Below are 138,364 nucleotides of genomic sequence, written 5' to 3'. Positions count from 1 at the left end.
CCCAATCTCCTAGCTGTGAGGTCTGCGCGCTAACCACTAGACCGCCGTGCAGCCCCCCCCCAAGTTATTTATTCTAAATGACACCACAAACGGATATCTATAAGCATGTCAAATGACTGAAGTTTGTTAAATGGATTTGGACAGCAGTAATACAAATGTTCACAGTCCAGATTAACTCCTGCTGTGTGGAGTAAAAAAAAAAAAAAAAAAAGAAAGAAATGAATGGCAGTTTATGATCAGCCGGATGTGTGTGGAGTGTGAGTCTTTTAATCTGTGACTATTATCCAACGCTGTGTTGCCTCAGACACATTTACCAAAAAGGCGATTAACTCTGTACTTTCTGATAATGAAAAAGGCGCTGACTGGTCTGTTTGCACAAATCACAGCCCCGCCGCTGATTATAAAAGGATTTTTAGCACACGCACGTTGGGTCACACACGATTATCACCGCTTTCAACACGCTTGCTATTATATATATTTTTTTTATCCATTGGTTCGTATTTTTTGATGGTGTCAACTTCATCATATTTGTGCACAATGTTTGACGTGCACGTGCTTGCACAGCATCCCAGTCAATAAAGACAGCCCACCCGCTATGCTCACTGAAGGTTTGTGCGTCAGACGTACCCCGGTCACCTTGTACTTACGCTTATTAGGCATCAAGGCTCGGTTTGTATAGACCGGCCTTGTCAAGCAAGCACACGTCTGAGTGGGCTGTGATCACTGTGGCAGCTGACTCAAGCATCCTTGGCTGCCCTTTGGGTCATACAGTGACATCGGAGTGCAAAGGTCATTTTAAAATACAGTGCTAATTTATTAGACCACCATCTAATGTAAGCTTTAGGGCAGGGGTCTCAAACACGCAGCCCGCGGGCCAAATGTGGCCCGCAGGACACTAGTTTGAGGCCCCCGCCTTGATATGAAAGTTTAATGTTAGTGCGGCCTGCGCAAGTTTGATATGGATGCTGTATGGTATCATGTACCCAGAAAAAAATATTACGTTTGATTAATGTTCGTGTTAAAAGTTAAATAACTGTTAATAGTTATCCTCCTTATCCGTGTGGAAGTGGTAAGTTTTTGGCTATTTAAGTTTAAAGGAAATAACTTGAAGGCTACCGCTTAGATCGCTAGCTCTCTAGTTTGCGAGTTAGCATGTGTCTCAAGACCCTGCAGTTGTGCAATATGTTGTAAATAAAAAGAGTATAAATGTGACTATAGTCATGTTTTGTCATGTCTACAGGGCTCTAATAATGCTTTGTTCATTTTAATCTGAAAAAAAATTATTTGTCTACCCACCAACTATATGTGGTTTCTTAAGTTTTTATTATTTGCCGTTTTAATATTATTATTATATTTATTTATTTATTACTGATTGATTTTCTTTATTCTTGATTTGTTTATTTATTTTTCATCTTATTTTATGTAGAAAAATAAAAAGTAAGATATTTGAGAACAGTGGAATGTTTTATCAGAGCTTTTCTTGTAGAAAATTGGAACCAAAGCAAAGTTTTTAAATTTTTTTTGTTTTTAATAAATGCGTTTTTTTTTGTTTTTTTTTAAACCTGATGCGGCCCAGTCTCACCCAGACCCTAGCTCCAGTGGCCCCCAGGTAAATTGAGTTTGAGACCCCTGCTTTAGGGTCATACCATTTTTTTTAATTGAAGGTATTTCTTAACTACCAAAAAACAGCCACAAGGTGGCAGAAGTGCATTTTATAAGAACTCGGCCTGCATCTTTCCATTCTGCAACAAACAGGAAGTGAAAAGGCATGTCGCCATGTTGTGCGATGGAGGTTATGCATCGTAGGGAAAAATTTGCACACACACAGTTTTGTTGAAAATGTGAACAAGCAGTTCCTGGTGTTTTATTTGTTAAAAATATGTGTGGTTTATGTTGTGGTGTCATTGTTAGCCATTTGCTTGAAATGTATCTTTGCACAAAAAGCCTCCTGTGATATTTTGCAGAAACTTCTACTGCTGATTACGAACAAACAGAAAAAGGTAGAAACTTTTTTTTCGGATTAAAAAGATGAGAGTCTAATCTTCAAAATCATCAAAAATGGCTGGTATTGAATGAGTTATTGATCTTGTCAATTACTGTAAAAGTGCTGAGATGATTGACTTGTTATATAATAATAATAATCAACATTGAAATTGAAATAAAATTTTTTTGGGTGGGATATAAACATGGCTATGTAGAAAACTAGCAACTTTCGTTACCAGCTCTGAATAAATGTTTTCTTTCTTATTGTAGTTCTTAATAACTCCTGGTTTATTTGTCAATGGACCCTGCATTCCGCCCAACGACAGCTGCGATAGGCTCCAGCATACCTGAGACCCTCGCAAGGATTTATTTGATTACTTATATTATTACTTTAATTATATTGATTAAATATGGGGCTGCACGGCAGCGCAAGCCTCACAGCTCGGAGACCCGAGTTCAATTCCACCCTCGGCCATCTCTGTGGATTTGCTTGTTTTCTCCGGGTACTCCGGTTTTTCCTCCCATATTCCAAAAACATGCTAGGTTAATTGGCAACTCCAAATTGTCCAAAGGTATGAATGTGAGTGTGAATGGTTGTTTTTCTATATGTGCCCTGTGATTGTCTCTCGCCCGAAGACAGCTGGGATAGGCTCCAACACCCCAGCGACCCTCGTGAGGATAAGCGGTAGAAAATGAATGAATAATTAAATGTGTTGTATCCTTTATGCTATGATATGTAATATAGAACTTTTTAGGTAAATTTGCACAAAGTATTGGTATTGGTTTTGGTATTGGTATTGCCAATATCAGCCTAAATTCTACTCTGTATCGGATGAGAAACAAAATCAGTGGTATCACACATCACTATATTATATGTAATATATACTTTTCTAGCGAGGGTAAATTCCACAATTAGAGCTGTATATATACAGTATTTCATGTCAATATACTGTACCACTTGAGGTTGAGGTGAAGCCTATGCCAGCTGAAAACACTGGACTGGTCACCTGAGTGTCCATTTTACACAACATGCATATTTTTGGACTGCGGGAGGAGTAAACCTATGTAAGCACATAGGGGGGGTCGCTACTATGAGAACAAGAATGAAGCAAGAATGAAGCAAGAATCAGTTTCAGTATAAAACAGCACTTTTGTGTTTAGTCACGGTTTGGCTTGCATAGCTCATTTGTAAATCAACAGAAAACTTCATAATAAAGTCATTGCTGTCATAAGAAAAATAGAAATATACCTTTTATTTGAGAGAGCGAAGCCCCTGTCTATTCGTTGTGCGCCTCTCTAATCCCGCATGTGGGAGATTGGGTCATCCAGCGAGGCATCAGTGGACAGCTGCTCTCTGAGAGAATAGGAGAATAACACTGACAGAAACAAGCAGCAAGCAACACATTGACCATGCCCCTGCTGGCAACCAATCACACGCAGCTCACATTTGGCACCGTGCATTGATCAAACCACTGTTGTGGTGCGAGTGCGTGCAAGACAGCACACTTTAAAAAAGCCAAGCCGGAAGAGCTTTTATGATATGTGATAAGTCATAAGTGAAATATAGTTAGTGAGCTTGATTGGAATGTAGGCTAAAGAACGCATTCATGTACGTTCTGGAGAAGTTTTGTTTGCAGCGAGTGGCTGTCACATGGTGTTTTTTTTAATGTTTCAAATAATTACACATAATAGCTCGTGGTAGATTTAGGAAGTAAACAGCTCTGAAAACATAACGCTGGCTGGTGAATGAACCCTCTTGTAAAAATGTCAGATTTATGCGCGGAACTGAATGTTGACTAACGGGCATCCTGAGGCCACTAAGGCGTAGCGGTTAGATACGCTGTTGATTCCAACTATTAGAGCGGATGAAGTCGTCTATGCCGTGTGTTGCATTGCATTTCACGTTTAAGGCTTCAAACAATCAAGTCGGAAAGATGACAAGATACTGTAATGCAGGGGTCTCAAACTCAATTTACCTGGGGGCCACTGGAGCTAGGTTCTGGGCGAGACTGGGCCACATCAGGTTTTCCAAAAAAAACAAAAACAAAAAACAAAAATTTATTAAAAACAGAAAAATGAATAAACTTTGGTTTGGTTTCGATTTTCTACAAGAAAAGCTCTGATAAAACATTACACTGTTCTCAAATATCTTACTTTTTATTTTTCTACACAAAATAAGATGAAAAATAAATCAAGAATAAAGAAAATCAATCAATCAATCAGTAATAAAAAAATAAATATAATAACAATAAAACGGCATCTAATAAAACTTAAGAAACCACATATAGTTGGTGGGTAGACAAATTATTTTTTTCAGATTAAAATTAACAAAGCATTATTAGAGCCCTGTAGACATGACAAAACACGACTATAGTCACATTTCTACTCTTTTTATTTACAACATATTGCGCAACTGCAGGGTCTTGAGACACATGCTAACTCGCAAACTAGAGAGCTAGCGACCTAAACGGTAGCCTTCAAGTTATTTCCTTTAAACTTAAATAGCCAAAAATGTACCACTTCCACACGGATAGGGAGGATAACTATTAACAGTTATTTAACCTTTAACATGAACATTAATCAAACGTAATAATTTTTTCTGGGTACATGATACCATACAGCATCCATATCAAACTTGCGCGGGCCGCACTAACATTAAACTTTCATATCAAGGCGGGGGCCTCAAACTAGTGTCCGGGCCGCGTGTTTGAGACCCTTGCTGTAATGTAATGTAATGTACTGTGGAAAAAAACACAAAAACGACAACTATGCGTTATGCTTTGAAAATAGCCGGGAGGAATCTTTGGAGAGAAGGCGGGGTCTCCTCCGTATCAGACTTGTTCACATGCTCATTCTGGTGGAAGAAGAATCCTGAGAAAAGGACTCAGATGAAAGCACACGCCCATGCTAATGCGTCACGTCACGCACAGCTGAGCAGCAGCACCTTTTGGCCTAAATGTCTCTCTTATTAACAGCGGACATTGTACCCACTTTGTGTGTGTGTGTTGGAATAGGAATAGGGAACGTTTTTGATCATAATAATGACAACTTTTCTTGACGGAGATAAGCATTCCTGTCCATGAGGTCATGTTGTGTGACATGCGAATCAATGGTGCGATAATGGATTATAGCAGCTCAGAATCAACCACCAGACGCTGCAATTTGCTCGGTCCATAGTTGTAAACAACCAGTGGAATACTAAGAGAAGGTCTTCCCTCGCTACATCACAGTTTACATTCATTCTATCACAATCTTTATGTGAAACATGAACACGTACTAGTTCATATCAGCTAGCTAACAACAGACGTCCCGGCTGCATGGTGGACGAGTGGTTAGCACGCAGGCCTCACACCTAGAGACCCGAGTTTGATTCCACCATCGGCCATCTCTGTGTGGAGTTTGCATGTTCTCCCGTGCATGCGTGGGTTTTCTCCGGGTACTCCGGTTTCCTCCCACATTCCAAAAACATGCTAGGTTAATTCCTACTCCAAATTGTCCATAGGTATGAATGTGAGTGTGAATGGTTGTTTGTCTATATGTGTCCTGTGATTGGCTGGCCAACAGTCCAGGGTGTACCCCGCTTCTCTCGCCCGAAGACAGCTGGGATAGGCTCCAGCACCCCCGCGACCATTGTGAGGAAAAAGCGGTAGAAAATGAATGAATGAATGAATGAATATACCGTAGCATATTTAAGCAAATTTGAATCATGTCAGAGCTGCACGGCGGTCGAGTTAGCGTGGAATTTGCATGTTCTCCCCGTGCATGCGTGGGTTTTTAATTATTTTTACCCCATTGTAATCATTTTTTATTATTTTTATTTTTTTTTATTATTATTTTTTTATTATTTTATTTATTTGTACCCCGCCTCTCGCCCGAAGACAGCTGGGATAGGCTCCAGCACCCTCGTGAGGATAAGCGGTCGAGAATTAATGAAAGCCCTCACTAGAAAACTAAAAAAGGCCAACATTGTTCCATATACATATATTAACCAATCTACAGTGATATTATTATTAGAAGCTAACATGAAAAACTATTTTTATCTAGCGGACGAACAGGATGTGTCGCTAACCCCCCTTTTAGCGTCATTCACAGGCGAAAAAGTGTATCCCGGGCTCTTCATTTCAAGACTCAACAAGGTCAGTGTTTTTTATTGGAGCTAACGTCCTGTGCTGGAAGACACAGCCATCCCAATGAGAGCAGACATCGTAAGTGCCGTAGCTGTATCTATGCTCTTATTGTTGACGGCGGTAGCATAAGCTCCTGGACTAAATCGATACCCCTAGGAAAGTCGTTCTGTTAATGTTATACATCAACTTGTTTTCTCATGTTTAATGCACAGAAAAGGGAAAGAAATATTATATTAAAGTATTGATCTTTCACATAAGGATTGTGAATGATGGGCAAAATTCCAAAAAAAAGTGCAGTTCCCCTTTAAGGTATTATTATTAGTAGTAGTAGTAGTATTATATAACAGGCACAATAATGAATAACCCACAACAAGCTAAAACTCAACTCTGAAGTTTTATTTACATCTTAAATAGCTTTATATTGGGTAATATGTACGGAAAGGTGACTTTATTGATATTATTTCATGTCTAAAGGGCTCTAACAATAATGGCTGTTTAGTATTATCATTTGTGTGCGTGTACATTTTTGCCACCAAGATGTCAGGAGGGTGGAGAATGTGACGATGGCATGTTGTAATTGTTACAAATGTAGTTGGTTATATTCAGGTCATTACAGTAGTATTTAGAGTACACAGTACTTACAGCAGACTGCCGAAACGTGGATGGAGTCAGGTTCCCCCGGCTGGAGAAGGTCTGCATCTGTGTAGTATGGCTGAAATGGCATGTCATGTTCATGTTAGCAGACATGAATAAATGCATTTCAATAAATAAATAAAATAATAAATGCATTTATTGTGCATTTCAACAGGAAGTCGTTCACTCAGAGCCGCTACACTTTATGCTTGACTGAAGCACTTTTGATGATTTAATCAAGGCATTCATTCATTCATTCATTCATTCATTTTCTACCGCTTTTTCCTCACGAGGGTCGCAGGTGCTGGAGCCTACCCCAGCTGTCTTGGGGCGAGCCAATCACAGGGCACATATAGACAAACAACCATTCACACTCACATTCATACCTATGGACAATTTGGAGTCGCCAATTAACCTAGCATGTTTTTGGAATGTGGGAGGAAACCGGAGTACCCGGAGAAAACCCACGCATGCACGGGGAGAACATGCAAACTCCACACAGAGATGCCCGAGGGTGGAATTGAACCCTGGTCTCCTAGCTGTGAGGTCTGCGCGCTAACCGCTAGACCGCTGATGAATTAATTCATTCATTTTCTACCGCTTATCCTCAAAAGGGTGGCGGGGGTGCTGGAGCCTATCCCAGCTGTCTTCGGGCGAGAGGCGGGGTACACCCTGGACTGGTGGCCAGCCAATCACAGGGCACATATAGACAAACAACCATTCACACTCACATTCATACCTATGGACAATTTGGAGTGGCCAATTAACGTAGCATGTTTTTGGACTGTGGGAGGAAACCGGAGTACCCGGAGAAAACCCACACATGCACGGGGAGAACATGCAAACTCCACACAGAGTGTGGAATTGAACCCTGGTCTCCTTGCTGTGAGGTCTGCACGCTAACCACTCATCCGACGTGCAGCCCTTAATCAAGGCAGTAAAGGAATTATATGAAGGAATATAAATTTCACACAAATTCACCATTTAAATGTTGATAGGCAATCATCGATTAAGATCATTTCCGAGAATACCGATCCATAGTTCCAAGAAGAAGACCCAATATATGCAGTGATAAAGAAAACGAGATAGGAGTAAGCCTTTTCCACACACATCAGTACACATGCACACACGCATGATTTTAAAACCAGTGACTAAAATCAATAGCATACAAACAGAGTATGAGTCGCTTTCCTTGCCTTGACGGTGATGTGTATTTCCTGGCTGGGGTTCAGTTGCATCCTGGCTCAAGCGACACAGCCGTGATGACCAGCTGATCCAGTGGGAATGGATGGGATGATCATGTGTACACAACACATAGCTTTATGAGCTTTATGAGCCTCAAGCGCCTTTAAAAAAAAACACTTATATCAGGCTAAAAGCACCAGAAAAACAGACAGAATGAAGAAATCCCAGGATGCAGGCCATACAGCTGTGGTCTCATCACTAACATGGATTTCATATTTGTTTGGGGCTTTTAATGACTTATTTCAACCACAGAATAAGATAACATAAAAAAAAACTTTGTTAATACTTGGGTTGTTTATATTGTCTATTTTTTTATATTGTGTATTTTTGTACTGCTTAACTGATTCTGTGCAATGCAAATTTCCCCACTGAGGGACGAATAAAGGCATACGTATCTTATCTAATATCTTATCAAATATTGAATGCCAATTTTGATGAGTCCACAATCATCATCTGAAATGCAATTTAAATAATATTACATTAGAATGAACAGTGTGTCATGTTTATATGCATTCTCCCTCCCTGAATCTGTGGAGATAATTAAACTCTCGATGGTGAGACCATTTCAACTTGGACTGTTTACCGGTCAGAAATACAAACGTATCCCACATAGAGCAGGAACAGAGAAGCTTGTCATTCTGCATCATCACCAACTTTAACACAGACTGTGAGGCGATGATGTAACCAGTAGGCGCAGGATGACGCCAACTGAGCAGAGATGGCTTCCAGTTATCAGACAGGATTGCCAAGCGATAGAAGTTTGCTTCCTTTGCCCGAAGCCAGCACATGACACTGCGCTCCACCGTCCAATTACTGTCAACGTAGTCTATTCCCTGCTCAGGGGTGTAAACAAAAACAAATGTGTCCATATAGGAGTGAATTTGTCTTGAGTTTAAGCAGCACAGTTAGTGACCGGCGTGTCAGTCAATACGAGTATCCATCATGAATGAATGTTTACTGAACCATTCTGTTGTCTACTTGGACTGCGACAAGACAAAAGTAGCTCAACCAACCCAGGCTTTGTGCTCAAGATCATTCATTTTCTACCGCTTATCCTCATGAGGGTCGCGGGGGTGCTGGAGCCTATCCCAGCTGTCCTCGGGCGAGAGGCGGGGTACACCCTGGACTGGTGGCCAGCCAATCACAGGGCACATATAGACAAACAACCATTCACACTCACATTCATACCTATGGACAATTTGGAGTCGCCAATTAACCTAGCATGTTTTTGGAATGTGGGAGGAAACCGAAGTACCCGGAGAAAACCCACGCATGCACAGGGAGAACATGCAAACTCCACACAGAGATGGCCGAGGGTGGAATTGAACCCTGGTCTCCTAGCTGTGAGGTCTGCAACAGCAGCCACTCACTCACCTGATACCTGCCTAGGTCCACCTAGCATTTCTTCATTCATTTTCTACCGCTTATCCTCACAAGGGTAGCGGGGGTGCTGGAGCCTATCCCAGCTGTCTTTGGATGAGAGGCGGGGTACACCCTGGACTGGTCGTAGGCCAATCACAGCCCCCATGCAGCTCCTATATGATTTCATATTACATTAATTCATTCATTTTCTACTGCTCTTCCTCACAAGGGTCGCAGGGGTGCTGGAGCCTATCCCAGCTGTCTTCGGGGCAACTGGGAGGTGGGGTACACCCTGGACTGGTGGCCAGCCAATCACAGGGCACATATAGACAAACAACCATTCACACTCACATTCATACCTATGGACAATTTGGAGTGGCCAATTAACCTAGCATGTTTTTGGAATGTGGGAGGAAACCGGAGTACCCGGAGAAAACCAAGGCATGCACAGGGAGAACATGCAAACTCCACACAAAGATGGAATTGAACTCGGGTCTCCTAGCTCTGAGGCCTGCGTGCTAACCAGCCGTGCTCAAGAACCTAAACTCCCCAAAGTAACAGTACTGCAACAAGTCCGGTTCTCGGCTTTGTTCTCAGTCTACGTTCCCATAATGGGGGCGTTTGATGTCAAATTATTCCACTTCCACTTTCAAACATGTAGCCATCCAGACTGGTGTAATTCACAAATAAATCATAATCAATTATTACAGAGCGTTAAGAGGAGTTCCAAAAAGATTAGGACTTCTAACAGCAACTGAAAGAATAATGTTCAGCATGCCGTGTGTTATTTGAGTACTCACGCAAGGACTACTGTGAGATTTACATCGACTAACATTGGCCTAAATGTGAGTATTTCATATTGGATTTTATTCCTGGTGCTCCTGTTAGCATTGTAGCATATTCCCTCGGTTGAAAGTCTGACAGTAGAGTACTCGGTTATATTGAAACTAAGCCTTCAGCAAGTGTAGGCCAACGTTTAGGCCACCACTAACTTGGTTGTTTACATTGTAATGTATACAAAGAGCAAATTGTCCAACAGATGACATATATATAGATATCATGTGATGATGTGTTTTCACGATACAATATGTGTCAGAGGGAAAAATAGAGCATCGCTCTCCGGGAAGGACGAAAAGTTTCCTCTTGCTTCCAGCAAACTTTTATTTATAACGTGGAACCAAAACAGAGCACTTGAGCACAAACACATTAGCCCTTCTCACTTCCGTCTTCCTTACCTCACCCCCCCTCCACGTGCCCAAAGGCCACATACAGTGCAATGCCTGTAACGTTAGGAATTAATTACAACTAATTCAAGTATTTTCATGTCAAATTACTTTATGTTTGAAGTCTCCGATTACTGTATTTTTTAGGTAGAAAAGGTAGAATTAGGTAGAAAAAAACGTACATAAGTCGCACTGGCGTATAAGTCGCATTTTTTGCAGGTAATTTATTTTACAAACTACTTGACCAAAACAGACATTACGTCCTCTTGGAAGGTAACTTAAAAATAAAAGAATAGAAAATAGAGATATGCCAACACAATGGTTATTCAGCTAGATGAAAAATAAACATGAACAGAAAAGGTGTCAGAACAGAAAGCTTTTTCCATTTATAAGTCGCTCTGGAGTATAAGTGGCAGGAACAGCCAACCTATGAAAAAAAGTGTGATTTATAGTCCCGGAAAATACGGAATTTTAATACTCAGTCGTAACAAGCATTGCCTGATTTTGACTTTCGTCTGGTAAATTTACGACTTTATTCTAGAAATCTGCTTGTTTTCCCCTATTACCGTATTTTCTGGACTATAAGTCGCTCAAGGCCAAAAATGCATAATTAGGTAGAAAAAAAAACATACTTAAGTCGCACTGGAGTAGAAGTTGCATTTTTTGCGGGTAATTTATTTTACAAACTACTTGACCAAAACAGACATTACGTCCTCTTGGAAGGTAAGTTCTTTCTTTCTTTCTTTTCTTAATTTATTTCAGACATGCATGCTATGTTACATTACTCTCTCTCACATATTCTAAAAATAAGTTCTAAAAATAAAAGAATAGAGAATCAAGATATACTAACACAATGGTTATTCAGCTACACGAAAAATAAACATGAACAGAAAAGGTGTCAGAACATTTATAAGTCGCTCTGGAGTATAAGTGGCAGGAACAGCCAACCTATGAAAAAAAGTGCGACTTACAGTCCGGAAAATACGGAATTTTAATACTTAGCCGTAACAAGCATTGCCCGATTTTGACTTTCTTCCGGTAAATTTACGACTTTATCTTTGAAATCTGCTTGTTTTTTTCCCCTAATGCGCCCCCAGTATTCGTCATAATGAACAAAGAAAGAATCCATTAATTTTTTTTGGGAGAAAAATAGGGCACTGCACGATGTTTTTCACCTTAGCTGCTTTGACAGAGTGCTGTGTCCTACTTAGGAACATTATAATTGCCGGTACCTACTGTACGGTTTTCACTTCCTGAGCAACAAACACAACTAAGTCTCTTTGCAGGATTACACAAAAGACTTCCCCGCAGACTTGTAGAGTCATTTTCCCCAGAAATATTTCGGTACTTTGAAGAAGTCTGAGTTCTTTGAGTTCACCTGGTGTTATGTTAGGAGCTTTTCTAAATACACCGGCGTGCCACCGTGCAAAAGAGGATGCAGAAGAAGAATGTTAAAAGCCGGAGCGCCTGCAGGGTGGTGCAATAAGACACAGCAGCCATGTAATCGCTTGCTGCCTCAAACAACAAATGGATAATTATGATCGGGAAAGACTGACTGTGACGTTCATGCATTCTTTGGAAGCATCTCGCTGCTTCCCTTCTGTGATGCATTTGTTCTACATCCTCTTCCTGTTTCTCACCAAAGGCGGTATTGTTTGCTTTGTGCTGAAAGGAGCCCATAAACTCGCCTGCACTCCACATCTGTCCTCCACTGTCAGTAACACAAGACTGCTATTATTATTATGATTATTATGACCTTCATCGTCCACCAGAGGGCGACATAATCCATTCCATTTTAAGTAAGAGTGGCAAACAGTTGATTTTTCAAGTGAAAAAATACTTTTCGGGCGGCACGGCGGGCTAGTGGTTAGCGCGCAGACCTCACAGCTAGGAGACCAGGGTTCAATTCCACCCTCGGCCATCTCTGTGTGGAGTGTGCATGTTCTCCCCGTGCATGCGTGGGTTTTCTCCGGGTACTCCGGTTTCCTCCCACATTCCAAAAACATGCTAGGTTAATTGGCCACTCCAAATTGTCCATAGGTATGAATGTGAGTGTGAATGGTTGTTTGTCTATATGTGCCCTGTGATTGGCTGGCGACCAGTCCAGGGTGTACCCCGCCTCTCGCCCGAAGACAGCTGGGATAGGCTCCAGCACCCCCCGCGACCCTCGTGAGGAAAAGCGGTAGAAAATGAATGAATGAATGAAAAATACTTTCTTTAACAATACTTAGTCTTCCTTAACTTATTCATTACAGCATGTGGATAAAATGTAACTTAGTATAGCAAATATGGCCAAAACTTCCATATAACACTATTAAATTCTTAAATTCCAGGTATCATGGGGGGGAAAAAAAAAAATCTCAGCATGTTGAGCCTGCAGTGCCACTGTATAAGAGCTTTATCGCCCTCTAGTGGGTCATAACGCGCATCACTCTTTGCTGACAGACATTATCTCTGAGTGGGAAGAGTAGTAGTAGGTGGTCTTCGCCGGGCCTCTCTGGTTGTAAATAGTGTTCAGACACGTGTGTGACCACTCGGCTGTCTGTGACCCTTCACCCCTGAAAGCTTTACTTTACCACCTGCGGGTGGGCTGTTCTCCATCTCCAAGCACCTCCGAGTCTCCAACCGTTCACCGTACAATACACGTGTTTGTGCGTTCCCCTGTAGCAAAACAGCTGCATTGCATGCAAGATAGCTGGCGTAGAGGCTTCGGTTCAAGTTACTGTTTATGTCCTCAACTGTTTGTTTACTTTCCCCCCGCCAAGAAAAAAAAAGCCAGTTCCAGTTTGTTCTCAGTCTGTGCATGATAATTGTTCTACGTCTTGTGCTCTATATCTGGTGATGAGGTTCTAGTTTGTACTCTTTGATCCGCTTTAATCCCACCGTGTCCCATTATGGCCGTAGTGCAAGTGAGGGATTATGGTTACGTCTTTGGAACTAGGACTCCCTACTAGATTCAGCTCTTGCTTATTTTGGGCTTAAGCACATCTGGGGTGTGTTAGGATTTCAGCCAGGTCTTCTGCCGGTATTGTGTCACACACACACACACACACACACACACACACACACTGCTGGCCTTTTTTTTCTCAGTTTGACTGGCATTGTGCAAAACACAACAAAAGTTGTCATAAAGGCTATGAGATGTCTGAATAAGACAGATGGATGTGAGTGTGCAGTTCAAAAAACACGGTCCAGGTGCGTCTTTTCAAAGTTGATCGAGTGCGCGTCTGTCTACGGCGTCGTTTGTTCCTCCTACACGGCCACTTCACAACTCCCGAGCGATGATCCTGCAGCCAAGCAATGATATCCGCAGCCTTTGATCAGCCCCGTTCGCTCAATTTAGTTCGAAAAAGATACACAAGGAACAATAAGCCCCAAAACGTGGCTCCCGCTCCCGACGCCTGGCCTCCCTGCTCTAGTCCTCCATTGTGTGTAACCGCAACCCAGGACAATGGAGCAACAGGCGGACTGGGTGGAGGCTCACCACAAGCCCGGTAACATGAGGCCACACCAAAGGCCAGGTGAGTGAAAGCCTTCTGTCCCTGGTGGAACATGTTTCACGGTCCAGCCGCGTCTGCCAGCTTTTTTGTAGTCGCTCGTCGTCGGTGTCATCTCTGGCCTCCCCCTGCGGCCATAACGAATAACTGAAGAGGGAGGGGGGGTTGGCTTTGTCACATAGAGGGCCGATCCCGTTTCACTTTTGACACCTCTTTGTTGTACACTTGCAGCAGGTACAAAGATTCTTCTGTTGCATGATGAAATGTGTTGGAAATACAATCCAACGCTTTGCCCTCTGAACCCCCTTTATTTGTCCCCCTGGTACTTTTTTTTAAAAAAATGCATGATTGTGTTTAATGATTGACATGTGCTTGATGATCATCAAAGATTTTGAGGTTCACCATTGATGAGTGAGCGTAAATAACCCAATAGAAGTACATGAAGTACTGGATGAAAATGTTGCAATATCAGTACATAGCCTGAAGAAGGTTAGCTAAAAGCCCAGCAAAACAAATTTTAGGAATACAAAGGAGACTATTTAAACCACAAGCACTTAAATGACCAAATGTTGAAGCCAGGATATTTCATTTTTAGCTCAAAAAAATCCAAAGACTACGACAAACTTGACCTAGCTTGAAACGGTTAGCCACGCGGTGCACGTATTGCTAATTCACTGGAGAAGAAGCCAAAACAGTGCAAACATGGCACTACCAAGCAAAGATTACCAATCTCGTCAAATACTGGAGTTACTGAGTATCAACAAAAGCGTTCAGTAAACACAAGCACAAGCCATGGTCGACATTCATAACTTAAATTCATTCATGCTAGAGCCTATCCCAGCTGGGGTACACCCTGGACTGGTGGCCAGCCAATCACAGGACACAATCACAGGACACATATAGACAAACAACCATTCACACTCACATTCATACCATACAATTTGGAGTCGCTAATTAACCTAGCATGTTTTTAGAATGTGGGAGGAAACCGGAGTACCCGGAGAAAACCTACGCATGCACGGGGAGAACATGCAAACTCCACACAGAGATGGCCGAGGGTGGAATTGAACTCCGGTCTCCTAGCTGTGAGGCCTGCGCGCTAACAACTCATCTGCCGTGCCACCCATAAAGTTAAATTCTTTCATAAAATTATATTAATTTATTCCCAACAGTCTATAATTATCTTCAATACATAGTGTGTGTCCAATCAGATTTCATTTTCTATGTGTTGCCATGTGAATCTAATCTGCCTCGGGCCTTCAGAATCAGCTAGCCCACAGTGATGTCAGCATTTTCCCATCCTCTGATTGGTTGACTTCAATGTTTCGCCTAAAGATACAAATACAAGCTAGCGCTGGTGCCGGTTGTTGGCAACCTGAACTTGAACGCATCTTGCCCGTCACCAGTGGCTCACAAAGACAGCCGTGGCGTCTTTAGCAGAGAACAGGTCTCTAAATTGGAGCGGGAGAAGGGGCGTTCAAGCTTTCAAATATGTTTTTAACAACATTTTCTAGACAGGCCTTTCCTCTTAAGGAGATACGCCCGGAGCGGTTCAACATCTGACACCCGAACCTTGACCCCCAACCCCAGCGTATGTATCCAGATCAGGTGGACTCCAAACAACTGTTCTCCTCCTCATGACACTATTTGCTCCATGTCAGACCTACTTCCAGGGCTGAACGCCTTAGCGATTAGCAAACAAACATCATAATCACGATAACAGACACCATTATCCCAACACCCATCTGTGCTTTTTATCAGCTACAGATCGCACGCCCACAATTAACTTCATATTTTTGTTGACCACGAAACAACCAAGGTTGTACTATCAAATCGGTTCCCATCTGATACTATAACACCACAAGTGGTTAAATCCAAAGGACCCACTTATACAACCAGTAGCGAGCACTAATTTCTTTCACCTTGGAAGTGAGAGTTTCCCATGACCTCCTATCCTGAGCCAACTGATTAGATTATTGTGGCATTAAGTCCAATTGTCTGGCACTAAGCTCCGCTCTGTTCTGTTGTTCTTAAGTCGCTCCTTATGAGCTATTCATAAAGCAAAGTTCAAGGTTGCCTTTTCATGAAGAGAAAGCCCGAGCACTCTTTTGCTTTCAAGGGAGAGAAAACAATGCAAAGTGTTGATAGACTGCACTCGCAGAAGACCAAACCATTCCTCTCCTTGAAGAACAGGATTTAGTGGCTACAATCTGCACAATCGGACAGTACATTAGGAGAAAACATGGGCTGATCCAATAATGCTAGACTTGTTGGAGACTCTACCAAAGACATTTACAAAGTCTTTTACGTGTGGCGTAGGTTAAGCGTACTCTGTTTAATGTCATGTTCTCTGATTGGTTTATCATTGCCGTAGTATGTAGTGTACATATATTTCATAAGGTTCTCTGATTGGTTTATCATTGCCATAGTATGTAGTGTACATATATTTCACAAGGTTCTCTGATTGGTTTATCATTGCCATAGTATGTAGTGTACATATATTTCACAAGGTTCTCTGATTGGTTTATCATTGTCATAGCATGTAGTGTACATATATTTCATAAGGTTATCTAATTGGTTTATCATTGCCATAGTATGTAGTGTACATATATTTCATAAGGTTCTCTGATTGGTACATATATTTCATAAGGTTCTCTGATTGGTTTATCATTGCCTGCGTATGTAGTATACATATATTTCACAAGGTTCTCTGATTGGTTTATCATTGCCATAGTATGTAGTGTACATATATTTCATAAGGTTCTCTGATTGGTTTATCATTGTCATAGCATGTAGTGTACATATATTTCATAAGGTTATCTAATTGGTTTATCATTGCCAGCGTATGTAGTGTACATATATTTCATAAGGTTCTCTAATTGGTTTATCATTGCCATAGCATGTAGTGTACATATATTTCATAAGGTTCTCTGATTGGTACATATATTTCATAAGGTTCTCTGATTGGTTTATCATTGCCTGCGTATGTAGTATACATATATTTCATAAGGTTCTCTGATTGGTTTATGGTCAATATTTTATTTTTTTCTAATTTTAGAACTCAGTACGCACATAAGGTGCACCAAATTATAAAGTGCTTCGTCAATTTTCGAGAAAATTGAAGGTTTTTAAGTGCGCCTTAAAGTGTGGCAAATACGCTACAAGCTCCACAACAATCAGGAAGTGAAAATGCATCTCGCCATTTAGCACATAGGGGGTTACGGATTGAAGGGAATTTGTAATGCGTGCGCAAACGTGTGCACACACAAAGTTCAGTGGTAAATGTGAAAACTGTAAATAGTTCATGATGATATATTTGAAATAAAAACATTATTTCCATGTAAAACAACCATTTTTTGTGTTGTTTATGTTCTGGCATTGTTGTTTAGACAGTTTGGCGAAATATACCAAATTTGTGTCAAAATGAAAGCAATGCTTAGTTGATGTCTTTTTGTTGAGATGTGATATTTTGGCGCAGACCTCACAGCAAGGAGACCAGGGTTCGATTCCACCCTCGGCCATCTCTGTGTGGAATTTGCATGTTCTCCCCGTGCATGCGTGGGTTTTCTCCGGGTACTCCGGTTTCCTCCCACATTCCAAAAACATGCTAGGTTAATTGGCCACTCCAAATTGTCCATAGGTATGAATGTGAGTGTGAATGGTTGTTTGTCTATATTTGCCCTGTGATTGGCTGGTGACCAGTCCAGGGTGTACCCCGCCTCTCCCCCAAAGACAGCTGGGATAGGCTCCAGCACCCCCGCGACCCTCGTGAGGAAAAAGCGGTAGAAAATGAATGAATGTAAGTCCCGGTGTTGGTAGCAAGTTTCAAACTGTTGCCAACTAACCAAATCAAACATATTGCTAAAAACACGAGTGTGTACGCACTGATGTGTCCCAAAAAAAAAAGACACCCCAAATTTGTCCAAGTGTCACAGTTTGCGTAATCTCGCAAACAAATGGCGTCAGATACATGACCTCATCAGTGTAGCTACCAGGGAAATGCCAATTGAAGAGTGAGGTGTGAAGGTATCAATAGATCCTTCCGAGAACAAGCTCCAAGGTGACTGCGTGACGTGATTTAGTGAGAAGTGACTATGCGGTCATGCTGCTCTGATCAGCCGAGAGCGACGTGATATCCGCTTGGTATTACTGACGGTGCAGTGCATGAAGACTGTCGCTGTGCAGCCGTGTCCGCATATAGTCTTTCTCACAGGACGGTGGGCATGAGGTGCCAATGCATATGCGTGCATTTTTAAATGCAGGAACGCATGTTGTTTAGTCACATGTTATCGGATTGCACGGCTCACCATAAAAAGGAAAAAAATTGCAGATTTTTTTCAAAAACCAACAGGCATGCTTCAGGCTCTTGTGTGTTTCAACACATACCAGGCTGGATTAGAAGTGGGAACCGGAGCCGACTCTCGCTGGTGTCACTCCCAAAGACATCCTCCACTCTTCCTTGGCCAGTCCCACTGACCTCGTTACTTTTGGGGGAAGAGAAGAATTATGAAACCAAATATGAAACCACCAATTGATTGATTGAACATGATTTGTAATTAAACCTTCAAGCTAGCACGTAATCGTTGCTCTGTATTAAATGTAAACAAAAGAATGATAGACGCAGTAGGCTTCCGCCATCCGCTAGCACTGCTGGGAGAATTCCCGAACTTGTCCAGAACGCAAAAACCACCACTGCTAGAGGTTATAATCAAAGTTGAAATGTGTAAGATGAGACGCTGGTGTGTATAAAACAAGCGGACATGCTAACTTCACTTAGCCAGCGCTGTTTGTTTAGTAACGCGGTAGGAGGAGGCAGCGGCGGCCACTCTTTGAACGTTAAAAACCGTAAAGCCGGCATTAAGGCTGACACGATGCCACCTCCAGGGGGGTGGTGGTGGTGGGGGAGTTGGGTTTGGTATCCTGCATGTCTGTCGCTCCGATGACAGCTGGGGAAGGTTAAAGGTCAAAGTCATGCCAGGTAGATGTAAAGCAATATAAAATGTAATATATATTTTACTATAGTTTTTTTTTTTTTTTTACAACTTTACTGGATAAAACTATCAACTTCAGATCCAACCATGGATATTTTGTTGTTTCTGTAGTTTTCTTAATTGAAAAAAACAGTAAATATAAACAATTTTGCAAAATAATGGTAATAATAATGACTTCTTTGTTAATTGTTAACACTAATTTTCCAAGCCGTTATGATTGACAAAGGCCCAAATTCACGTAAAAAGATCTTGACTTGGTAGTCGTGGGAGAGAGATTAGTGGTAGTGACAGTCACTAGTAGGGTGATAATTCACCCTTGACCAACACAGAGTTCTTCACACGCCCTGCAGCAATGGCCAAAGGCCTGCAGGAAGTCATCCACATGTCTAAAAATGGATAATAATGCTACAAATGACTCTCATCTAAAATGAACTACATAAATTCCGGGTGGCTCAAAAGCTTCAACAGGCTTCTAGATCCTCCCCTTTTAGTATAGATGTGTGTGTGTGTGTGTGAGAGAGATTTAACCTTACTTCCTCTTGGCTATTTTTAACCGTGTCATAGTCCTGCCTGCACTGTGATAGTACCAAGTGATCTCATTTACACACACACACACACACACACACACACACATGTGCAAGTGTGTATTTTTGCATCTGAGAAGCAGTGACTGAAAGGTTTGCGCAATGAGCGAAACAGATGGAAGAGTGGCGCCGACCCGAGTGCCACAATGGCTCGGGCATCTGGCTGAGGGCCATCTCCTAATTGTGACATGTCCTAATAATGGATCAGCTGACTGCTTCAACTACCTGATCTGTGTGTGTGTGTGTGTTTGATTATACAACACACACACACACGCACACTTGCTAAACACAACTTAATACGGCGATGGAGCTTCAGTGCTGGAGATGCAAAGAAAGGGAGGATTATTAAAGGAATATTTTTTTAAAAAACAAAATCAGTTTTAGACAGACATAGAACTCATAATACAACTAATAATCCATATTAATGATGATGGTACTGGATTCAATTCTCAAATAACAGTAATAATAACATTATAACAATACTCCGGTTTCCTCCCACATTCCAAAAACATGCTAGGTTAATTTGAGACTCCAAATTGTCCATAGGTATGAATGTGAGTGTGAATGGTTGTTTGTCTATATGTGCCCTGTGATTGGCTGGCCACCAGTCCAGAGTGTACCCTGCCTCTCGCCCGAAGACAGCTGGGATAGGCTCCAGCATACCTGAGACCCTAGCAAGGATTTATTTGATTACTTATATTATTATTTTAATTATATTGATTAAACATGGGGCTGCACGGCAGCGCAAGCCTCACAGCTCGGAGACCCGAGTTCAATTCCACCCTCGGCCATCTCTGTGTGGATTTGCTTGTTTTCTCCGGGTAATCCGGTTTTTCCTCCCACATTCCAAAAACATGCTAGGTTAATTGGTGACTCCAAATTGTCCATAGATATGAATGTGAGTGTGAATGGTTGTTTGTCTATATGTGCCCTGTGATTGGCTGGCCACCAGTCCAGGGTTTACCCCGCCTCTCGCCCGAAAACAGCTGGGATAGGCTCCAGCGACCCTCGTGAGGAAAAGCGGTAGAAAATGAATGAATGAATATATTGTGATTTTATTCTATATTGTTGTGTGTAGTGTATTTTTCTTCTTCTAAAAAAGGCAACATCTTATTTGTCTTTTTCTTTTCTTATTTTATAATTTCATTTGCAGTTACTGTGCATTATAACCAAATTCTCAAACGTTATGTTGTACGGGCAAGTGACGGGTGTGTGCCGCACAGCACGTGAAGCAGCTATTAGTCATGTTTCTGGACCCCAAAACACTCTTTATTAGTGAGCCTTTTTATCTGCATGAGACATCAGAATGTCATCAAGGGGACTTCTTGATGACTCGGCTCTAGAGGAACAATGTAGCATCTGTGTGAGCGTCCAAGTAGCCAAAAACGGTAACATAAAAACATAATCAATGGGGCTTGTATGAAATGGTTAGTCGTGCACAGACAGTAAGTGTTCCACTGTGCTTTAAAGAAGCCATGCATGTAAATAAACAACTAATATAAGTCTTCTACAGCCCCTAAATCACAGCGACTAAGCTCACTTAGATGGTCTGCCGTATACCGGAGCCGTATCTCACACATGCGTCCGTGTGGACAGCTTAAGTACGTCAAAGAATTTTCATATCAATTACACATTAAGCGGCAACGAGAAGCTGCCGTGCGTCCTTTTTGGAGGCCAACGTGTGGCCTTAAAGCAAAAGAGGCAGAACAATTAGCAAGAAAGCAGAGCTAAAACGAGGCCTGTAGGCAAACCACATGTACACAATACACAGAAAATGGGTGCTGTCATGCACTTCAATGCGGCCATGTGAGGACTTGACAGCCAGGAATTCTTACAATGAGGACTTGGCTCAGCACCCTGTAGACCTTTAAAAAGGGGGCATGGCACAACCAGATACTCTTCTATGGAAGGAAAAAAACGTGTATTGACAGGTATATCCATCCCGAGAGCAAACAAGTCGGAACTTTTTTTGGCAGGTTGTGGATTTTGGGTGTTGGCATTGAAATGTAACGAAAGGTGGAACACTTCCTGGAAAACCGCTCTCCCAAAGGAACACACATGATTTGTGGGATTATATTGTGTGTGTGTCCCCGGTAACCAGTGGTTACTTTGCAAAAAGGGCAGTGCCCCATCCGTCATAATGCATATTTAATACAAATAATTTCAAAAAAACTTATCCTCACGAGGGTCGCGGGGTTACTGAAGCCTATCCCAGCTGTCTTTGGGCGAGAGGCGAGGGACACCCTAGACTGGTGGCCAGCCAATCACAGGGCACATCTAGACAAACAACCATTCACACTCACATTCATACCTATGGACAATTTGGAGTCGCCAATTAACCTAGCATGTTTTTGGAATGTGGGAGGAAACCGGAGTACCCGGAGAAAACCCACACATGCACATGGAGAACATGCAAACTCCACACAGAGAGGGACGAGGGTGGAATCGAACTTGGGTCTCCTAGCTGTGTGGCCTGCGTGCTAACCACTCGGTCACTGTGCAGACATGGCCAGGAAAAAGGTGTTACTATGTGGGGCGGCTGGTTCAAGTGTATTTTTTTTAATCATATAAAAGGCAATAAATGCTGTTTACACGACAGTTTTGAACTAATTGCCACTTGTTTGGAGCCTGACAAAGTCAAAGCCTCTGACAATGACAAACACCAAAAATGTCCATAATAGAACCTTAGCGTCCGATCTTTAATCAGCATTTGTATTAAGAAGTGACCAGTCCAGTAACACTCCACATCACAGCTTCATTGCCATGGTTGAAGCTAACAAGCTAAATGGTCAACGAGAGTTGTAGTTGCTAACCGAGTCGACTCTCGGGGAAACAGCCCCTGGTGAGAACTGCACGTCATGTACAAATAGCTATAAAAGAATCAGTCAAGATGGTGACGCCTAACCCAGGCTTGAGGCTACACTTAGTACATCCATGGAGTGGAATTACTTACATTACTTATGTTATTTACAAACCAGCCAATAATATTCAAATCATAACAAGCAGTTTCCTTACAAAACAACATTGCCAACTAGTGGCCTGGCATGCATGATACACAACCGGATGTGTAATAAATATTATTTTGAGTATTTTGGCAAACCTTGGTTTTCCAAATTTTAGTATGCAACAAAAACTTGCCTCTAAATTTTGCCTTTGTTCTCACATACTGTCCGGGTTATCGTACAACACTTGTGTCAAATTCAGGCCTTGGGGCCAAAATAACAACTAAGACAATTATGACGGTCAAAAGTGATCATTTTAACTACAGCAATGCATGATGGGAAATGAGTAAGCTGCCCATTTTGTAGCTGCAAACTCTTCCGGTTTACACATCTCACCGATTGTGATGTTTTTGATATTGATACTGAAAGAATGACAAATATCAACAATCATTTTAAAACAAATTTTTAAATTTTCAAACTAACAACTAGCCCAAAACAGCCATAGTTGTACATCCATATAAATACAAGCGGAGTTTGCTGTCATTGCGTGTTTTGTCCCAACCTGAAAATGCAACCACAGGGCTCCATTATATTGGTATGTTCCAAACCCGGCACTGTGCATGTGGGTAACCAATATAAAAGGTGTGTACAATAGTTACTCATCCAGTCATCGGTGCTCATGAGACAATTTGACAAAATCTGACCATACTATTTTTTTTTAAAACCTGGATTATTGGTGCATGTCCTGTTGTGTTGGCAACTTCCAATGAGCATCTTTATGTGCACTGGCTCTTCACCACTTATGTTGCTTAAAAGGTTTTTAATACATAATATTTAGTAAATACCATAAATATAAATGGGAACCTAACACCATGCATCCAGAAGATTCCAGTCATGCCCACATTCCACATACTGAAATATATAATATCATATAATAATACTAAAAACTATAAACAGGGTGTCTCCTGGTGTTTTTGGAGCGCCAGGCATCCACACAAGCATGGCTGCTCTTACTCACGGTTTGTTCCCGCAGGACTCATAAAAGAGGGGGCGGACACCAAGCGATCCAAACGTCAGCGCGCACAGGACTATAAATCTCTCCAAAGTGCCAGCGGAGCGCGGCTCGGCGCTGCTCCACCATGAGGACGACAGGCGTGGGAAGAAGCACTTAAGAGCTGGACGACATGGAGCTCTATCGTCCAATTTGGTTGCGTTTTTGGTGTGAGCTTGGAACGTGGATGTAACGGCGAGTTTGGACGTCGCGGAAGGGTGGAAACTAACACTTTGTGCGTGTTTTCTACTCCGTGTCTTCACGAGTGCACCCCGGGAGGCGCAGCGGGGTCCAAAGTGCGCACACTTTTGGTGATCCGGATCCGATCCGGACCTGTGTGCTGTCTGCTGTTTCTTTTTGGATTGCAACTATTCGGGACAATACATGCGTTTGGATTGTAACAGCGGCGACCTGCAGGTCTGCATGGGCCATATTTAAGGTGAGGAGAACCACGCATGTTTAAACCCACTCTTTATTTATCGCACGTCATTAGACGAGTCACGTCAGCTTCGCTCGTGGCCATCTGGTGCTGTCATGCCTTGTATTTTTATCAAATATCACCTGATATCACAACAACACGACAATATTGCCCAGTAAGCCTCATATGTGAGATTAGAGCAGAATGGCGTGCGTAATGTAAAGAAAATGTACTTTTACGCACGCTTTTACGCACCATAGCACCGCTCCGAAATGACTTGCATGCTTCATTTTACGTTGTGGTCGAGTCTTTAACTCAAGTGTTGTCCACAATCCCCACACAGCTCATAGGAACTGAGTCTAAGATGAAGTTATGGGATGTTGCGGCCATGTGTTTGTTGCTCCTGAGCTCTGTCGCTACACGGCCTCTCTACCACCAAAGCACCCCGCCACTGCCAGCCAAGAGGACCTTCCACTCCCCCCACAGCTACACTGACCCTGCTGCACCCAACCCTGCGGAGGACAAAGAGGAGAAGTTGTTGTTGTTGAGGCAACACCACAAGGAGCACAGCCTGCAGGAAGTCTCCATGGAGGATCAATGTAAGGTTTGAACCCGCATCTTTACCTGCACCGCTCTACGGAACACACTTATGTTAAGTTATGCTATTGCAGGTTACACCAAGACTACACGTACTGATACATTTTGGTGAGGATCTGAATAAAGGTGCAGGAATTTATAAAATACGTGGATATTACGGCAACTTCAGAATGCATGCGGAAGAGTCCGATTCTAATTCTCATAGCAGGAAAGAGAATAGACAAAAGAGACACACAAACAAAAATCGTCATCTTATATTTAAGTAAATGGACCAGGAAGTAGCGTCAATTAAACACTCTCTCAATTAACGGCCGGGTCTAGTATACAAAGCAAACATTAGCAAAATTTAGCACTGGGTTAAAAACATTGGCATTAACAGCTGTGGCTGTAGGCAACCTCCTGTTGTAGTTTTTTTTATTAACACCACAAGATGGCAGTAGCAGCATTAGAAGCATTATGAGTGGACAGCTTGCTGCTGTGTTGTGCTATGTACTTGATAGTAAATGAACATGTTGTCAAACACTTTTCCACTTTCTCATGCACACCAAATCATTCATTCATTCATTTTCTACCGCTTTTCCTCACGAGGGTCGCGGGTCCACAATTTGGAGTCGCCAATTAACCTAGCATGTTTTTGGAATGTGGGAGGAAACCGGAGTACCCGGAGAAAACCCATGCATGCAAACTCCACACAGAGATGCCCAAGTAGAGAATCGAACCCAGGTCATCCTTTGGTTTTGTATTATCATTCATTCATTCATTTTCTACTGCTTATCCTCACAAAGGTCTCAGGGGGTACTGGAGCCTATCCCAGCTGTCTTTGGGCGAGAGGCGGGGTACACCATGGACTGGTGGCCAGCCAATCACAGGACACATATAGACAAACAACCATTCACACTCACATTCATACCTATGGACAATTTGGAGTCGCCAATTAAGCTAGCATGTTTTTGGAATGTGGGAGGAAAAACCGGAGTACCCGGAGAAAACCCACACATGCACGGGGAGAACATGCAAACTCCACACAGAGATGGCCGAGGGTGGAATTGAACCCTGGTCTCCAAGCTGTGAGGCCTGCGCGCTAACCACTCGTCCGCCGTGCCGCCCTCACACCAAATCATTATTAAATTATTATGAAACAATTGATCTGTTCTAAACAAGTTTTCCTATTTGGGAAGTAACACTCTTTCCAATTTGTGCAAGCCTTAAATAAATAAATTCAGTTGCCGCATTACCTCTTGCACCCCTCTAGTTGTGCGTGTTTTTTGTGTTAGCGGAACTACATTAATACTCGGATATTTGGTGCACACGTTAAAAAGTGTTCACTTAAATAGTTTTTGCTTTCCATTGTCGGTTGCACTGGTTGGCTGTCTCATGTTTGATTATTAGTACGCAGGATTTTGTGTTTTTGTTAGAAATGTATAGACTGACGCATATCCTGATGACAAATTAAGGCAATTGCAGGAAGTGTTGCGCCGAGTCTGCCATTGACTCCAGTAAACAGCATGTGCAGGTTGCCCGTTGCCAATTCATTCATAAGTCCGACGTTGCTCATCCATCTAAGGAAAAAGCAAGTGGAAAGGATAGTAAAGCATTACAGGGAGATTCCAATTGGTGATTCATGGCTGCAGCCTGCTCGTTGTTACATCACACTCCACTGAACCAAACCGTGATGCCAAACATACTCACCTCTCTTCCGCTGTTTATATTACTGTCTCTTGCCTGCCGCCAACACCACCCCGCATAAGCCCGTGACCTTTTTACCCATGCTCGCCAGAAGTCGAGATATGCCGCTGGAAACAGAGCGGAAAGTTTGACGCTTTTTGTATATGTTGGTTTTAACAGCCACGGTGGGAAGGGGATTTATTGTGTTTGGAGGAGAGTGACACCGCATCCTCTTCACCCAGGAGGACAGTGAACGAGATACAACTAGAATAGAACACTTGGATTTAACCTACCGTTAGCATGACATCATCCAAGATAGTTACATGCACTTTGCATGTAAAGACAAACAAAATGTCATTTGTCAGGGATGCATTTGCCTGGACATAAAAAGCTACACAAAAACATATGTATGCAATGTTGATACATTGGGAACGGGAAATTGAGCTCGATTCAACATAAATCACACCTTATGGGGATGAAAAGCATGCTATTCATAAAAGGGATTCACAAAATTCACACAAACATGCCATTTGATTTATAAAAATTAAAAAAACAAGTGATAAACTGCACCACAGATATAAATATACACTTCTTCCTCACACCCCCTGACCCCAAGTGAGTCTTGTGAGTGAGCCTTACTTACCATTGTACGGTCACGTTTTCTATCAGGAAAGCCCTGCATGAAGAATGACGGAAAAACACAATGAGGGTAACAATAATAATAATGATAAAAAGAATACAAAACAGTATTTCTGTAAAATGTTACCACATGGCCGTGGACATGTGTGCTGGTGTGTAAAAAAAAATATCTATTCGCAATCTCATTCATTCATTCATTTTCTACCGCTTTTCCTCACGAGGGTCGTGGGGGGTGCTGGAGCCTATCCCAGCTGTCTTCGGGCGAGAGGCGGGGTACACCCTGGACTGGTCGCCAGCCAATCACAGGGCACATATAGACAAACAACCATTCACACTCACATTCATACCTATGGACAATTTGGAGTCGCCAATTAACCTAGCATGTTTTTTGGAATGTGGGACGAAACCGGAATCTATTTGCAATCTCAAATCTCAAAAATTATTATTTTTTTTTTTTAGCAGAATGGTGTAGTCATGCTTCCTAAATTATATAATGTTTTCAACTGAAAATTGAGGGGAAACTTTTTTGCTGAAAACCATTGGGAAGCAAGTCTTTGTGATGAAAAGAGGCTTAGTGTGTTTGCTAACGGTGATGTTATCTTTGTGTTGGTGAAGATTGGCCAATTTGCATGCACATCACCAGCACTGCAACCAAACTGAGACACATTCCTTAGATACGTCATATTCTAATCATCTTTAAAGACGGTTGACAGAATCATACCAACGGCAAAATCAAGCATAATAAAAATGCGATAAAATTAAAAACACACAATAAATATCAGCATCAGTTCACTTGCATAATGTAAAATAACTCAGCCAGTTTTTTATTGCCACTTGATTACCTCACCTTAAACGGCGTTTGTCCAATCGGCTGTGTGCGGTGCCGGAACTGATCACAGGTAATAAGAGTCAGGTGACGCCTTCAAACCACACCGCCGGCTGCCAGACATCACACCAACGCTTGGCGACATCCGAGGCAGACAGACAGAGCAGGAATGTAATTGTAGATGCCCTAATTGTTTCATTTTACAACGTCTACCAAAGATGATTGCTCCCAGAGAACATGAGGCTTGCAAAGACTTTGGAGCTGCTCCCTGTCAGCAGGATGTGCAGATCATCTTCTCCCATCTAAATAATTCACAGAAACCATCACAGCACAAAGTAGTACATAGGAAGCAAGGTAGGAGGGATGGGTTGGTATGACAGAAGGGATGGAAAAAAGTTAGTGTGGGTAGCATCGAAGGAAGTAAAGTAGGGTGGAAAGGGTGTCACAAGATCGGGTCTATGAGATGAAACAAGATTATTTGAACAAATATATGACAATACGTCGCAATGTACTCGTACTACAACGTTTTACCTTGCATTGTTCCTCACGATGCTACACTCCTTCTGCACTCTGTGTATATGCTAGCGGCCCCGCCTCCACCCGCTATATGACAGACAAGGTGCTGAAATCAATGCAGAGTGAAATCTCTTTCTGCCTGTTTGGAAGCAAGGGACAAGGAAAACAGATATGCAAACAAATGGTAATATATTGTGGCCGGAAAATTTAATTAATTTGATTAATTGATTAATGAATCATTCCAGTCCTAGTGCACTTTTTATGGACATAATGGAATGAATCCATGAAACAGCCAAAACTTTTTCCTGCTCTATGGCCGTCATTACATTTTTCCTCCTTCCCAACACTAGTACTATTTTTGGGGTGGCATCCCAAAATAAACAAAGAAAACCCAAGACAATGAATGAGCTGAAGTCTTGTTCAATATTCTGAGGTCTTGCAAGTTTTGGAGAGGGTATGCATTCTGACCATTTGAGGTTTAAGTGTGTTTTCTTTGATCTCTGAATATTGCAGCTTTCAATATAAGTACAGGTGATAAAGTTGACTTTGGTTTCTCCCAGATGACACAACCGGTCCCGATTCCGAGCACCTTGATGATGTCATGGACTTCATCGAGGCCACCATCGGCAGACTTCGGAGATCATCAGAGTCATCACGGGGCCAAAGGGAGCAGCGGCAGAGGGGAGCAGCAAACACGAGAGGTAGAGGACACGGGGGCGAAAGAAGACGAGGTCGGAGTCGAGGAGGCGGCAAAGGAGGGCGTGGCGATCGAGGCAGGGGGAGGACATCAAGTCAGAGCCGAGGCTGCTTGCTGAAAGAGGTCCACCTCAATGTGACGGACTTGGGTCTGGGCTACCAGACCAAAGAGGAGCTCATCTTCCGCTACTGCAGCGGGCCGTGTGCGGAGGCCGAGACCAACTACGATAAGATCCTCAACAACCTGAGCCACAGCAGGAAGCTGGACAAGGACACGCCCTCTCGCACGTGCTGTCGGCCAATCGCTTTTGACGACGACTTGTCCTTCTTGGATGACAATGTTGTGTACCACACGCTGAAGAAACACTCCGCTAAGAAGTGTGGCTGTGTTTGACAGGACGGACCATTTTTGGATTGAAAGCAGAGCCAATCCCGGCTAACTTTGGTGGACTACGCGCTGGATTGGTCAGCAGGGAGAAAGCCAACAACAAAATACCGTTACATTTCCTGCCTTTTCTGAAAAACTACACAAACCCACGACTAAAATTGTTTCTTGTGGAAAAAAACTCCAGGAATATGACTTTTTTTTTTTTCTTTCTTTCTTTGGTTCCTCCCGAGCCACACCAGGATTCAGCAAAGACTTTTTGGCATCTATAAATGTATAAATACAAAAATATATAAATCCCTAACTATATAGCAACGCTTGTGTGTAAGAGGTATATTTATTAAGATTAACTTATTCTTATTTATTTCATTTACGACACAAGTTGTTGTTTTTATTTATTGAAAAGCTCAGTTTGTCCTGGATGCCAAAGCCAAAAAACACACATGTCCTAAAAGTGACCCCGTGTAAAAAAAACAAAAAAAAAAAAAAAAGACTCGGGACCAAAAATAGCGGTCTCGTTGCCTGATTTTTTTATGTCATGTGACCAGGAGGAAACATCTGGGACTCTATCAACTGGTTGCATGTTTACAAGGAGGTGTAAAAAAAAAAAAAAAAAAAACAGCACAGGGTCCTCCTGCCAATCAGCTACCCGAAACCTTCTTGTCCCGGGAGGCTTTTCAAGCTTCTGTCCCGCCTCCGGCCGACAGATCTTACTCTCTGAAAGAGGATTGGAAAGCGATCCCCCCCCTTCAACACGAGTCTTAAGCAAACAACCCCGCTGGCGAAAGACAGTTTAGGGAGACTTTGGCTACTGTAGCGGCTGTCATTGTACCAGTGATGTTCCAACAAAAGCAAAAACGTTTAAGAAGGGGGACGTACAACTTTAAACACGCAATAACTTGTTCAAGAACGAGACATCATAGATAAAAAAAAGGTCTTGACGTTACCACGGATTAGGGACCAAGGTATCTGTGCCCACCCGGCAACAAGCAAGGCAGCTTTACAGCGTCTAATCTCACCCCCCCCCTTCCCCTCCCCGACACATACATGTAAATCCACGGCATAGACATGAATTTAGGCCAAACTACAGCATAACTCATCAATTGGATCATCTTCCCCTTACAAATACTGATTGGTCCATAAGTTTCTTTTTTCCGAGATGACACCTCTGGAGATGAACCAGAAGGATCCCCGTTTCTTTAGACAGAACCAGTGTTTCTCAGTCTTCTAGTGCAGGGTTTCCCAAATGAGAAAATGTGTTCTTGATCATTGGGGAAACCCAGTTGGAGTTAAATACACAAAGCAGCAAAGAAAAAACCTCATATGAAACATTTGTCAGTGTTTGTAATACACTGTACTACACAGTGTTTGTAATACAGTCACTTGCTCGTTTTCTTGGCATCTATGTGGGCAAAAAAAAAAAAAAAAAAGAACCTGTCATTGTTGTTTTGTGTTCCACAACCAAAGCTATGGGCAAACTTTATTTTTGTACAATATTCATGTTTTTTTTATTATAAAACTTTTTACAGAATTAAAACTTGTTTCTATGAAATGTGTAGCGTCTGCTTCAGCCCTGGATTGTGACACATGGTGCTCATTTGCTTTCGTGGGATGTTTACATGAACTAAATGTATAAAATTGAGGATGAACGTTGGGATAGTTAAAGAAGGGGGCGGCCCTTTCCAGCGCTGCATTCCTGAACGCCAGCCCGGGATCGTACAGTAAACAAAAACGCGGTGGCTGTGAAGTGAGTCAAGACTGTTTCCATCGAGTAAAAACAATGACGGACATGTTACGCTTAATACGTTCATACACAGTGAATGTACAGTGTCTCACAAGAGTCCCCAACATTTCAGCAAGAATTTTTATTCCAGTACATCTAATATTACAGTAATCCAACTTGAAAGTACTTTAGAATAGTCAGTGTACAGCAGTATTGATTTAGTATCCACTGAAAATGACTCGTGGTTAGCGCGCAGACCTCACAGCTAAGAGACCAGGGTTCAATTCCACCCTCGGCCATCTCTGTGTGGAGTTTGCATGTTCTCCCCGTGCATGCGTGGCTTTTCTCCGGGTACTCCGGTTTCCTCCCACATTCCAAAAACATGCTAGGTTAATTGGCGACTCCAAATTGTCCATAGGTATGAATGTGAGTGTGAATGGTTGTTTGTCTATATGTGCCCTGTGATTGGCTGGCGAACAGTCCAGGGTGTACCCCGCCTCTCGCCCGAAGACAGCTGGGATAGGCTCCAGCAACCCTCGTGAGGAAAAGCGGTAAAAAATGAATGAATGAATTCATAGGGGGCGGCACGGCGTTCTAGCGGTTAGCACCAGACCTCACAGCTAGGAGACCAGGGTTCAATTCCTCAATACTATTATTGTCTGGTGAGTAGCTAAACAGACAATATGGTCTGGGGCTGCATGAGTGCTTCCGGCCCTGGGGAGCTGTGGTTCAATGAGGCGGAACAATGAATTCCAACGTGCACAACGACATCTCTGGACCGTAAGGCAGTTAACCAACAAAGGGCCTCGCTGAGGAAGCAGGAGGTGACAGAGTGGCCAAGTGCATCTCCTCCACACCTGAACCCACACCCAACATCCACCAGCTCCACCAGTGGTGCCATCATCATTATCATCATCATGGAGGACTGGAAGAGGATTCCAGTAAAGTGTGCGCAGCTCTGGTGTATTCTGTGCCCAAGAGGATTAAGGGCAGTGGTGCTCACATGTTCGCTCACTTGTATTGCAGCTATTTTGTTGACTCATTTTCAGTGGATAGTAAATTTATACTGACTACTCCTAAAGTATATACAAGTTTCATTTCTGTAGTACCGTCACTTGAAAATATACAAGTGGAACTTATATTATATGTGTATCTTTACATAAGGGTGTGAGACTTGGTGCTTTCAAGCCCAACTGGGAAAAGCATTAAGGTCGTCTTCCATATTTGTCCCACCATGTCCGTCTCCTAGTCACACAAAAGACATTCTGTCTGAATTTTATATTAACTGGATGACATTCTTGGATGACACTCTCACCACTTCTACCCGATGTGAGTCACCCAGTGTGAGACCATATCTAGAGTGTGTGTGTGTGTGTTGTGTTGTCATTTCTAGGTCTATTTTTGAAAACGGGGCTTTAGCGAGTATGCTTTCCAGGAAGATACTTTGCATTATGTACGGCAACTCAAATATTTATTGACACTGCGCATGGTCAGTTAGGGAACTCCCAGACTTACTCACTTGAACGGTACTTGACATTTCCACACTATGCGCAACTATATTGTGGAAAAGAGCATTTTAATAGCGCTGGAAAAAAATGAGCTTGTAAATGATTTACTAGGACTGGATGTGCCTTGCCTTGCTCAAGTATGCTTTGCTTTAAACGGTAAATCTAACTTACTATGTCTGACTAATCAGCATTAATGAATTTAAAATATGTGTTGTGCAGGAAATAAAATGACGTTTCTACCATATAATGTACGAGGAATCAAACCAGTGACTGTACAACTGCTAAACCGAAATAAATCTGCATGTGAATCATGATTGAGAGGACAAAAAGTGAATTTGGTCTTAGGAACATAAAGCTGAAAGATATTATACTTACACTACACATAAAAAGACTAAGTACACTCTAAAAAGATACGAGCAGTGACACCCAGGCCCTTGTAGTCAATAATGGAGCCAGACAGTACCTCTGATCTGGCCTTGACCGGGTGTCCGATAAGCAGCCTCCCGCCTGCTCCGAGGCTAAATGAATGTTCCAGAAAGCGCTTCAGATCTTACGCTTTTTCCACTCTGGTTCCTTTTCAGCCTCCTCATCCTCGTCGGAATCCTCTGCAAATATAGGATCGGGTTGGGTCCTGCGGGATGACGCAATGACAAGTCAGCATATAAAGTGATCAATAAAATGAAGAAGGAAAAACAGTCAATGATATGGCAGGACAAGTCAATGGAATTAATCGTGGAATTGTTGCTTATTGTATTCTTTTTGTATTTTTAGGGTAAAAATCAACAAGCATATTTTTTTCCAAAATTTGTATTTGATACAAAGAACATCCTTTTAATATTTTTTAATTAAGAATATGTACCACAATGTATTCCAATGGACATCCTCCATTCTTGTTAAATAATCAAAGCAAATCCAGGTGATGAACTCCGCTGGTCTTTTTACTAACATCACCTGCTCTGGAGTGTAAACATGCGGACGTGCGACCTCGCAGCTTTGCTCCACGCCAGCATGGCAGCCTGTATGTGATAGCCATCTAAAGCTGTCCATTACCACTCGCTCTGCTCTTTGAATAAGGACCTGTAAACTAGTGTGCCTCTTTAAACATTTACACGTAATACAGGTGCTTGAAGGAAACCTGACGCTCGGCACGGTCGGAGCGCTCATCTTTCGCCGAGGCAGGAAAAGGATTTTCTTACTTCTTGTAAGCCGGAGCCACCCAGTAAGGGTTCTCCGAAGCCTCCTTGGCGTGACGAAGGATGGCCTCTCGTGCATTGCTGTCGTCTGTTTTGTCCAAAGCGATGTTCTTCACGATGAAGGAGGACAACGTGCCACCGTGGGCCGCCACTCTGCCGCCTCGACCTGTCAGGAGCACACAGTTAATGAACAATAATGGAATGAGCTGAGGAAGGAACCTACAGTAACATTTTGGTTTGTGACTAGAATAGGACACCTGTGTGGCAAGATTACAGAATGCCTGTGCAAAAGAGGGGCTGCACAGTGGACGAGTGGTTAGCACGCAGGCCTCATAGCTAGGAGACCCAAGTTCAATTCCACCCTCGGCCATCTCTGTGTGGAGTTTGCATGTTCTCCCTGGAGTGCATGTGTGGGTTTTCTCCGGTTTCCTCCCACATTCCAAAAACATGCTAGGTTAATTAGTGACTCCAAATTGTCCATAGGTATGAATGTGAGTGTGAATGGTTGTTTGTCTATATGTGCCCTGTGATTGGCTGGCGACAAGTCCAGTGTATACCCCGCCTCACACCCGAAGACAGCTGGGATAGGCTCCAGCACCCCCTTGAGAGGATTGGTTGGAGGTTGGTTGAGCTACTTTGTCTTGTCGCAGAATGATTCAGAAAACATTCCTTCACGATGGATACTTGTATCTTGTATCTAAGTATCTTGTATCTATGTATACTTGTGTCACTCACTGTGCTGCTTAAACTCAAGACAAATTCACAAATTCACACACATTCATAGACTACGTTGACATTAATTGGACGGTGGAGAGCAGTGTCATGTGCTGGCTTCGGAACTGATTATGGGATGCACTCAATTGTAATCTGATGCATGTTCAAATGAAATAAAACCATTACCATTATTATTACCAAAGAGGCTTTTGAAAACTGGCTGACAATGATAATAAATGTAACCAATGAACCTATTTGGAACCCAATCAGCGATGAGAAAAAAAAACACTAAAGCACCAATCAGATCGTCGTATTTGTAATATGCACCCTGATGTTGAGCAGTCACATTTCCTCCCACACAGAAGACAACTGTGTTCCTGTGTTTCCTGTCTAACCATAATATGTTTCCTTAATGCAACCTATCGAGATTGTTGACAATTCTGCTTGTCTCTCAGACAAACAATATTTTGCAAAACCTTTGCCATAGTAACAACTTTTGACACATTTGGATGCCATGTGTTTGTCTGACTCCTTCAAATATGTATTCCTAACACTGTGGAAACATCAGACAGTTTGAGGAATTGTGTGAAAAAAACTAAATACTGCAGTGATGAGCCAGCTGGAATGCCACAAAGCCAGGGGGGAAAAAAAGTGGCCTTGGCACTATAGCTTGTTGGATAGCTGCAACACACATGCACAAGCTGCAAGCAGGGCTGCTGCAGCGTCCACTGTAACATCTGCACAAAACAAAAAAACCCAAAAAGTTTGCGTGGTCACCTGGGCCGGACACAGGTGGCTCGGGTTTGTGGGACTTCTTGGGGTCCAGGCGGTCCTTCTCCAGCTGCTTGCGTGTGCTTCTCTGTCGGGCCTCTCTGAACATGGGCAAGGCGTGAGCTTGGAGGAAGAAGGGAAAATGAGCATCATTAACATACTTTAGTTTAAGTGCAACGTCACAGCTTCTTTAATGGCAAAAATAAAAGTAAATATAAATAAAGTAAAACACTTCAGTTACAGACTCTCCTGTGTGTGCTCATATGTTGACATACTATGGGTCATAATGGTTCCGGAAGGCTCAAATTCGGAATTTGGCCAATATTTGTATAAATATCACCATAGTTCAACTCCTGAGAGATATCAGAGTACCTCACTAGACCTCAGTTCAACTAGCTTCAAGACAAACTACACCCCTTTTTTGTGACTTTTTCATCAAACAAATTGCATTAATAGGAATATATACCTGAGGACATATCTACTAACTAGCCGTTTTATTCAATTTTAAACTATTTTACTGTCATAACTGATGTGATAACTAAGAATGGGTGTGTATTAGGCCTTCATTTTTTATTAGTTATGAGTGTTTTATAGGCTGTTCACCCCATACCCTCACTCCACTCCCACAAAATCTCCATCCAAAGAAATTTAAATAAAAGTCTGTCCACATTAAAACACATTCACTGGCGATCATGCACTTTTTGGCCAATCAGAAGCCGCCTCCGTTCATCACTAAAGTGATGTATTACACAATGATGTATGTCTATCTGATGTCATCGTTAAAATGAGCATTCACTTGCACAAAGCTCAGGAAAAAAACATTTTTATCGCTCATGAATGTTATAAGGTGCATATACATCTACCACTTAACAAAATTAGACAAGTCAATATCTTCATGTTCAGAACTTAATATTGAAGTTACGCTACAAATTCCAATTAGTCTCAATATGTTTGAGTTTTGAGGGTGCACTGTTCATAAAGCCTTGTTTAGATTCTTAGTGAACACTATCACAATAAAAGCCCCCCCGCACTCAACACCATAAGAGTGCATGAGTAAATGTGAATGAGCTGTGTGTGTGTGTGTGTGTGAGTGTGTGCCTTCTTATCCTGAGGGGCTCCAAAGAGACACTTTAGCCACGGCTTAGATGAAGTGATTTTCCATGGGGTGGAGCAACTATCGCTCTTAATTCCTCTCCACGCCACATTAAGCAAAAAGGTTACTCTTAACAGATTCCCTCGCTTCTTACTCAATTGGCCCTCTAATTTTCCAGCAGCGGCGTGGGAGCATCAAGTGCGTCACTCGCAGGGTCACACCTCGGCGGCGTGGAGATGAGATCGCATGATCGCAAACAAAAGAGATAATTCTGTCTACGTGTAACGCTGCTTTATGTGTCTGCCCACTGTTACGGTTGCTTGGTGTCGTTTTGCGGCGATTGGGAGGGGGTGGGGGGCATCGTGATGGGTGTCTGTGATCACGCCAGAGACAGACGCCTCTCCTGCCTTCAATGGCGTGACACGGTGCAGGAACACGTGTTGGTGGCGTGGAAGACATACTCATCCACGACTCATCGCAGCCCATCAGCTAATGGAGGGCCGTGGACGCCGCGTGGTCCACCCCCCCCTTCCACATCACACCCAGTGGCGAGAAGAGCAGCTCTCAGCAGGTTCAGTCCTTTAAGGTCAACTGCTAGAGGTCGACACTATAATTCACAAGCCACATTGATACGGCATGGGTGGAGGAAGAGATATGGAAATACTTACGTGTAATGACATACTCCTGGGTCAGGGCCTCTGCGTGCTTCTGTTTTCGCTGGCTTTTCACGACACACAGCTTAGCCCCCCTGGATGGAGGACAGTTGGTTACATGTCAGCGTCATCAGCATCAGTGGACGCCGTGAGGACAACAGCAACAATTGAATAAACAAATCCTACCTGTGGCTTTTGATTGGATCGTAGTAGACTTTGGCAAGCCCGTTTCCAGTTCCCACCATGATCTGGTTCAGCTTCGGATGCCACAAGCAGCGCACCACACTCTGCCGTGGAAGCACACACATAATATAATAAGCAGTAGAATAGGATGCGATGTGTGAATAGGACGTAGGTCATATAGTGAAGATGAGCTTCACAGTGCTGCTCTACTTGACTATATTTGGATGTTGGGATGAGGGACTGTGTGTGACAGATGGCCCAGTACCAATAGGCAAATATGACCACATTTATCCAGAGGTGTGTGTGCGTGTATGCGTTTGTGAGGAAGAACTGCAGACTACATGCACAGAAGCTGCACAAATAGTAACTGTGCAATACACCAACATAGCCAAAACATTATGACTACACCATCAAGGGTCAGCTTTTCCAATTCTCCATTCACCCCAATAACATGTGATGACCTAATGACATTGGAGGTATGCAGATTTTTTTTCCAAACACTACAACAGTGTGGGGGGTGGGTTGGGGTCTAGGACAGTAGTAGAATGTAGGATGGGGGCTGGGTGGCGCAACCACTGGGACGTCCAGATTCGGTGAGGGTGAAAAGCTGCTTAACGTCCAGCTGTTGAGCTTCCCACCAGGACATCAGAGCAAGGAGCCTCAATCTCACACGCACACTCATTCATTCATTCACTCATAAATAAAAAAATCTCATTAAATATAAATCAATGAAATGGTTATCTACATGTATGCATCCTCAGTAGCACTCAACAAATGATACACTTGAATAGAGAGAACAGCTCCTTGCACGTGCCTGCAATTTGTCAGAAAGGGTAAACTCACACCACGCTGCATGGATTTGAGCTCTGCCCCCTCCCGCTTTATCATACAACACTGTATTACGGTAGCTATCCTGACTTTGTGCAGACGGGTCTATTTATGTCTATTACGAAAGGTGGCAGTTATTAACTGTAGGACATTTCTATTTTGAGCAGAACTGTAGATGGAACTTGTATTATTGCAAGTATTTACATTTATTTCTATGACTCAAGGTGGCAGTTATCTTCAATAACTGGCAAGAGGAACAAGTGCTTTTATTATATGACGTGCCAAAATTGAGCAAATTGACTGCCGACTGTTACTATGAGGGCGGCACGGCTGTCGAGTGGTTAGCGCACAGACCTCACAGCTCGGAGGACCAGGGTTTGATTCCACCCTCGGCCATCTCTGCGTGGAGTGTGCATGTCCGGGTACTCCGTTTTCCTCCCACATTCCAAAAAACATGCTAGGTTAATTGGCGACTCCAAATTGTCCATAGGTATGAATGTGAGTGTGAATGGTTGTTTGTCTATATGCGCCCTGTGATTGGCTGGTGACCAGTCCAGGGCTGGGATAGGCTCCAGCACCCCTGCAACCCTCGTGAGGAAAAAGCGGTAGAAAATGAATGAATGAATGTTACTATGAGCATTATTATTGTTTCTGTTTTTATTATTGTTTCTGTTTATTTCTATTACACAGTGTTGCCATAAATCATACAACACTGTGCTGTACGGCTTGGTACAGTTTTAATTGCTGTATTAAAAAGGCAGCTTTTTTTAAGTCGACATCATAAGTTTAGCACTGTGTGATTGACAGTGTCCAATAAAATCCTGGTGTAGCTTAACAGTCCACACGGAATGAGTCACAACAACGGAACAAGCCTACACAAAAGCCCACAAAAGGAGTCCAATTCAGTGAGACCCGCAACAGCAGAACCCCCATCCAAGAACAGCTCAGCCAGTCCAACCGCAGAAGAGGGGTTCAGATATTATGACCATTGTGTTTATATCGACGGGGCTCCCGTGTTCATGCTTCAAAAATGAAATGGGAAGTGTTAATCGGCCCCATTCCTCTATAGTAACCTTGCTGTCCCATCGCATTAACATACCAATGGAATTAACAAATAACATCTATTTTCCCGCTGGGGGCAAATGCTACCCTTATTCTGCTGGATATGAAAATATTACGCTGCGCTAAAGGGACAAGAAGGCCACAGCTGTGTTTCTTGTTTAGTGGCTGCTGAGTGGACCCAAATGTGCTTCTGACAGTAAAAGTTACACAAGCCAACACTCGGCGGCTCTAGGGAAACGTCTGTGTCTCTTACAGCAACGAAATCAGCATGGGCTGGACTTCCTGTCATGTAGGTAGAAAGTACATGAATGAAATTACAAGGCAGAATTCCCAAATGAATTTCATCACAGCATATCATGTCAGCCTCCAATTACGATGCTGATATGGCCCTAGTATGGCCCCAATTTGCCTGATCAGTTCTTGAAAAGTGCTTTTAGGAAGCCCTACAGGGAACACACAGTTTGTATGTGTCTGTAGCTTTAATGCTAATGAGATGTTTGTCCATGCTCGTCTTAGAGATTGTGTGGTTCTGGTGAATTTGATACACTTTTTACATATACAGATTATTAAAAGAACCCTTATATTATAGTGTATAATTGAATTGAAAAATTATATATATTATATATAATTGCTGTATATAACTGTAATTATAGTAGTCTAATTTACTGGTCAAAATGGAATTTAGACAGTTTAAAAGTGCTTTTAGGAAGCCCTACTGGGAACACGCAGTTTGTATGTGTCTGTAGCTTTAATGCTAATGACATGCTCGTCTTAGAGATTGTGTGGTTCTGGTGAATTTGGAACACTTTTTACATATACAGTAATTCCTCGTGTACCGTATTGCCATTAATTGGTTTCAGTGCATTTCTGTGAAGTAGGCTTCCTTATTTATAAATGGAATATTGTCAGTTATAGTATAGGAAACCAACCTGTTTACAACCTTCTAAATATGGTTTAGAGACCTCTACACACAAACAAACACCCCTATAGTCAACTTCATCCTTTACTATACTTAATTTAGGCAAAGAAATACTGCAAAAAAACTATAATACAGTGAAGCCAATAAATTTGTACTGTGAAATGGCATAATGATGTACACATACATCAACATAACATTAAGGATTGGAACGCGAGGACACAAACGCGACACTAGCAGAGATATTGTATGCATGCTAACGTGCTAACATGACTGTCACATTCACTGAAAAAAAACTACATCAAACTTACAGCTCTCACGTCTTTAGCTGACGGATAGTTGGATGAGACTCCCCGGGATTTATTTTAATGTGTGTAGTAAAGTACGAATCGTTGTTGGAGTTTGAATTTGGACTTGAGAAATGGTGCCCCGCTATAAAGAAAGATTAATAAAAATATTTTCTAACACACAATAGCTTTGTGGGGATGCTTGTCTCTGAGCAGTCACACAATGAATGAATAATAGCTTTCATTTCTGGTATGGAGGGACAAAAGGCAGACTTTCATATCAAAGGAATCGTTTTTTTTGGAGACGCACAACACAAGAAGCAGCCAAGCGGGAACATAAAATTGGTGTTCTTCCTAAAGTGTGGGCCATGCCAACTTTTACTGCTTTGCCTCAGGCTGTGATACAGGCTGGCGGGTGAACAGCACTGAGTTTCAGCTCTGTAATAACAAGTCGAAAAGTTGAAGTTATAATATGAGGAAAAAGATGTCTCTGACTGTTTACATTTGTGTGGAAATGTTGACTTTCAAATTGTTAAAGTCACAACTCTATTGGTACAATATCACATCTTTTTCTCATCAGCGTGGTCGTAACACTCCCCTGTAGGTTCTTCCCTCTTCTGTTAAGACAATCTCAATGTGAGGGTCTGATGCATGCATCAACGCGGCCTTCAAAAAAAAAATCCCCCATCCTAAAGAGTGCCGCAGGATGGAGAGCTGATGTTACAAGTGATTGGTGGCTCTTCCTTTCACTTCCTCGCTTGCCTGGACTGCAGTGCACTTAAATTCTCAGGCCTTAGGAAATTCTGATGTCTTATGTAAACATAGTAAATAGTGCATTCATCAGGTTCAGTGAGTGCACACCCGCTGCAAAAAAGAACGCACAATGGGGCAGAGGTGGTAGCAGTATTTGGCCAGTTCCGTGAGTTTGAAGAAAAGGGCCCAACGTTAACACAAATGTGAATAGAAAGTGTGCAGGTCCAAAATAATAAAGTTGACATGCCAAAAAGTAAAGCAAAATATAAATGCACTTAAGTGAGATTACAGTAATGGATCTGTCTTATAAACAGTATGCTACACGGGTTCTAATGTACACAAATTAGCTGGTCCTCCGTACCAGTGCCTGCGGGCTTATGAGACTAGGATCTGCTACATTTTTGTTGCAGTACCAAGATCTAACAGGTTCTTTTGTGCTAAGGAAGCAGTGCCGACGTTTCAAACAATGGCAGACAAGGTGGCCAAATGAAGACGACCATCTCTTACAAATGTTCTCTCAGCATGATGCATTGCAGTTCAACACGACCGCAAACCACAACCTAAGACTTTACAATAAGACACAAAAAATTGCAGACGTTAACGAGGAACGAACATGCCCAAAATTACACTAGGTGTTTTTCAAATTTCAAGTAAGTCGAACTTATGAAGTCAAATTTGAGGTTTAAATGGGACTTTTCTTAATGCTTTTTCCACTTTTCTCTAACATTGTTAGAATGTTGCATTATCGTGTTAATGAGGTTTGCGCATTTGGATGGATCTGAGCGCTCGGTTTCAGAGTGTTTTATCCAACATGGGCGTGCCCGGGTGCAAACTGTATAAACTGAGGGGTGTAATAAATTAAAACAGCTGGAATAGGTGCAGATTCTGAAAGATCTCTGAAGCTTTCTGTGTGGGTTATCATGTGTAGGAGTCCATGACTCTATAGGAGTCCATGACTCAATAAAATCTAATTATTTTTTGTCAACAAAATAATAGCACAGGCAACGGAGTAAGGATACACCATTTGACAAAAATTCAGGAATACAAGTGTTAGCTTATACAAGCAAACAAAAAACACTATTTATGTAGAGTTTTTCAAGATACTCAAAGACGCTGAATCATGTAACTTGGGGTTTGTTTTTACGCCAGGGGTCTCAAACACACTGCCCCGTGGGCCAAATGTGGCCCGCAGGACACTAGTTTGAGGCCCCCGCCTTGATATGAAAGTTTAATGTTAGTGCAGCCCGCGCAAGTTTGATATGGATGCTGTATGGTATCATGTACCCAGAAAAAATTATTACGTTTGATTAATGTTCATGTTAAAGGTTAAGTAACTTAATAGTTATCCTCCCTATCCGTGTGGAAGTGGTAAGTTTTTGGCTATTTAAGTTTACAGGAAATAACTTGAAGGCTACCGTTTAGGTCGCTAGCTCTCTAGTTTGCGAGTTAGCATGTGTCTCAAGACCCTGCAGTTGCGCAATATGTTGTAAATAAGAGTAGAAATGTGACTATAGTCGTGTTTTGTCATGTCTACAGGGCTCTAATAATGCTTTGTTAATTTTAATCTGAAAAAAATAATTTGTCTACCCACCAACTATATGTGGTTTCTTAAGTTTTTATTATTTGCAGTTTTATTATTATATTTATTTATGTATTACTGATTGATTGATTTTCTTTATTCTTGATTTGTTTATTTATTTTTCATCTTATTTTGTGTAGAAAAATAAAAAGTAAGATATTTGAGAACAGTGGAATGTTTTATCAGAGCTTTTATTGTAGAAAATTGGAACCAAAGCAAAGTTTTTTTAATTTTTTTGTTTTTAATAAATGCGTTTTTTTGTTTTTTTTGGGGAAAACCTGATGCGGCCCAGCCTCACCCAGACCCTAGCTCCAGTGGCCCCCCAAGTAAATTGAGTTTGAGACCCCTGGTTTACGCAGTCCCAATTCAACACCGCCACCTGCCACCTTTGACTGATCTTTAGGATTAAACTTTGATTCTCAATGATGTCTCATCAACTTGTATACATAATCCAGTCATCCAAAGCCGAGCGAGGTGAAATTCGGTTCACTGGCAGTTTAAAAATAATGCACAAAACGGGTCAAGTGAATCCTCTCAAATGTTGCCAGTGTTTTATCTTGTGCTCCCTTGTCCGGCCAGTTTGCTTATGACTTAGTGCTCTGTTAGATGTTTTGACTGCAGTTACTAGCTTTGACTGACCACAAAAGGAGGAGTGGTATGTTATTGACAGCAACACCTCTGCAAGCTCATGTGAGTGGAACATGCTGATGATGTCCTCGCGTAATTTAATTTTAACATTAAAAAAACCAAAACTCAGCCATGTAAAAAGTGCCAAAACTATGGTCTTGCCAAAGCTTTGTGGGAAGGATTTGCGTCAGGAAAGATGATCAGATTACTCGACATTCTCCAAGTTTGACAAACTTTTGAAAAACTTTCCCTTCGCCTGCTCGTGCCTGCATGTATAAATACCACAAGATGAAATGTTCATTTAGTGCGATAAATCATGAGACAAGCTTACATGTGCTTTCTGAAAGAGCTGTGTAGAATCACAATGACATTTCTGATGATTTAATACAAGTTTATAAAAACCTAACATGTCAAATAAGCAATGTAGCAAGCATCATCGCGACAGCGGATTCCTGCATAACCTTGATGCAGCACTTGTGTCCCCGGATAATCGCAGGTTGTCAGTCAAAAAAAGTATTATTTCTCTAAAAATGGCAGTTTTCATCTCATCCACCCCAAGTAGTTGAAGTAGTTAAGCATGAAATATACCATAATAATAAAGTAAACAGCCCTGCATACATCCATCCATCTTAGATGCCGCTTATCCTCATTAGGGTCACAGGCGGGGTACACCCTGGATTGGTCGCCAGCCAATCACAGGGCACATATAGACAAACAACCATTCACACTCACATTCATACCTATGGACAACAATCTATGGAATGTGGGAGGAAACCCACACACGCACGCGTGAGAGAACATGCAAACTCCACACAGAGATGCCCGCGCGGGGATTTGAACCCATTTCTTCCCCATCTCACGATTGTGTGACCCGCATGCTAATCATTTGGCAACCGTGCGGCCATCCTGCATACATGTACAATGTAACTTGCAGAGAGTTGAACACATGGTAACATATGATGTACAACAGGAAAGCAGACCTGGCTTGGAGCCACGCCTTCTCTGACAGCTAGCCTATACGACCCAGTGGAGCCACTTATCTCCACGGGCTGCTTAGTGGGAGGCGGCACCATAGCGGGTGGAAGTACAGTCGTCGTTGTAGACTGTGACTTGGATTCCATCCGTTCTGTTGATCATTATTAATTATACACAAGCGGTGAGTGCCTTTACATTTAATAATTTCATTTCATTAGTTTTTATTTAGGGATATAAAACTGGAATTGTGCTTCTATACATTTAGCTTGTTCGCTTCCTTCATGGCGAGTGAACGATGGCGATTGAAGAGCGACAGAGAGGGTGCTGAAGCTGAATTTAAGCTCATAATTGCAGTAGTCACTTTTATTGCAAATGTTGATCCAAAACTGAGTGTTAATATCAAGCTAGCAGGAGAGTCTGGAAGGGGGGGGGGTGCCAACGCAATGTATGTGGCGCCTCCATGCAGCAGCATAATCCAGGCTTTATTTGCGTGCCAAAAATAGACATTTTTATTGTCGTCTCAATTCCTCACATTTATTTGCTATTCATTGGGTGGTCTCGGAATGTGACCCCTGTGGGGATCTGTATAGCTATTTTCAAGTGACATTGTATAGAAATTAAACTTTAGATTTAATGACTTGTTGCCAACTGTTTGGATAACAATGGCTGTATGTGGAGTCATTCATACTGTAAAATTAATATCACTGTACAAACTGGCATGAAGGAAAATTTTGATGACTTTGTCATTTCTGGGCTGGGTATCTAGTCCGAATGCCTCCCGGACACCTCCCTGGAGAGGTGTTCCGGGAATGCCCAGCCGGGAAAAGGCCCTGGGGCAGACCTCGGACACGCTGCAGGGATTATGCCTATAACAGCTGGCTTGGGAACACCTGGGATCTGGAGAGGGTAGCCAAGTCTGGGCTTCCCAACTGAGACTGCTGCCCCTGCGACCGCGACCCCGACCCGGATAAGTGGCAGACAACGCATGTACAGAGGCTGAGACGACACTAACCGAAGCATCACTTACCGCATTAGTGACATCTATTTCATAGACCCGCTGAAAGGTAGCTCGGTCAAAAAACACCAGCTTCCCGTGACCTTCGTCTTTCTTCACTGAGGTGCCCGTCACAAGAAGCTGGTCGTCTGGGCTAAAACAGCAGTCCGTCCTGGTCAGGAAAAAATGATACACCATTGGATTAAAGCATACTTTTATAAAATAGGCACGTATGCTAAATTCTCACATAGGAAAGTAGTTTGTCAGCCCGTTAGCCATATTCAATGGCTTCTTGAAGTTGCGTATATCCCAAATTTTTAGCGTGTCATCACCTAGAAGATAACAGAACATTTTTGACACTTTTACATTGGGGAAAAACAGCATTTCATTTTCAACATGGAATGAATGTAAATATGTCAATATTTCATGAACGCAACCTCTCACCTCCACGTGATGCAAGGATCAAGCCGTCGTACGAGAAGGTGAGGCAGGAGATGTCAGATCCTGGAATGTGGGCTTGGCGACTGTGGTACTTTGTGTGGACCTAAAAATATTTTTTTTAAAAGAGAAAGAAAGAAGACGTCAAAAAGAAGTCTGATGCAAACAGCAACAATAAACAATTCTCCTCATGGCAGAACAATCTTCAGCAAAACATCTCACTGTCCAAATACTTTTGGGCCGAATTGAACAGCTGACAAATACATCAACCTTTCTCGTAGCACACACACACACACACACACACACACCTGAATCTACTTGTGTGGGTCAGACATTGCATGTATATGCCAAGGTGTGCAGCTCCAGACTGGAAGTGAGCCAAAACACACACACACACACACACACACACACAAAAGAAGAGAACAGAAACAAAGCTGAACAGGGTGAAGAGAAAATAAGTTGTTTTTTAATGTTGTATTAATTACTGTCTAATTAGAAGAATGCAGTTTCTTTTTCATTGTTGATGCATAAACTAATCACTTAAGCCAATCATCAACCGGGTGCTAATTAGCTCCACTACAGGATGCTTAGTTGTATGGGGACAAAAGCGGTGCAGAGATAAAAGCGATGGATCATTACAAGACACGGGTGAAGCAATAGTTTGGGGAGGTAGGCTTGCTAATACCCAAACAAACATAACCTTGGTTTATACAGCTACAATCTCATTAGTTCTCAACGCAATGCAAATAAATGAGTGAAAAGAGAATGGAGCAATACAGGTTTTTTTTTGTGTCTCAGAAATGCGGATAAGGAATTTTAAGTGCACAGAGTGTGAAAGACAGATAAGATAGTGAAGTATAAAAAGGAAAAAAAAAGTGTGGAGAGTAGAGTGTGAGGTGAAAGAGTGATGTGCCCTCGCGATACAAGAGGGAATTGAGGCCATATCTGACTTGCAAAGTAAATGGACTGGGGTTATTAACTGGGACGGAATAGATAACGGTGTCACCTTGAACTGTAGATAACCAGGATTCCGCTTTTGACACTTTTGTCTGCGATTGTCACCGGGGATGATTTTATTTTTCACCATCATCATTTTAACACGGACTCTTATAACCATCATTACCTACCTACTTATTTTCTTCACCTCACTGAACTTAAGAATTTAGCATAATAAAATTACATTTGGGGGCGGCACGGCGGTCTAGTGGTTAGCGCGCAGACCTCACAGCTAGGAGACCAGGGTTCAATTCCACCCTCGGCCATCTCTGTGTGGAGTTTGCATGTTCTCCCCGTGCATGCGTGGGTTTTCTCCGGGTACTCCGGTTTCCTCCCACATTCCAAAAACATGCTAGGTTAATTGGCCACTCCAAATTGTCCATAGGTATGAATGTGAGTGTGAATGGTTGTTTGTCTATATGTGCCCTGTGATTGGCTGGCGCCCAGTCCAGGGTGTACCCCGCCTCTCGCCCGAAGACAGCTGGGATAGGCTCCAGCACCCCCGCGACCCTCGTGAGGAAAAAGCGGTAGTGAATGAATGAATGAATGAAAATTACATTTGCCTCTCTAGGGCTGCATGGTCGACGAGTGGTTAGCACGCAGGCCTCACAGCTAGGAGACTCAAGTTCAATTCCATCCTCTGCCATGTGTGGAGTTTGCATGTTCTCCCCGTGCATGCGTGAGTTTTCTCCACGTACTCCGGTTTCCTCCCACATTCCAAAAACATGCTAGGTTAATTGGCAACTCTAAATTGTCCATAGGTATGAATGTGAGTGTGAATGGTTGTTTGTCTATATAGTATGTGCCCTGTGATTGGCTGGCGACCAGTCCAGGGTGTACAGACAGCTGGGATAGGCTCCAGCACCCACGCGACCTCATGAGGATAAGCGGTACACAATGAATGAATGAATACTTAATGAGCAATAATAATGTCAGTATAACGGTCGAATACAGCCAGGGCAGTCCAGGATGTACCCCGCCTCTCGTCTGAAGACAGCTGGGATAGGCTCCAGCACCCTGGCGACCCTCGTGAGGATAGAAAATGAATGAATGGCCTCTCTAGATAATGTACTGTTGATAATGTCCCACATTCTTAAACATACGTACGTCCAGTCAAAGATGGCTTCATGTTTAACCAGGAAGTCAAGTTATGAGAACGTGTTTGACCCCCCGCCCCCTGTCTTCCATCAGGATCCTCTTTCTAAAATTAATACCATGTGCGGTTAGCACCCGCTGTGTTTAAGCTCCTCTTATGTTGTCGTCATGTGCGAGGTTACACTAACTTTAGACTTTAGCGTACTTTTTTTTTTTTTTGCACCGCCAAAGAAAGGCCAGTCTTTCCTGCACATCTGTTGAAGTATTTACAGGAATACTCATGTGGCAGGTAAATGTGATGCTACATAAATTGTACACATCTGAACATACAGAATACTAGAATGACAGATGTGTGTGAAAGCTATACAAGATAGACACTTTATTAATCTTTAAGAGAAATTCGCAATTGACAGGAGCCGATCGGCGGTAGAAATTCCTATGACAAAGGGGTCATATGGAGTCTAGCAACTAGCACGCTGGCACCAAAGGCAAAGGAAGACATGGAACCAAGACGGCATCAACCACTACACCACTAGTTTTTGAGTAATACTAACCAACAAAATAAATAAACTAAAAGCATGTAAAAGTTTATAAAATGCAATCATCACTGTCAATCAGAGTTGGCGCCAGTGATGGGCAGCCGCATCCACCCTCCACAAGCTATTTCTAGCTCATATACTGTTGTTGTGAAAGCCTGAGTGTTTATTTACTATCCCGATGTTGGCCGGTGCTGCTGGATGCCGGGGCATTTGCTTCCTGTGATAAGCTACGCGGACGGCTCATGAAACCGGATTCCCGTACACTGTTCGAAACCCCCCTCGCGCTGCCGTGTGACATCTTCTGCGAGCTGTGCCCTTCTCTCTTAGCATCAGGCTAAATTGCCGCAGTAGTCTTCTGCGAGCTAGCGTGTCATTGACATGCTGTACATAGAAGCCGATGGGCCCGCAGATCGACGGCAAGAGCTGATAAATAGCTGAGGGAACAGCGCATCGGGTTTCACCCCGCGCCGCTAGCGATACCAGTCGACCGCAGGGCCAACTGTTCTCGCCAAGTTATCCGAGTATCATTATATGAATACCGTGAGGCTCTGTCTTTCCCTCCCACCGCTCGCTCTGCTCACCACATCAAAACCTTTACAAGCGCACACACCTAAGAAACATTCGACGACGGCCACTGTGTAGCCAGTAATGACATCTCACGCTGACCTTTGTTACTTTCTGGGGGGGATCAAGTGGCCAAACCGCAGTACTGAACAGCTGCTCGGATCTTTCATGGAAGTCAACAAGTGGTGATGGTGAGGTAGCAGATATGCATGACTGCGTGTGTTGAAGTATCACCCTAGAATCTGACAGCCTGTTCCCCTTATATAAAAGTTCGCTTGCCTACTTTCTGTGTATGAGTTGCAGACATGGGCGACCATCTTGGTTCTTGGAAGTGGTTGTGACTTCTGAAGGGTACTTTCCACGCAGAACAGGAAATCCGAGCGAAGACTGACTATTCTAAAGTACATGTAAATACTATATGATTTTTCTGTCCTGCAGCTCATGACAGATCTTTCCACAACTTTTTCTTTTATGTAAGACTTCAATTTTTTAGGTTCTGCCCACTGTGAAATGGTCAATAAAAAATATTTTCACCATGCGGTCCAGTTGTTTTCACTACTGTGAGTTTATCAAAAGCAGCTCTTTCGGGGGTCCTCGCTTTGTAGTATGAGGCCGTCCGTGACATCACCGCATTCCACAGTTCTCTTGAGCAATGTTTTGGAACAGAGGCCTGCACCTTCCATGCGCCGAGTATCATGACGCCGTTCTTTTGACTGGACCTGATCAGAGTGAAGAATTCACTCGCTGTAGGAGTTCTTCTTGACTCGCCATCATAGGATTAATCAAGCCCATGTCAGGTTGTAGAGCATGAGGCGTCGACCCCAATAGTGCACCTCTGGATCAAGGTTGTGCACATGATTGATTGTGATTGATCTGCCTGCATAGTCTGACTATGAAGTAATACGGAGGGCAGCAGCAATAAAAGAGCAAGGTTGACTCCTTTTTAGGTTGAACTGAAGTCGGAGGTGTATGCTGCTGATTAGGGCAGAGGGCACCAGTGAAATTCTTGAGCCATTCAGACAGGGCAGGCTCCAGCGGTCAGGGAACAGACATGACTATTGTAAGCTGCTATGGGACGCATGGTAAATATTTAGTTTGGACAAGGAGGGGTGTTTGGGGGGGGGTCATAAATTTTGCGAGTCTTAATCCAATCTCTCAGTAGTGTTCTGCTTACGAGCAGTCCGGGGATGGAAGAGGAGAGAGTCTTTTACAATAGTCAGCCACTCTTACAAAAATAACCCTCCAACTAACTACTGTACATTGTGTGTTATCTGATTACAAAGTTGGCTGTTGAATGAGTAATTATCGTGTAGCCTACTTCCCATTTGAGTAATCTGGATAAGCCCCCCCTCTGTCCAATCAAGCTGTTCCAACTCACCGACCTCAAGCTTAACTGTCTTCCATCGCCATTCTTGTACGGAATAACAGAGGCAGCCAACCTTAACCACATGAGGGCTTGTGAACGTGAAAATACAAGAAGGCTAAGAAAGAGCACGAAGAAATCGGGGGGCCAAGGACACTTCAATCATGTGCACGCGCACCAATTTGTTGTATGATGTTGTAGTTTACATGCACCCACCTTATACCCCAATGACTTGACTTCAACAAACCATAACACAAAAACAGATGTTTGAAATCTTGCAAGATTTCTGATGACAACGTGCTTTTCTGCAATGCTTACTGTTTTACTACTAGAGATGACTCGATTCGATATTGAAGTTGGGTCAATAACAGGAAAAAAAACATTGGATTTTATCAACCTGCATCTCAAATCTCCTATAACGGCACTCCGATGCAAGCAGTCAATTGCAGACCTCAGCGAACCTACCCAGCGGTGACAACAAGAGAACCCATGTGACCACTGCAACAGTGTTTGCTAACATACTAACACAGTAGCAAAGAGCAGAAAAATATTGTCCACAAGTAGAAATTCAGTTCTATAAAAACAGAATCCCCACTTAAACCCCTCATTGCCACTTAATCCATCTTCCCATCATCCCCCACGAGGTCAATCCTGAATGTCTGAGTAAAGCCAATAGCCAATATGATAAAACAGACTTTATGTAAGAAAAAAAAATCTAAGTACCAAGAAACAGTTCCTGATGAGAAACACAGGAGATGCATCCTAAAGTTAATCAAGGAAGGCGTTTTTGGCTGCAGTGAGGATGATAAGGTCCAAGAGCGCCAAAATAAGCGACTGACTTAAAAGAATGGAATGTGCAAGTGATGGCTAATGGCGCACTAATAGTGGAAAATGGAAAGGGAAATTTTGATTGGGCCCTTTCATCAACTTCTATGTACCTCAGCTCTTAACGTGTCAGGTAATCCAGTTACATAACTGACTTTCCTTAGTTCTCCTTAGCTTTTGTCCACGCCACACATGAAATATCTTAACAACTGTAGGGGGGTACTGTCGTGAAATTTGGTACAGACGTCCATGGTGCCCCAATGATTAATCCTAATGACTTTGGGCTTGACCTTTGACTTTTCCCTCTCGGGGGAGCAGCAGGTGACTTAGCCTGAGAATGAACATCTGCTAAATGGACTGGCCCATTTTCTTGGTATGAATCCCAGATGATGTTAAGGCTTTGATGATAGCTCACATTTTTCAGCACCACGATCGTTTGTAAAATAAATTCAGATGGAAAATTACAAGACTCAATAAATAAATGGTCATACAATTGCATATTTGTACAAGTCAAGGTTTTGGATTACAATTAAACTCCTACATGCCAGAACACAAACAATCTAAATCGGGGGTTTGGTTGCTTAAAGGAATCGCCGCTTTAATTGGGGAAGCAATAGCTAGCGCTGATACTTGTAGCGAGCTTGTCACAGTCAAAAAGATCACTCCTATCGCTGGGGGTGCTTCCGTTTGGCCAGAATGCTTTGCGGCACTTATTTTGTAAATCGTTGCTCAAGTTACCATAGTTGTTTTTATTATCAACAAGTAGTAGAAGTTGCAATATGTATGTGTTATCATCCTGTTGCGTGTTAAGTTGCTGTGTGATGTTTATAGCCTGATTTCCCTTAAGACACCGTAAATCAGATGAATTATGTTGAGTAATGATGTCCTGTTTGTTGACAAGTTAGTCCCTTGGTTGAAACTGAACCCTTGATGTGTCCCAGACTCTACCTACAGCGGTTGTTTGAGACCCCTGATCTAAATGATAGCCTTCTAGCCGTGATGACATAACTTCCACAGCTGAAATGCTGCACACAGTAGGGTCATTTTTTTCCCTAAACATGCACCCCTGCTGAGTTGCCTGTTGTATTATCTTTGTGACAAATACACCACATGATGGCACTGTTAATGAACCCAAAAGTTGGACCCCCCCAGGTAAGTCAGACTGACTTGAAGGTTCTCACAGTTCAATGCCATCTACCACCTCCAAATTTGGCACAAACCTTTCGGGGCCTAACAAGCATAATTTGAGCAAGATTGGTTAAAAACAGGGCAGCCATTGTTAAGACTAATTGGCCATAATTTATTGATCTAATCATTGTAAATCTCTGAGTATATATGCTTCACATGTAAGGTAGCATGTCTTCCAAAGCATTTTGACCACAACCAACAGGAGGTACCACAACAGTCGTTTACCGTCAACACCCCACGGTGTCTTTTTGGCCTATTGAGTGCATTCTTGCCTTTAAAGCCATTTTAGGTCATCTTGCTCTGACTTTTTGAACCCCAACGTTGCTGACCAGATGACCTTAGTAGTAAACAAACATTGAATGTTTACAAGGGCACGGAGGTGGCTGGTATGTGTTGCATTTTAAGACTCACGCTCAGGTTCCTGTCCCAGATCTGGATGGTGCCATCCTGGCAGCCGGCAGCGATGAGCTTCCCATCGCGGCTGTAGGTGCAACACGTGGGGATGACCCTCTTTCCTTGGAAGGAGCGGGGCTTGAACACAGACTTGTGCTTCTTCTCTGAGGTTACATCCCATGTGCGTACGGTTCTGCAAAAACAATAGGATAACGGGAATGTCATTGATCTTCAACCAAGCAGCATGAATCAGTCATAAAGATGTCCATCCATAAATATTTAGTCATTGAAGCCATCCCTGCACAAATAACTCGTTGTCACTTTGTCATGAACATGTGCTTCAGACAGCTAAATCTAGTGGGTTCCTGGGGAGCAAAGAGCAAAACTGTACATCAGCCTGATGGGCCTGAAGACTCCATGAAACCTGTTCTCAAACTGTCTCAAACTCAATTTACTTGGGGGCCACTGGAGCTAGGGTCTGGGCGAGACTGGGCCGCATCATGTTTTCCCAAAACAAAAAAAAAACACATTTATTAAAAACAGAAAAATGAATAAACTTTGCTTTGGTTTCGATTTTCTACAAGAAAAGCTCTGATAAAACATTCCACTGTTTTCAAATATTTTACTTTTTATTTTTCTACACAAAATAAGATGAAAAATAAATAAACAAATCAAGAATAAAGAAAATCAATCAATCAGTAATAAATAAATATAATAATAACAATAAAACGGCAAATAATACAAACTTAAGAAACCACATATAGTTGGTGGGTAGACAAATTATTTTTTTCTGATTAAAATTAACAAAGCATTATTAGAGCCCTGTAGACATGACAAAACACAACTATAGTCACATTTATACTTTTTTTATTTACAACATATTGCGCAACTGCAGGGTTTTGAGACACATGCTAACTCGCAAACTAGAGAGCTAGCGACCTAAACGGTAGCCTTCAAGTTATTTCCTTTAAACTTAAATAGCCAAAAACTTACCACTTCCACACGGATAGAGAGGATAACTATTAACTGTTATTTAACCTTTAACATGAACATTAATCAAACGTAATAATTTTTTCTGGGTACATGATACCATACAGCATCCATATCAAACTTGCGCGGGCCGCACTAACATTAAACTTTCATATCAAGGCGGCGGTCTCAAACTAGTGTCCTGCGGCCACATTTGGCCCACGGGCCGCATGTTTGAGACCCCTGCGTTATATACATTGTGTACCACTTATCATCGATTCCTGTCTCGTTCTGAATCACATTTCCACATTTGTTTACCCTCAACGTGAGTAATTCAGCATGTCAACTGTATGTCAACCACCATGACAACAGCACGGCAATACTGGCATGTGAGGCAGCTAACGCCGGTACTATCTTTGCAGACTTTTGGCATCGCAGCACACACCTGTGGTTTCAACACTTGGAAGCTCGGTTCCAACTATGAGGACTACCAAAGGGTGTGACAAAGTTATTTCCACGTAGTGGCCGAGCTGGACCTCCACTCTCTCTCATACTGTAGGAATGTTAAGGATGGCCATTTTAGTGGTTTTGAAACCATGACATTTTCATATTTTCAGTGGTATACTTTGAAACCGTAGACAGCTAACTGCTAACTTACATTCTCTGCCACTGAATCCCCGATCCATGCATTCATCACAACCAGAATCGACTACTGCAACAGTATTCTCTACGGTACACCTTCCAAAACCCTCAACAAACTACAATATATTCAGAACTCCGCCGCCCGCCTCCTCACCTCCACCCGCTCCCGTCAACACATTACCCATGTCCTCCAAAACCTCCACTGGCTTCCCGTTCCCCAACGCATTCACTTCAAAGTTCTTCTCATAACCTACAAAGCCCTCCACGATCTGACCCCCCCATATCTCACAGACCTGCTCCATCCACACAATCCAACTTCCTGGCACTCCCCTGTAAGACCAAGCTCCGAACCTGGGGTGACAGAGCCTTCTCCATCGCTGCCCCCACCCTCTGGAAATCTTTGCCCCATTCACTCCGTGCGTGCCCTGACCTTCCCAGTTTCAAAAAACAACTCAAAACCCACCTCTTTAAATCTGATTTTAATGTCTAATTTTTTATACCCGACTGCTGTGCCCCGCCCCATTTTTACTCATGTTTTAACTGTGTATTAACAAATTAATGTTGTATTTTAATATATCTTTTACTCTGTTTACTTGCTTTTATTCAACTCCATTCTTCTGTAAAGTGTCTTTGAGCATTTTGAAAAGCGCTATACAAATAAAATGTATTATTATTATTATTAACTGGGTTTTATTTTGTTTTTTTTTTAAACAGGCGCTACACTTGATATGTTCCTTTCACAATAACAATAACAATAACAGTGGAGGTACAAACTGATATCATAAGTCCACATTTGGCCTACTGGAATACTGAACAACACACCAAATGTGTCCACGGACCACTGCCTGCTTTAGTGAACAGGGTGACCTCGAGGTCACAAGGTCAGCTGAGGAGCGTAAACACACACAGTCGGGGCTGCTACTAACAGCCAGGCAATAATTCCTCCACTGCCAGCTACAAAGTCTCACACATACACACGCACACACACACGAGCACACAGCAGTGTTTGGATAAAGTCTAACAATGTGACACAAATGCCAACTCAAGACATACAGCTTGAGTAAGAGCTGGCAAGGGTCAAATAAAACGCTGTTTGATCCATCGCTGGCTTTAAATCAACACAAACCCAACTAAAGTGGCCCCACTGTGGAGCGCAGACCTACACTGAGGCTGAACAATCCTAAACATGTCCGTCTCATGCGTTTGGTTGACAAATACGGATACGGAGTGGCATGTGATAGTTACGCTCCAGTCCTACAGGTGGCGATATAAAGCTGCAAAAGCAGTGCAGGACAACGAGCGTCATCTGTAATTCACATGATTATTCAAAAAGAGAAAAAATACCTTACTACAACGCGCTAATAAAAAACAACATTGGAGGAGACTGAAGGTCCCCCCCTATTTTCTTAATTATCCAAAAGGAGACTGTGGGCAAAGAGACCATGCCACAAACAGTCATCATGACACATGCTAACAATGTACAACAAAGGTCAGCCATCACCAAATGGACTGGCCCCGCGACCAATTAAAGTGAATGGGAAATATAACATTGTGTTTCCTTTTAGGTGCCAAAATAAGTGTGTTGTAGGGCAGTGGTTCTTAATTATTTTCTGTCATGCCGCCACTGGGGGACAAACATTTTCGCACCCCCACCCCCAATTTGAGAAACAGATATCTATTTATGTGTTTGTACTCAAAACTGAAACCGGCAAAATGCAACAAAATGGAGATCAGTGAAGCACACAAGCATATTCTGATGCAATTTTAAGGCAAAATAAGGGTGGAAAAAAAATTGCATAAACGAACCTTACTCAGTTTTGATTGAAGACCCCTGGTCTATTTAATTAGTTGCTCGAAAGGAGGCTGAGGGGAACAAGAAAAAGTGGCAGTGCGGCAACGTGAAGAGCTAAGGCACGGGCAAAGAGGAAGCTAATGTTTATTTTAGTGATTATTATGTAATCAGCTTGGAAGTACAAGAAATATTACCTTCTGGTACTAGGCTTTGCCGATGGATATGCAAGTAGAGTCACATAGGTACCCGTGCTTTGTTCCACATTACGAAAAATCACACCTTGTATTTCAAAAGGAAGACTCAAGTCGCTCAAAAGTACGAGGAGGCCCAAATCATACGTGACTTTGACGCCAGTGAAAACATTCTGGGGCAATAACAACCTCAAATCCTGATTCCTGCAACCTTGTTTTCCATTCAGTCAGCACCGCCCCTCAAAGCCAACCCCCCCCACACCACCACCACCACACACAAAAGCTTCAGACACACAGCCGGTGAATGTAATAAAATGAAGACCATACATCTCCAGTCATGCATGGCCACTTTATGAGGTAGCCCAGTGGTTCACACATCAAATGAGTAAAGACAACTCCATCCTCTTGCCCCCCCCCAAATTTTATCTCTCCATCAGGTTACAGGCCTAGCAGGAGGTGTACGATCGCTTTCCTCGATGTGGAGATAAGGAAGTGAGTGCTGCACAGGTTGTGTAGGGTTATTTAATGGTCAAGTTCTTGTAGTGGTGACTGGGTATGCCGTGTGATGACTGGCGGGGGCTGTGTTTTGGAAAAGGAGGATTAGGAGGGGATATGCTCTAGCCTCCATCATAACTGGGCAAAATAAAGTGGGGATACAACCGAGGGATTTGGGAGGAGCCATAATGGGATGCAGGCATGTCAGATAAAAAAGATGCAAATTCAAACAAATTCACCACTTCGATTTTGGCTCGAATTGGACAATAACTACGTTTTCCTTGACGATATGGAATGTGTGTTCAAATGCCGGATATGGAAGACTCGCAGTGTAAAGCAACGTGATAGTCGGAGGCGCACTGGACTGTGGATGAACCTAACGTGTCACACTGAATCTGTGCAACATGCTGGCACACATTTTTGGAGCTTTTCATCCCTGTTCTGTCATGTTCAACACACAGAATAATTTTAATGTATTCATGGATATACACAAACTATACAGTATCTGAGCGGCGTTAGGAAGGGAACAATCACTTCAGGTATATTGATGCAATTGAAGTACTATGTCTGTTAACGGTTTCCACTACCTGATCAAGACAAATCGCGTGTTCCTCGAAAGGAAAAGAATCATCTGCATGTTGTCCTTGTGAATCACAGCCCCGCATTCAAATCCAGCTGTGGCCTTGTAACATGGCCAACGTTCTTCAAATATGTGTGTGAATGTGTGTACGTGTGTCAACAATCCTGACATGTGGATTCAATTAGCAAGTAGCCATACATCCTGCTTCAATTAAAGCAGCGTACCGATATAAGTAGATATTAGGGGTTATCCTGATATACTCCGATATGCGGGGTTCATGAGAATAAAATGATGATGTTTCAACGTTAAAGAAAACTACAATAACAAAATATAGGACTGAGGCACAAAACAATGAAGGCACATTTTGAAATGTTTTATAACTTTGCATGTCTGAACTAAGCATGATGCTTTCACACAAACTGAAATAAAAACACTTAATTACAAGTTGTAGGTGCTACTACTCATTTAAAAAGCCATGAAAAATAGATTGCAGCCGTTACGTTACGTTAAAAGAACTACAGATCCCATGATGCTTAAAGTGAAATGCCAGGAAGTATTGAAATAGATACGACTATAATAGATAGATAGACTTTCTTTATTGTCATTGCACAATAACACAGCAGTGAAATTGCCAACGAAATGTCGTTGTCTGGCTCCTGTATAATAATAAATAATAATGTGGAGAATAGATGACATCAAATATGAACAATGTACAGCGTAAACAGTAATTTGTAAAAAATAATTTAAATAATTTAGTAATAAATTATATAAATATATAGTATAAATTTATAGTAATAAATTAAATTATTTATTAAATAATAATAATTTATGTTGATGGAAGTCATCGAGTTTTGATCTGACAAATCTTAAATTTGATCAAATGTAGAATACTACAGTTTCGGCTTCACATTACTACAGCGGCAACTGACCATGTGACCATAAACATCTACATAAATGTCCCTTACTATGGAAAAGGGACTTTATAATAATGTAACGTATCATATGTAGGAATAAATTTAGTCATTGGTTTGCTGCCGTTTGACACTGTGAGCCGGGAAAACTCACCATAATGTATACCGTATTAACTGAAAGTTTTTCAACGTGCTACCCCCACAAGGTAGTTTTCCGCGGCATGTGTTGGCAGGTGAGTTCCACACGGCAGGCATTGTTTTTGTTTTGGCAGTGGAAGTGAAGTGGACGTGAAGTGGAAGGAGGATGATGCCCAAGATGTTAGCTTGGGCAAAGACCCTATATTCCATGCAGAGATCGCTGCGGGCTGCAATAGTACTAGCACTAGTATTAGTGATCGACTTTTGTGATCGCCGTTGAAAGGCATTTATCGGCATATCCCAATCACATGATTTTTTTAATGGAAGCATCCGTTACAAGTAAATATTGTAATTTATTAAGCTGTATATGTTACTGTTAACTAAGACATAGAAGCACTAATTGTTTATGTATCCAATATAAATTATGGAGAAAGTAAGTAAGCTCCCCACAAACCCTCAGAGACAATTGCAACCACCCTGCTGCTTCCTTTACTTCCTCCCGCGAACAGAAAACAGTCCGGGTTAGTATAGAGAATTTATTGAAGAAGCTGGGTGGCAGCTTTTAGGAACGACTGGTGCTTTAATTAAAAAGGTCCGAGGCGGTCCAGTGATCCTGCTTAATATCCTATTCAAAGAAATGACAAAGACTAGGCTGACACAGAAAAAGACTGAATAGTGTCGGAATGATGTTTAAAAGCCTACAACAGCCAGTAACTAACGTGCAGCGATACTAGTCGGCCAACTCGGGTCCGCTCAAATGAGGTCTACCAATGGCCGCATACAATATCCTCATTTCATGAAAGGATCCACATATAATAGCACTGTAGCGTACATCTGTGTCATGCTTGACCTATAGGGGGAACATTTCTACGAAAGTGGCAAATGACGCATTTTGAAGCTGACAACAGGAGGAAGTGTTTGATTAAAAATGTGGAAAGCGGTGAGGCACTCGATGACAAAAGGTGGCGATGATGAAATGTGAGGAACATGGACAACCGAAAAACACATGCAGCTGCTTGCCACCCCCCAAAAGTGCCAGGGGAGGATTTCCAGAGCATGGATGAACGCTAAATAAAGTAGCTGTTCACATCTGGGAAAGATGTAATGTTGCTCAGCTGTGCTGTAATAAAGCTTACACCTTTGCTTTTAATTCATAATGACTGTGGTGGTGGTGGGGGGGGGGGGGGGGTCTGTAATGCTGCTTGTCACACTCATCACTGTGTTCTCGGCCCAAAGCCACACTTAAAGGTTCCAGTTCACCTAGTAGTTAGTCCTCCTACAAAAACAAACATTTCTGTAAAAGTCTACTTGTAAAAAAAAAAAAAGTACGGATTGGGAAAACCGCGAAATAATGTAGCATGTTCTAATTTTTCAATGTGAGGGAAGACATTGTTGACTTTCTATACCCACTGCAGGTGTCACTGAGGTGAGGCTCAATCATATTCTGCATTAGAGGACTCCCTGCTGGTGGCAGAGGAGATTAGAGTATCTCCCTTTAATATGGTGAGCACTGTTTAACTGCCAGGTAAGCAGGACTTAAATGGTGATGGTTTTATTTCATTTGAACATGCATCAGATTACAATTGAGTGCATCCCATAATCAGTTCACAGTTCCACATGTCCAAAAGGAGTAGGAAGAAGCAAAGCTTATTAAATCCTACCCCTCCATCTGGTACTTTTACAATCAGTAACTGTTACATTTGTTCACTTCCTGCTTTCCATAATACAGTTTAAGTTTTTTTTGTTTGTTTGTTGTTGTTTTTTTAAATAATGTACCGAAGTACAAGGTGATATGACCATCCAATGCCATAATGTGTACCATAGTAAGTGTCAATATAGTGATATATATAGCACATCATGACTGGTTCAAGACTCTTCATCCTTGTATTTAGCAAACATCAACTGCTTGTATTGTTTCTTGAATTGGCTCATCGTTGTGCATTGTTTGATTTCCTTACTCAATCCATTCCATAGTTTGATTCCACATACTGAAATGCTATGGCTTTTTAACGTAGTCCTAGCATAGAAGTGTTTCAAATGTACTTCTTCCCTGAGATCATATTTCTCCTCTCTTGTAGAGAAGTATTGGATGACATTTTTAGCTAATTGGTTGTTTTTAGCCTTATGCATTATTTTAGCAGTTTGAAGATGAACTATATCAGCAAGTTGAAGTATTTGTGATTTTACAAATAAGGAGTTAGTATGTTCTCTGTAGGGGGCATTATGAATTATCCTTTTATAGTTATTACCCCATAAATGTGGAGGACAAAAGTAGTCATTTAAGAATGTAGCCTTGAAAAAAAAAAGTCTGCTTTCTCGTGAAAGTGTGGAATGTTTTGGTGCAAGAGGTGAACTAACCCGTCGTTGGAGCACGTCATGAACTCCTCCTTCATTTTAGGATGCCAGCAGCCGTCGTTCAGCATTGCCGTGTGACCCTGAAATGAGGCAGGTAGTTAGAAATGACAAATAAAAACATGCATTAGCAGGGAATAACACAAATATATGGCTGTTGTCCCCCCTAATATGTCTTCTTTTTCCATCTTAATGCAAACAAATGAATATTTCAGCTTGTTGAATCCATATCATCATTCGGCACAGATAAACTACTTGTTGCATTAAAGAGCTGAATGCTGTTTATAAACACACGTCCAGTAGGAGCTCAGAAAGATTAACAACCAAATTGGCCGTAAAAGAGCATCAGTAAAGTGTAGCATAACCTCTTTTTAGCCATTTCCTCAGCAGGAATTCCTCATAACAAATGACTCAAGTGGAATAACAGAAGGAGAATCCCGTCTCCTCTGATCCATCAACCCACCCACTGTCGGAGAGGAGGAGGCGGCGGCGGCTCCTGGTGGTTTTATTGGACAGGATGAACCACCGCACAGCACATCTGTGAGGACACGGTCACTGAACCAAAGTTTCACCACTTACATCTCAATGGGCCTTGATTGGCTACACGGGTGGCGTGTAAATGCACTGCAGCTGACACAGATGCTTGGTAACCAACCACCCCGCTGTCTTAAACACAGTAAAACCCAAACATGGCCACTTAATTAGCATCCCTCTTTGTAGATGCAGGTGCAAGCCAGTGATCGCCGCAAAGTATTATGTTTGCACACAACAACAAACTGGTAGCTCCTGGTTGCTGTTATTATTTATGCATTGCCAGGGTTTCCCCCGCAAAACAGACAGGAAAAACATGTAGCTTGTTCTCAGAAGCAGCACTCGTGTTATCCTAACTGCAAAACCAATAGGTGAAAAAAGTAGGTAGAATACTGCTGAATTATATTTGCTGAACAATGCACCCAGTATGTGTACACAAACATGCTATTTAATTTAATGATACTTTATGAGTGGTTGGGCGGCACGCAGACCTCACAGCTAGGAGACCAGGGTTCAATTCCACCCTCGGCCATCTCTGTGTGGAGTTTGCATGTTCTGCCCGTGCATGCGTGGGTTTTCTCCGGGTACTCCGGTTTCCTCCCACATTCCAAAAACATGCTAGGTTAATTGGAGACTCCAAATTGTCCATAGGTATGAATGTGAGTGTGAATGGTTGTTTGTCTATATGTGCCCTGTGATTGGCTGGCGACCAGTCCAGGGTGTACAGACAGCTGGGATAGGCTCCAGGACCCACGCAACCCCATGAATACTTAATGAGCAATAACAACACAAGGACTCATGCCGCACCGTTGTCAGTATAACGGTCAAATACAGCAGGTGTACCTAATGTTGTGTCATACCTTGGTGTTGACCATGTCTACGATGTACTGGTCTCCCTTGATGCACTCCATCACATTGAAACCATCACGGTCCAACACCTTGGCCTGTGCGTTTCCTGACACCACCAAGATGCGGTCCCCTGTGATGCTGTACTGCAAGGATCTGATTTGATGGCTAAAGGGATGAAGAGAAACACAAGATCAGGTCTACAGGCTATGGAGGTTCCATAAAGTCATGTCAAAAAATCCAAACCTTCCCTTTACGTAATGATTGTGAATGATGCGCAGTTTTCCTTTAAGACTTTACAAGCCATGTCCAGCATGAAAATGCATAATGTGCACACAACGGCCAACTAAGTAGCATGATGTGATCCTTCTGCATGCAAGCGATAAGGCCCACAACTATCTGCACCACTTAACCCCAGTGAGATTAGCAATTTAGGTCAATATCAAATAGCATTAACACAGCAGGAAGTTGATGGAAGCATCAACATACATGCATACAGTTGCCTTTTCCAGTGAAGAAAGACGAGCACTGCGGCCCAGCAAATACACTTCCAGAGTAAGAAACTTAAATGTTGCATACATTAGTCCTGATAAAAAAGGGAAGCTTGCCCCGGCTCAAGCCCCCTCCCCAAAAAAAACAAATAAGATTTGCATCTTTCATTTTTAGCTGCAGTGAATCACCATGTAAACACGCACATGCAAACAAACATGTACCATCTGCTTCTGAAGGGCTCATTTTGAATGAAAGCAGGATAAACAAATGTTTCTGTGTGTGTGGGTGTGTGTGTACTTGTGTATGTGTGTGTTCTGCTACAGAAAACATTCTAGTTGTGGCATGACACGCACCAACCACATGGGGAACTCACCACTCGCACGGCTGCAGGGACCGGAAGGCCTGCAGAGCCTGATCCATCCCGGCGAAATCCCAGAAGCGGACATCAAAATCGTACCCGCCGCTCACAAGGCGGGCTCCGGAAGGGTCTAAGGCGAGGGCGGACACCTGAGTGGCATCAAAGAGGCATGCATGGAGTGAATAAACATTCCAATAACTGCAGTCAATGATTGCTATTTTTGTATAACTCATAATCTATCAATGTTTTTTTTTTTAAGTCCTTCCTATAAATCAGCATTTTCACTCTGACGGAAAGAAGCAAGCAGGCCTTACCGTCTTGGTACCGTGCAAGAGAGTGATCTCATGTGTGTCAGGAATCTTCTTTACAGGATTCTGAGAGGAAAAAGAGAAAACAATTCTCATTTTTTTTCAGCTTTTTCATTATTTTTGTCTTTTATCCTTTATTTTTTAGCTTCTTTTTTTTTTTGTTTCTCTTGCTTCATTAGCTTAAACGCTTGAAATAAAAATGACTTCATCCAACATGTTGTACTGTTTTTGTCATAAAGAATAGTACATTTTGCCTTTATATTTTAGTATATTTTAAATGGCGACATTACACAAGCAAAACAAAGTGAGCATGAGGAATGAGAGGGCCTTATGAAATATAAACATACATTTCTAATTCCGAATTATTGGTTTAGGGTTGTTCTAATGATGAATCAAGTATCCTGACAGGCTGTTTTAGTTTGTGCACTCAAATTTCAATCTGTACTACTGTGTACAGTACTGACAATGCCAATATTTATCACAAGTGCTCCCATTGAAACACAGCCATATTGTATTAAGAGGCATGCTTTCTAGTGCTGCCATCTAGTGGTAAAAAGTGAAAAGCACCCTTAAACACAATACAATGTGGATATACAGTATTAGAAGATATTTCTGGGGTGTCACTGTGTCATTTACATCATCATCGTCGTTGTCTTCTTGTTCCTCGTCATCTTCATCATCATCACTTAGGGCACTGCTGCCTTTGTACCCGGGTGGAAGAGGCGGTCCCACAACATCATCATCGTCCCCGTCATCCTCTTTTGGTAAAGGAGGACCAATAGGCTCCGAGTCTGAGCTGCTGCTATCATCTTCCTGTTTCCTGTAAAAATGTAATAACAAGGTTATCAGACAAATGAATAAGAAGTGCTAAAATGTGCATGTTGTTACGTTTTGGCCGTTGGTGCAATCGTTTTGTATTTCTGCATTGGGACGGATGTGGAACTTTCCCCTTCCTCCTCCGCTTTTTGTCTGGCATCTGAAAAAAAAAAACAATGCTCTTAATAACAGCACACGGTCAGAATAAAGGATGATAAGCTCTGGTTGATTCATTCACCTAACACATCCCGACTCCTCTCGATGGCAGTCCTTCGGGTCTGTTCAAAAATGGCGTCGAGGTCAAACGTGCGGGCCTTCTTTCCTGTAAGCAACAGATGAAATTTTAACTCATGTTCCATTGGTAATTTTCAGTCAGTTTATGAAAGCCATAATTACCAAATCCAGAGAATCCCATGACAGAAGTGATGTCTCCATCGCCACTCATATTGTCTGTGAGTAAAGATTTTTAACATGTTGTAGTAAAATGCATATAAAATTTAATTCCACCACGTGTATGAGAATAAAGATACATAAACAGAATGACCACATACTTCCCATTTCATGTCATTACAAAGCTGGAGTGTAGCTATTTTTTTGCCATAAATACATCATTCTGGCTTCGGTTGATAAACCAACCACTCAATAATAATATTGTTATTGATAATTTGTTGCTATGTGTACGCTAGAAATAGGGATAAAACCGTAGCATTATGGGGCAAGAGTGGCTAAGCGAAAAGAACATAAGATAAACCCAGAAAAAGCCGAACGAACAATGGTCGGGAAATGACAAACGCAAACATATATAACAATATAATCAGTAACTCTTACATAAGCGCAGAAATTTCATTTTTATAGAAGTTAGAAACATGTCAGAGACAAAAGTAGCTACCTTCGGTGCTATTGGAGTCCATGTTTGTAAAGGGTAGTTTACCTTTGACCGCCGGAAGTGCTTCTTCTTCTTTTCTTTACGGAGTCCTAACAGCGCCCCTAGCGGTTTCAAAATGGATGGCAATGATGTGCACAGTGTACCAATAAACTACTTTTTGATAACAAATAAGCACTTTAAAGCTATGAAATTCGACAAAATGTAAATTATAAAAGTAACTACCACAAAACAAAGATGTTTAACAGAGAAATACTGTATTTAATTGTGATACTACAGTCTGTGCAAAATCAACACATTTGAAAACATGATACATAACAAAAATGTAAAAAGTAGAAATATAATCGCAGATGTCATATACAGTACTAAGTTACAATATTAGCTATATTGAAAAGGCACATCAGTTATCTGCAGCTGCCATCTTCTCGATGGCCGCCCAGTCGATATCGCTGAGGCTGCTACCACCGCTCTCTGTCACCTTGTTCAGCCATTCCATGCCTGACGCACCAGCTATGGCACCATCATCCTGCTGGTCTGAAAGCCCTGCAAGTAACTCCTGGAACCAGAACAGGACATCACTCAACAAGTTAATAACTGAGTTAAATAACACTCATCTGTACTCACAGTTTTTGTCTTGTCCAGGCCAAGTAACTTGAAGACATCTGAAGAGGGGCGTGTTGGATTGGCTGCATCGCTCTCCTCCATGTCTGCCACCTTTCTTTGCTGCTTCATATTTCTGAAATGCTGCTCCTCGTGGCTCTCTGTGGAGGACAGCAAGCCTTGTGGGGAGATCGGCTGTTCCCTTGACAGAGAGGTCCCTGACAGCAGCACAAAGGTTTGTTTCTTCAAATATCATTTAATTATCAGTATCAACAATTCTACCTGGTCTTGGCAGCCTCATGCTGTCCTCGGAAGGTTGTCCTGGAACTTCCGCAGTCCAAGGCCGATGCTGGGCATGTGTTTGTCCTGAAGGATGCTTCAGACTTTTTTTCTCATGGCTGAAACCCGACAAAGATTTTGCTCTAAAATACAAGCAAATACAGCTAATATCAGTTAAGTATGAACAGATTTTTAATGAACCTCTGTAGCAAGAAAGTACCTGCGATTGCTAGTGCCTGGTGGTGCGGAGGCACACCGGACAGTAGTGATGGCAGGGGCGGGCATCGGACTCTCATCAATCACAAAAGTACGAGATGGTGTGAAGATGTTGCTGCCAAGTTGATCAGCCAAGGAAGTGGCCTCACGGATCCTCTGGTTGAATTGTTTCAGGAGCATTGCCCTGGTCATCAAAAATGATATCCATGTCACATTAAAGCAGACATGAAGAACCCCCCCACCCCGGCCACATTTTTGACATCCAGGTAAATCCTTTCATACTTTTGCGTTTCCTCTTTGTTCCTCCAAATGGTCCCATGGTTAGGAGATTTCTGCAATGACAAAAAAGGCAGATGAGTAACCATGTGGTCGTGATATGATGGCTTACTGACAGCTGGATCTGACCAATGTCCTCGATGCTGAAAAAGGTTTGCGCTCTCTCTCCCGTAGGCTTGCTCTCTGTTTCTGATAAACAGACCCTCGCTCCCTCTGCTTCCGCCTCATCCACATTCTCAGCTCCCTCCTCTCGTCATCGGCGAGAGCACGTTTCAGTGATAAGTCAGAGCTTTGATTCTCCTGTCTGCTGTACGGGCCACATTGTCTTTTAACTCGGTGCTCCTCATACAACATGCAACACACCAGGAAAGAGCACCGTACCTGCTCAAGTCAAGTGCAGACGTGCCCAAAAATGACATTTCCAGGTCAGTCTGTGATAAATAACCTTCCCTTACTAAGCCTTCCAGGATTTCCATGGTATCAGACAACCCCATTTGGTCCAGACTCCCATTAGCTGTCCTATAGATGGACACATGAAAACAAGTTAAAAAATGAATTGTTAATAAAACACTTCAAATCCTCTTACTCGTCAAATGTTTCCAATGTGCCTGGCGACGGATTCTTTAGCTCTGTTGGAAGAACAAATTATTTTCATGAACAAAATTATGTTATTGACCCAAATACAATGCTAATTATATATTATATATAATAATAAAGAGAATAAAATAAATAAAAATAAAAAATAATATATTCATTCATTCATTCATTTTCTACCGCTTTTCCTCACGAGGGTCGCGGGGGGTGCTGGAGCCTATCCCAGCTGTCTTCGAGGCGAGAGGCGGGGTACACCCTGGACTTGTGGCCAGCCAATCACAGGGCACATATAGACAAACAACCATTCACACTCACATTCATACCTATGGACAATTTGGAGTGGCCAATTAACCTAGCATGTTTTTGGAATGTGGGAGGAAACCGGAGTACCCGGAGAAAACCCACACATGCACAGGAAGAACATGCAAACTCCACACAGAGATGGCCGAGGGTGGAATTGAACCCTGGTCTCCTGACTGTGAGGTCTGCGCACTAACCATAATAATAATATAATAATAATAATAATATAATATACAATAATATGACAATATAATAATAAATACATAACTAATAATAATAATATAAATATAAAAAAATTATAAAAAGATAATGGTAATCAATGAAACAAAGTCATCAAGTAACCTTCGAGCAGCTAAGACATATGATATTATTTTGTTATTGTAATCTGCCAGCTGTTGACTCATTAACATTAACATTAACATTATTAATTTTCAAAAAATGGGTCTGGAAAAAGACCACTGCTCCTGTATTCAAAGTATATACAATATTTGGTTCAATACAGTGTAACATGCAACATCTAACACCAAGGCTTTTTAGTAGTGTGGCTTGAAAACAGCTGGTGTAACATACATGTAATATGTGTAGCAATACACAGTATAACTATGAAAGCTAATCTGTACTTGGAGGGGCGCTGTGGTGAGAGGAGGGGGAGGAGCCGTGACCAAGCTGAGAAGAAAAAGACGGATGCAGAGATGGTGTCTTTCCATCTGGGGTAGATGAGTTATGGTGAAGCATGTGATGGTTTTCTTCTTCCTGATCCTCTTTATTATCCATCTTCCAAATAGCAGGTTGTGGTAGGGCCTGAGGTGGTTGCGTAGATTCTGAGGAACGCAAGGAAATATTTATTCGTTTTGAAAAAGTCATGTCAAAGTGAGGAAAATGTGACTTACTGCCCGCAAAGGCATTCTTTCTTTGACTGTTTTGGCTCAGTTCCAGGTCTGTTTTGTGCTCTTCCGCAGGGAGAAACAGTCTAACTGTTTTTCTAGCTGCCATCACGGGCTTTGGGGCCGAGACTGCAGAGGCGTGCTCAGGCTTGTTCACCAACTATACAATGCATAAACCATTAGTGTCATACAGATGGTGGGAACACAAATATGGAAATACCTCATTTGCGATTTTAGACCCAGGAAGGTCATTCTCCAAGCAGTCAGCAATGTTCTGGAGAGCCGCTAGCTGTGAATCCAGCTCCGACAGGCGGGATGAGAACCAGGCAGTAGGGTTTTTTAATGGAGGACTGTGAGGTCTATCTATCTGTGGTGTGTTAAGGGCTTTATAGAGATCAGAGTCAGGTGAATCGTCAACGTGAGGTGGAGTAAGTCTTTGTGGCTCAGTGAAGCTGACTGAAGCGGAGTCCTCAAGGAGACCTAGAACAGAACACAAATACTGGGATCAAATCTGGCCAACAGATAATGATGCGGTCCTCACATTAAATCCAGACCTGACTGTGTGATGGGTTTCGTGGTTTGTTGTGAAATTCTGACTGACTGATGTGGATCTTGAGCTGCAGGATGAGTGCCACTAACGATGGAAGCTGCGAGTGAATGAAGCTGAGCAGGGGTGAGTACAGGAGGGCTCGAGGCAGGAGCATCTTTTCTTTCCAGCCTTCCTGAGCTGAGAGGTGGTAAATCCTGATGCTGTGTGCGCTCCTCAATATCCAAGACGCTCAAGAAGTTGCGGCTGACCTGATCCTAAGAGAAAAGGATCGAGCGGTTAGCATGTAGGCCACGCAGTCAGGAGATCAGGAAGACCTGGATTGGGAATCTCTGTGTGGAGTTTGCATGTTCTCCCCGTGCATGCGTGGGTTTTCTCCGGGTACTCCGGTTTCCTCCCACATTCCAAAAACATGCTAGGTTAATTGGCGACTCCAAATTGTCCATAGGTATGAATGTGAGTGTGAATGGTTGTCTATATGTGCTCCGTTATTGTCCGCCTCTCGCCCGAAGTCAGCTGGGATAGGCTCCAGCAACCCTAATGCGGGTAGGTAAGCAGCATAGAAAATGGATGGATGGATATATACCAACTATTAGTCAGTCTTCAACGGATATTGTATCTTTATAGGGCAAGTAACCATATATAGTAACTTAAAAAACAGGGTTTCCCCATGTCTCAGCAAGGCAACAGTCATGTGACTTTCTCATGCCAATCAGCCAACATCAGACAATGTCACAGGAAGTGACATCATGGGCTGTGATCAATCAGGAGTGAGCCAGAGAGTATCAAACTTCCTTCTTCATTCAGAAGTCGGAAATTGCAATTTTCTGACGCTTGGGGCCTGACACTCTCGGCCCAAAAATAAAAACTAACCATGATAAGTTGATCACAGTCACTCTAACTACAGTATTTCTGTTGATGTCACCTTGTGCAGTTTGACCTGTCCCTTTTCCATACCCTAAATGGGCAATGAACCGTATAAGGTAACTTCTTTGATCTTGATTTGCACCCAAAACCTGAAACTTTTTTAAAAAGTAAAAAGAGAAAAAACATCTTCTTATAGCCCCCAATAAACCTGAAGTATTTCAGTGGGTGCCCTATAAAGGGTTAAAATGTGAGTGTGACGTTAGCACTGCAGCGTTGGTCACGTTAATGCCAGTCCAGTCCTACTCCATGTTATGTAGTTGTATTATATATTATGCTGGACAGGATACTGTGAGTTATCTCGTACAGTATATGTCAAAAGTATAGACACTTGAGACACTTCCAGTACAGTATTATGGGACTTAGTATTTACACTAGTTCAAAAACACAATAATACGTGAACTTTAGCTATATAAGAGGGAATAAATATTATAAATAAAAATGTCTAGTTTCTTACCAAATTAATTTTCTCTTGTGATGGTAGGATGTCATGTGTTTCTCGAGGAGGGCTCTCTCCACGCAGCTGTCCTGTCTCTGTATTTTGTGTAAATAAGTATGGACACATGTTATCATCGCTGCAAATAAAAAGCGGATTCTACATTACGGTGAGTATGCAGCCTACTTTCAGAAGTGATGGCTGCTACAGATGCTTGGGTGGACACCGCTTTATCCACAAGCATGGGGGGACACTCTGGAACACGTACATGAGACTTTGAAGACAACCCGGGGGTATGTACATCTGTGTAATACTTGCTTTTATAGTCAGTATAGTTACTCCAGACCCCATTCACTGTGCAATATCTGATCAACCTCCATGTGCAATATTAAGGGCTCTAAATGCAATATACTAAGTTCTATGTGAAGTATTTCCATAATGCCTCATATTAACTCACTAGCAAGATCTCAGTGTATAGACTGGTCATATATCTCATCTCGTTTCATATTATCTACATACTGTATTGTATATAACTCTGGGAAAACTGTTGATTTTGTTAATACTTGGGTTGTTTATATTGTTTATTTTTCTATATTGTACTATTTAACTGATTCTGTACTCTTGCTGCTGTGCAATGCAAATTTCCCCACTGAGGGACGAATAAATGCATATCTTATCTCATCTTATCTTATCTTAGGTGTCAAATGGACACATTTCTAACTGAGTACATTAAAGCTTACTTGGCTCTGTGTTGGTGAACGCATCGAGGCACTCGGGTGGTCTTTTACATGTGGAAGCGAAGGCATGAAGCTCGGCTGAGGTAGACGTTGCCCTGTCCAGTAATGTCCGCCCAGTGGGCATAGACTTGATAGATCCTGAGAGAAGAAGATTTGTGTATTTGGACTATTTGGAGAAGAAATAAACGGCAGTAGCAGCGCATTTTGGTACGAACCCGGTTGAATGGCAGGAACTCTTGCAGGGGTCTTTTCCTCTGCAACAAGTGGCTCCTTTTTTGGCTAAACAAATATGAGAATTAAACAATGACAAGGCTTGGATGGTTGCATTATCTTCACTTCATGTTCTTACCACTTGTGTAATAATGGCAGACTCGTTTGTTTCACTTGCTCTCAGTACCCTCTCTCTCCTCTTCTGCCTGCAAAACAATTATAAAAATATATAAAATCCAAATAACAAATGATTCAACTAAAGGTTATTTTGCCTCTTGTTGGAGTCCGAGGTGGGTGTAGCCCCTCTGCTTGTTTCAGTGGGCTCATTTACTCTGAGTAGCTGGAGTCGAGCCTCCTCAGAGTTGCGCCTTCCCGCCACTAAGCCCGTCAACTCCTCCAAGGAGATCAGGCGAATCTTTTGGGACAAGCGGGGCGCTTGGGTGGACATCTGTGGTGGGAGACAGACATAAGCGGGTGGGTGATATGATAATGAAAGACTGGGTTATGCCAGGGGTTACTCACTATTCTTGGTCTGGGGTTTATATGAAGAAGCTGGAGCTTAGGTGTTTCTCCCAGTGGAACGGCAGGGATAATCAACGGCCGGGACAGGGGAGGCGGCGATGGTATTCTGGGGAATGTGATGTGCCCTTGTGGACCCGCCTGCAAGTGCAGCAGACGAAGTCCATGTGTCGATGCAAAGTTCTGAGCCGTCTGCTCAGATCCCTCGGACCGCTGTTTCCTCGGGGTGGACTCAGGGGGTTCTCGATGGCTAAATCGGATAAGCTTTTTTGTAGTTGAAGACCAAATCCTTCTTTTCTTGTCTCTCGTCCCTGATGCAGCTCTAATGCTTGGTTCTACAGTGGCATGGCTTGGAGCGTGTGGCACCTGAGGCTCCTGCTGAAATGTCTGCTGGAGCTGAAGTAATTTTACACCTGAAGCTTGAGAAGATTGGCCAATATTAACGTTCCCACTTGAGGGCGCTGCGTGACTGGTGCCATTGGTGATGAGAAGCCCTTGAGCAGGTGGGGTAAAGTTCTTGTTCCTTATTTGAACTTCTGTCGACTCCGCTTGCACAGAACGGGCTTGAAGTCCCTGAAAAGATAAAATTATTCGTTTAGCCTAACATTTCTTTGATTTTCAATGAGTGAAGGGGTTGTCCTTTCATTACTGTTCATACGCAAAAATGCATTCATGTAATGAAGTCATGTATGATTTTGGGTCCACGTGTCGTCATTCCACGTCCTCTTTATTATAAGATATGTGCGCCGCTCAATATGACGAATTTGCGAATATAGTGACGAGCAAACCACAAAAGAATATTATACATCATGTCATTGGAATACGCGAATAAATAAACCACACCTGCTCGGCATTGGGATGTGACAAAAAGTAAAAGAAATGTCAACAATTAAGGTAAGTCTATGCGATGTGCGTAATGCACATCCAAAACTGGTCGTTAAAAATTGTTTTTAGTCGTAATGAATACGTATCTGCTCCTCCTCGATGCTACTGATTGTAGGCCGGGATTTTGTCTGCTTTACGATCGAAAATCAACACCAATGCACCTTTTTATGTGCAGTACCCACATCAGCCACAGGGGCACAAGGACGGAAGCCATTTAAGACCAGTGGTGCCCAAAGGGAGGACATTCATAGCCCACAGCTTCAAAAAAAAAATTTTTCCAGGCCACCCCTGTTGTATACTGCATTATTAAAAAAAACATGTATTACCTGATAATTTCCATGTGTAGAGGAGGGTAGATTCCTGGTGTTGTGGTATTGAACATTTGCTGGAGAGGGTTCATTGTGAAGGCACTGTATGGGAAGCTGCTGTGCATACATGGAGGCTGGGTTGTTAGATTCTGGATTTGGCACATATATTTGTTGTGATTGGGGGGTGGTAAGGTTTTGTTGAGGTGTGACATTGGCGACATATGATGAAGGCGCGACAGGATGTAAGGATGAATTCTGCTGTGCGAGCTGCAGGTTGAAAAAGGAAGCTCCCAAAACCTCCATGAGGCTCATGTAGTTGATGTGCTGCAACACAACGTTTCACATTAGCATCAATCCAAAGTGAGTGTAATGGGTTAAAGGTGTTACCTGGACCAGTCTGTATAAATCTTCACCGACACGCTGTCTCAGTGGTGATGGCTGAATGTTGGGTGGATGGTTAGGGCCGATAGGATCCACAGTGGGTGCACAAGGTATGGAAGGATGGGGCTGAGAACGTGATGGATGGTCGACTGGCCTACTGGTGTGCTGCTCTTCCTCAGGCTGGATTGCCTTAGTGTTTGGGGGATCTGGATCACTTGTTGTTTGGGTGGACGGATGGCTTCCTGCTTGACTGGAGCTTAAACAACAAAACAAGAATCTGATAGTATCATGTATTACAATTTCCCAAACAAAGTTGAAGACTGAATCATGTCTCACTGCGTACTCTCCAAACGTGCTGAGAGAATAATTTGACATGTAATAGCAACTCACAGAGATGCAGAGCTGGATGTCTCCATCAGATCTGCTACCTTTAAACTCTGATAAAGACAAAACAGACATCTGTGCATGTACACTCATACGGTAATGCAATTTATTGAGAATGGGCGGCTGATATTCACCGTTTGAGGTGAGCAAGGATTTTCGGATATGATCGTATTGGAGAACGAGGACGACAGTTCAGTGCGGTCATTGTCACTTTTGCCTGTGGTACATCCATGTTGAATGATTTGATATGAGACGTAGATATTTACAATTGTGGTGCCATACCTTCTTTTTCAGGTGTAACATCCAAATCGTCAAAGCATGGTCGCTGTTGTATCGGGACAGACCTGGGAGCGCTGACATTGACTTCATCTGGGTCGTCAGGGAGAGGCGTCCTTTGAAACATCATCACTGCGGGTTCATCTGCATGAGAACCGCTAGAAAAGCGTAATAAATACTCACTTCAGCTTGTATAAAATGACTGTAAGCTTTGTGAAATTTGCAATTACATGGAAGGTTCTCTTTGCTGTGGGTTGTGATCGAGAGCACCAATGGGAGTGTTCGCCGACCCGGGATAGCCGGTATCAACACTGCTCTCTCGCTCCAGCCTCATGTCCTCCTCGGGTCGCACCACGGGAGCAACAGTCCATTGTGGTTCCGGGACTTGGACGCGACCAATGAAGTAGTTGGGCTCGTGCTGAGGAGTGAACCTGCGCTCCAGCAGGCTGAGGGAGGTGAGGACGGCTGGCGCAGAGGCTTTGACACGCATGACTATTCCTTCATCGGACGTTCCTTCTTTGTTCTGCTGCTTCTTTTTGCCAGGATGCCCTTGGAGAACCCTCCTGTCAGCCCAACGTAACATCCATTCCAGAAGCCTGCCAAGCTCTGGGAATTGAGCCTCTAATTTAGGATCTAAGACCTGTTGCACTTCTACAATGGCTTCCACAGATATTGAACAACACTCTGTTGGTTGCAAGGCACTTTGGTTGGACTCGGAAGCAGAGGCTTTCTGTAATGGTGTACTGCTCTGATGTCGGTTAAACAAACCACTTTGTCTCCCAGACGCAGCGAAGGCAGAGAGGCTCGTTGACGTTTGCGACTCAGGCGTTGTGCCACGTTTCACTGTCCTGTGGCAGCACCCGGCTCTGAAAACGGGAAGATCGTTGTCACGGTGTTTCCTCGCCAGATGCTGCCCACTTTCTCTTTGGCGTCGGTGCATCGTGGTGAGTACATCAAAGGTGAGCGAATGCAGCTCTCTCTCCCTCAGCGTGGAACCAAAAGATTTCAGTAAGGGAGATTCGCCGCCTTCGGCGCTGTCCTTCTCCAGCATGTAGCTGAGGAAGAGCTCGAGAAAGTTTAGGTACTCGTCATCCTCGAGTTCAAACTCCCAGGTGCCTACTACCGGGAGGGAAGGAAGCGCTGCATCACGGTGACTGACATTTTGCTCTCTAGTCCCACTCCTCGCTGGAACAGAAGTCTTTTTTTTGTTATCCTTTGCCACCCTACAAGAAGACAACGCAAAATAAGCCACACCTTTTAAAAAACAAAAAAAAACCATAGGTTTTATTGCACACTGGTTACCTTGCTTTGGATTGGCTGTGCGGGGTAGGAGCGACAACCTCAACTTCCTCTGTATTTCCGTCTGTTAAAGTACTGGTGCTCACACTCATGGCAGGTGAGAGCTGCCTCGGCACGGACATCCCCGGTCTGCATCCCCCATCATCTTCTTCATCCTCTTTCCCCCACAGTCGGAGCTCAAGAGGAGCCAGGTGCCTGAGCATACGCCCAAGGTGCTTTCTCCTCTGCTTGAGTTTGTCTTGGATCACAACTGTCATTGAGCCACTGGCCTGCTGTTTGTTCCCCTCTGAAGAAAAGACAGCATCCAGGGGAGTATGTTTATAAACAGCACTGATGGGCAACACAATGTGGCAATGTGCTTTAGAAGTGTCCCTAATATTTTGGTTAAACCACAGTATTGTCTTTGTGTCCATAATGAAGTGTCCTACCAATATGCACTACGGTGGGCTGCGGGTACGTAGGTTGGGTCAGATGCCCCATCGTTCAATTTGCATAATTGACATATGTGGCATATATGGCGGCTGAAATGAGTTTCCTCCGTAGGGTAGCTGGACTCACCCTAAGAGATAGGGTGAGGAGCTCAGTCATCCGGGAGGAGCTCAGAGTAGAGCCGCTTCTCCTTCACATCGAGAGGAGTCAGTTGAGGTGGCTCGGGCATCTAGTCCGGATGCCTCCCGGACGCCTCCCTGGTGAGGTGTTCCGGGCATGCCCGGTCGGGAAAAGGCCCCGGGGCAGACCTAGGACACGCTGGAGGGATTATGTCTCACAGCTGGCCTGGGAATGCCTTGGTGTCCTCCCGGTGGAGCTGGAGGAGGTGGCCGGGGACCGGGAAGTCTGGGCTTCCCTAGACTGCTGAGACTGCTGAGACTGCTGCCCCTGCAACCCGGACCCGGATAAGCGGAGGAAAATGGATAGATGGATGGATGGACATATGTTCTTTATGGATGCTTGAAAAGCCATAGGTTTAGAAATACAAATGAACCCTCTCCTGTTGTTTTTTTTTAATATCACAAACTAGATTTTAACTACTTTTAGATGGGGGGAAGGGCGGTTCCCGATGCTACGTGCGTTCATGTCATTGGGTGGGTGAAGTTGGCAACACCAATCACTCTGGCACAGACGAGATGTGTAAAGAAGAGTTCTGATCTATTTGGGCATTAAGTACAGTAATAGTTATAATACACATATAAATACTTATAATCTGTGTACGTACCAGTGACACTGCATTGCTCCAACCTCTGCAGCAGCGACTTATACTTTTCCCTTAAGGGGACTCTGACAGACTCCTCCTTCTCAGGGAAGGCGAGTACGAGTGTGTCTGCCACCTAAGGAAAAAAACAAAGTATAATTTGTTGTTGTTGTTGAAGGAGGAGAGTGAGAAACCATCATTTCACCAGAGCAAGAGGTGGCAGTTCAGACACCAGGCTGAGCATGAGGTCCTGGAGGATTTCCTCTGCATTCAGGAAGTGAGAAAAGGGCAAATAACGCTGGGCCCAGAGAACAGCGTCCACGCAGGCTGTTTGGATCTCTGAATCAGCCTAATAGACATAAGGTGAGAAACATCAACTCAGCAGTTTAAAAATCTGTGACATAATGTGGTGTATTTGTCAGAAAAATAACAACTCAGGAAGAGTCCAACCACATGACTGGTATAGATAATTACGCACACAATCCAACACTTACCTGTTGCATTCTGGCAGCCTGATACTTCCTGCAGGCAATGGAAAGATGGTCTCTGACGTGAAGCATCCAGCATAAACCACACAGCTCCCTAAAACAGACTTGATTGAACAAGCCGGTGTCAGTACCTTATAAGAGAAACGAGATCAGAAAAAAGTAGCATCGTACTAATAGTTTGAATAGCATCCACGTCCAGGTTCTTGTTGTTTGGGACCCGTTTGAAGAATCCTCCATGGCTGACAAACTTCGTCAAGCCTTCTGGGAGAACATTTTCCTCGTCAAGAGCAGAGGGGTAACAGTACCTCTTCTTGATCTAAAAAAAAAAAAAAAAAAACATAACTTTGGAAGATGTGAAGATATATTAAAATCAAGTATAGAGAGTGCAGTACCTTAAAGAGTAGATGCCTAGCACGGCGTAGATGACTGATGTACCACTGAGCAGCAGAGTGACAACAATGAGCAGCCCTGAGGAGTAGTAGCATCCTTTGGAGAACTCCAGACACTTTGTGGCGTGTTGTAACCTCAGCAAGCTGCCCCACCGTGCCTACCGGATCCTGGATGGAAATCGTCAACAATGAGAAAATATACATCTAAACTAATAGTAATATATATATTTTTTAAATGTACCTGTGTGTTGGGGGAAGGCTGAGGACAATAAAGAGGCGGGGACGGCAAATACAGTCCACTGTGCACCAATGCAGGCAGGCCTGAGCACAGGTCCTTGGCTGAGTCCAATAAGGAGGTCAAGGGTGAAGAGAACACATTCACATCAGCCATGACAGATGCCTTCAGGATCTCCTGGATGGACACCTGTAACACAGCCAAGTCTTCTTCTTCCAAAGGGTCTAAAGGTTGAGACAAGATGCTGGTGGGTGAAAGAGCTCATTGTCATAATGGATATATTTAATAACTAACCTATACAGCTCTTGTCGGTGATAGCCCTGGGCTCTAGAGTGTTATTGTCAAGAAGCCATTGCAACTCTGCTTGAAAAATACTCTGAGGGAGCAAAGCTTTCGGGAGGTGAAGTTCCTGTCTGTTAATCCTGTTTAAAAAAAAAAAAAAGTACTTCAGCGATAGCCACAAGAAATGAATTTGCTCACACACTGACCGTGTGAAGTCCAAGTGGTCTGTGCAGAAATTATTGTAAGCTAGGCTAACGGAGGCCGCCGTCTTCCAGTCCCCAAGATTGTACGCCAGCCATGCAGTCTCTGGGAGGAGACCCCCGAGAAGAAGCAGATCTAGGGCGTAGTCCACAGTCCACTTCTCTGACAAGTGCTGCTGGCGAACCGCTCGAGCCACCTCCTCCTGGCTGAGTGGCACCAGACGTGCCACATTTGAGGCTGGCCCAAAACAAAATAAAACCAACGTCAATATAAAATGAAGGGGAGTGGGGATTGAGAAGGCGCCAGAAGACTTCAGGAAAAATATGCACATAATGAAACAAAGATCCGCAAGTCAATAACTTCATTACTGGTGTACTGTTACTATATAAGGTTGAAATAATAATGCAGGGTTCAATTCCACCCTCGGCCATCTCTGTGTGGAGTTTGCATGTTCTCCCCGTGCATGCGTGGGTTTTCTCCAGGTACTCCGGTTTCCTCCCACATTCCAAAAACATGCTAGGTTAATTGACGACTCCAAATTGTCCATAGGTATGAATGTGAGTGTGAATGGTTGTTTGTCTATATGTGCCCTGTGATTGGCTGGCCACCAGTCCAGGGTGTACCCCGCCTCTCGCCCCAAGACAGCTGGGATAGGCTCCAGCACCCCCGTGACCCGCGTGAGGAAAAAGTGGTGGAAAATGAATGAATGAATGATGAATAATAATGCACATTTCTTGTGACACAAGCCAAAGCTCAGTTTTAGGCTGAAAAGTTTGGGATTGCCCAAAAGGATACCCTACATTTGGATGCGAGGACAAAATGCATGGAAAACATACAAAATAACTAAATATATAATAGTGTGGAAGTGACCTTAGAAAATACTGTATACACAAAATACAAATACCGCACTAGAATATGTTCAACACGTACCATGAGGTAGATGTAGCGGTGGCAGAACAGCCACATTGTGCGGAGGCAAGATTTTAAGAGGCTGATTAGTGAAATAGGAGGCCATGAATCTTGCCAGAGCATAAATCACAGCGCAGGCAGCGTCGTGGTGGAGGTTCGTGGGCAACAGCGGGTCGTCTGCAGAGCACAAAGTTCAATGACATGAGACCTAAACAAAGCATGCCACGTTTTTTTTTTTAACCGACATGTGCAAGTTGCATCGCTACTGTAATGTCCGGCATTGTGAAGCACCAAGTGGGCCATGTGTTCCCCCAACTCCGTGGCTTCTCTCAGGTGGTACTGAGCCAACATGCTGTAGAGGAGAGCCAAGCAAAGCCTTGTCTCCAGGAAGACACTACGACGAGAACCTAAGACGCACACATTATCATAATTTTTACACAATAGCTTTGACAAATTAGGACAATAAATTGACATACCTTTTTCACTCTGTTCCCAAATTTGTGTCCGCCATGTCTCAGCACTATTTTCATACAAGCCACACAGGAACTGCTGTTCACCTGACGAGATAATCCATGATATTTAGATACACATTTGAATTATCAGCCAATGCATGACCATATGGATTCTTATACCTGTGTAATTCAGCAGTGAAGGACCCTCCTCAAGTCGTTCTCCAGCAGCTTGCAGAGCTGTTTGGATCTCAGACATGATTACAGACAGCTGTTCCTCATCCTCCCCGAAGCTGTTTCCATCTCGCACCTCCTCTTGGTATTGCCGGGTGATGCTATAGACCCAATGCCACACCCCAACCAGCCTGTAAGACAATGGGATCATGTCACATTGTTTAATATTTTGAAAAAGAGTGTAGGATAAGGGGTGCTGTTCGATTCTTTAAATTAAAAGCCAAACCTGCTGGATGGTCTCTGAGGTACAGGCGGGCACTGATGTACAACTCCACAATTGTCCTCCCTGTGATCCTGTAGTACAGGCACATGGTAGACATCTGAGGATGCAATTTGAGGGTCCTTCTCTGCTGAAGACCACACACTTCTTTGCTGTAGGCTGTAGGCGCGGTCGAGGGCATCAGAGACCAGATTTAGAATGGAAACAGCTCCACGCAGACCGTCTAACCGACCTGTTGGGCAGGCCTCAGTTTGAGGGCCCAGCAGCAAGTGTGCCAGCTGCTTGCTTAGCTCCACCACCAGTCCCAGGACATGAGGCTCGCTTGAGTGATCCCAGGGAAGAAATGATAAAAGTGTTTTGAGCAGTTGCAGGAGCCAAGAAGATCCCAATGAACTACTTGTCCCTGAGTGGACATCGGCGCTTGGGATCAAGTGGAGAAAAGCACAAAGTTGTGCTACCCGATAGACAGCGTATTTCAGTAGGTGGGCTCGGTTTTCCACTGCATTTCCCAGAGACATGCAGAGAGCCCAAACTGTCAAAAGCCCGTTTTGGATCTTCACAAGTTCATGGTGAAGACAGCGTGTGGTCTCCTCAGAGTCTTCTTCTGGAACAGGACTAGGCGCAAGTTTAGAATCAGTTTCGGAGTCCAGCGCGTGAAGTGTATCAAACATGGAGGCAAACTCCAGACGGCCATCCGCTGGCTGAGAGCCAGGAGGAGGTCCGTCTACTTCAGAATCATCGTCAAAGAAGGTCTGGAAGTTAAATATAATCGTTAACAGCAGAAGCCATGACACAATGACCTGACAATTTCCCTTTTACCACACCTGCACTTTTTCAAGTAGCTCTTTTGTGCCACTGAAGTGGCCCTGGTCCTGAAGAAAAAGAGGTACAGAGGACTCAAGCGTGGCTGCAGAAGGGACAGACTCGGCAGCGTGAGGCACACTTGTATTCAATGATTTGGACTCCTCAAAGCCATGGTCCAGATTGTGGTATGATGCAACATAATCCAACAACACCTTCACGTAACTCTGGAAACAGAGATGAAACAATCACATCACACACTTTTCAGCTTTTCATGGCAGCCTCATGGACGTGATAGGACAGATATATATTTTTTAAGCAGGCTTCACTACACATCTTAAAACAAAGCCTCAAACTCTTCCAACTATGGGTCAGTCAACGAGACATAGGAGCTGTAAATTGTTTTGTTTTTCTTCAGCAACCTAACCTAGCATGATGCTGCTGTTAACATGTCAGTGTAATGTTAGCACTGTAGTTAACATAGCTATATACTAGTGTTATTACAATGACAATGGATGTGGCTGGCGACCAGTCCAGGGTGTACTCCCATCTCAGCTGGGATAGGCTCCAGCATACCCCCGCAACCCTAATGATAAGTAGTATAGAAAATGGATATGTGTGCAATAGCACTTCTTGGAAACACACAATCTGTCCATGACAGGCGAGGACAAACAGCTAATTAGCATGAAAGCTTCAGACACACAAAACTGTGCGTTCCTTGATGGGTTTCCAAAATGCAATTCCAGCTATGACTGAGACCTCCTCTGACTCTTATTTCAGGTGGTTGAGAAATACAATATGTAACCTTTAAAACAGTAAGCCAAATAAATGTTTAGCACCTGTGATGTATCCAGAAGCTGGCCGGCCTTCCGCAGGTCTTTGCTGGCTTTATCCAGCACAGCTTTCACCAACATTGCAGGTGACGGTCTGTTCAGGACCCTCAATACCGTGGCCATGTAGCCGTCAGAAACAATGCAGTACAAAAGGCGAGGATGCCAGGTCACGGAATATCGCTGCCTCATGATATCTCGCGCTGAGACGCTCGAGCTGGAAAGATAGGCTTCTGCTCTCCCGGCCTCAGCCTGTGGCCTAAAAACAAGGCCGAAAAACAAAGCAACTTCCATAAATAGATTAGGACACAGGGATTACAGAGCCTCCTAATTAATTCTCTGGGCATTGAATCGATTGCAACTGGACTGTTAAGGTTGCCTTAGACATTTCACCTCTCGTCTTAGCAGACTTTATGATGCAAACGCATAATTTTTTAGACATATCCTATACGGCATCTCATTACATTGTACACACATATAATGACCAACCGGTAAGTGACCAGCGGGTGCAGGGGGATGAAGTGCGCGGGTCCAAAGTCAACATTGCAACCACTGCTTGTCAGAGAGAGCAGCCCGCCAAGACGAGCCAGGATGAGAAGGGCGCCTCTCTTCAAAACACAGGCCAGAAAAAGGCCGTCATGTGACCAGCTTAGACTGCCCACCCAGTATGACCTAAAGAAAATAAAACTTTAAACTCCAGTCCAAAAACAAAAAACTGATATTTCTTATAGTCCATACCTTATGTACTTAGAAGGAATCTCTTCAGCTTTACACCCACAACCACCAAGGCCGCTGGATACGGAGACAAAGTTCTGTGTGCTCACAAATAGAACCTGTGTCGCCTGCAACCAAAACATGTTTTAAAACCAGTAAACTCGAGATTTTTTTTAATTCTTACCTTAGGCTGGCGCTGGTTCAAAATAATGGCGAGCAGTTGTCCATCAGGTGAAAAGTCAGCCACCAGCGCCCCTCTGGACTTCACCGGGTGGCAGGTCGGGTTAAAATGGGACATGGAGTAGGTCTTGGTGGCCCATTGTATGCTGTATCCCATGGAACTACACACAGGAATACATACATTTTTCCCCAACCAAATTTTCCAAACATTGACATGTTTCTCTTTGTTTTGGTTGTTTCTCATGCAGACGCTTTTTTCCCTTTAATATTTACACGTAATGCTATTTTTTCCTCTTCATTTTGACTTTACTCTTTTAATATTTCATCTTGGCTGCACGGTGATCAAGTGGTTAGCGCGCAGACCTCACAGCTAGGAGACCCGAGTTCAGTCCCACCCTCGGCCATCTCTGTGTGGAGTTTGCATGTTCTCCCCGTGAATGCGTGGGTTTTCTCTGGTTACTCCGGTTTCCTCCCACATTCCAAAAACATGCTAGGTTAATTGGCGACTCCAAATTGTCCATAGGTATGAATGTGAGTGTGAATGGTTGTTTGTCTATATGTGCCCTGTGATTGGCTGGCAGGGTGTACCCCGCCTCTCGCCCTAAGACAACTGGGATAAAAATGAATGAATTAATGAATATTTCATCTTATTTCCTGTAAAATCACTGGTCTTTTTTCCCCATTTTTGCTATATTTTTTAAATCATATTTTTAAAATGTGCCGAGACCGATTCCAAAAATATTCACGTGCCATAAATGGCCCACAGGCACCCCCTGCTTTAGATGACAACATGCTTACTCATGATGACAACATGCTTACTCACCCCAAGTTCATGTGGTCATCCATCCACTGGATTTTGAGGTAGGTAATAATTAGCTTCTTCCCACATGTGAATACAAACGCTGATAGGCAGACGTCACCCATAGACTGTAATGAAAACACATCCAGAGTGAGTACTATGATACATGCTGTATCTCTAATGATCTGCCCCTTACAGAAAAGCCTTAGAGGACTATTGAAAACATTTCGAAACGAACCTGTGTCTTCAAAAAGATGGCACACTGGTATGTTTCTTTGTCATTTATGGTGGGCAGAACGGTATCGTGAAGTGGCTGTATTTGAGCCCAGCGTCCTTTAATGGTGTCACCTGGCACCGCCTTCAAGTCTCCGACATCCAAACACTCCCATAGAAAAAAATGCCCCAATGTAGAGACCACCAGGACGCGCATGCCGTCACCTGACACCTGGACCGAGAGCCGAGGAGCATTTCCTGAAAAAAATGCATAAATGAAACTGCAGAGCAAACAGAAAAAAAACATCACACAGAATAATACAAGTCAGGAGGCACTGTAATTTTACTTTATTTTAGTTTTATTATGCACTATGCTGGGTTTTCGAGTAATTTTACTTTATTTTAGTTTTATTATGCACTACGCTGGTTTTTCAGAATATCATGATGGACAAAATAAAGCCAAGAGCTACAGTATGTAGTCATCCAGCTACACGTTGGTACCTTGGGTAGCAGCAATCAACTGAGCAACTTCAGGGACAGCTACAGTTGTCTTCAACAAGTCTTTATCCCGGTTCCATAAAAACATCTCTCCCGTTCTTAAAAGTCCACAGAACCACAAACCTGTGAAACACACAAAAGGCAGTTTTATGACAGCAAATGTAAATAAGTCGCACACTTGGGCCAGACATTGTTACCATTATCCGACGGAGCCATTGTCACCACATTGTTAAGCAAAGGATGGAGTTTCGGGGTCTTCTTCTTGGTGCGACCATTGACCATGTTGATCTCGCTGATCCTTTTGTCATCCAACAGGAAGACAGACTCCTTCTCCTTGAGCACGGCAGGATTTATTAACATTTCATGGCTTTGCTAACTGAGTTATTTATTTTTCCTACCTGTCCAAGCCAACAGAAGCGCGGCCATGGCTTTTTCCGTTTGATGCTGGAGCACAAAACAACCTCCAGCGTGAGCTCCATGTTGACAGGGAGGCAACATTCGTGTTTAGTGATGCCCTCAGGAATTCCTCTCTATGGCAGCTCATCTCCAGTTGCCACCTGAAAGCACAACAAAAACATGCTGTTAATGTTGTAAATGTTAGCATGAATGAATATTGATTTAGTAGCTTGTACAAACCCTGCTGAAGAAGAAACGCTCTCTTCGCAACAACCATTGTTATCCTCATTTGTGACACCCGGAATAGTACGTTTAACCTCAAAACCCCTCACCTAATGTCTTTGTTCTGCGACTTTGTCGTCCCTGAAATCACTCAAAACACACATAGCGGTTGTTAGCATTAGCCACTTAGCGAATTGTAGGCGCTGGTCTTCAAAATAAAACCTGACTGTATATTTGTTGGATTTATATTCTTCGTTTAGACGCCGTGTGACTTTAATGGCTAATTTGGCGTTACAACAGCGTGTTCAACTGCGGTTTAAGATTAAAAAAAAATAATTCGAAAGTCCCTCCGTTTTGCAGGCAAAACGTTTTTCCCATGATCCTCTTGGAGAAAAGCTTCCAGTCGTTACCGTAGGAACATGGGGGCGTGGCCGTAATGACGTTTACGGAAGTAGTCCGGTTCAAACACGTTCTCTCTAATAATGACTAGTGATTCTGTATGTACTGTTAAGTATCAGTGTTTGCAGTGCATTTTAGGTACAAAATATACATAAAAACAGCACAATAATAACTTACTATGAGAGTAAGGCGATTTTTTTTTATTTTTTTCCACAACATCGTGGTTGATTGAATCAGCGTACAAATTTGTTTCAAATCTTCACTTGGAAATGTGAAGTGCTGCACAGGCAGCTATCCTCCACTAGGTAGAGTCCTGTTACTAAGGACAACTGGGTCTTCTTGCATGCACGACAAGTATGTGTCTAAACTGAATGGAACAGCACTTTTTTTTGGAAATATGTCATGCCTTTTGTGCAGTTTATCTAATATACTGCAGAATGTATATCAATACAAAGGGTAAGTTGTCTGACACTACCTTATTAGCTGATACTACATACCGTGTTGTCATTGTGTATGTTATAATACAACACTACTCACCCCCTTTTTATTTGGATGCTTCATTTGCCTGCCATATGCAGCTGGAACACTAAACGACGGTCACAGCCAGGTTCTGAGTAGTTCCATCTGAAGAGGGAGACATCTGGACTTGATAGCATTAAGAATAGCTAGTTTACTACATGAAATCAGGGTTCATCTGTGTCCCTTTTGTTTCATGTTCTTAGATGCATATTGCTGATACTGCAGCCTCCATGTAAAAGTCACTGGATGATAAAGTGTAAAGCTGCGCAACAACATGTCATTAAGTGGAGAACAATTCCCAATCTTCACTATTCAACGTGGGTACATCAGTTGGCATGGTAACCTTGTTTGCCATCTGCAGGTCTATTCATACTCCAGTGACACTTGGGGAGCTGTCAAGACACAATTTAATAATCTTACATCACAGTGGGTCAGAGTATGTGTGTCACATGCTGTGCACTTGATTGTCTCTCTTTCGCCTATGAAAGGGGGCAATTATCACCTTGGAAATACTGCAGAATCGAATGAATATGTAAAGTGTGATACATTGTCATATAAAGTTGCACTTATCTATTTGCCTTACAGAGTTACATTTTTTATCTACTACCTTGAATGAATTTTTGTCATCGCCCAGAGGTTGCCAAGCAACCAGAGGACCTTCCAGGGAGTCACCACGCCCCAGCCTTGAAATTGGCCCATGCATAACATTCTTGTTTGCCTTCTTGTTGAGGGGATAAATGAGAAAATCAATACCTCTCTTGTACCTGCAGTTGGAGGACACAGCCAGCAGGCAGGAAGCAGGAAAGCTTGTGGTGTTACAGGTTTATTTCCTCAACAAACATTATTTCCATGCATTAGTAATGCTTTTATTATGTGTAGGTCAGGTGTGCAGCTACTCAGACAGAAACAGAAACAAACTAGATCGACTAGTTTTGAGTGAACGATGATTCTAGGTCAAGTTTGTAAGATAAAGGAAGGAAAGCACAATTACATTAATTATGACAGTTGTGCTCCACTCGGTATGTTGCAGTGAAGGTTGCCAACGTGACAAAGGGAGTACCGGTTTACTCAAACAACATGTAGTTCATTTGGTAAATATACAGTTTTACTTCAGAACAAGATGGTATCTGAAGCTGTAACAAACAAATTTGTCTTAAAGTGGGCCACATTTGAGTAATACTGTAGCTGATACAGTTTATTAAAGTTACATTAAGTAACATCACAGTGTGTCTGAATAGAATGAGGAAGAGTTTGTTTAATCTGTTAGACAGTTCACTTCCTGTATTTATTTATGTTCTCGTTTTCTATTTGCAAAAACATATATTTTATTTCAACAATAGATAGCTTCTTCAGTAATGAAAGAATAAATACAACAGTAAATGCTAATACGCAAGACGCTCGGTTTTACGAGATGATACATGAGATTGAGCCTTCCAAATTTTTAACATTACTTTACTTTATATAGTTTACATTATACTCTCCTGAACTGTGTGGATGCTACCAGCCCCGACTCCTCCCACCGAGACAAAGAGACTGATGAAAGGGCTCACTCCATTCATGCCGTTGTTCTGTGGAACTAACTGCCAAGGTGCTGAAACCAATGCACAGACCTTCTTCAAGCCTGTTGGCGACGCATACACATGGCAATACACCAAGGCTGGCAAAACTATTGAGCTTATTTGTGTGATTAATTAATGTATTTATTATAGTCTCGGGCCTAGCGACCATAATAACTTTTTTTCTGGAATGTTCTTTTAATTCAATATGTTTCTGTCAAATTTACACCTGTATTTACCCTTTTTCAATTGACTATTGCGCAGTTTACTCTTTGTGTCCCTTTTTGTTTACTCTTTGTTTGCAAGTTAAACAAAGGACGTAAGGAAAGCTAAGCTACTTTTCTTCTTAGTCCATTTCATGTGGAATTTAATTTAATTTAGTCAAGAATGTTTGAAATAAACTTGACCACTCCTCTTACGAACCTGTGCATTCTTCCCCTTTAAGTGATTCCGCGAAACTGCAACGTGCTTCCTTTGACAGATTTGACGTCATTACACAGCCCCGCCCTTGCCGTCTCCTGATTGGCTGAACCTGTGGGAATATCCGAAGAGGCAGACCTTGATTGATTGGCTCCAGAGCCGGTTTCATCACTAGCGTACTGGACTATCATTTCCCCCAACGGACGTCTCTCGGAGTGTCGCACGGCACCTTCTCGGCTAGGAAGCTGCAACAAGATACACAGACAAAAACCATTCATGTGGTGATTATGTTGACGAGTTAAATGGAGTTAGTAGCCATATGCTTCCCGGTGCATATCGCGGAATTTATGTCTAGATTGCCTTCGAGGAGGAATATACTGACACACAACCAAAGATAAAGCAGCCGTATGAGAAGAGACAACTCAGTAAGTCCTTTTAAAAAAATATTTGGCATATATCTTCATTTATTAACAGCGTATTAACTAAAGCATGTTAAGTTTGTGAAGATGCGTTCAGGTCAGCTGGAAAAAATTAAAGCTCGTGTCTGGTGTTTATATTAGAGGTATCTTATTTACATGAATGATCATAAATTAGTGGCTCAAAATATAAGCTCACATTTCTTATTCTAATGTGACACGGATGATTTGCATAACAAACTGGATCTAAATAGAGTAGTGAGATGGGGGTGGGTGGTGGTGGGGGGTGGGGGGGCAGAGTAGTTCCATACACTGCGTGTCTGCTCCATGTGTGTGAGGAGGATGGATGGTGCCTTTGTGCTCCTCATGAAAGGCGCCTCATGTGTCAGCAGCATCTCCGTGGATCCGAGAAGCACTTTGAAGTATTTTATCACGGGTCATTCAGCACCCCACTCTGTCTCCCTCTCCATTCCACGTCCATTGTGTGCAGGCCGGAAGTGGGCTGATAGCACCTCTGCTAGGACGGGTGCACAGTGGTAGCCTCCAGCACAACAAGCGAAGGGCTTGAAAAGATGATTATTGTTATTGGCCAGGTGTGAAATTCTATCCTGTCTGTGCCTTGGCCTTTATTATTATCAGCAGAGGCGGGGGGTGGGGTGGGGGTGGGGGGTGTCACAGCCTCTGATGGAAGAAAAGGCAAATAGAAGTGCAATTTAGTGGGATTACAGGGCTATTTTGTAACCAAAAGGGAGAAATGTGCACATCTTGCAGCTGTTTTTTTTCTTTCTTTCCCGTCATTTCCTCTTCAAAAGCAATCAAATTGCAAATAATTTAGCATGCACTGAAACCGAACACTGAACATGAAGCATGCACTCATCATTCCTGCTTGGTGCACTGATTGTGAGATCATCAGGTGCCTCAGGAAATCATCAAATTCCATTTAATTGGTCCAAAAATGGGGCGGCACTAGTGGTTAGTGCGCAGACCTCACAGCTAGGAAACCAGGGTTCAATTCCACCCTTGGCCATCTCTGTGTGGAGTTTGCATGTTCTCCCCATGCATGCGTGGGTTTTCTCCGGGTACTCCGGTTTCCTCCCACATTCCAAAAACATGCTAGGTTAATTGGTGACTCCAAATTGTCCATAGGTATGAATGTGAGTGTGAATGGTTGTTTGTCTATACATATGTGTCCTGTGATTGGCTGGCCACCAGTCCAGGGTGTACCCCGCCTCTCGCCCAAAGATAGCTGGGATAGGTTCCAGCACCCCCCGCGACCCTCGTGAGGAAAAAGTGGTAGAAAATGAATGAATGAATGGTCCAAAAATGATGCACTATTTGTTCATCTATCTAGTCGGCCATTTATGGGAGTGTCATATTTAAGTGACAGGCAGAACAATGAAATGCGCTGTGAGGAGTTGCATCATTAACCTGTGTAGATCAGTTTTGTGACATTTTTTTGTTTGTCAATGTTGGGAAACACTAGCCTAATGTATATGTAAATATGTATTTTTAAAAGATGGAATAAGGCTTTTATTATTGTATTTTCATAGCTTTTTTTTTTACTACTGCTATTGCTATGGCTGGCTTGTTGATGTTACTGGAACCAACATTTCCCCATGGGATCAAAATGTCAACATTAACTAGTGTAAGTTTACCAATAAGTTTAATGAGAGGTGACACGGCAAAGGTGGTAGAGTTTGTAGGTGGTAGGGTTCAATTCCTGTTTAGGTCTTAATCATTCATTCATTTATTCATTTTTTACCGCTTATCCTCACGAGGGTCGCAGGGGGTGCTGGAGCCTATCCCAGCTGTCTCCGGGCGTGAGGCGGGGTACAGCCTGGACTGGTCGCCAGCCAATCACAGGGCACATATAGACAAACAACCATTCACACTCACATTCATACCTATGGACAATTTGGAGTCGCCAATTAACCTAGCATGTTTTTGGAATGTGGGAGGAAACCAGAGACCCCGGAGAAAACATGCAAACTCCACACAGAGATGGCCGAGGGTGGAATCGAACTCAGGTCTCCTAGCATGCGCGCTAACCACTTGGCCACTCGTTGCAGACCGGTCTTAATCATTCATTCATTTTTTACCGCTTATCCTCACAAGGGTCGTGGGGCGTGCTGGAGCCTATCCCAGCTGTCTTCGGGCGAGAGGCGGGGTACACCCTGGACTGGTGGCCAGCCAATCACAGGGCACATATAGACAAACAACCATTCACACTCACATTCGTACCTATGGACAATTTGGAGTGGCCAATTAACCTAGCGTGTTTTTGGAATGTGGAAGGAAACCGGAGACCCCGGACAAAACATGCAAACTCCACACAGAGATGGCCGAGGGTGGACTCGAACTCAGGTCTCCTAGCCTGCGCGCTAACCACTTGGTCACTCGGTGCAGACCGGTCTTAATCATGTTGTATAAAAATGACATTACGTCATATAGAAGTCACCGTCCTCTCACATTTACTGTTTAAATCAATTTTCCTATGTAAAATGAATGTGAACGCCTTAATAATTTCACATTACTGAATCATTTAGCTGATTCTACAAAGGTGACATGGCTAGGGCGGTAGAGTGCTTGGTTTCTGCCCCGGATAATGTGAGTTCAATTCCCATATAGGCCTTCATCATGTTGTATAAAGTTATATAACATCAGACAGAAGTCACTGTCCTCTCGCCGCCACCACCTGTATACCAATTGGGGGGGGCGATGGTTGAACTGAGAATAGCAGCAATTGTCATGGATTGAGCCGGGGAGTCACGCCCCATTGGTTGAAAGATTTCAACATTCAGGGTTGTTTTATTTTCCAACATTTAAATCCTGCCGTTTTTAGCCTACTAAAAACAAATGGACGCATGAAACGGTTCCCTCTACTGACTACATTGCTCATGTTCTACAAGGTAACATGACTCAGGTGGTCGAGTGGTCACCTTCCAAACTGAAAGATGATGGTTTGATCCCTCATATTACATGTGATGTAAGGTCGCAGGTTCAATTCCTGTGTAGGCAGTTATCATGCATTATAAAATGTTATGACAGAAGTCACTGTCCTCTTTCGACTGATTAGGGGCCATTTGAACAGATTAATTAACTCTGATTAATTGAGCCAGGAGCCACGCCCCATATACATTGCATACATGCATTCATTCTTGAAATGCTTGCTTTAACGGCGTTTTCGGTGTAGCTTCAGCTCAGCTTCCAAATTATTGTTCCATTTATTTCACATTGCAGCATATTTTCACACTTTCATTTGTGGGACTATTATATCCTGATTAATTGAAAAACGGGCCCATTGCGGAAACCGTTTTAATAGGATGTGACACGGCTCAGGTGGTGGAGTGCAACTGACGTTGCCAGTTCAATTCCTACAGTCCACATTTCTACATTCATTCATTAATTTTCTACTGCTGGGTTGCGGGGGTGCTGGAGCCTATCCCAGCTGTCTTCGGGCGAGAGGCGGGGTACACCCTGGACTGGTGGCCAGCCAATCACAGGGCACATATTGACAAACAACCATTCACACTCACATTCATACCTGTGGACAATTTGGAGTCACCAATTAACCTAGCATGCACGGGGAGAACATGCAAACTCCACACAGAGATGGGTGCCGAGGGTGGAATTGAACCCTGGTCTCCAAGCTGTGAGGTCTGCGCGCTAACCACTCTTCCACCCTGTTTCAGTCCAATGTTCATTTTACATTTCAACTTTCAGACATTTTCAAAGCATTTTGGTTTATCCTAACATTGCGTCATCTAGTACTTTTAAGCAGTGGAAATAAAAATAATCAGTTCCAAGGTCAAACTGTGGCCATCATGAACTATGTATGAACTGCACAGGTCTTGTTTCAACTCACCTTTTGACATGTGTAACTGCACTTAAGCGCAAAAATAAGTTAACCACGGATATTACGCTGCTAAAATAATAAAGCGCGTTCTCAACTTTAATGACTGACGAGCAGCATGATAATATTTCATATTGCCTGTTCACAAAAAAGTAAAATTGAACACTAATTAACCTTAAAACATATTTATGACTTTCAGTCATCGTCAAGTCCCGAGAGACGAAAACTAGCGTATTTCATGATACTGCATCGTGGCGTCAGCTGTAATCAGTGCCTCAAGTCATGGCAGGAAGTGTTTCAGCTACTAGATTCAACACCACACCTAGAAATGCGCATACTTGTCAGTGAACTGCAGAAGGCAAGCCAGTGTGGGTGAAATATGAAGAGCTGGAGCTCAGGTGTCCTGTGGGGCTTCCCTCTTGATCTCCCATCACAGCCCAGCAGTAATTCCAGCCTGTGTGAGTGCAGAGGATTTGTCATTCAGCTGCCTACTTCCTTTTTTTGCTCTCTTATGAGGCAAAAAAAAAAAAAAAAAGCCAGCGCTGATTTATTGTGAAGTTGCCTCCGGCTCGCTTGGAGCCAAAGTACTGTGAATGAAGCGTTTCGGCGTAACTGTGACCGCGCTGATGATTACCCCAGCTAGTACAAAGCCTGATTAGACATTTTAGCCAGGCGCACAGACTTTCTATTTTACGGAGGGGATAATGCCCCCCCGGCTCGGTTGCTTAGCGATTTTTCCTCATTCGCCCTTTTGTGATCACCTTTTAGCTGCTGGAGACATGTCATGTGCAATTACAGGCAGCCTGCTTTATCTTTTGAAATCTGTCTAATTAGTCCTTTCTCTCCAATAGGATGACAGGGCAGCCAAACAGGGGTTAAGGGTGGGAGGTTAAGAACTGGGGCCCCTTGCGGGTCATCGGGGAAGGGGCCGGGGCCGGGGCTGCCAGGCTAATCTTAGAGTTCGGCTAATCTTTATTTTGTCTACACCAGGGGTCTCCAACTCAATTTACCTGGGGGCCACTGGAGCTAGGGTCTGGGCAAGGCTGGGCCGCATCAGGTTTTCCAAAAAAAAAAGAAAAAACGCATTTATTAAAAACAGAAAAATATACAAACTTTTTCAGTGCTTTGGTTCCGATTTTCTACAATAAAAGCTCTGATAAAACATTCCACTGTTCTCAAATATCTTAATTTTTATTTTTCTGCACAAAATAAGATGAAAAATAAAGAAATCAAGAATAAAGAAAATCAATCAATCAGTTATAAATAAAATATAATAACAATATAATAACAATAAAACGGCATCTAATAAAACTTAAGAAACCACATATAGTTGGTGGGTAGACAAATTATTTTTTTCAGATTAAAATGAACAAAGCATTATTAGAGCCCTGTAGACATGACAAAACACGACTATAGTCACATTTATACTCTTTTTAGTTACAACATATTGCGCAACTGCAGGGTCTTGAGATACATGCTAACTCGCAAACTAGAGAGCTAGCGACCTAAACGGTAGCCTTCAAGTTATTTCCTTTAAACTTAAATAGCCAAAAACTTACCACTTCCACACGGATAGGGAGGATAACTATTAACAGTTATTTAACCTTTAACATGAACATTAATCAAACGTAATAATTTTTTCTGGGTACATGATACCATACAGCATCCATATCAAACTTGCACGGGCCGCACTAACATTAAACTTTCATATCAAGGCAGGAGCCTCAAACTAGTGTCCTGCGGGCCACGTGTTTGAGACCTCTGGTCTACACGGTGGCGCCCTGCCATTACTTCAAATTAATAACCCGGGCTGTCAAATTACAGTTAATGCATTGGTTCGAAATAGAGAGGCGTCTGCTGAAGGACTCCCACAGTTTGTGGCCTATTTTCCTCTTCCTGTTTTGAGAGGTTATCATAAGGTTATGGCCATTTTTTTGGCTGCTAAGATTTTAATTCATCTGTGATCTTTAACAATACCGTACACTGTAACTTTTCCCCAACAACACAATCACATTAGGATATCTTATCTGTCTGTTAAACATTTTCACCATCTGTTAGCGTTTTGAAGTCAAGGCATTCTGCAAAGGTTGGACAGCATGGACATCGTCCTTCCAGAGAGCGCACCGGGACGCGGATAAGATAAGACCCCATGCCGTGTGTTTCTTTTACCTTGGATTTTGCTGGCATCCAAGGTTGTCCACAACTCACACAACTCCACTTAATTGCTCCATTTTTGGGGGGGATAATAATGAAATTTGTACTGTTTTCGCCAAAGTCCTAACTACACGCCCCCCCCCCAGTCCTAAAAAAGACAATCGTCTTTTAGGAGTGCAAACCGTCACCTTCTGTTACGGAAACTATTCAACTATTTAATACAATGCCAAACAAATCCTGTCCATCAGAGCTGCCAACATTTGGTGTTTGCCATCCGGTACAGCCTCGCACCTAACTGCCCACTGCCAGCTCAACAAATGGATAATATAGTCATAAAGCAAAGCCATCATGTCATATTTAACGTGAGCCAAAGATCCTGTATGGGACGGGAGGGCTGTGCTGTTTTTAAGGACCGATAAACACTGGTCATTCATTCATTCATTCATTCATTCTCTACCGCTTATCCTCACAAGGGTCGTGGGGGTGCTGGAGCCTATCCCAGCTGTCTTCAGGCGAGAGGCGGGGTACACCCTGGACTGGTCGCCAACCAATCACAGGGCACATATAGACAAACAACCATTCACACTCACATTCATACCTATGGACAATTTGGAGTCGCCAATTAACCTAGCATGTTTTTGGAATGTGGGAGGAAACCGGAGTACCCGGAGAAAACCCACACATGCACGGGGAGAACATGCAAACTCCACACAAAGATGGCCAAGGGTGGAATCAAACTCTGGTCTCCTAGCCTGCGCGCTAACCACTTGGTCACTCGGTGTAGGCCGGTCTTAATCATTCATTCATTTTTACCGCTCTTTCCTCACGAGGGTTGCTGGGGTGCGGGTGCCTATCCCAGCTGTCTTTGGGTGAGAGGCGGGGTACAACCTGGACTGGTGGCCAGCCAATCACAGGGCACATATAGACAAACAACCATTCACACTCACATTCATACCTATGGACAATTTGGAGTGGCCAATTAACCTAGCATGTTTTTGGAATGTGGGAGGAAACCGGAGTACCTGGAGAAAACATGCAGACTACACAAAGAGATGGCCGAGGGTGGAATCGAACTCGGGTCTCCTAGCCTGCACGCTAACCACTTGGTCACTCGGTGCAGGCCGGTCTTAATCATTCATTCATTCATTAATTTTTTACCGCTTTTTCCTCACGAAGGTCGCGGGGGTGCTGGAGCTTATCCCAGCTGTCTTCGGGCGAGAGAAGCGGGGTACACCCTGGACTGGTGGCCAGCCAATCACAGGGCACATATAGACAAACAACCATTCACACTCACATTCATACCTATGGACAATTTGGAGTGGCCAATTAACCTAGCATGTTTTTGGAATGTGGGAGGAAACCGGAGTACCCGGAGAAAACCCACGCATGCACGGGGAGAACATGCAACTCCACACAGAGATGGCGGAGGGTGGAATTGAACCCTGGTTGCGCTAACCACTCCCTCACCGTGCCGCCCGTTAATGCTTCCATTGTGGCAGGAATAAGTGAAAACATGAAAAATAAACACTGAAATTTTGTCTCATACAATATTAGCTTGCAGGCTGCTTTATAGTTTTTTGCTGAGTGGTGTAACGGTGACTTTTGTGGAGTACATGAGAAAGATCTCCAGTAAATTATGCAGAAAATGGCGCACCTGCCTGACCCCCTGGAGTCACCTGTGACCTCCAGGGTCACGGCAAATATGGCGACTAATTGCAATCCCTCCTACAATCACTCTACTTCTGAGCCCCAGTTAATGATTAGATAAATTAAAAAAAAAGGCTTTAATATGAGCAGTCAATTCATTCTCTGGCTGCATTAGCATGTGAGTGCTATGCTAATGTTCTACTCAGGAAGTGCGGAAGAGCGGATTTGCAGGCAAAAAAAAAGGTTAATTTAGGTGGAAGTAAACGATTGACAAAAGGCGCCGGGGAGTGATGGCGGCAGGCGCGGTCAATGAATAACAGCCTCTTATTGTAGCATGAATTGCGTATTATGTAGCGTGCTGGATGCTGTTTTAATAGTAGTTTGACACACTGACCGAAATAGAAATAGAATTGCAGTGCAGCTGCTGGATTCATCTCTAAATACCCCTCTCATACATTTTAAATAGAATCTATTACTTCTGGATTAGCCGATAAGAGCTGGCCTGCTTACGTTCTATAATAGTTTGCATAATTGCTATCAATGCTACGTAGAAGAGCCCCGCACTTCTCTGTTGAAGAAATTGAGGGAAAAAAGGACGGACTCAAAATGACCCAAAAGTGAAACCCGCAAAGGCTGCAAGATGAACGAGTGTTTAGCGTGCAGGCCACACAGCTAGGAGACCTGAGTTGGATTCCACCCTCGGGCATCTCTGTGTGGAGTTTGCATGTTCTCTCCGTGCGTACTCCGGGTACTCCGGTTTCCTCCCACATTCCAAAAACATGCTAGGTTAATTGGCGACTCCAAATTGTCCATAGGTATGAATGTGAGTGTGAATGGTTGTTTGTCTATATGTGTCCTGTGATTGGCTGGCCACCAGTCTAGGGTGTACCCCGCCTCTCGCCCGAAGACAGCTGGGATAGGCTCCAGCACCCCCGCGACCCTTGTGAGGAAAAAGCGGTAGAAAATGAATGAATGAATGAATGAATGAATGAATGGAAGCATTACCCTCATCCTAGGCTCCAAAAAAATGTTCCGGTCTGGTCATCTTTCACTCTAAAATGAGTGCCATTAAATCTCTGTTGTTTATGTTGTAATTACAAGATTTTGTGCCCAGTTATTGCCAGAGCGCATGCTGCTAATTGCAGAAAGTGCCAACCCTGCTATCAACCCAATCATCTCAGGAAAAGGCAGTCGCAGATTGTCAGCTGCTTAAAGCAGCTTTCTTTCTGCCAGTTGGAGGCAGTTTGACGCCACATTAATAGCTGCCAGGTGTATTTCTGTCGTCAAAATTTAGTTAACATTTAAAGCTATTAAAAGCCCCCCACCCCCATCCCCTCCATCCCATCCCTCCTCTCCTGACCTCGTTATCATCCTACAAGAGCGCCATCTCCTAATCCGCACGGGCAAGATAGGAAAATCAAAACCATTGCCAAAACATCCTTATCAGAACACCATGGGGGGGGGGGAGCAGATGGACGGCAAAGCGACGTTGGGCCTTTATCGCCCCCAGTGAGCCTTCTCCGGGGCCTCATTGTGTCGCTTATCCCTGAAACGGATGTCACAGGAGAGGGATGAAGATTAAGCCGCCTGTGCACCTTCAACTTGTGGCCTTTTTCACGCTTTTATGCGTGACAGAAGGAAGAAAGACTTGGCTAACCTCGCAAATGGCCGAGCTGGAAGACGCCCGACATCTGCTGTCCAACCTCTGGCATCATGTGTCTCGCAAGATTGAAGAGTTTTTCAGCCTGCGATCTACCACCACCGCCATGTTTGATTTTATTATCATGGTACTCACAAGCTGTTAATAACAATAATGGCTGACTCGTGTTCATTCATTCATTCATTTTCTACCACTTATCCTCACGAGGGTCGCGTGGGTGCTGGAGCCTATCCCAGCTGTCTTTGGGCGAGAGGCGGGGTACACCCTGGACTGGTCGCCAGCCAATCACAGGGCACATATAGACAAACAACCATTCACACTCACATTCATACCTATAGACAATTTGGAGTTGCCAATTAATTATTAATTGATTTATTAATGAATTAATATTTATTAATAATAATAATAATAATAATAAATAATTACTCAGAGTTTATTATTAATTATATTATTTATTAATTATTTTATTATTTATTTATTTATATAATATTTATTAATTAACCTAGCATGTTTTTGGAATGTGGGAGGAAACCAGAGTACCCGTAGAAAACCCACGCATGCACGGGGAGAACATGCAAGCTTCACATGGAGATGGCCGAGGGTGGAATTGAACCCTAGTCTCCTAGCTGTGAGGTCCGCGCACTAACCACTCGACCACCGTGTCACCCGTTAATGCTTCCATTGTGGAAGAAATAAGTGAAACCATGAAAAATAAACACTGAAATTTTGTCTCATACAATAGTAGCTGTGAGGTCTGCGCGCTAACCACTTGACCACCGTGCCGCCAACTCATGTTCAGTGGATATTAAATCTACAGTATATGCTACACCAGTGGTACACTGACTACTCTAAAGCATATACAAAGTTTATTTCTGTATCGTTTCTTGACAAGATGGTTGCTGAAATGCTAGGAGTGTACTTTTAGGAGAACAAATGACACCTTTATTCATTATTGCTATTTTCCTAGCTCACGACTGTTTGATGCTCCCCAAATAGATCCGCCCAGGCTCGGTGCAGCCCTAGAGCGCCATCATGCTGGCCTGCATTCAAAGACGGCAGAACCTGGCCTCGTCATCACAGCATCTGACCTGCACACCAAAAAGACTCGATGCCCTGACGCCGCCATTGCTGCTACCGGTACGGCAGCAGCAGTCATGCACACATAAAGGTGAGTCTTAGTTACCGATTCCTTGTTTGACTTTGGAACATATTTCATTGATCCAAATATAAGAAAGTTGTTGAGAGGTTTATTTATTTATACGGTCGTCCCTCGCCACTTCACAGTTCGAATTTCACGGCTTCACTATCACGATTTAAAAAAAAATTTCATTAGTAAATTATTATTAGTGAAAACATATGCATAGTTAAGCAAATGAATGATAAAAATGTCTAAATAAAGTACAATACACATTCAAAGATGATGTGTTCTACACTAGTCACTAGATAGCAGTAATGTTACTGTAATGTTCAGTGAGACACACAATCACTAGACTTGATCACGGTAATAAAAACTAATAAAAACACGGGTTACTGTTGTGGCTTTAACCCACGGCAAACTGACATCACTTCCTGTCCACCACTCGCTCTGCTCCACTAGGGAACACATTTATAGCAACACATATGAGTCTTATTTATGTTTTCAATGGCTTATTTACTCTTATTATGTGTACTATATTGAGTTGTACGAGCACTCTAATGTAAAAAATGTATTTAGGAGGTCGTAAAAAACAAGTTTTCTGTGTTCTAAAATATTCATTCATTCATTTTCTACCGCTTTTCCTCACAAGGGTCGCGGGGGTGCTGGAGCCTATCCCAGCTGTCTTCGGGCGGGAGGCGGGGTACACCCTGGACCGGTGGCCAGCCAATCACAGGGCACATATAGACAAACAACCATTCACACTCACATTCATACCTATGGACAATTTGGAGTGGCCAATTAACCTAGCATGTTTTAGGAATGTGGGAGGAAACCGGACTACCCGGAGAAAACCCACGCATGCACAGGGAGAACATGCAGAGATGGCCGAGGGTGGAATTGAACCCTGGTCCTCCTAGCTGTGAGGTCTGCGCGCTAACCACTGGACCGCCGTTGATTTCTAAATAATTTTGTAATTTTGTTTTGAAATATTTATTCCAAAAACGGCTTTTGAAAAAGAGCATTTGTTCTATATTTCGGTCAGTATGGCATTTCCCTTGAATGTTCAAAACCTCAGCATCATAAGGTTCTGGTTTCCAGTCTTAGAACCTATTAAAAAGGTTCTGATCAGACGCAGTAAAGAGACATGTCTCCCTGGGTGAAATCTTTGCCTTGCCTGTAATGAAATATTAATTAGAAATCAGTGGAGAGCTTGTCTTCTAAACGCTGGAACAGAAGGCCCTGCCTCACTTTGGGCAGAACCAGGAGTGGCTTTCTCATCCCGTTCACCTGCAGGGACTTGGACCCTCCAAGGCTGGCATTTCCAGCCCAGCGGGGGAGGAAGCGTGTCTCGCCCATGGGAGCTCTCTCTTGTGTGGCCTCCTCTCTAAATGAGTCGTTGTTTGATGCAGTTAAAATGGGGACAAGCCTTTAGTCGCTGCTGCTGCGCTTTTGAAAGCCATTTCCATTTTTAGCTGTCAATAAATGGACATGAAAGCTCCCCGGCCACGCAAACCCAAGAGGACCATTTCTGTGAAACCACTGTAAGGAATTATGCGATTGGGAGTGAATGAACGCGCCGCTTTCTTATCTTGGCTTGAAAGCCCGGCCTGAAAATGCTTTCCCCCCCTCCCTCCTCCTCCTTCTTCTTCTCCCCCGTGCTGCTGGCCTTGCTCAGGCCGGCTTAAGAGAGGGGGAAACTTTGCCCAAGCTGGGCCAAGCGCCACGGAAACAAATGAAGAGTGACACGGGTGCCGAGGAGTGTTCGCCAGAGCCTCCTGGCGCACACACCGCTAAGTGTTCAAGCGCGTGGTCATGCCGCGTGTGAAAATGGGGCTGAATGAGGGTGTATTTTTATTTCAGCGTGTTTACAGAATGGATGTCATAAATATAGAGGTTAGTGTGTGGGGGGGGGGTTCAAGACCGAGCCTGCTCCAGTGTCAACATGGCCCAATCTTGCTACCAGTGGGAGCCATTAACTGGCAACCCTCCCCACAGAAAATACAAACACTAGTCAGTAACAAGATAATTGTGTCTTGCCTACAGTCGAGCCCGGTGCTAGTCGCGGCATGATGTGTGGGGCTGCATGAGTGCTGTTATAACTGGTGAGCTGCAGTTCATTGAGGGGAAAAAACATGAATTCCAACATGCGCTCTGACATTCTGAGGAAGAGCATGCATGATGCCGTAGCTTCTCAAGGGACAATACTACAGAAATTAAACTTAAATACGGTAATAGTAATGGTTTTATTTTATTTGAACATGCATCAGATTACAATTGAGTGCATCCCATAATCAGTTCCCAGTTCCACATGTCCAAAAGGAGTAGGAAGAAGCATTCATTCATTCATTCATTTTCTACCGCTTTTTTCCTCACAAGGGTCGCGGGGGGTGCTGGAGCCTATCCCAGCTGTCTTCGGGCGTGGACTGGTGGCCAGCCAATCACAGGGCACATATAGACAAACAACCATTCACACTCACATTCATACCTATGGACAATTTGGAGTGGCCAATTAACCTAGCATGTTTTTGGAATGTGGGAGGAAACCGGAGTACCCGGAGAAAACCCACGCATGCACGGGGAGAACATGCAAACTCCACACAAGGGTGGAATTGAACCCTTGTCTCTCCTAGCTGTGAGGTCTGTGTGCTAGCCACTCGTCCGCCGTGCCGCCCCTAGCAAAGCTTATTAAATCCTACCCCTCCATCTGGTACTTTTACAATCAGTAACTGTTACATTTGTTCACTTCCTGCTTTCCATAATACAGTTTGTTTTTTTTTTATAATGTTTTAAGGTGATATGATCATACAATGACATTATGTGTACCATAGTAACTGTCAATATAGTACATCATGACTGATGATGTACTTTGGAGTAGTCAGTGTGCATCTTGTAGAGCAGTATAGGTTTACTACCCACTGAAAATTAGTCAACACATCACTATTGTTGTCTAAATTCTTGCCTACACGAGTGAACATTGGTGTCCAAAGTGTCACTTTTGAGTGTGAGCACCATTGTAATCTATCACTGCCTTAACCCTCTTGGGCATGGATGTCATGGACTCCATCCTCTTGGGCTTCCTCTGCAAGGCACCGACATGCAGCTCAGTTCTTGTCTCCAGAATGTTGGAATTCAAGTTTCCCTCAATGAACCGTAGTTCCCCCCCCCCAAGTGCCGGCAGCACTCGTGCAGCCCCAGACCAACTTGACTGTTATCTTGGTACTCACTGTTGTTGCCAGCTATTTAGACAGTAATGGCTGCGTGCTGAGTCATTTTCAGTGAATAGTAAATGTATACTGGAATACAAGCTGTACACTGACTACTCTAAAGGAGGGATGGACCGAGTGCTATTGACTAGGGATGCCGTATATAAGGGGGGAAAGTCCAATTCCAAGGTCATTGAAAGGCATATGTCGATCACCTGCTTTTACACCAATCATCAGTAGCCAATCAATCACTCTGAAGTATATTGATTTGTATAATATTGTTGGTCATACTGATAATACTGTAATTACTGTAATAAAAGTAATCACAAAAATTAAGTTTTCATGTTTTGCCAGCCTGACAAAGAAACAGTTGACTGAAGGCAGGGCCAATTAATGACACTCTAATGACCGGGCTTAAGAGGCCAACTGTGGATGCTGTCATGGCAACGGTGCCAGTTTTTATTTTAAGAAAATAGTGCTTTGCTCCATCTGGGGTTGTTATGTTAAATATCAGGACTCTCCGCGCTGTAATTAAGTGTGCGGCGTCGTTGGTGTTATCGCAAGCAAAGTGCTCGAGATAAGGATTCGGCGTGAAATCAAAAGACCTGCGCTCGCCGCCATGGCGGCGTTTGGAAAATTATCACGGAATAATGCATGAGCGTTATCTCATGTGAGAATCAAGATCCATCCGGCGGCTCCTCATTGTGAACATTCTCTCCGGCTAACAGCTGGAGGTCGTGCAGCAGAGCTTGTCCAAAGCCCCCTTTGCTCTGGGGCTTGTTTTGCCCCATAAATCAGTGATTAACTCCTAACTGCTCCCAAACAATGAGGTATCCACTCTAATCTGCAAGGAGGGAGGGTTGCTGTAGGCTTCGAGTGTGACCACGGGAAAAAGATTAGCCTGTTTTTAAAAAAGAGGCAGAGAGCAAGGAGTTTGTTCAAGGCGCCCTTTGGAATCATACTGAAGACGTACCATTTACATATCACACTTTGCATAATGCACAATACATGACCAAGATTGGGGTTGATGATTGGATCCCTGCATGCAAGGATGAAATCAGGATAAGGAGTTTGCCCTGTAAAATGGCGCCACAATCATTTAGGGCAGGGGTCTCAAACTCAATTTACCTGGGGGCCCATGGAGCTAGGGTCTGGGCAAGGCTGGGCCGCATCAGGTTTTCCAAAAAAAAAAAAAAAAAACGCATTATTAAAAACTGAAAAATATACAAACTTTTTCAGTGCTTTGGTTCCGATTTTCTACAATAAAAGCTCTGATAAAACATTCCACTGTTCTCAAATATCTTAATTTTTATTTTTCTGCACAAAATAAGATGACAAATAAACAAATCAAGAATAAAGAATCAATCAGTAATAAATCAATATAATAATAATAATAAAACGGCAAATAAACTTAAGAACTTAAAACTTAAGAAACCACATGTAGTTGGTGGGTAGACAAATAATTTTTTTTATTTACAACATATTGCGCAACTGCAGGGTCTTGAGACACATGCTAACTCGCAAACTAGAGAGCTAGCGACCTAAACGGTAGCCTTCAAGTTATTTCCTTTCAACTTAAATAGCCAAAAACTTACCACTTCCACACGGATAGGGAGGATAACTATTAACAGTTATTTAACCTTTAACATGAACATTAATCAAACGTAATAATTTTTTGGGGGTACATGATACCATACAGCATCCATATCAAACTTGCACGGGTTGCACTAACATTAAACTTTCATATCAGGGTGGGGGCCTCAAACTAGTGTCCTGTGGACCACATTTGGCCCGCGGGCCGCATGTTTGAGGCCCCTGATTTAAGGCCTTCTCGCCACAGAAATAACAGTGTTAAATCTATCAATCACTATTCCATAGGCATCCAGCGTCATTAGCTTTAAAGATGTACTCCAATCAGACAAGCAGTGGGGGTAAAGTCACTAAGAATGACGCCCTCAGACAAAAAAAAAAGGTTGTTTTTCCCGACCTGTGTGCGGCGTGCAGCTTTTCTGGGTGATCAAGGTCAGACTTTTAATTATCTTTGTGTGCTTTTTCCTACCTGACAACACTTGCCGTTGCTCTGGAAACCACCTCCAATTCTGATTGCATTGCTTATCGGTGTGCACAGCAGTCAATTCATGCATGTTACAGTTTTTGAACAAAGCCAACCTTTAAACTTAAGATTATATGGACAAAAGTGACATGCACGGTAATCAATTAACAGTTCCTGTGGTTGTCCTAATTAGGGATGGTCATGGCAAATCAATGGGGTTTAGATTAAACACACATGATTGATGTTCTTAGTTTGTAAATTTCCCTCGGGATCAATAAAAGTATCCATTTAACCACAGTTATTTTATGGCCGACTCATCGGCCGCCTAAACGGGCTGCTACAGAAAGTGAAAAAAACGTTAGCTTACTATATTAGGGCCTATTCTGAAAAATATACACCGGTATATATCACAGGGGTGCTGGAGCCTATTCCAGCTGTCTACACCCTGGACTGGTGGCCAGCCAATCACAGGGCACTTCTAGACAAACAACCATTCACACTCACATTCATACCTATGGACAATTTGGAGTTGCCAATTAACCTAGCATGTTTTTGGAATGTGGGAGAAAACCCACGCATGCACGGGGAGAACATGTAAACTCCACACACAGATGGCCGAGGGTGGAATTCAACTTCGGTGTTGTAGCTGTGTGGCCTGCGCACTAACCACTCATACATACGTGAAAAAAGTGAATGGAGTGAGGTTCCCAGGGAGGGAGAAGTTAGCCTCTCAATATCTGTGCAAAAAAAATAACAAAATGTTGGCATATTTCTCAATAAGAAGTAATGTTATCATGGCAGAAATGTATTTCTTTGTATATATATTTAGTTGTGTATTGTCCCTATGAGCACCAAACAATCTTATCTCCCTTACTTGTTCCCTCCACTTTGTATCATAGTTATACATATTTATTTATCACAGTTAATTGGTTGCCGACCTGACCGTGATGATAAAAAAAAAATTTAAACGTGTTCTGAGTAGGGATTACTAAAAGCACTTTTTAACTGTGTAAATACCAGCATCAGTGCTATTAGCAAATGATGTTTCCATAGTAGCGATGCACCGATGCAGCTGCAGTGGGAAGTGCAGCTGTGTTATGTCTCGGCACCACTGACAGAGCTCTAATCTCTGGCCTAACAAAACCAGACATCCTGGGAGGGTGTGTCATCATTTATACACAGTATCTTTGATTTCTTCTTGCTAAATTAGCCGTCTTTCCTGTAATTGGTCGGCCTGGAAAATAGAGCACTTTTGTGCAATTATGCTTTTGAATGCATCATTGCGCCTTTTTTCCCCCCATGAGAACCACCTACTCTTGTCATTTATGTTCATAAATATTCAACTTGCTAAAAGTACAGAAATGCTTCTATATGTGCTTGTACTGTTTTTGTTTTTTATCATGGAACATCACAGCTCACTATTATTATTATTATTATTATAGTAGCCTCTTTTACACAAACATCGAGAAAGGTTATTAGAGCCAGGGCCATAGAATCTTCATTTTTTTCCCCACTGTGCCTTTCACACAGACCCCAGCGAAAAGGGAAATTGGGAAAAATTGTGTACGTCTGGTGTGACATGTAAAGTCCTTGCCAACAATTTGTCAAAAAGTGTGTAAGGGGGCTAAGATACGATCCTAAGTGTACACCAGAAACATTTCATCATTTACATAATTTATTTTTGTGACTTTTTCGCAACATTTAAGATTCATTGAAGTGTCATTTGTTTTATTCTGATGATGAAAGGTGGAGGTTATCATCAAGAACTGCCGACCAGTCGCATTTCAGTACTACATCGCGGTTCGAACATCGCTTCCTCACTTGATCACGGTTTTTAATAATAAATGATCAGTTCATGGTTGATTATGGCCTATTTTGTGTCCAAAATATTTTATATTTAATGTTACACCGATAGGACTTAACAGCTAGTGAATGAAAAAGTGAATGGAGTGAGGTTCCCCGGGAGGGAGAAGTTAGCCTCTCAATATCTGTGCAAAAAAAATAACAAAATGTTGGCATATTTCTCAATAAAAAGTTATATTATCATGGCAGAAATGTATTTCTTTCTTACTTACTTACTTAAATCTTACTTACTTATTACTCACTCTAAGCTAGCATGTTTTTGGAATGTGGGAGGAAACCGGAGTACCCGGAGAAAACCCACGCATGAACGGGAAGAACATGTAAACTCCACACAGAGATGGCCGAGGGTGGAATTGAACCCTGGTCTCCTAGCTGTGAGGTCTGCGCGCCGTGCCGCCCATAATACAGTTTAAGTTTTTTTTTTGTTTTGTTTTGTTTTTTTTTAAGTAATTATAATTGATGTTAAAAGCTTATTCTCGTTGACACAATCTCGTATATCGTCTCGAGGTACCCGTATTGAATCCCACTTCAAGGAAATTCACTCATCGTGGTCGGGTCTGGAACCAGTTAGCCATGATAAAGAAGGACAGACTATGATTCTATGAATCAGCCATGTTGTGCACCCTGCCAGGGGTGGGGAAGTATACCGAAGTTGAGCACGGATCAGAGCACTCATGAGGTGTTATGTGGGACCGAGCGCGGTACGGGTGGCTTTAGAGATTCCATTGTAAGCGGTATTAAGGTCTCTCCCGACATCCCGGATATTTTTGTTTCACACAGTAGTGCTCCACATAATAAGCAATGTTTCGCTTTGTGGTATTTCTCTGTAGAATTCCCCACTAGTTAGCTTCAACACTCCTTCTTTGCCTCTTCTCCTCCATCTTAAACACCCAATTTATTTCTTTTGTGGGTTGGATGGTATAGATTGAATCATTTTCAGGGTGGGTGGAAGGGAGAGTCTCGCTCACTGTGGGCCTGAAATGAAATAAATTCCCAAATCAATTTCAAACGGGGAGCGAGGCAGCTCTCCCCTGCTAAGCTGGAATTGCTTTTGTTATTGAAAATTAAATGAAGTGTCGTTTTTTTTTTGGTTTTTTTTATTGCGGATTACTGCCTCTATTCTCTTCACCTGCTATGATCGCCGCCCACTCCAAATTTGAGCCCTCTGTCTTCATGAACCGCTGTAATTTACAACCCTGCTTCATTTATTGTTTTAAACGAGGCCACCTTTTTCAACCTTTACTGCGTCGCTCTGTGTTAAGCAGCCATGAAATGACCAGAATAATGGAGTTTAAATCCCGTCTCGGTTTGCTCACAATTCAATCTGGAGTGCTACTGCTGATTCACTTGTAATGTTTCCATCACATTTTGGCCTGGGATTGGAAAATACCGGAACAAAACCTCAAATAACAGGAATAACAAAGAAAATCTCTATTCAGTTTATTGACAGAAGGGCGAGTATAATTACAGCATTAACGTATTAGGAATGATCACATACTACAGTATTAATTGGCCCTGTACCCTAGAAACCGCCCATGAATGATACGGGAAAAGGCCGAAATGATACTGTGTCAAAGCCCAGGGCAGTGATACTGATAAAATATAGAGTTTAACCATGTCCAGTATCAGCCCCCGTAGCTGTCCACTCAGAGCGCGCTGCTCTGGTATCGTGCCCGTCAAACAACCAATCAGAGAACAGCGCACGAGTGCTTAGTGCCTAGTGCTTCTCCAGTCACCAAAAAACCCAAACTAGATTAATGGAACTTTAATTGTCAGACATTGATAAGATAAGACTGTTGATAAAATATTATTGTTGAAATATTTTTGCAATTATTGTGTTTACACTGTTTAGATATAATACATGTAATAAACTGAACATTTTCTGGAAACAAAATGGTCTTTTGATTAAATAGTACGTGATAATAAGCTCATGATTAAATAGTATGTGATAATAAGATCATCACATGGTTTGTCTGGTATCAGGCCCAGTATCATGCCCCCACCTGGCCTGATACCAGACAAACCATGTGATAACCTATAAATACCACACTAATCGCTCGCTTCTGTCATCCTTCTTCCCAGACGAGCCACCCTCAGTTGCCTCCCGGTACCCGTCTCCCGCCGAGCTGGACGCCTTCGCCAAGAAGATCGCCAACAACCCGCTATCCATTAAGATCTTTCAGTCGGACATCCGAGTTCCACAACACAAACAGCTGAGCAAGATGGTGAACGGCCTGGACACAACGGGCCAGTGCTACAGTCCCTACACACAGCCCTACTACCAAGGCTTGTTGGCCATCGGTAAGGCGGCGGCAGTGGCGGTGGCGCCGACAGCGGTCAAAGGTGTAGTGAAGAACTCTGAGGGCAAAAGGACTAAACACACAAATAGCCAAACTTGCATGGTGCCGTATAAAACTCAGAATAACGGCTACTCCGTCAGGCACAAGGCGTATCACGTAAGCTCGTGTAAGCCCGCTGATGTTCCAGGGGAGACGCTTTGTTCCAACACCGCCGATCCCACCCTGCTCCCTCGCTCAGAGCTGGCAGAGGTTCAGAGCCTGATGAGACAAATGAGGAGGGTGCCCCGAGGGCCCGGGGTGGCGCCGACGCAGTGTGGCGTCGACGGAGCGGCCGCAGCAGTGGCAGCGGTAGCCCACTCGGACTACGTCGCCGGTGTCCCACTGCCGCAGAGCAGTATGGCGTTCAGCGGGGCGGTGGTGCCCACGCAGAGCGCCGCCCACGCCGGGGACTACACGGCGTGGCAGCACCGGCATCAGATTGCGGGGCAGCAGACATATCAGACAAGGATGTACGGCATCGGTGCGGTTGGACAATCACCCGAAAGCTGCCTCCCGTACGGGTTGCAACCTCCTAACGCGGGTCAGGAGCGACTCGCCGCCATGCAGGGTCACTTCTCCGTGCGACACTTTTTCACCCCGCTCTGGGACAGTGTCGCCGCCACGCCTAACAGCGACTGCTACACTCCTCAGGTGCTAGCGACGGGTACGATGGCGCCCCAGCATCCCCGCCTCCACCCAAACCACTACCAGACGCATTTCCGGCCTACACCACTTGTCGCTCACCCTCAGGTCTACAACGCAGACCACAACGTCTGCTGCGGGCCGCCGGGTGCAAGTACGTGCCACGCTGCGGCGCTCAGCAGAAGTCTGCAGTCTCTGGAGTGCCTCATCAGTGAGATCCACCCGCCCTGCATCAAAGAGAGCATGCTGGGCCGCGGCTATGAGGCTGCCGGTGCCACGCAGCACCACCACCACCACCCGCCTCATCTTCACGCCCACATTCAGCTCCCCGTCTACAGATGAAACGCATCAATGTCTCAAACGCCAAGACAGAAAAATGATAATCATGACCCCAGATTGAGGGTTATCTGCTCTTCAGCTGCCATTATTCCTCAGTGAATACTCATTTACAGCACCTACACTATTCATTATTTGCCATGACAAGTGAATACTTTGCAGGTTACAACAACAATATACACACACACAAAAAAAGTTACTTGAATCTTGAAAGGACCTCCGGTAACGCTGCTCTTTCTGGAGGAGTCTACACTCAGGCTTCCGCAATATGATTCTTGGGGGGGGTGAAGAAATAGTTTGATCGTGTGCGTTAAAAGATGTGAATATTTTTTTTGTCATGCATTACTGATGAGTACAGGATGCATCTATGAATATTCTGTCACATTTTAACATCATTTTTATGTCATCTGCTGCAGAATTATTCCCTTGCTTGTTTGCCTTGGATTGACTTCATTATTATTTTGATTATTTTTACTGGCCACAACATTACGAACGCAGTCATAACAGCAAACCTACCAAGTCTGTTTATTTCAGTCACTTTTAAGGATATTTGGATAAAATGTCGTCATGTTTTTTTTTTATTTTCATATATATTTACACTCCTTACCCTCAGAACAGATTTGGTCCTATTTGACTTCCACTATAATCAAATATTTGTACTGCAATCCTGATGAATTATTATGCTTTTACCGTGAAAACCTCATCAATCTACTTTCAAATTAAAGGGATTTTCAAAAACCATGCAAAATATTAAATTAATTTGTAAAAACCTGTTGCTAAAAACAACATGATGTGGTGACAATGAAACATTTCTATGAGCAGGACCGTTTTGGGACCTAAGGGTAACAAGTGTAACCATTTTAGCGGGGCCTCGATGGTTTTATATTGTTACCTGAGGTCACATTTTGGTCATCTTGTTGTGCAGGTGTACCTAATGTTGAGGCTGGCGACTGTATGCTGACACATATAAGTTCTTCTCTGGAATGTTGTGGCAATACTACACACAATCTAAATATGGTGGGTACTTCCTTGTGTGTGTGTGTGTGTGTGTGTGTCTGCACTGGTTCAGTACTTATTTATTTATATGTCTGCCTGTTGAACTGTACGGAAAAGTGTCTATTATTAAGAAGTGCAATTATTATATCTATAAATATGAGGTATGTTGTTGAAATGACTACACTTGCAGTTTCTGACCTTAAAGCCCCGCCCCCTTTTCCTCACGCTTCCTGATAAGAATTGTCAAGTAAATGACATTTTCTGGACCCAAATATTATCAATGTCTGTTATTTTCTTTTACAAAAAGAGGTTTCAAAAAATGCTGTATCAACATTTAGCTAGCAATACAAAGGGAAGTCACTTCCCTTTATTCAAAATAAAATACATTATACACATGAATACAGTGAGGCGTTGGTCTAGGTTTTATTGCAGTACTATCCAGGAGCAATGAATTAATTCTGTGATTTTTAAGCAATCTATCTTACTTTATTAAGATCTTGCAAGTTTGACTCGTATATAATATGTTAGCAACGTCTTGGCTTGGCTGCACGACTGATTCCATAAATAAATAAATCAAATTCTATGAATAATGCAAATTGAAAAGAGATCATTTTAATACCTTTTGTGGTCTGTTTAGAGCCCAGATGGATGGAAGCTGAAGCCGAGGCCATTTGAATACATCAACATGCATGTAAATGACATGTTAATACACAATCATTTTAGCGTTGGGGATGAGGACGCGTTATTGCACGCCTGTCTGCACACCTTATGGCCTTTAGAGGATCTATTACAACACAAATGACCTAACTGGAAGGCATCCAATTCACAGTTGGGAATAAAACAGCAATATCGGCTTGATCAAACTAATAATTCAGGTCTAAAGGTCACTGTTGTTGTCATTGAGGCAGTGTCAGGGAGTGATTTGCCGATTTAAGCCTATTGTGTACCAGCTTTGGACATGGAGCGTTTTTCATCCAATTTATCTGTCAGGACAGGCCTGGGGCGCCGTGCTGATAAACCAACCTGGAACACAGACATGCTCTCCTTGCTCGCTCGCTCTCTCGTTCAGACGATTAGTTCAGGCCCGGCTCCTCTGGGAGGGGAACAGGAGCCACTCGGATCTCCGGGGACATACTTCAGATAAACTGGCCTGAAACAGGAGGGGGAGGAAGGTTGATTGATGTGGTGGGATTAGTGGAGTGAAATCAAGGAAAGTGGTGCTTCAAATCAACCATTATTTCATTATCATTCATTCCCAGTCTTATGAATCTTCTGATGAATTAAAACAATAGGACATGCTTTAAGGACGTTTAACATCACATGTAGCAAAGGCCATGACTTGTTTGTCGACCTAAATAACCAAACTAGTCCAACACTGCCCTCTAGTGTAAAGTAAAGGAAGTAATGATTACCTGCTTTTTGCACAAGCACGTTTTTGGTTGTTCTAACCAAACGCGCGTTCGTTTCCCCTAAAATTAAAAAGTACGCCATAACTTTGTGTAGCGTGTAAACAGATTAAGAACACTGTCTTACCGATATTCGGTTTAGTTAGTAGGGTCAGCTTGTTGTCTAATAGCAGCATGTCTTCTTTTCACCAACGATAGTTCGAACAAGTTCACTCATGTCTTCAAAGTATCAACAAATTAACTAATTTTAACAAGTTTTGCTCCGTGGTGTGGTTTTGGAGACACTTCATTCACAGGCGAAGCTAACAAACTTATTTCCTGTTTCGTCATATCTTGTGCCCGCCCACTGGCCAATAAGAGAAGAGGGGCATGTCACGTGGTTTGTTGCAACGTATTTGGGGTCGCATGACTTTTTTTACTTTCAAAAAGAATCAAGCACTATTAAAAACAAATCGGATGTAAATATGTTAAATCAAGCAGAGTAATGTACATAAAAGTAGCAATAATGAGGATATATAACTACAATTTAGGAAACGATGGACTTCTCAGTTCACTACTAATCTCTAAGTCATACCTTAAAATGCTTACGTCACCAAATGATTGATAGAGACATAAAAATATATTATTTTTAATATTTATAATTTTAATATTTTTATTCAGCAAAAAAAGCTTGCTCTGCTGGTCTTTTTACTGGTCCTCATTAGTATCAGATCCTCAATATGACAGACAGGCTCTACAGGATCTTCTATATGACAAAAGGAATCTGCTGCACAAATGTTCGCTATACTCTACTGAATAAATTACCATACAAAAAATAGAAGCAAATGCTTCTTTTTTTATTGGTAAATATATTTAATTTGCATTTATTTGACAACATTATCTGATGATGAAACACAAAAGCACTAAATGGTGACGCATGACAGTAAGAGTTGTATTAAAAGACACTAAAATGTCACACGTGTAAGGCTTCACATTATATTGTAAGGCAATAATCAAATAAATAATAAATATGTAAAAGGACGCAAATAAACTAATTCCAGTTCACTCATACAGACTCTTGACATCAAACCGTGTAGTCCAGCTCTGCGTCGAGGCGCATGTACATGTCGTAGATGGCGTTCACGGTGGCAGTGAAGTTGATCAAGAACTGACGCACGTTCTCTAAACAGTCCTCCTCTTTCACTTCCTCTCCTTTTGACAGAGCCTTGAGGAAGTTGGATCTGTAGGGCGCCGCATATAGTGCTGTCTGCAAGAGAAGAAATGCAAATTCGGTATTAATCGATGCAATCCAGGCGTCACTAATAAGAGCAAAAGAAGAACTCACATTGAAAATCTTCTGTACAAACCAGCCGTGGTATTTCTTCAGTGCTTGTTCATAGGCTTTGGTGATGTTGACCCGAATGAGGTTGGGGTTGCTGTGGTCTCGCTCTCCATCCACCAAACTCTGCAGCAGGATTTGTATGAAACGGAGACCCCTGCAGGACGAAAACAGTATCACACAATAGCCAGTAAATACACTAAGCAAACTTTTTTAGACTATGTCCACAAGCTTTTTAAATAAAAAGAAAAACTTGTTCTCAAAAACGCTATCAAGCATGTGCCGAAGCAATGGGTCATTTCCAGAAAAGGCACAATACTTGTGTTGACTGTTGTGCATGCTAGCACCTACCATGATAGTGCAAAGTGTTTAACTATGAAAAGGGATTAAAAAATTGTATTGTACTAGTATTAGCAATACTAACATGCTAACGTTAGCATGCCAACATCTAGCATAACAGTGTTTATATACATATGTATTTACATATGAAAATGAGTAAAATGCTACTATGTTAATGTTAGCATAGTAACAATGCTAACATTAGCATGCTAACGCCAACTATGACAGTGGTGCTTATATTTGTGTCTACCCAGAAAATACCCAGAAAATAGCAAAAATTCTAGTATGCCAACATCGGCAGGCTAGCAATGCTAACCTATTTGGTTCCTCTCAGTAGCAAAACTGCATCTTTAGATAAAACCTGACTTTTTCCCGCATCCTCTCTTGTATTGTCATTAGATCGGTGCTTCTCAAATAGCGCGGCGGCCCCCCCTGTGGTGCATAGTAAACTGTCAGGAGGGGCAGGGAGTACTTTCAGTGTTACTGCAGGCCTGCCAACATGTACAAATTTGTCATACTCAATATGCAATTTGACTCTTGAATGCACTCATAGGCTTCACAGCTCTCCATTGTGTTGCATTTTCGAGTTACAGTTCCAGTTTTCGAGGTGTCTCTAATGTTGTGGCCGATAGCGATCAACACCAGCTCACCTCTTGAGCCACATGAGAGCGAGCGTCGCTCCCACTTTGGGCCACTCAGCAGCCAAGTCTTGTCGCTCGGCCTCAAGGATGTGTTGCAGAGTGACGTACTTCTCTGGATCCTTCACATAGACTTCTTTGATTTTCTGACAAAAGCATACACACATGAAGGTTGGCTTCATTTTATGGTATTGAATGCATCACATACACTCTCTTACCATAATATTGCCATTAATGTCTGACTTGATCACTGAGAATACTTTGGATCCCAAGCAGTCTGAAAGAAAAAAATGATTTGGAGTGCATAACAAAATCATCACATGGTTGTTTATGAACATATACAGTACATTGCACAATACAGCAGCAACAGAACCAATGTTGTAATAGCGCTAAGACGTAAACTGTTCGCGCAGCAAGGGCAACACACACGAGTATCATACCAACAGTTAAGCAGTAACATTTTAAAGTGCATGCAGAGGTAGATAAATCTGCTGGATGCTGGCCACACACGATACTTCTACTGCTACTATAGAGTTTGCCTTCAGTCACAGTCGTTATGCCAAGGCTTTTTGATCCAGCACTAACTGGAGAACCCGGCGGTTATGCCCTTTTGTAGATCATGCCTGTGAGACTATCAGACAGGGTAGTTTTAATTAGAGCATTGTACACTCCCAAGTACTGTCATACACACACCAAATACCAACCCTTTTCTGTATTTTGTCATGCATTACAACAGGAAAACACAATTAGGAGTGCAGTTGCGCTACCTTGTGGTGACGTTCGTGAATTACAGTTTGGCTATGGCAAAATAAGCATAAAAGTGAAAAAAATTACCACCGTTGGGGGTACCAATACAATTTAAACAAACACATTGTATCCAATCAGAAACCTTATAGATTTTATCATGTATTACAATACAAAAGTGGACCAAAGTACAATTACGAGTGGATTTGATCCACCTAGTGGTGAAGCTTGTAAATGAAAGTTCGACTGCGACTTTAAAATAAATACCACAAAATAATTCAAACTCAAGTAGTTACAAATACACTAAATGTTAAGTAAAAAGCAACAGTGGTGTACTGTATAAATCTCCAACTGTAACAATGTATGTGTATGTACAGTATGTAGGTTGGACCCACAACACAATGAGCCTTCACAACCCTAGCAAGAATGCAATGCGTGTACTGTGTACGCGTGTCAACAAGACTTGCCCAGCTGACCGCAGATCAGCGTGTGGACCTCACGAGACTAAGTACAAAACACTACTGGCCTACGAACCGATAAGATGAAACGTGAGACTGTGACAGGTGGACGGAGTGGACACTCACCGAAGAAAGACGGCAGATGGGAGACAGACTCCAAGAAGAGTTTGGTGTTGACGGAGTTGTCAGGAGGAAGCTGTCCAAAGCGGTTGTCCAGAAGAAGAGACATGTCGCCGCTCCGTCCTCGTCCTTCTTTTCACCCACTACTACTACGACTACGTCATGTGGCGACGAGAAGCCCGAGTCGAGAGAGAGAGAGAGAGAGAGAGAACGCGGAAATAACGTCCCGGGGGTGGGCGGAGCCTCGGCCGGCTGCTTGCCAATCTCACCGCCAGGCGTCCCTCCCTCCTGAAACCCTTTCCAATCACAGTCACTTTTATTAGCTTGTTCAAAAATAACAAAATAATTGTAATTGAAGATTGTAATAAAATATATATTTAAAAAAAAATATATAATAAAAATAAATAAATATATATATATATATTATACCATAGAAATGTCAGTACCCCCCCCCCACCCACTACAAAAAATGTCACCAATCAAGCTTCTTCCATGTTAATGGCTTCCTGCTGCCTTTCAGGTAGCTGAATCAAAGATACTAAATACATTTTATTCATTGATTGTTCAGTATACTCTGCATTGTACATACCATGTCACATTACTCCCGCCTTGGAATAAATACTCCAAGTTTCAGCACACATAAAAAAAAGAAGAAAGCAGAATGCATGCTAGAAAGTAGTTGGCATCTGTTGTAACAGCATATATGTTTCTAGTTGTTACGTTGTAAAGCTTGAAAGCATTTGCTTTATTGGCTAAAATGTAACCTTAACTTGCACCAACTTCACTGGGCTCCATGTGGCCCGAGGTATTCTGTTACTTTTTCCACCACCATCGGTGAAACAGATCAGGCTGGAAAATAAGATCCAGGGTGATTGAGGGGCACATTTTGACTTTGATGCTAAACAAACAAACAAACAAAAAAAAGGTCGCCACTGACCTCAATTGGTGAGGAGCATCACAAACAAAAGCTTACAAAAACAAACACTGGCTGCGTGTTTTTTACCCCCCGTCCAGGAGGTATGAGACAATGTACATAAATAGAATAGCATTTGGATTATTTGGAATTACATTGATATACACTTTTTTCATGTACACTTGCATAATGTTCTTTAAATGGATTTCACATGAGCCACTGAGGACGTCTGCACACACTCACACATAGGTAATACACACATATTCACACATGTATGGCTGTACTAATATCACTGGTGCATTACCCAGAAGCACATATTGGACTGAGCGTGGAGGGACAACTGGCAATCCATTAAAATAACAAAAATAAAAAACCAAACAATGGGATATCTGACTGTTGCAATGGTGACATAGCCTCTTCGTTTTTTACCCTACCCAGGTTACACCTCCACAACCTGCAATGTAGCACCCTTTTTGCAGGTGTGTGTGATTGATGCAGTGACTCTGCCCCTATAATGGGCTTCCATACTATACACACATTAGAAGAAGAAGAAATACTGATGTTGCACCTATTGAGAAGCACTAAACGGGGAAGGGTACAATGTTTGTTAACAGCTCAAATTACTTGCTGTTTTAATTGCTATATACACAAGACACGACATCGCACACCTTTAAAAATATGTGGATTAAATCTCTTTGTGAGGTAAAATGACATCAGTCATGACGTAAATAATAAATAAAGCGTCCGCTTGTTAAATGCTGCAAGCTAAAGGAATGTTATGTGTCGAGGACGTGTAATGATTGAAGTAGAGGTTTACCTCCTGTGATATTAGCTTTTGCGGGTGATGGGCGCGTTCTAGCTGCTAGTTGTTGTTTTCTTTGGTGGTCACGGTGACGAGTTGCTTGGCAGCTTTGGCGATGTCGTAGGCGCACTGGATGACCTGCTGTGTGACCAGCTGGATGTCGGCGGGGCATGGGCCATGACACTCGCCATGCAGCCGGCCGGCGCTGGAGGTGAGCAGGAAGAGGGAGCCACGCACTGTCTCAGAGGACGGTCTCTGCAAGGAAGGTGGTGGGCGGGGTCGCCAAGGCAACGTCCATAAATAACCTCTCATGGTGGTGCGTGTGAATGTAAACAAGGTAATCCAATGAAGAACACAAGTAATGCAATAAGCAGAGATACTACTGTTTGTTTACCCAAAATATCCTATTGTTATGGAGGTGGAGTAGGAGCTGTGTTACCTTGGGAAACAGAGCAGCCATCTCCTTCACAGCCACGCAAATCTTCTCTGCACATGGCAGAAAGCTGTCGAGAAATAGAGATAAATGGCAAATAAAAGGTACTCCATTACGCACAAGTGACTTTTTTATATTTAACAATACAGTGTTTGTCTCCCTCCTGATTTCTTATTATTTGCATGTTTGTCACATTTAAACGTGACATCAAGGTCATTTTGGTTCTCTCACTGTGGTTTGCTGGTGTCCCAAAGCTTTAGAGATGGCTTTGTAACCTTTTCCAGGCTGCTTGATGTCAATTACTTTATTTCTCATTTGTTCCTGAATTTTTTTTAAACATCTCGGCATGATATCTAGTCTTTGAGGCTCTTTTGATTGGTTCTCTCTTGAGTAATCAGGCCTAGGTGTGGCTAGAGAAATTGTGATAAACAGTTAAGTTATGTTTTATGTTTTTATGACATCATAAATGAAAACCTTCCTTATGAATATGAGCCCCCCCCATCACTTCATGGAGGACAGTTTTGTAAAAAAGCAGGCTTCAGTACACATCTTAAAATAAATTCTGTCAATCAACAGCCACCGTAGCTTTAAGTTTATTTTATCCAACAAACGTGCTAACAGTGATGATCCAATGATGTTGGTGGTTGTCATGTGATATTCCTGGTAAGGATCACTTAAAGCACTTTTTCAATTTCAGCATTAAGACTAGACACACTTCCAATACACTGACCGCTTGGTAAAAATTCCTGAAAACTACCATAATATGGGTCCTTTAAGCAATTAACTGTAAACTGTCGTGATTCCTATTGAACACTACCGCTTCTCCAAGCTTTGAAAATGCTGGCAGACATATTGAATGCACAGCATGGCTAGAAACGTGGCACACGTGGGGAGGGTTGGACATAAACATAATTTTTAGCACCACTCAGAAGGATGAACATCATCTGGTTCAACAAATCTATAACATTTGTGAAGACATATTAAGACATACAACAACAGTGAATGAGCTAACCTTTCATGTTTGGTCTCCTGGGCGGCCCTCAGAAGCTCCTGAATGTTCTTGGTGATCTGCTCCGTCTTGCAGATGACATCCTCTGTGCACGGCAGGGTAGGATCTTCCTCACCCTCCAACTCACCCTCCGTTGCCTCAGAGGTCAAGAGGAGGCTAGGGGGGCGGGGGGGGGGGGGGGGTGTTACTGTCTATTAAGCATATTACAATGTTACTTTCCAAGACATGTCGTACCCAGTGTCCACTGCTTCGGAGTGGTTGGGTGCAACATCGCAGTTGAGCATGGCGCTCTGTCCCTCCAAACTGCAACCCTGCAGAGACACCGTACGATGACCATCTAGTCAATCGCACCCAAGTGCTTACGCAGCTGAAATCAGCAACATGCTTTGTAAAGATACAAAAAGCAAGTATTTAAGGCGAGATGCAGAGGATGCGATTAGTAGATGCAAAGATGGGCAAAAACTGTGAGTGTTCTTGAAGGACACTGCAATTGGACCTTTCTTTCAAAGAAATTGGACCCTGTGTCTAGATTAAAGTGGAAAAGCCAAAAGTTGGCCAGAGCCATGAGAAAAGAATAGCGGCATGAGCAGCCAACAGAGCTGCTTGTAAAAAGACACAGGGTCAAGTGAAGGGTAACTACGGCATGAAAAGCATGAAAAGGGCAGGGGTGGCTTTCAAAATCCCCTGTGGACCACAGGAGGGGTACACCGGTACTTAACCCTTCGAGATCTCTCATCCCACGACCAGGACAGGGAAGAGGGGAAGGATGGGAGGGAGGAAGCGGCCGTTCCCAAAGGACCCCTCCCAATCTAGAAAAGGGTCAAGTCGAGCAAACTAATGAGATGCGATGAATGAACAACCAGTCCAACAGAAATCAACGACACCAGCTCCAAGCCAGGCATCATCACTGTGTCACGTCGACAGCCGAGCGGGAGCCACAACAACACCTCAGGTGTGCTTACGTTGGCCGGGAAGGGCTGTAAGACGACTCCGTCCTCGCGCCGGGTGTTTTCATCGCGGTGGGGATACTGCCTGGGGGCGGAGCCGGTCTCATACATAGACATGGCGCGACCACCGCGGGTCTGGCGTCGAGGGACGGGCCCCTGGGCGTGTTGTTGTCCGCTGGGGGCCTGCCATCGCAGGGTTGTATTTTCAGTTTGCAAGGAGGTCAGCTGAAGAACACAAAAACAGTCTTTACTTCGGAGGACATCAATAATGGAGCAGAATACAGCTGAGCTCTGAAGGAAATGTTCTTCCTCCACTTTAGAAGTAGAATGGCACGGCATGAAAAGCCAAATTCAGCCTACGGTAAAGTAGCATCAGCACTGGCCACACAATGTGAACTTGTTAAGGACAGAGTGAAATTATATGTAGTTTGTTATTATATAGCCACCCTCGGCCATCTCTGTGTGGAGTTTGCATGTTCTCCCCGTGCATGCGTGGGTTTTCTCCGGGTACTCCGGTTTCCTCCCACATTCCAAAAACATGCTAGGTTAATTGGCGACTCCAAATTGTCCATAGGTATGAATGTGAATGGTTGTTTGTGTATATGTGCCCTGTGATTGGCTGGCCACCAGTCCAGGGTGTACCCCGCCTCTCGCCCGAAGACAGCTGGGATAGGCTCCAGCACCCCCGCAACCCTCATGAGGAAAAGCGGTAGAAAATGAATGAATGAATGTTATTATATAAATGAATGCAAGTCAAAAAGAAGAATGATGACCCAGAAGTCAGCTTCCGCACAGACGCTACATTAACATTAACCAGCAGGGGGCAGTAAAGTGCGCTATCACGGCCAAGAGAAAAAGGAAACAGGGCTGTTGGGTGCTCCTGTGAGCAGTTTAACACAGGAAATGAGACCATGTCTTATTCACAGAAAGAGACATGCAGAAGACAGACTTGATTGACACACCTTGCCCTGCATCACTCGCAGCTCCTCACTCAGGTGACAGTTGACTTTCAGCAGCTGCTGTATTTTGGCTTCCGATGCTGTGAGGGCGCTCTTCACTTCCATGAATTCCTGCACTGTGATCGGGCCATCGGACATGTCGGACGACTCCGAGCTCTGCAGCGAACGCCACAGTATTCGCTGGACATGTTCAAATACAAATGAAAATAAAAGGCACTTTGTGTTAGAACAACCTTGGTTCTTCCATCTGTGCAGTTGTTCCCACAGGTGGCCTCTTGGGCGGGGTCTTCATCCGAGGCCACACTGTCGTAGTCGGGCTGGTCGTTGTCCTGGCTGTCACTGTTGTGCCGACTGCTGGTTCCCTGCAGGATCAGCTCCACGCTCTCTGTGGGCAGAATACCACATCATAAACAAACAACTAAATAATAACTGTGGAGAAGGGCTATAAAACAGTGGCTTTCAAAGTGTAAAGCACGGCAGCTTGACAACAATAAAGAAGACATTCTTTCTCTAATCTACTAATTTAACCTGGATTGGTGTTAAAGGCAATATGAATAGATTTTCTAGTTCCTATGGTGAGAGAGTAAAGCAGAAAATTGGGTTTTTCAGAGCGTGGGGGGAGGTCCCAACTGTCTTACGCAATCTGAGGGAAGTCTCACTGTGCCGCTACCCTCCCTATTGTAAAATACTATCATAATCATCGAAAAACAAATTGAATTCAAACAATAACAAAGCAAACAATAACAAAAAAACAAGTTAACTATTCGAGAATATTTGTACCTTTCGGACTTTCGCAGGCATTCCCCCATTGCCGACGTTTGGCATCTGTTAGAATATCAATGACCAAGGTGGCAAACTCATGAGCGCTAAACCTCGCCAACTTCTGACGACCCTTGAGAGAGGAAGTCATTTAAATACGATAAATAGATTAATAATAAAAAACAATTTAAGCGAGTACAGACAAAGGGTTACAACAGGTGGAAGGACTTGCTTGGTTTCTGGTCGAGGAGTACTCGGGGTTGACCGGCAGGAAAGGAACAACCGTGGTGTCTGTTACAAGTGTGCTGTGGTTCTGGGTGGCCAAACACACTGAAAAAAAAACAACAGGTCATAAGAAGGTTTCCAAAAATTATGGCTGCTTTGAATCCCCCTGCATTATTCCAAGGATGTCAAAACAATAACAACTGAGCTACAAATTCATTTCAGGAAAAGGTGTAAGCCACAGGGAGCCACATCCAGACTACGGAGTGGGAGGGGAGCAAGAACTGCATGGCAATAACTTGGAAGATGTGCTGCATTCAAGGTCCTTTTTTTTTTGCATTTGTTGTCACTCAGTGAAGCACTGTCACATTGATAATGATACTCTGAGGAACAGAGTTTTCAAAAGGTTGCGCTTGTGATGCCTGATGACATTTTCTTGAGGTTTTATGCTTCATTAGCACGCTACAATACACGTGCTTTCGCTGCACCAAACTGACGAGATGCACCTTCAATGAAGCACCGCCTACCTGCGTCAGTTTCCCGCCTGTCGACTTCGTCGTAAACATCCATGGCAAGTTCTTCAAACTGATGATTATTTAGCTGGATGAGAACAAAGCAAAGTGAGACATTTTGTACAACCGAGCAAAAACATTAAGTTAAAAAAAAAAAAAGGGGATTCGGGCTTACAGACTGGAGCTTCTTCTTAGCAGCTTTTGCAAATTCGGACAAGTCGAGACTGCTTTTGAGAAGGGAAACATCATGCTAATTTATTTCCACCACAAAAGAAAACGTCTAACAATTGCAAAGATGTGATAAATACTTACTTATTCCTTTAAGGATTACAAGGCAGCATTTAACAAACATGATTACAGTTATAATAATATACATTGCTTTCATTTTTAAACAAAATCCATTTTTGTGGTAGAACCAAAAACATAACCCGTATTACCTGTCTGCCATTTGAGGAATGATGAAGTGTTGCCCAAACCTGTGGTCTGCAAAAACCAATATTGTGAATTCATTTGGAGGCCAAAAATGGAAGAGTAGGTCATCGCTCCTCCTTACCTGGTTTTCGTCCACAAAGGTAAAAAGTTAGGCGGTCAGTGAGCTCATATTGGATCTCCACAAGTCGCTCAGCCAGTTCCTGATGCCCAGCTTGCCTGCAATATAAAGTCAAGCGTCACAGAATTAGTCGACATAATGTGTCAAGTAGGACACATTATGAGCATAAGTGTAAATGTCAAAGCAGATGATTCATATTATTTAAATACCACAAAGCCATTCAGTGACACTTACGTTGTTTGTATGGACGCATTATGTGCTATCCTAACTCAACATGATGCTTCAGCTAGCATTCTGGCCCACTCGATTATGCTTCTCTCCAATGGAATTAGTCAGACATCATGTGACATCACCAACTTGTGTTCATTGTGTGGCAGAGCTCGGCATGCTTCATGTCGTAGGCACTGTTTTTATTCAGTTTTTTGAAATATTAATGTTTTCACCTTCTGCCTCCGTGAGGTGAAATGTGAACCTATCCAAGTGATATATGTTATATATATATATATATATATATATATATATATATATATATAGGCCCTTGATTCCAGACTCCACCCCAGCACGTTTATCCAGCAGCGGACGGATAGAGCCCGTGTGATCACAACAATAGCGTGTGCCAACATGTTAAGCATGGAAGTAGGTGTGTGTATATTTCGTTAAGACATTGCAGCTGAGTATAACACTTGTCACGCACAAGTTTCCTGTGGTGGCACAGCAGTGGGGAAGTTTGATACAACTAAACTCAATGCGTATTTGAAGAAACATTTTTGTGGCTTCCTGAAACACCCACCGCTGTTTGCAAAGTGTGAGAATGTCTCACGGGACGACAAGAATTCATAAGTTAGACCAGTAAAGATGACAAGCAAAGTCAGGTTTAAAGACACTACATAAAGGTTTTTCAAAAAATAATGAATGGTCATTGTTTCATGGTTGACTATAGCAGTAAAAAAAAAAAAAACTTATATGAGCTGAGATGCCATGGCTGAGCTCGAATGGATCTCCTCTAATTTCATGTGGAAGTGGTAAGGAGAGGCTGACTACTTACTAGCTCGCCACTTTGCAATTCTAGTGGCAGCCATCTGTTATTAGCTTTATATTTTTTCTATTTATATTGTTTTCAAAAAACAACTAAAAACCCACCTGTTTGAATCTGTTTTTAATGTCTAACTTTTTATAATTGACTGCTGTGCCCCGTCCCGATTTTTCTCGTGTTTTGACTGTGTATTGACAAATGAATGTTGCATTTTGGTGTATCTTTTGCTCTGTTTGCTTGCTTTTGTTCAACTCCATTCTTCTGTGAAGTGTCTGAGTATTTTGAAAAGCATTATACAGATAAAATGTATTATTATTATTATTATTATTACCTTCCACCGTAAAGCGTCTTTGAGTAACTTGAGCGCTATACAAATAAAAATGTATTATTAGGATCCCTGCAGTAACAAAGATTTACAGGAGTGTAAAAGTGACTATAGGGGTGTTATTTCATGTGCACAGGGCTCTAACAATGTTAAAACCCACATTTAGAAAATCATAAAAAGGTTTTCTATGCTCTAACTATGAAAATATTCTGTCTATTCATATTAAATGCGAAATTCACTCAGTCAGGTCTCGAACAAGTGAACCGTGACAAACAAGAGACGACTCTAAGAGATGTGGTCGTGGGCTTCGAAATAACAAGAAATATTATGCAAAGTCCTTGCTTTACCTTGCATAATCAATAGGCGTCTTCCCACTGGAGTCCAGCGCTCCTGGATCAGCTCCATAAACAGCCAACAGCTCGGCTTGGAACAGTTGTCCCGCTTTAGCCGCTATGTGCAATGGCGTGTTTCCTTTCTCCTGTGACCAAGACACAATTATTATTATCATTGTAAATATGATATATGAAAGGGAATACAATGGTTCTGTTGTCTACACACAGGATGGAAGAAGTTGGCCTGCGCTCCCAAAGATAAAAGCCTCAGGCAGGTCTCCAGGTTCCCTGTGCGGACACTGGAATGCAGTTGCTGCACACATTACAGAGAGCCAAATGTGTGCAAGTTAATTAATCCTCGTGGAAATATTAAACAGAGTGGGGAAAAAAAGAAGAAGAAAGAAATGGAAATCTCACCTTGCTGAGATCTTTGGCGGTCACGCTGTCGTCTTCCCGGCAAGGCATGCGATGGACGAACGCCAACATCTGGTATTTGGCCTTGATGAACTCTGTCTTATTGGGACTGGACACAACACAGCATGCATGTTAAACAGGGGATTATTCACTGTTTGCAAGGTCAATTTCTAGCCAATGTTCCAGCAACTGGCAACCGCGGTATTTTATATTTTAGATACACAAGAATGAGATAAAACACAGTTGACATTTTATAACAGGGGTCTCAAACTCAATTTACTTGGGGGCCACTGGAGCTCGGGTCTGGGTGAGACTGGGCCGCATCAGGTTTTCAAAAAAAAAAATAAATAAACGCATTTATTAAAAACAAAAAAATTTTGCAAACTTTGTTTTGGTTCCAATTTTCTACAAGAAAAGCTCTGATAAAAAATTCCACTGTTCTCATATATCTTACTTTTTATTTTTCTACACAAAATAAGATTAAAAATAAATTAACAAATCAAGAATAAAGAAAATCAATCAATCAGTAATAAATAAATAAATATAATAATAATAATAATAATAAAAGGGCAAATAATAAAAACGTAAGAAACCACATATAGTTGGTGGGTAGACAAATTATTTTTTTCGGATTAAAATTAACAAAGCATTATTAGACAAAATGAAAATAAGGACAAAACACGACTATAGTCACATTTATACTCTTTTTATTTACAACATATTGCGCAACTGCAGGGTCTTGAGACACATGCTAACTCGCAAACTAGAGAGCGAGCGACCTAAACGGTAGCCTTCAAGTTATTTCGTTTAAACTTAAATAGCCAAAAACTTACCACTTCCACAGGGATAGAGAGGATAACTATTAACAGTTATTTAACCTTTAACATGAACATTAATCAAACGTAATAATTTTTTCTGGGTACATGATACCATACAGCATCCATATCAAACTTGCACGGGCCGCACTAACATTAAACTTTCATATCAAGGCGGGGGCCTCAAACTAGTGTCCTGCGGGCCAAAACCGCATGTTTGATACCCCTGTTTTATAATATTACTTCTTTCGATCTAAAAAAAACAATAATACAAACTCTTTGCCAGTCCTTTTTACCACTAGAAGAAATCTATTCTGTGGTCAAACATTATTATGGGCTCCTCATATTGTTCTTTAGTTCCTGTCCCAGAAATGCTCTAAACGAACATTTGGGAATCAACATCCTGTTTGTTTTCTTGCCTTACGGTCATGTGACTTCAGCAATTCCTCTCATTGGTGGTTTGTAATTGCCTTTATTATTAATGAGACCACCCTTGTGTTGTAATACATCTCACTACTACAAGCAGATATGAAATCTGTAAAGCTTACAGTTGAATTAAACAAGTATTGCTGCATACAAGGCGGCCACTCCACTTCAGGACCCTGAACAAACGCAAACTCTCTCATTACCCCCCCCCCCCTTGCTGCGATGATGATTCACCCTCTCAGCTTCTAAAACCTCATCCTACATATTTTCAGCCTCAAAATGACAAGGTTCTGGATCCTTTTTTCAACCAAAAGTTGTTGTCAGGTCTGCCATGGATTAGCTTACCCGACTACCATCTACCATCCCTACTAAAAACCTCTACTTGGTAAAATATGTTAGATATTATTGAGCGACCACACAATGCTGCCGGGAGCAGCATTCCACAACCAAAACAACACAATTATGAACAGGGCGTCACATTCCCTCAGCTGAAAGGTTGACATTGTGAAAGCACACACAAACACTTACTGAACACGGTCCTGCGGGTTGGCTTTGCGTTTCCCAGTCACTGAAGACGAGGAGGAGGAAGAGGAGGGGTCCAAAAGGCTGTGCTCCCATATGGAATTGGCTCCATTGCCATAAAGTGTCTGCACCATCTATACAGCATGGTGGGGGAATGTCTGATTATGCATGAATAGTATGTTGTGTGACACTGGGTGGACAAGTTCAAGTCACCTGAAACTGCGAGGGGGGCCATGCTGAGTGTGTTAGATGCCTGACTTGGGAGCTGTGTCGTCCCAGACCTCGATGGATGCTGCAGCACTCGTCGCAGATCAACACACCTCTGTTGACAGAAGCCCAGCGAGGCTCTGGAAAACAAACAATCACAACTGTCATTAACAAAAATATGTAGTGGGCAGCTTACATTCATTCCAAAAGGACAGACACGGTTTGTTTCCTCTTAAGACATTTGCAAACAAAACGTAAGTGACTTGTTAGTAACAACTATTATCATTGGTCATCGCCAGTTAACCCATACATTATACATAAGATAGCACACAGTTTGTGTTAATTTTAATTATAACAAAAATAAATAAATACGAAGAAATGTTCGCACCATCTCCTACACACAAAAACACTACAATGGACAAGTTTTGACCACAAGAGAAACATTCAGACCCATTGTAGGTAACATATTAACCATTAGCATTAGCACAGATCAACTACTATAACTGGTTAGTGTTGTGGTCGTGTAGCTAGCGCGTTAGCTCGAGCAGCTAATGCTAGCTTGTCTGAGATCATCAATAATATTATTACCCGGAGCACTGCAGTCGGCGCAGACCTCTTTGCTTCGCACTCGCTTCGACATCCCTGCCGAGTCAACGAGAGACGCAAAAACGGGAGTAAAATAATTCGGGGCGACTGAGTTGACTGTCTACGGCTGGCAAAGAGCAACAACTCTGCCCATCTGCCTTGCCTACTGTTGAACAAAGATGGGCCCCGTTCGAATACTTTTCGAGGGTACTCGGCCGTGCGCCCTTGTTCGTTTCCTTGGTCGCGTCCTTTTCTGAACATTTTATCTGCTTATGTAGCAACAACAGAGGAGTAATGCAATAAATAACAATAAATAAATAAATGTCAATCTGATAACCAGTCATTATTTTAATACAGCTTTTATTATTGGATGCCATTAACCTTGAATAAATCCAGGGGACATTTTCACCTTTCAGTTTGTATTATTTTCATTTTGTCTTAATGAATACAGTTTGTACATGTCAGAGGGTATAAAATATATATCAAGATATATCAGAGATTTTAAAACATTTTAGATTTTTCTGTTCCTTTAATTAGGCTAAAATGACAAAGCAAAAGAAACATTTGTTCCTCACAAACCAAAAAATGCTCCCTTGAAATTAGCATTTAACATTCTACAAAGTACAAACTTTTACTTGTTATATTTGTCCACCAGATGGCAGTACTTTTCCCCATTCAAAGCATGCAGCAGAGTTTCTTAAAAGGACAAAGACAATTTGGAGTCGTTAATTAACCTAGCATGTTTTTGGAATGTGGGAGGAAACCGGAGTACCCGGAGAAAACGAGGAGAACATGCAAACTCCACACAGAGATGGCCGAGGGTGGATATATAATAACAAACTACATATAATTTCACTCGGGTTTCCTCACTGTGAGGTCTGCGCGCTAACCACTCGACCGCCGTGCAGCCCCCTTTTGGGGACTGATAAGTAAGATTTGAGTCAATTTGGTCAGCAAAAAAATGGCCACCATCAAGCAAAACATCTTCACAAAGTCCCAGCCATTCATTCAGTCATTCATTTTCTACCGCTTATCCTCACAAGGGTGCTGGAGCCTATCCCAGCTGTCTTTGGGGTGAGAGGCGGGGTACACCCTGTACTGGTGGCCAGCCAATCACAGGGCACATATAGACAAACAACCATTCACACCTATGGACAATTTGGAGTCGTTAATTAACCTAGGGGAGAACATGCAAACTCCACACAGAGATGGCCGAGGGTGGGACCGAACCCAGGTCTCCTTGCTGTGAGGTCTGCGCGCTAACCACTCGTCCGCCGTGCAGCCCATACATTCATTCATTCATTTTCTACCGCTTTTTCCTCACGAGGGTCGTGGGGGGTGCTGTAGCCTATCCCAGCTGTCTTCGAGCGAGAGGCGGGGTACACCCTGGACTGGTGGCCAGCCAATCACAGGGCACATATAGACAAACAACCATTCACACTCACATTCATACCTATGGACAATTTGGAGTTGTTAATTAACCTAGGGGAGAACATGCAAACTCCACACAGAGATGGCCAAGGGTGGGACCGAACCCAGGTCTCCTTGCTGTGAGGTCTGCGCGCTAACCACTTGTCCGCCGGGCAGCCCATACAACTTCATGTAAAAAAAAAATTGTAGGTCACGTAGCCCCCAGGCTGCACTTTGGACACCCCTGTCTTAAGGGTAAAATTGTGCCAGTATACTATATCATACTGTTATATACAACATACAGAGTTGCTATTCCACTATTTCATACTGTGATGGAGCATCCTCCTCTCTTGCATTTCCTCGCCTAATTATGATAATTGCAGCAACTCCATTTAATGAGACAGCGACCCTGAGACCTCATTAACAGTATTGCAGCGTTCCTGTGGTAGAAATCCTGCACTGTGTTTATAGCGTGCAAGGGACTCCAAAGTCTTTATTGTCACTTTAAATAAACAAGTCCACTGTGAGTCATGATGCTTCGTGCAAGGAGGGGCGAGGGAATAGAAGTGGCTACTGTGGCTTTAAAGGGGTGTTGGTTCTTGGAGAGGTAGCAGATAGGTTTAATTTAGTCGCAAAAGAACACAGCGTACGGTCTGTCTGCCCGCTTGCGCTTTTTTTTACTGCACGTCTCGTTGTTGTTGTTGGAGTTAAGACAAGAAGAAGAAACAAAGCGAGTGTGTCAGCATCCTGCATCCCGCCTGCAGCGATGGGAGGTAGTAGGCTTTTTTTTTTTACTCCATCTTTAATATTACCGTGCATGGATCTTATCATTACGGATACTCACACGTATTGACTGTGTTTTTTTTGTGCGGTGACAGAAGCTGAGACGCGGCAGAAATTGCTGCGCAATGTGAAGAAAGAGGTTCGTTCATGCTTTTGGTTTTTCCCCTCCATTTTTATAAATATCACGACAGACACGCGTTTTATGATTGCATAATTAATAGATATGTTTCCCATCATTGAAAATGGCACACTAGCATCCATGGATGGTGATGGTGATGATGCCAGTGATGACGATGATGGTGCTGATGATAGTGATGATGTTTACTAATTGTCTCGCTTAAAGCATCATCCTAAAACCGAAAACGTGCGACCTTGTGTCTTACATGATTTGATAATTTTATTATTTTTTTTTAAATCGAATAGCACAGAGCCATGTACGCTCTATGCAAGGTCTTGTTGATTTGATCCATAATATGAGACTGAGAGGGGGGGGGGGGGCTAGGGGGGACAGGATGATTTATTCATGACAGAGAAAGCCGGGTACTTCCAAGCGTATCGCGTCCGTGCTCCCCCTCACCTGTGACTCATTGCCTCTCAAACATATACATGACTCCTCCCTGCAAGCTCCTGCAGCAAGGAAGGGCTTCTGTTTGAAGTGGAATTGTGTAGGATTTGTATACAGCAGGTATAACAATGCATGTATACATGGGCTATTAACTGAAATAAGAATGTTTAGTTTTTATGGTAATGGTTGTATAAGCCAAAAATGATGGAAATCCAAGCTAAAGTTTGAGTTTAGGTTCGGAAGCTGGGCTCGATTCGTTCATTTGGTACTGCTTATCTTGTTCAAAAAACACAATTATTGAATTTTGATATGGCTGGGTACTAAAAGTGTTCCAATATATGTAGAAACAACACATACAAAATATTTTTCCAATACATGATTATGTAGGGGTGCCACCATACATCTGTTTTTGTGGAATAAAGTGGTGAACAGTTCAATGGTCGCCATGGAGATCTGAGGTTATCTTTATGTTTTTGTTGGTGTTTATACTCCTATTACATATTACTAGTAAATTTGCGGTTTTGTCTTTGTAATTTGAATGATTTGTAGTCATATTTACAGGTATTTAGTGCTCATTGCTTCTACTGTAGCTAATATTAGCTAGCTACAGTTTGCTAATGACAGTTAGCTAATAGCTAAGCAAGCATAACATCAATAACAGTAATATAGTATTGCTGATGCTTCATATTTATTGAGTGGTACTGTAGTCCTAAATAATCTGATATACACTTGTCCATTTATTATTTTAATCACTGTTTAGTGCTCATTGCCTCTACTGTAGCTAACATTAGCTAGCTACAGTTTGCTCATGACAGTTAGCTAATAGCTGAGCAAGCATAACATCAACAACAGTAATATAGTATTGCTATAGTATTGCTGATGCCTCATATTTATTGAGAGTGGTACTGTAGTCCTACATAATCTGATATACACTTGTCCATTTATTATTTTAGTCACTGTTTAGTGCTCATGGCCTGTACTGTAGCTAACATTAGCTAGCTACAGTTTGCTAATGACAGTTAGCTAATAGCTGAGCAAGCATAACATCAACAACAGTAATATAGTATTGCTATAGTATTGCTGATATCTCATATTTATGAGTGGTACTGTAGTCCTACATAATCTGATATACACTTGTCCATTTATTATTTTAGATGCTGCCCTCAACAACTAGTTCCTTTCAGACTAGCAGTCTCAGCTTGGTCTTTGGTCTGGGCCCCCTTTGATAACCCTATAGAAAATGATGCTGTATACAAGTTCATTGTACTCAACATTTCCAGGTCAACTTTTTGGCAATTAGACTAGAAATTGCACATTTTCCGAAATTTGACAAAAGTTTATGTGTGAGGTGGCACCTCTAAATCTCAATGGATTTCCTCAAAACTTTTCAAAAGACATTTTTATTATGTTCATTAGAAAAAAATGGAATGCCAGCCAAATTGATTATGAATTAAAAATGTCCCATTCAAATGTAATGCACCCTATAATGTTCAGGGTCACGTTAATATATATCATCATAAAATAAAACATCTGAAATATGTTTAGATTGGTCAAAGATCCCCGAAATGACATGGGGTGTCCTGCCGTTTTTGAAGATCCAGTTAAAAAAAAAAAAGCACTAGTCAAAGATTCTCTATGTGACCGGAGCGTTTAGCTGTTTTTAATGGCACATTTCTGTGTCTAAGTCAATGGCGGTGACCATATGCATGCATGTCATGTCTCCCTCAGGTCAAACAGATCATGGAGGAGGCCGTGACGAGGAAATTTGTGCACGCAGACAGCAGCCACATCATTTCCTTTTGTGGTAATAACGTTTGTACTATTGGAGTATGATGGAGAAAAGCGCAAGCACAGCATCCCCCAACAACTCTCCCTAGGCCTTTTCTATTATAAGCTGAATGTGTAACTATCATTTGTGCAAATTGAAATGTCTCTCTAATTAAAAGAGTACAGCCATAAAGCAGATACTGTAGCGCGCACTTCCGATAATATTTGCAAATATTCTGCTTTAAGTTTGCACTTGTTTCGGAAAAAGGTGGCCGGATGAATTTGTATTATTAGTCGGATAACACCTCTAGGAGGTGTTGATCCTAACCAGGAGTGATATGTGTGTGTGTGTGTGTGTGTGAGATTCACTTCCCTCATATCCTAGCAACAGTGTTTTTGTCTATTTGTACCACCTGTGCCTTCCTTTCACCTGATTTTCCTTTCCCTGTTTTTAATTGGCAGCCATTCTGCCCGGTATGAGATAAAAACACGGAAGCACGGAAAGCTCATTGTGGCTAACGAGTGTGTGTTTAAATGTGTGTAGCTGTGGTGGAGGCTTGCGTGCTGCATGGACTGAAGCGGCGTATAGCGGGGCTGCTGTGCAGTAACAAGGTTGCGGCGCTCTTCATGAAGGTGGCAAAAAGCTTTTCGCCTGCTGAGCAACTTTGTCACAAGGTCCGAGAGCTGGAGCATCTCATAGAAAACAGGTGAAAATACAATTAAAATCATGCTTTTTTTCCTCCATTTGCTGCACTAAACAGTGGATCGCAAGCCACTGCAGGGGTCTACTCACGGTATATTGCGGTGTGACAATTGTTGTTAAAATCAGAAGAGATGGATTGGACTTTGGAGGCACCGCTATATAACGCATCCTGACACACCCTGTCCTGTGGATGTGGTTTTCCAGCAAACAAAACAACTCTTCACAGAGCAACGAGCGCAGTCGGCAGTACAAATTGAACAACCTCCCCCCTCAGGCTCTCAAACACTTATGGATACAAACCGCTCTTTTGGAGAAGCTGCTGGACAAGATTGTCTTGTATTTAGTGGAGAACTGCAGGTATCATCAATATAAATTGATACTGCATGTGTTAGTCATTGGCTACAGATCTCTAAGGCATGTTTCTTCAATGTGTTTCCTGCAGTACATTTTATGAGAAAGAAGCCATGCTGATGGATCCCGTGGATGGGCCCATTCTTGCATCTCTATTGGGTAATGACACGCCTTTGTCAACATGATTCTCAGCAATCACTGTACTGGTATTTGTACTGTTTATATTCTATGACCCTGCTGTACAGTTGGTCCTTGTGCTTTGGAGTACACCAAAGTCAAGACCGCAGACCATTTCTGGACGGACCCATCCGCTGACGAGCTGGTACAGAGGCACCGCATCCACAGCGGGCACTGTAGGCAAGACTCTCCCTCAAGAAGACCGGCTCTGGTTAGTGAGGCACTTCCATTGAAGGTGCTGTCTGCCTTGGTTTGGTACTGCATGGGGGCGCTAACTTTCAGGCATTCATTCATTTTCTACTGCTTATCCTCACGAGGGGGGGGGGGGGGTTGCTGAGGCCTATCCCAGCTGTCTTTGGGCGAGAGGCGGGGTACACCCTGGAGACTGGTGGCCAGCCAATCACAGCGCACATATAGACAAACAACCATTCACACTCACATTCATACCTATGGACAATTTGGAGTCGCCAATTAACCTAGCATGTTTTTGGAATGTGGGAGGAAACCGGAGTACCCGGAGAAAACCCACGCATGCACGGGGAGAACATGCAACCTCCACACAGAGATGGCCGAGGGTGGAATTGAACTCGAGTCTCCTAGCTGCGAGGCATGCACGCTAACCACTTTTGTACCGTGCAGTCCACCCTAACTTTCATGAAATAAAAAAATATATTAAATATTCACATTTGAAAATTTATCAAATTTATCAAACGCATGATCGATGACCAAATTAGTTGATTAATCGATTAACCATTGATTAATCAATTGTTGCAGCTATAATAATGACAACGAGAGTAAAGCTGTTCAGTTGTTTAAAGTCAACACTAACAATACCAGTTATTGTTGTCAGCTAATGTTAGCAACTTTAGCCAAGTTTTGTTACTAACGTTAGCTATCATTTAATGGATAGCCTATCACAACATACAGCATACGCTAAAGGCCTGTACATTCGGCCAGTTGAGAAGGCTTTGCTGGCCCTGACTGATTAAGCACTAATCCTTATGGCGTCCCCCCCGACAGATCCAAAAGAGACAGTCCAGTGGCAGCATGGACGACCGCCCTCTGGTGTGGGCAAGGGAATATGTGGAATCACTCCACCAAAACTCGAGAGCCACTTTGTTGTTCGGCAAGAACAACGTTCTGGTGCAGCCGGTATGTATGAAGACGCCTTTTGTTCTAAGCTAATGTTGAATATATGTCAACATTGATTTGCGACTTGCCTTTCGTGTCTCCATGCAGAGAGATGACATGGAGGCAATCCCAGGCTATCTGTCTCTGCATCAAACTGCGGATCTGATGACACTCAAATGGACACCCAATCAGCTGATGAATGGCAATGTCGGGGAGTTAGATTCTGAGAGGAGGTCAGCTCAACACAAGCTAGTCCGCTCAGGCCGGAAAACCTTTTTTTTTTTACATCCGTATTGGTATTTCTTGCAGTGTCTACTGGGACTATGCCATGACAATTCGCTTGGAGGATATTGTGTATCTCCACTGTCATCAGCAAGGTAATCTACTTGTCAGCCCCCAAGCTCAGTAGTTATGTAAACATACTGACCTTTAGAGATATAAATTTTTTAAAAAAAGTTTTTGATATGATTATTGACATTATAAGACATTTTAAGGACCACTTCTAAGGTTCATTTATAAACCGTGAAACCATTTCTTCTACTTAATCAGTGAACAGTGGCGGAACTGTGGTTTTGGTGAGCCAGGATGGAATCCAGAGACCACCATTACATTTCCCAAAGGGGGGCCACTTGCTCCAGTTTCTCACCTGCCTGGAGACGGGCCTGCTACCGCACGGTCAATTGGACCCGCCGCTCTGGAATCAGAGAGGAAAGGTCAGCATGATCAAGGATGCTTCCTCTTTAACTTTATTACCTCGTGTTCTGGAGTGTTTTCCGTTCTAACTTCCAGGGAAAGGTCTTCCCCAAATTGCGTAGGCGGAGCCCGCATGGTTCATGTGACTCTGTGTCCGATAAAGAGGATGATGAAGCAACCGATTACGTGTTTCGGATCCTATTTCCTGGCAATCAAATGGAGTTAAGTAGGTCATCAGGGGTTATTAGCAGATACACCTTTATGCTTGATTTTTTTAAGCGAGTATGTCATTGTGTGCAGTGGCTTTAGAGCTGATGGACCAGGGTATGACCATGTGGCAACCATCCCCCAGGAAGTCATCCTGCTCCTCTTGCTCACAGAACGGATCATCTGACGGCTCTCTGCCTAATGGCTGCAATCAGGAAAGGTATTGCAGTGTTCTATCTTCTATTTATTCGGCATAGAGCTAACAAAACCAAATCCCCCCGACCAGGGCTCCTCTAAAACTCCTTTGTGACACCATGAAGTACCAGATCATCTCTCGGGCTTTCTACGGATGTGAGTGTAAATTCAGGTTCACAGTTCACTTGAATGAATAAAATACAGTACCTCTTTTTCACAGTCTTATCTTTCCAATCCAGGGCTGGCTTACTGCCGTCATCTGTCCACAGTTCGCACTCACCTCTCCGCTCTGGTCAACACCACTATCGTTGTCCCCGATGTGCCCTCAGATGCACAAGGAGGCCTCTCTGCGGACGTCTGGGCCCAGTACCTCCAGGACAACTCTGTAAAGTTCACACAATACTTAAGTGATTGGCATGACTCCCTGTATTAAACTCAAACTGTATTAAGCAGTAAGAATATCCTGTTCAGGCCTATGAGGAGCATGAGATACACAGGCTTGTGTATTTTGGTGGTGTGGCACCTTCGCTACGCAAGGAGGTCTGGCCCTTCCTGTTGGGACACTACCGGTTTACAATGAGTGAGAAGGGCAGGATGGAGGTATTTGTACTGCACTGTTCATGGACTCTAATCCCGCAATATGTTTATTATTGTGGTTGTAGTTGTATATTTTATATTAGCTGATATTTTTAATACATAATCTCTATATTGTATACTATGATATGCTATTTTTTTCTATATTTTATTAATTGGATTTAAGTTTTCACCAGGGCGACACGGTGGTCTAGTGGTTAGCGCAGCTAGGAGACCAGGGTTCAATTCCACCCTCGGCCATCTCTGTGTGGAGTTTTCATGTTCTCCCCGTGCATGCGTGGGCTTTCTCCGGGTACTCCGGTTTTCCTCCCACATTCCAAAAACATGCTAGGTTAATTGGCCACTCCAAATTGTCCATAGGTATGAATGTGAGTGTGAATGGTTGTTTGTCTATATGTGTCCTGTGATTGGCTGGCCACCAGTCCAGGGTGTACCCCGCCTCTTGCCTGAAGACTGCTGGGATAGGCTCCAGCACCCCCTGCGACCCTCGTGATGAAATGAAAGTTTTAACCTGCCGTTTTTGCATAGAACATTTTAATAAACTGCCAAAATCCTACTAGATTGCGCAGGCGTACGTTTTGACTCCTGTTAGCATATTTCGTCTATGCGACACCCACGCTTGGTGTCTTCGTTTTTATTGCTTCAGATTGATGAGCGGATGGGCGCCAAGTATGAGCAGAACATGAAAGAGTGGCAAGGTTGCGAGGCCATCGTGCGCCAGAGGGAGCGTGAGAAACATGCTGAGGCCCTCGCTAGGTGTTCGTCGGGCGCCAGCGTTGAGAGGGGGCCCATCGTGCGGGACTCCACCATCAGCACAGATGCAAGTCAACATTTTAATATATTATGTAACGCAAGAGTAAAAAAGTGAAGTATTTATAGTATTCCAGGCAAACTAAACTCATAGTTCTGCTTTTTCTTTTGTATTCTTTCCGCTTCAGTCATCACTAAGCAGCAACTCAGATCAGCAGAATGTTCGGTCACAGAGTGACTCCAGCAATAGCGCACAAGTAAGAACAATTCCCATCTTTGGTTAGCTTGAATCATTGATTGCACCATCAACTGTATTGGTCACTCTATTTTGTTGCTTCTTTAGGTATTTGTCTCGGTCGATGCTGGGGATCCGACGGAGACGAGACCAGAAGAAGTCCAAAAGCAGCACATCAGTCCAATAAAGGACATTCCGGTTGGTCCTGTTGCCTGCAGGAACCCATCCCCCCCTCCAGGTTCAACCAAGCTAGCTACTGGATCTCCAACCTCTCAGCAGTCAGTGCACACATCGGATGTCTTAAACATGGAGTCTGAAAATGAATCACTGCCAGATAGGGAAAAGATAGCAGACTTGACCACCAAGGATAGTCTCTTAGGGAATGAGAGAATGGAGACAGAAAGCGATGTGGGCGAGTCTGGAATCACGATGAAGCCAGACAGCTCTGAAGCTGAGAAGTCTGAAAATGCTAATGAGCACTCCGGTGTTGGAAAAAGTATAAACGCAAAGGATGGGAGCTCTCTCCAAGGGAACACCGATGTTATTAAGCTGGAAACTGAGATTCAGAACAAATATTTCCAAGCACCTCCACTTGGGCAGGCTTTGACTCAAGCACAAACTACAAAAGATCAGGAGAGTGAGTGTGTTGATATGCTAACACCAGATGAAATTCCACAAATTGGGACTGATCCAGAGTGCTCGGAAAAAGAACAAACAAAAGAAGTGTCAATAGATTGTGGGTGCGAAGCCAAAAAAGTGGCAGATATCCCATTTGAGAAACCTGGCTCAAACTCACCCGTCAGGCAAGTACTCAACGCTCTCCAGTCAGCATCCCGCGGAAGCCTTTGCCTGTCCTCCCACACCCGGCAGTCCCCGGACTCCGACGACTCTCCTTCTGCCTTGGAGATGGAGGACATCCCTGCCGGGGTCACCTGTTTGAACCTGGAGGAAATAAACATTAGGCCACTGACTGCCCTTGCCCCCCCTCCGGTCTCACTGGCTCGGAGAGGGAAGACTGCATCCGAAGACCTTGTCATGGATCACCATCTGGACACTGCTTGTAACACCAGTCCTGAAGGCACCGACATGGGACTGTCTGAAGATGAGCCTGACACTGAAAGCGTGTTCGCGGCACCAGAAACTGCAGAGACTGGAGGAGAGTCCAAATGTGACGAATCCTTGACACACCAAGGCTACTCCGTAAGGATGATAAGAGGTTCTACTGTACTTGAGCTTTAACCTAAACCCGCTGACTTCTCCATCTCTTCGGCAGCAAGAAACACTGGACATGTACCTGATCAACTTGCATCGCATTGACAAAGATGTTCGACGCTGCGACAGAACATACTGGTATTTCACGCCTGAGAACCTGGAGAAGCTGAGGAACATCATGTGCAGGTAATATCATTGGAATCAGAGGATCCTTTGCAACGGTTTTAATCCATTGATGTATCTTCACAGCTACGTGTGGCAACATCTGGACACAGGTTACGTCCAGGGAATGTGCGATATACTGGCTCCCCTACTGGTTATTCTGGATGATGGTCAGTTCCGTTCTTGTTTTCCTGAGGAATTTGCACAAAATTATACAATATTACTAACTATGAAAACATTTTTCCCAACAATTATAGTGCATTTTTTGGGAGAAAATTCTTACTCGTAGTCGATTTCCTTACCTATGTCTTGGCTTCACAGAGGTGATGGCGTTCAGTTGCTTCACTGAACTGATGAAAAGGATGAACCAGAATTTTCCTCACGGGGGCGCCATGGACTCGCACTTTGCCAACATGCGTTCTCTTATTCAGGTAGCACTCATGCACATACGGTACTTCCAAGCACTATGTTAGTAATCATATGCATTTAAATAAAACTAGATCCTGGACTCGGAACTGTTTGAACTGATGCAGCAGAATGGTGACTACACCCACTTCTACTTCTGCTACCGCTGGTTCCTGCTGGACTTTAAAAGAGGTGATGAAATATATTCGCATTTAACATTCTTCCAGATGTAAAGTGATGCATCTTTTTTTTAGAAATGGTCTATGATGATGTTTTCTCCGTTTGGGAAACCATCTGGGCGGCAGCATACACAACCTCTGAGCATTTTGTGCTCTTCATTGCATTGGCACTAGTGGAGATGTACAGAGATATCATCCTGGAAAACAACATGGACTTCACGGACATCATCAAGTTCTTCAATGGTAATGTTATTTTTATTATTGAAAGGTGTTAACTTTTGTTTTGGCTCCCATTTTTCATGTGCTGAACTTAAAGCTCTAAAACTTTACCACCTCAGGTGTGGCTTATTGTGTTTTTAATCTTTTTTTGTATGCCTTTACAGAAATGGCAGAACGTCACGACGTCCCCCAGGTCCTGATGATGGCCCGAGACTTAGTCCACAAAGTGCAGACACTTATTGAAAACAAGTAATCGGCAAACACTAACACTAAAACACTAAATTGATGAAAAATGCAGTAAGCTTTGAAGTGGTTGCTCAGTTCTATGTCAGTGAGACAGAATTAAGAGGCCAGTAAATTTATTTTCCAAGTGTAATTGTTCACCTTGTGAATGTA

General features: G+C 42.9%; 8 protein-coding genes and 2 long non-coding RNA genes across 17 annotated transcripts in view; 3 read left to right on the top strand and 7 right to left on the bottom strand.

Annotated features, from left to right (window-relative positions):
- Positions 1-3,978, bottom strand: part of opn4xa (opsin 4xa) — a 16,902-nt gene extending 12,924 nt beyond the window's left edge. For 2 of the 6 annotated variants that reach the window (XM_058055053.2, XM_058055044.2), the window contains exon 1: positions 3,233-3,442. The gene's annotated coding sequence lies outside the window, so the exon portion shown is untranslated. Of the gene's footprint in view, positions 1-3,232; positions 3,445-3,959 lie in introns of those variants that run through there. The other 4 variants (XM_078794146.1, XM_078794148.1, XM_078794147.1 and 1 more) reach the window with 4 other exon arrangements.
- Positions 3,979-18,456: 14,478 nt separating this feature from the next.
- Positions 18,457-29,834, bottom strand: LOC144901102 (uncharacterized). Its single transcript, XR_013629272.1, has 3 exons — positions 27,805-29,834; positions 26,962-26,994; positions 18,457-18,554 (listed from the first exon to the last, which is right to left on the bottom strand). It is a non-coding gene; the product is annotated as an uncharacterized LOC144901102 (long non-coding RNA).
- Positions 23,702-31,249, top strand: gdnfa (glial cell derived neurotrophic factor a). Its single transcript, XM_058064192.2, has 3 exons — positions 23,702-24,077; positions 24,400-24,655; positions 28,860-31,249. Exons 2-3 carry the CDS (start codon positions 24,421-24,423, stop codon positions 29,387-29,389), a joined length of 765 nt encoding a protein of 254 aa, XP_057920175.2. The 5' UTR covers positions 23,702-24,077; positions 24,400-24,420; the 3' UTR covers positions 29,390-31,249.
- wdr70 (WD repeat domain 70) lies at positions 30,798-65,002 on the bottom strand. The gene is made up of 18 exons (XM_058064190.2): positions 64,951-65,002; positions 64,458-64,511; positions 64,300-64,383; positions 64,134-64,221; positions 63,882-64,065; positions 63,252-63,311; positions 62,953-63,086; positions 62,102-62,255; positions 60,717-60,793; positions 52,659-52,833; positions 45,684-45,783; positions 45,487-45,571; positions 45,273-45,411; positions 37,222-37,322; positions 37,051-37,130; positions 35,296-35,412; positions 33,808-33,970; positions 30,798-33,242 (listed from the first exon to the last, which is right to left on the bottom strand). Exons 1-18 carry the CDS (start codon positions 64,970-64,972, stop codon positions 33,155-33,157), a joined length of 1,905 nt encoding a protein of 634 aa, XP_057920173.2. The 5' UTR covers positions 64,973-65,002; the 3' UTR covers positions 30,798-33,154.
- A 216-nt stretch (positions 65,003-65,218) lies between these two features.
- On the bottom strand, positions 65,219-84,661 carry cplane1 (ciliogenesis and planar polarity effector 1). The gene is made up of 51 exons (XM_058061626.2): positions 84,359-84,661; positions 84,267-84,288; positions 84,029-84,187; positions 83,828-83,963; positions 83,634-83,753; positions 83,158-83,390; positions 82,944-83,047; positions 82,125-82,281; positions 81,965-82,068; positions 81,716-81,898; positions 81,236-81,485; positions 80,420-80,623; positions 79,602-80,347; positions 79,325-79,506; positions 79,169-79,249; positions 78,938-79,099; positions 78,714-78,869; positions 77,789-78,020; positions 77,595-77,722; positions 77,307-77,524; positions 77,069-77,233; positions 76,848-76,992; positions 76,683-76,780; positions 76,394-76,537; positions 76,213-76,324; positions 75,003-75,285; positions 73,931-74,923; positions 73,707-73,858; positions 73,559-73,641; positions 73,431-73,477; positions 73,047-73,296; positions 72,678-72,983; positions 71,470-72,039; positions 71,220-71,395; positions 71,087-71,153; positions 70,953-71,016; positions 70,741-70,875; positions 70,187-70,255; positions 70,022-70,098; positions 68,648-68,897; positions 68,314-68,573; positions 68,100-68,253; positions 67,830-68,030; positions 66,902-66,944; positions 66,697-66,834; positions 66,445-66,622; positions 66,322-66,371; positions 66,044-66,223; positions 65,827-65,966; positions 65,569-65,762; positions 65,219-65,500 (listed from the first exon to the last, which is right to left on the bottom strand). The coding sequence occupies exons 3-51, from the start codon at positions 84,107-84,109 to the stop codon at positions 65,345-65,347; spliced, it is 9,357 nt and encodes a 3,118-aa protein (XP_057917609.2). The 5' UTR covers positions 84,110-84,187; positions 84,267-84,288; positions 84,359-84,661; the 3' UTR covers positions 65,219-65,344.
- A 2,646-nt stretch (positions 84,662-87,307) lies between these two features.
- On the top strand, positions 87,308-109,979 carry LOC131109541 (protein FAM222A). The gene is made up of 3 exons (XM_058061682.2): positions 87,308-87,567; positions 97,869-98,040; positions 107,212-109,979. Exons 2-3 carry the CDS (start codon positions 97,905-97,907, stop codon positions 108,450-108,452), a joined length of 1,377 nt encoding a protein of 458 aa, XP_057917665.2. The 5' UTR covers positions 87,308-87,567; positions 97,869-97,904; the 3' UTR covers positions 108,453-109,979.
- Positions 109,733-111,181, bottom strand: LOC144901099 (uncharacterized). The gene is made up of 2 exons (XR_013629270.1): positions 110,976-111,181; positions 109,733-110,592 (listed from the first exon to the last, which is right to left on the bottom strand). It is a non-coding gene; the product is annotated as an uncharacterized LOC144901099 (long non-coding RNA).
- A 482-nt stretch (positions 111,182-111,663) lies between these two features.
- On the bottom strand, positions 111,664-114,657 carry LOC131114954 (glycolipid transfer protein-like). Its single transcript, XM_058064360.2, has 5 exons — positions 114,472-114,657; positions 113,362-113,420; positions 113,156-113,289; positions 112,173-112,323; positions 111,664-112,094 (listed from the first exon to the last, which is right to left on the bottom strand). The coding sequence occupies exons 1-5, from the start codon at positions 114,572-114,574 to the stop codon at positions 111,912-111,914; spliced, it is 630 nt and encodes a 209-aa protein (XP_057920343.2). The 5' UTR covers positions 114,575-114,657; the 3' UTR covers positions 111,664-111,911.
- Positions 114,658-115,001: 344 nt separating this feature from the next.
- On the bottom strand, positions 115,002-126,406 carry LOC131114918 (ARF GTPase-activating protein GIT2-like). Of its 3 annotated transcripts, none has more exons than XM_058064357.2 (20): positions 126,234-126,406; positions 125,652-125,785; positions 125,445-125,572; positions 123,679-123,784; positions 123,488-123,574; positions 123,277-123,407; positions 121,575-121,669; positions 121,459-121,504; positions 121,197-121,248; positions 121,037-121,109; positions 120,520-120,617; positions 120,309-120,420; positions 119,762-119,913; positions 119,532-119,684; positions 118,585-118,794; positions 118,342-118,431; positions 117,857-117,933; positions 117,626-117,778; positions 116,620-116,683; positions 115,002-116,435 (listed from the first exon to the last, which is right to left on the bottom strand). In XM_058064357.2, exons 1-20 carry the CDS (start codon positions 126,283-126,285, stop codon positions 116,241-116,243), a joined length of 2,208 nt encoding a protein of 735 aa, XP_057920340.2. In that variant the 5' UTR covers positions 126,286-126,406; the 3' UTR covers positions 115,002-116,240. The 3 variants fall into 3 exon arrangements, with proteins under 3 accessions (XP_057920340.2, XP_057920341.2, XP_057920342.2); XM_058064358.2 differs by having other exon boundaries at positions 121,197-121,245; XM_058064359.2 differs by lacking the exon at positions 118,342-118,431.
- A 1,807-nt stretch (positions 126,407-128,213) lies between these two features.
- sgsm1b (small G protein signaling modulator 1b) lies at positions 128,214-138,230 on the top strand. The gene is made up of 25 exons (XM_058056236.2): positions 128,214-128,413; positions 128,519-128,562; positions 130,717-130,792; positions 131,300-131,462; positions 131,663-131,815; positions 131,901-131,968; positions 132,055-132,197; positions 133,007-133,138; positions 133,226-133,350; positions 133,427-133,494; positions 133,667-133,830; positions 133,907-134,036; positions 134,111-134,237; positions 134,304-134,368; positions 134,452-134,597; positions 134,684-134,812; positions 135,453-135,626; positions 135,745-135,813; positions 135,900-136,991; positions 137,065-137,189; positions 137,253-137,335; positions 137,487-137,596; positions 137,666-137,762; positions 137,825-137,992; positions 138,133-138,230. The coding sequence occupies exons 1-25, from the start codon at positions 128,407-128,409 to the stop codon at positions 138,219-138,221; spliced, it is 3,747 nt and encodes a 1,248-aa protein (XP_057912219.2). The 5' UTR covers positions 128,214-128,406; the 3' UTR covers positions 138,222-138,230.
- Positions 138,231-138,364: the final 134 nt, after the last annotated feature.

The sequence above is a fragment of the Doryrhamphus excisus genome, linkage group LG10 (genome assembly GCF_037039965.1).
Source record: "Doryrhamphus excisus strain RoL-2023G ecotype Guam linkage group LG10, RoL_Dexc_Guam_v1.1, whole genome shotgun sequence".
Taxonomy (NCBI): domain Eukaryota; kingdom Metazoa; phylum Chordata; class Actinopteri; order Syngnathiformes; family Syngnathidae; genus Doryrhamphus; species Doryrhamphus excisus.
Note: the sequence above shows the minus strand (reverse complement) of the source record. Positions and strands in the feature narration are given on the sequence as shown.

Coding starts and splice junctions, on each gene's coding strand:
- LOC131114918 (XM_058064357.2), bottom strand. CDS start 126,285: ATGTCGAAGCGAGTGCGAAGCAAAGAGGTCTGCGCCGACTGCAGTGCT. Junction 125,786..126,233: donor CGCCGACTGCAGTGCTCCGG/GTAATAATATTA, acceptor TTTGTTTTCCAG/AGCCTCGCTGGGCTTCTGTC. Junction 123,785..125,444: donor AACCCGCAGGACCGTGTTCA/GTAAGTGTTTGT, acceptor TGTTGTGTCCAG/TCCCAATAAGACAGAGTTCA.
- LOC131109541 (XM_058061682.2), top strand. CDS start 97,905: ATGCTGGCCTGCATTCAAAGACGGCAGAACCTGGCCTCGTCATCACAG. Junction 98,041..107,211: donor GCAGTCATGCACACATAAAG/GTGAGTCTTAGT, acceptor CCTTCTTCCCAG/ACGAGCCACCCTCAGTTGCC.
- wdr70 (XM_058064190.2), bottom strand. CDS start 64,972: ATGGACTCCAATAGCACCGAAG. Junction 63,312..63,881: donor AAGACAACGACGATGATGAT/GTAAATGACACA, acceptor TTTTCCTCTCAG/AATCCTGTAAAGAAGATTCC. Junction 33,243..33,807: donor GTGGCTCCGGCTTACAAGAA/GTAAGAAAATCC, acceptor GTCATCCCGCAG/GACCCAACCCGATCCTATAT.
- LOC131114954 (XM_058064360.2), bottom strand. CDS start 114,574: ATGTCTCTTCTTCTGGACAACCGCTTTGGACAGCTTCCTCCTGACAAC. Junction 113,421..114,471: donor CCATCTGCCGTCTTTCTTCG/GTGAGTGTCCAC, acceptor TTTTTCTTTCAG/ACTGCTTGGGATCCAAAGTA. Junction 112,324..113,155: donor GCTCTCATGTGGCTCAAGAG/GTGAGCTGGTGT, acceptor TTCGTCCTGCAG/GGGTCTCCGTTTCATACAAA.
- cplane1 (XM_058061626.2), bottom strand. CDS start 84,109: ATGGAGCTCACGCTGGAGGTTGTTTTGTGCTCCAGCATCAAACGGAAA. Junction 73,478..73,558: donor ATCCTTGCTCACCTCAAACG/GTGAATATCAGC, acceptor TGTCTTTATCAG/AGTTTAAAGGTAGCAGATCT. Junction 66,224..66,321: donor AACAAAGAGGAAACGCAAAA/GTATGAAAGGAT, acceptor TTTGATGACCAG/GGCAATGCTCCTGAAACAAT.
- sgsm1b (XM_058056236.2), top strand. Junction 128,563..130,716: donor TGCGCAATGTGAAGAAAGAG/GTTCGTTCATGC, acceptor TGTCTCCCTCAG/GTCAAACAGATCATGGAGGA. Junction 134,369..134,451: donor CTCTCGGGCTTTCTACGGAT/GTGAGTGTAAAT, acceptor TTTCCAATCCAG/GGCTGGCTTACTGCCGTCAT.
- gdnfa (XM_058064192.2), top strand. CDS start 24,421: ATGAAGTTATGGGATGTTGCGGCCATGTGTTTGTTGCTCCTGAGCTCT. Junction 24,656..28,859: donor AGTCTCCATGGAGGATCAAT/GTAAGGTTTGAA, acceptor GGTTTCTCCCAG/ATGACACAACCGGTCCCGAT.